The sequence below is a fragment of the Rutidosis leptorrhynchoides genome, chromosome 2 (genome assembly GCF_046630445.1).
Source record: "Rutidosis leptorrhynchoides isolate AG116_Rl617_1_P2 chromosome 2, CSIRO_AGI_Rlap_v1, whole genome shotgun sequence".
NCBI classification, from domain to species: domain Eukaryota; kingdom Viridiplantae; phylum Streptophyta; class Magnoliopsida; order Asterales; family Asteraceae; genus Rutidosis; species Rutidosis leptorrhynchoides.
Window position 1 is genome coordinate 573,873,970 of NC_092334.1, and position 144,179 is coordinate 574,018,148.

Below are 144,179 nucleotides of genomic sequence, written 5' to 3' on the forward strand. Positions count from 1 at the left end.
AAAGATGAAGGATTAGTGTTCTTGATTGGTAAAAAGGAAAAAAGATGATGAATGTGAGAAGGGACAGAAAAAGATGATGTGGGTCGTCATTTTACACACATTCAATCATTCAGAGAAACTTGAGAGCTGAGACCTTTCTCTCTCTACTTTCTCTCACTAGAAGTCATCCGGCTAGCTATTTAATTTGCACTACGGACAACAGATTGATAGCGCCACCCCACAAGTAGAAATACTTGTGAACCGGGTCTCCAGGGATTACTTCCCGAGGGCAAACAATCAATCGGCAACACTCACCCCACATTTAGCTAGATTACTTCTAGTTCTTTGTTGACATACTAAGTCCTACCTCATAGGAAAATAGGTGTTAACAATGGCGCCATCTAATAATACGACGAATCATCTCACCAATACTGACAAAGAAGGCAAGGGTAAAGAATTGATGCCCATTGGAGTAGGCATGATACATCCATGGGGAGCCGAACAACGGAGAAAGGCAGAAGTGTTGGAAAATTGGAAAGAGCAATTAATATTATTCCCTTCTATATTTAACACAAATCCATCCGATGGTCCGGTGGTTATCGAAGCACGAATTGCTAATTGCTTGGTACGCAATATTTACACTGATACAGGAGCTGGAGCAGATATTATGTATGAGCATTGCTTCATACAACTTCCTAAAGATGTGCAAGAAAGAATGAAGGAAACGTATGTACCATTAGCAAGCTTCACAAGTGAGCCGTCTTGGTCTGAAGGAAGCATTATGCTTGAAGTCACTCTGGGCAAACCGCCACTACGACGCACAGCCAATATTGAGTTCTTGGTGGTCAAAGCAAATTCACAGTACAACATAATTTTGGGAAGAACTGCTTTAATGACATTTGGAGCTATAACATCAACTGTGCATGACATGATGAAGTTTCCAACACCAGGCGGCGTGGCAATGTTGTACGCAGAGCGGCAAAAATCAATTGAGTGTTCTCAAGTGACAAAAGCAATAGTTAAGCCGCTAATACATGAGGATGGGTCAATTTCACCAAATCCTAAGTTTCCAGATCAAAAGATCATAATTGGACACATGTTGTCCGAAGAATGTAAACAAAAATTATACAACATCTTGGCAACAAATTTAGATGTTTTTGCATGACAACCATCTGATATGACTGGTGTTCCAAGGGAAATTGCAGAACATAGATTAAACGTGAATCCTAATATACATCCTGTTTGTCAAAAGAAGCGAGGCATAGCGCCTGAAAGAAGCAAGTTCCTCCGTGATGAGGTGCGAAGTTTGGTGGATGCTGGGATCTTACGAGAAGTCAAGTATCAGACATGGGTGGCAAATCCAGTCATGGTTAGGAAGCCAGACAATTCATGGCGGATGTGTGTGGATTTCACAGACATTAACAAAGCATGTCCAAAGGATAATTATCCTTTACCTGAAATTGATTGGAAAGTAGAATCATTGGACGGGTACCGGTTCAAGTGTTTCTTAGATGCAGCTAAAGGGTATCATCAAATACCTATGGCTGTGAAAGATGAAGATAAAACAGCTTTTCACACGACGGAAGGCATTTTCTGTTACATAAAAATGCCTTTTGGTTTAAAGAATGCAGGGGCAACATATCAGCGACTTATTGATAAGGCGTTCAAAGATCAAATTGGGCGAAATTTAGAGGCTTATGTTGATGACATCGTCGTAAAGAGTCATACTGAAGAACAAATGTTGCGGGATATTCAAGAAACTTTTGCAACTTTGCGAAAAATTAACATGAAGTTAAATCCCAAGAAGTGCACGTTTGGTGTTGAAGAAGGAAAATTCTTGGGTCATATTGTTACAGAACGTGGCATAAAGGCTAATCCTAAGAAGATTCAGGCAATTGAAGACATGAAGTCGCCGGCCAATAAGAAAGATGTTCAAAGATTGCATGGATGTTTGGCAGCATTAACAAGATTTTTGTCAAAAGCAGCTGAGAAGTCACTTCCATTCATGAAAGTGTTAAAAGGTTGTTTAAACAAAAAAGATTTTGTGTGGACGGTGGAGGTCGAAAATGCATTTCAAGAGGTTAAGCAGTTACTGAAGAAGCTCCCTACGTTAACAGCACCAAGAGAAGGGGAGACTTTAATTTTATACTTAGCTATTTCAAGAGAGGCAATTAGTTCTGTTTTAATCTCAAAACGGAGTGGTGTGCAAATGCCCATATATTTTGTCAGCAAAGTATTACAACTCAGCGAAACAAATTATCCACCACTTCATCGTTTGGTTTATGCCCTAGTGCACACCGCACGACGTTTGCGAAGATATTTTCAAGGTCATCCTATCTTGATGTTAACGGATCAACCGTTGAAACAAGTACTCCGTCGTCCAGAATCATCTGGCCATCTAGCAAAGTGGGCCATTGAGTTAGGAGAATATGAAATCAATTTTGCTCCTCGCAATGCTGTAAAGGGGCAAATATTGGCAGATTTTCTCTTAGAAACAAATGAAAAGGTAGAGTGTGATAATAGCACAGCACGACAACAACATATTTGGGAGTTGCACACTGATGGTGCTTCAAGCGAGGAAGGAACAGGGGCAGGATTGGTTTTAACAAGCCCAGATGGCGAGGAATATACCTATGCATTGAAATTCTGCTTTTATGCATCAAATAATGAAGCAGAATATGAAGCGTTGCTCTCCGGCCTCCGCATAGCAGTGGAGATGGGCATTACAAATCTACGAGCATATGTAGATTCTCAAATTGTAGCTCAGCAAGTCAATGGAACATTTGATGCAAGGGATACATCCATGAGGCAATATGTGAAGTTGGTAGAGACAATATCAAAGAAATTTGATAATCTTGAAGTTGTGCAGATTCCTCGAAACAAAAATAAAAAGGCTGATGTCTTAAGCAAGTTAGCCACCTTGACCTTTGATCATTTGCACAAACGAGTTTTAGTTGAAGAACTTAAAGAGAAGTCAATCCATGAAAAACCAATAATGGCAATAGTTGAAGGTGCTAAGGAGACTTGGATGACTGCATACTTGCGGTACTTGCATGACGGATGACTACCAGTTGACAAGGCGGAAGCCAGAAGAATCAAAGTGAAGCACCAATGTATGAAATTGTTAATGGAGTTCTTTGTCGAAAGTCTTACAATGGACCATTGTTAAGGTGTTTAACTGAGGATGAAGCATTAAAGGTGGTTAAAGAAATGCATGAAGGAGTTTGTTCTCAACACTCCGGCTTCCGTACTGTAGCATCACGGATCATGCGACAAGGATATTTTTGGCCATCCCTTTACAGAGACGTTGCAGAGATCATAAAAACATGTGAGAGTTGTCAGAGACATGGTACAATTCAGCGTCTTCCAAAATACGACTTAATACCAGTGACATCAGCTTGGCCGTTCTGTAAATGGGCTATCGATATTGTGGGACCATTCAGTAGAAGTACTGGTAATGCCAAGTTCCTGGTAGTGGCAATCGATTTTTTCACAAAGTGGGTGGAAGCAAAAGCTTTAGTGAAAATCACAGGAGAAAACGTAAAGAAGTTTGTTTGGCATGACATTGTGTGCCGATATGGAGTCCCAAATGAAATTGTCAGTGACAACGGTAAGCAGTTTGCAGAGAATCCATTTCGAAGTTGGTGTGAAGAACAAGTTATAAAACAAAGTTTTACTTCTGTTGCTCATCCTCAAGCAAATGGACAAGTAGAGGTTACCAACAAGGAAATCGTTGCTGGCATAAAGGCACGATTGGGTTTGAGTTAAACTGGTTGGGTGAATAAACTGCCAAATGTGTTGTGGGCACACCGGACAACCCCAAAGCGGAGCACTGGGGAAACACCTTTCAGCCTAGTTTATGGTACAGAGGCAGTAATACCGGCTGAAATATGTGTACCAACACAACGCATTATGGCATTTGATGTTGAAACTAATTCTGAAGCATTAAAAGAAAATCTCAACTTGTTAGAAGAAAGAAGGTTGATGACCGCCATCCGGCAAGTAGATCACAAGCATAAAATGGCAAAATATTATAATAAAAAAGTTCAGCATGTGCAATTTGAAGTTGGAGATCTGGTGCTGCGTGATAATGAGGCAAGCAGACAAATCAAATTTGGAAAGCTAGCCCCAAAATGGGAAGGACCTTATAAGGTCACAAAAGTAAATCAGAATGGATCATACATGCTTGCTGCGCCTTCCAGCGAGCAGTATGAAAGAGCTTGGAACGCAATGAACTTAAAGAAATTTTATGCGTAGTACTATATGCATGGACAACTTGATCAACTGTCAAATGCATGAGATATAGTCATAAATGTAAAAATTTCTTTAAAAGTATGAATAATAGCACTTATTCTTACGGCAATATATTTCATAAATTTTATCCGGCCAAGGATTTTTTTAGCCCAGGTGTCACATAGCTGTGTGTCATCCCTACCCGCAGAAAGAAAGATAACCTTTCGGTGGTAGAAGTGCAATCATACTCAAAATGGTTGTATCGATAGTGAGACATGTAGACCTCACTAAAACATCGAAACGATGAAGCGTATCTACAAAAAAATGTTATGACACAAAACTTACAAAATCACAAAACGGATAACGGACCATGGCGTCCTGCAAAAATTTCAAAGCAAAGCTAATACATAATTGTTCCTCATGTGTTTCATGATGGAAAGCGTACGGCGGAGAATAAACTACAATGTTTAAAAGAGTAATGGTTGCACCATGTAGTGTCAGTAATTGAACATTCTGCAAAATTTTTAAAGCAATTTTTCTCAACAATTACAAACGTATACAATACTCAATAAATAAATAAGCATAGTATTTTATTCATCCTGAGGAGTGTACTTTAATACATCGTCTATTGTTACATCTGCCCTATTACAAAGCTTCTCAAGATCAGTAAACTTCAGATTTTCAATTAATGCACCAGCTTTATCAGCTTCTTCCATGGCATTCTCATTAATCTTTGATGTAATAGTCGCTGGCAATGGATCTGGAAGTGCTGGTAGTTTTCTTTTCATAAAATCCAAAAATTGTAATCGTTCAGCAGATCTAGCAAGACAGACGAATTCACGTATTCTACGAGATAGAGCTTGGAAATTAAAAATACGTTCTACAAGAGCAGGAATCCTGGAAATTATATGTCATTCATTCTCTTCTTTGGCCTTAAGTTGCTCTTTCAGAGTGTTATTCTGCTCACGAATTTTTTCATTTTCCTTTAATAATTCATCAATTTTGCTCAGATGGACCTTTTCTTTGGCGGAGAATCCTTTGATTTGTTCTTTTAATTCTGCCCTCTGATTGTTGCAGATAGTATAAGTTCTCTTCATCGTCTCATAGTCTTTCTTTAAAGATGTGGCTACCTGTTCAGTCTTAGATACTTTCTCCTTTTCAGCAGCTAGCTCTTTACTTGTGATGATTTCATTGTTTTGCAACTCGGATAAACGTTGAAGATCATTTAAACCGGAAGCAATGTTCAGAACAATGCTTTGTGCTTTAACCATCTTAGCGTCTGCATCAGAAAGATTGCTAAAAAATTGAGCCAACGAAGGACATACCATAGCATTCAGAAATGTCATGAAATCATCATAAGAGTGTGGTGGCCCCTTTAGGAAAGAAGCAAGAATATTTGTGTCAAGATTGGGGAGTGAAATTTGCTTCTGAGAAGAACTAGGGCTGGCTTCCTGCTGGGCGGCGGATGAAGGATTTTGTACAGTTCTTCTTCTCTTTGCGGAGGACGGAAGAGTCATTAATGTGCTATCTTAGCGTGGTGCATTAGCTGTTGGAGGTACAGGAAAATTATTACTTATAAAAGAATTCCAATGTGCTTCACAAGATTTCAAAGGCGGCATATTGAACAGTGAAGGATTTGGATTATAAAATCCACCAGTACTAGGCTTAGAAAAAAACGAGTATAGGTTTTGGTCTGGTATTTTACAAAGTTCAGAGTTATCATTCTTATTACCCGAGGCACGACGTTCTCTAGAGGCAACTCGATTCATACCTATATCTTCTTCTTCTTCTTCTTCTTCTTCTTCTTCTTCTTCATATTCTTCTCTCACCTTCTTTGGTTTAGGAATATGGTTTAGGAATAGGAGTATCATCAATAATTTTCTGAGTAGTAAAAGTAAGTTGTGAATAAGTTGATAATCGCATGGCGGTAAGTGGAGGAATTTCTGCAAAGCAATCAAAATCAAAGCAGTTAAAATGGATGAGACAAAACACGTATAGCATTAGGCGAATATGGCAAGCTTAACGCACTTACCCTTATTTCCAGCAAGAATGCAAGCAAAACCTTGAGAAATATCCCACCCTACGCTCATGGATGTTAATGAAAGCATATGTTCATTATATTTGACATCATTAATTCTCTCAGCTTTAATCCTTTCAAATAGCTTCTTTTCCTTCGTAACCAACCTTGGAAAGGTAACTGATATTGTATGCAAGAATTTACGCCAACCTCGAGTGACTGCATATTGCTCCTCAATTGCATCTTCGTTTATAAAGATAAATGTTGCACACCAATCGTCAGTAGGATGGTCAGATGCAGGCTTCAGAAATCCCTCAACTTTGCTAAATGTAAACCAACCATTACCATAAGGTGCTATGCGTACTAAATTGCAAAAATTCGAGTAGTTGGTTCTATGCCACTAGCATGACAATACATTTCGAAAATAATGATTTTTCGAATACTTGCTGGTTCGAATTGACCAACAGCAACTCCATAAAATTTGCAAACTTCCAAGAAGAATGGCGTAAAGGGTAATCGTAGACAGAAATTAAAGAATGCTTGGCCATAGACGGAAATCTTGCCAGGAGGAGGTGAACAAGCCCTATCGTTAGGCTGAGGAATTATTGCATCAAAACCAGCTAACATAGGAAAGTGATGCAATAATGCTGACATATAGTTCTCATTTACTCTACTATGGATAGCAGTAACATCCTTTATGGTCGCCATTAATGTTCTAATATAACAAAATATGCAGAAGATATTAATTGTGGAAGGTGAGCACTGTAGAGAAGGTTGTAAAAAAGTGAAAGTTCGATTAGGGTTTTTGGTGGTTAAAAAAGGAAAAAGATGAACAGCTGTAACAGATGGTAATTTTGGGGATTTTAATTTCAGCCATACACGTGTATGAATGTGATTAAAAGGCGAATATCAAACAACGCTTTTTACAACTGGTGGCGCGTGGATAATTTTGACCGTATAAAGCTAATCATCATGAATTCATAAAATTACGGCTATCATTAAATGCCAGTAATGTCTTTCCCGAGGCAAAAGGGAAAAGTCGAAACTTATTGTGAAAGCATACTTAAAAGTTTAACAACTTAATCATTTTTCAAATGCTTAAGTCATTAAACTGGGGGGACTTAATGGTGTATCCTATTGTATACACGCATAAAAGGCATAGTTGTCGCATGAAATCAGAATCAGAAGGGTTAAAGTGGCAGTTTGTGTGAAACTATCTGTCTGGCGTTCTCCGCCCTGCAGACTGCTCCGTCATGCGTAAGCCCTGAAGGCCGCCTAGCGCATAAGCCCTGGCCGGAGATCGCCCCACTTGGCGTGAATTTCGGATCATGAATAACAGAACATATCATCATCTGACACGTGTCTCCGAATAATCCGGAAGCTCTGACACTATAAATAGACCCCTTGGGTCGTCATTTTACATACATTCAATCATTCAGAGAAACTTGAGAGCTGAGACCTTTCTCTCTCTACTTTCTCTCACTAGAAGTCATCCGGCTAGCTATTTAATTTGCACTACGGACAACAGATTGATAGCGCCACCCCACAAGTAGAAATACTTGTGAACCGGGTCTGCAGGGATTACTTCTCGAGGGCAAACAATCAATCGACAACACTCACCCCACATTTAGCTAGATTACTTCTAGTTCTTTGTTGACATACTAATTCCTACCTCATAGGAAAATAGGTGTTAATAGTTATCATCAAAACGAAAGTACACTCTCATATATTCGCATTTAATATGAAATTTAGAAAGAAAACCAAAAATCAGGTTATGAATTTAGAGAAATAAAAAAGCGGCTAAAAATACTCGAACATTAAAACAAACACGTTATAAAAGTAGCAACGTTTTGTAGCTAGTGGTGAGAAAGTTGCCTCAAAATGATTCTCGTTGTACCTAAATACAATATTAAATAAAAGCATGTATTATAGTGGTATTTAAACAGGCACAATAATTCAAATGTGAAGGTATTACTTATCCTAAGATCTAAAAGTGCATAATTCACCTTTAAAAATAGTAAAATGTCATTTTCGGAATCTAAACCGCTTCGAACGGGGGAAAGCCTTAAGGAAGTCTTGCTCGTAGCGCCGTTTTCTAGTTATCTTGCGAAAATGGGCCTAATCTGAAATTGAAAAATTTTCGTAAAATTCTTAATAAAATTTTGCCCGATTTTGTGGGGAATGTAGTGACTTTAAATATGTGATTTGCGGCCATTAGTTATCATCAAAACGATACTACACTCTCATATATACGCATTCAATATGAAATTAACAAAAATAAGGTTATGAATCTAGAGAAATAAAAAAGCGGCTAAAAATACTCGAACATTAAAACAAAGACGTTATAAAAGCAGCAACATTTTGTAGCCAGTGGTGAGATAGTAGCCCCAACATAATTCTAGATATACCTAAATACAATATTAAATAAAAACAAGTATGAAGTGGTATTTAAACATGCACAACAATTCACATGTGAAGGTATTACTTATCCTCAGATTTAAAAGTGCAAGATTCACCTTTAAAAATAATAAAATGTCATTTTCGGCATCTAAACTACTTCGAACGGGGAAAGACTTAAGGAAATCTTGCTCGTAGAGCTGTTTTCTAGTTATCTTGTGAAAATGAGCCTAATCTTCAATTGAAAAAATTTAGGAAAATTCTCCAAAATTTTTTGCCTGATTTTGTGTGGAATGTAGAGACTTTAAATATGTGTTTTTGGCAATTAATTATCATCAAAACGATACTACACTATCAGATATTCGCATTCAATATGAAATTTAGAAAGAAAAACAAAAATAAGGTTATGAACATAGAGAAATAAAAAGCAGCTAAAAATACTCGAACATTAAAACAAAGACGTTATAAAAGCATCAACGTTTTGTAGCTAGTTGTGAGATAGTAGCCCCAACATTATTCTCGATGTCCCTAAATTCAATATTCAATAAAAACAAGTATCATAGTGGTATTTAAACAAGCACAACAATTCACATGTGAAGGTTTTACTTATTGTAATACCTAAATGTGTAAAATCTACCTTTAAAAATAGTAAAATATCATTTTCAGCATCTAAACCACTTCGAACGGGGGAAAGCCTTAAGGAAATCTTACTCGTAGCGCCGTTTTCTAGTTACCTTGCGAAAATGGGCCTAATCTGCAAATGAAAATTATTCGGAAAATTTTCCACAACATTTTGCCCCATTTTGTGGGGAATGTAGTGACTTCATATATGTGTTTTGCGACCATTAATTATCATCAAAATTAATCTACACTCTCATATATTCGCATTCAATATGAAATTTAGAAAGAATAACAAAAATAAGGTTGTGAATCTAGAGAAATAAAAAAGCGGCTAAAAATACTCGAACATAAAAACAAAGACGTTATAAAAGCAGCATCGTTTTGTAGCTAGTGGTGAGAAAGTAGCCCCAAAATAATTCTCGTTGTACCTAAATACAATATTAAATAAAAACAAGTATCATAGTGGTATTTAAAAATGCACAACAATTAACATGTGAAGGTATTACTTATTGTAAGATCTAAAAGTGCAAAATTCACCTTTAAAAATAGTAAAATGTCATTTTTCGGCATCTAAACTGCTTCGAACGGGGAAAAGCCTTAAGGAAGTCTTGCTCGTAACACAATTTTCTAGTTATCTTGCGAAAAGAGCCTAATCTGCAATTGAAAAAATTTCGGAAAATTCTCCACAAAATTTTGCCCGATTATGTGGGGAATGTAGTGACTTCATATATGTGTTTTGTGGCCATTAATTATTATCAAAATGATACTACACACTCATATATTCGCATTCAATATGAAATTTAGAAAGAAAACAAAATTAAGGATATGAATTTAGAGAAATAAAAAAACGGCTAAAAATACTCGAACATTAAAACAAACACGTTATAAAAGCAGCAACGTTTTGTAGCTAGTGGTGAGAAAGTAGCCCCAAAATGATTCTCGTTGTACCTAAATACAACATTAAATAAAAACAAGTATCATAGTGGTATTTAAACATGCACAACAATTCAAATGTGAAGGTATTACTTATCCTAAGATTTAAAAGTGTAAAATTCACCCTTAAAAATAGTAAAATTTCATTTTCTGAATCTAAACCGCTTCTAACGGGGGAAAGCCTAAAGGATGTCTTACTCGTAGCGCCGTTTTCTAGTTATCTTGCGAAAATGGGCCTAATCTAAAATTGAAAAAAATTTCGTAAAATTCTCAACAAAATTTTGCCCGATTTTGTGGGGAATGTAGTGACTTTAAATATGTGTTTTGCGGCCATTAATTATCATCAAAATGATACTACACTCTCATATATACGCATTCAATATGAAATTTAAAAAGAAAAAAATAAGGTTATGAATATAGAGAAATAAAAAAACGGCTAAAAATACTTGAACATTAAAACAAAGACGTTATAAAAGCAACAACATTTTGTAGCTAATGGTGAGATAGTAGCCCAACGTGATTCTCGATATACCTAAATACGATAATAAATAAAAACAAGTATCATAGTGGTATTAAACATGCACAATAATTCACATGTGAATGTATTACTTATCCTCAGATTTAAAAGTGCAAAATTCACCTTTAAAAATAGTAAAATGTCATTTTCGGCATCTAATCTGCAGTTGAAAAATTTCAGAAAATTTTTCATAAAATTTTGCCCGATTTTGTAAGGAATGTAGAGACTTCAAATATGTGTATTTTGGCTATTAATTATCATCAAAACGATACTACACTCTCATAGATTCGCATTAAATATAAAATTTAGAAAGAAAAACTAAAATAAGGTTATGAATCTAGAGAAATAAAAAAGCGGTTAAACATACTCGAACATTAAAATAAAGACGTTATAAAAGCAGCAACGTTTTGTAGCTAGTGGTGAGATACAAGCCCCAACATGATTCTTGATGTACCTAAATACAATATTAAATAAAAACAAGTATCATAGTGGTATTTAAACACGCACAACAATTCACATGTGAAGGTTTTACTTATTGTAAGATCTAAAAGTGCAAAATTTACCTTTAAAAATATTAAAATGTCATTTTTGGCATCTAAACTGCTTCGAACGGGGGAAAGCCTTAAGGAAGTGTTGCTCGTAACACAGTTTTTTAGTTATCTTGCGAAAATAGGCCTAATCTGCAAATGAAAATTTTTCTAAAAATTCTCCACAAAATTTTGCCCGATTTTGTGGAGAATGTAGTGACTTCAAATATGTGTTTTGCGGCTATCAATTATCATCAAAATGATACTACACTCTCATATATTCGCATTCAATATGATATTTAGAAACAAAAATAAAAATAAGGTTATGAATCTAGAGAAATAAAAAAGCGGCTAAAAATAATCGACAATAAAACCAAGAGGTTATAAAAGCAGTAACATTTTGTATCTAGTGGTGAGATAGTAGCCCTAACATGATTCTCGATGTACCTAAATACAATATTAAAAAAAAAAACATGTATCATAGTGGTATTTAAACAGGCACAACAATTCACATGTGAAGGTATTTGATATGGCCGAAACGAACGGTTTTATTTCTGCGGTGTCGTTAGGTCGCAACATGTCAGAATCAGCTACCAAGAAGGGGGGGGGGGTACTGTTTTAAATTTATATTTAGCGGGGCCTAAATCGTACTACTCCTTATTATGAGTAAGGGAAGTATGACCTAGAGTCGTATTTTTGAGATATCAGTAGAATAGAACCTATATTAAAGCTTAAGATAGTTATGAAGGAGTAGTGATTACCTAATTTTGAGTTTTTTTAGTTTATAAGACAAATAAAGTAAATGCAATAAAATTCGTAATTCAGATAAGCTTAAAACAAGTGCATACTATGATTTCATCAGTTATTCTGCCGAGATTATGGAATGCTGGCTCATGAATAGGCAGAGGCATTTGTATTCATTACACTGGTCCTAAACGCCCCTGTCGTAAGACATGTCATTGGGTAATGCGATAGGCTTGAAGATTCTGAATAGACATCAACGTCCCTACCCCCGACGCCCGTGCAGTATGACTACAGGCATACACGTTCAGACGGCTCATCTAATTGAGCGACTCGGTTGGGTGACGTATTAACATTCCACAAAGGTCTAAACTTTCTTAAGCATAATAGAATACAGGGTTTACCATATCCGAGAGACGTGATGTGTTTCAATGCTTTTGTTAATGATTGGTTTTAAAAGATAGTTAGGCCCTTAAAAAGAGTTCAACCATAAAGAAAACCATGGCCAAGTCAGGTTGACTTCCATGAACACGTTCGGTTATCCTAACGGTCCAATCCGGTACTTCTCTTGAAGATCTTCTGAAAGATAAGTAGTGTGCAGTTTCGGCTCGTGATAAATCTTGAAGTCCGATGAGAATATGATCCACGCCTCTGCTGGTTGACCCATGAATGTCAATCATAGAGGCAGTGCTGGTGGTGATTATTTCTCTGATGGGATGCTCATTTCGGAGGTCTTCAAACAATGTTAGAAACTGTATCTTGAGTATCTCGAAATCTTCGGAATGGTGATCTCCACAGTAAGAGTCTGTAGCTTTGCACAGATTAGTAAAAAGTCGAAGCTGAAAAGAAGTGAACAATAATCCTGACCCGAGCATCAATGTCACCGTTTTTGAGTATATCTCCCGACATCCGGCTTTAAATGTGAAACTTGGATATGTAGATTCGTGGAAGATACGTGCTATCTACTTTGTAACGTAGGTGGAAATGCTGACTCGGTCTGGTTCAAGATGAGAGAACAGATTGTTGCGCCTTACTTCCTCTGTAACTGCGTCTCGTAACTCTTTGATAATCAGATCAGCATGGTGATAAATTGTTACGTAAATCACTAGCTTGTCTGGTGTGCTTTCGAAATTATCTCTTTCCAAGAAAGCGAAAAAGCTGTGAATATCCTCGATCATTTGCAAATCAGAGTGATAAGTTGGGCGTCCGGTGGAAAGATCCATGTGCTTCTGGATGAGAGTCAGTAGTGCTCGTTGGTTTGTTGAGAACGGAAGTGCATATCTGGCTAAGGCGTTGTAAACCTTAGAGTAAATGATCTTTTGATCTCGACAAAATCTTGTCTCTAGAATAGTGCGAACCACTGAATTGTGCTCTCGTTGCCTTTCTTCTCGGTAGATATGATCGTGAAGAGTGTTGATAAAGTCTTGAATGCGTTCTTCTAGGATTTCAACATCATTGTTTTTTCTTTGGAGATAGAGGTTGTATTCTTCTTGGATAGCCAGAATTCATTTCGTTAAGCGTAGCGTGTAATCAATTGTTGATTTACGGATGGCTTCGAGAATATCTTCAGATTCATCGGTATCATTGATAAGGGTTATCATGTCTGCGTGTGTAGATATGACTGGCTCCCCAAGATCTAGTTCAGTTGGAAAGCGTGAGTTATCCAGAATGTCTTCATGTTGCTCCTCCTCGTCATCATCAGTATAGTGTTCTTCTGAGGATTCTTCTGATGAACGGGTTTCTTCAGTAATCTGGTTCTCTACTTTGATACTTGCAGGATTAATTTCTATATCTTTAACCTCAACCTTGTCAGTCTTCTTCTTGAAACGAATGATTAAACTGTGATCTTTCGTCTCAAGCCTCATTAATTCTTCATGACGCTTAATGCTTGGAGAGGGTATTATCGCAGTTTCTTTTACGTCTTCCATTTCCTCTTCCTCTTCAGATTCCTCCTCTTCCTCTATTTCTTCGATGGGATCCTTTTCTTCCATTTCTAGGTCGTCTGCAGACTGTGATTCGACACCCATTTCGATATCCTTGGCTGGTGGTGAAGACTCGTCATCGGAAGTGATCCGTCCAGAAAGATCGGTAGGTCGGTCAATTTTGAAGGTAACGCTCTCCCCATGTGAAGATCAAGGTTATACTATACATATCAATGACAGTCCTAGTCGTATTCATGAAAGGTTTTCCTAACACTACTGGTGTGTATAGGTCTTCCTTAATGTCCATTACTACGAAATCCGTAGGATACAAGAATTTTTCGACTTTCACCAATGAAATGTCCCGTTCTTATTGATTAAAAACGTTCCATATTAATTGATTTCGTTGCGAGGTTTTGACCTCTATATGAGACGTTTTTCAAAGACTGCATTCATTTTTAAACAAACCATAACCTTTATTTCATCAATAAAGGTTTAAAAAGCTTTACGTAGATTATCAAATAATGATAATCTAAAATATCCTGTTTACACACGACCATTACATAATGGTTTACAATACAAATATGTTACAACAAAATAAGTTTCTTGCATGCAGTTTTTACACAATATCATACAAGCATGGACTCCAAATCTTGTCCTTATTTAAGTATGCGATAGCGGAAGCTCTTAATAATCACCTGAGAATAAACATGCTTAAAACGTCAACAAAAATGTTGGTGAGTTATAGGTTTAACCTATATATATCAAATCGTAACAATAGACCACAAGATTTCATATTTCAATACACATCCCATACATAGAGATAAAAATCATTCATATGGTGAACACCTGGTAACCGACAATAACAAGATGCATATATAAGAATATCCCCATCATTCCGGGACACCCTTCGGATATGATATAAATTTCGAAGTACTAAAGCATCCGGTACTTTGGATGGGGTTTGTTAGGCCCAATAGATCTATCTTTAGGATTCGCGTCAATTAGGGTGTCTGTTCCCTAATTCTTAGATTACCAGACTTAATAAAAAGGGGCATATTCGATTTCGATAATTCAACCATAGAATGTAGTTTCACGTACTTGTGTCTATTTTGTAAATCATTTATAAAACCTGCATGTATTCTCATCCCAAAAATATTAGATTTTAAAAGTGGGACTATAACTCACTTTCACAGATTTTTACTTCGTCGGGAAGTAAGACTTGGCCACTGGTTGATTCACGAACCTATAACAATATATACATATATATCAAAGTATGTTCAAAATATATTTACAACACTTTTAATATATTTTGATGTTTTAAGTTTATTAAGTCAGCTGTCCTCGTTAGTAACCTACAACTAGTTGTCCACAGTTAGATGTACAGAAATAAATCGATAAATATTATCTTGAATCAATCCACGACCCAGTGTATACGTATCTCAGTATTGATCACAACTCAAACTATATATATTTTGGAATCAACCTCAACCCTGTATAGCTAACTCCAACATTCACATATAGAGTGTCTATGGTTGTTCCGAAATATATATAGATGTGTCGACATGATAGGTCGAAACATTGTATACGTGTCTATGGTATCTCAAGATTACATAATATATAATACAAGTTGATTAAGTTATGGTTGGAATAGATTTGTTACCAATTTTCACGTAGCTAAAATGAGAAAAATTATCCAATCTTGTTTTACCCATAACTTCTTCATTTTAAATCCGTTTTGAGTGAATCAAATTGCTATGGTTTCATATTGAACTCTATTTTATGAATCTAAACAAAAAAAGTATAGGTTTCTAGTCGGAAAAATAAGTTACAAGTCGTTTTTGTAAAGGTAGTCATTTCAGTCGAAAGAACAACGTCTAGATGACCATTTTAGAAAACATACTTCCACTTTGAGTTTAACCATAATTTTTGGATATAGTTTCATGTTCATAATAAAAATCATTTTCTCAGAATAACAACTTTTAAATCAAAGTTTATCATAGTTTTTAATTAACTAACCCAAAACAGCCCGCGGTGTTACTACGACGGCGTAAATCCGGTTTTACGGTGTTTTTCGTGTTTCCAGGTTTTAAATCATTAAGTTAGCATATCATATAGATATAGAACATGTGTTTAGTTGATTTTAAAAGTCAAGTTAGAAGGATTAACTTTTGTTTGCGAACAAGTTTAGAATTAACTAAACTATGTTCTAGTGATTACAAGTTTAAACCTTCGAATAAGATAGCTTTATATGTATGAATCGAATGATGTTATGAACATCATTACTACCTTAAGTTCCTTGGATGAACCTACTGGAAAAGAGAAAAATGGATCTAGCTTCAATGGATCCTTGGATGGCTCAAAGTTCTTGAAGCAAAATCATGACACGAAAACAAGTTCAAGTAAGATCATCACTTGAAATAAGATTGTTATAGTTATAGAAATTGAACCAAAGTTTGAATATGATTATTACCTTGTATTAGAATGATAACCTACTGTAAGAAACAAAGATTTCTTGAGGTTGGATGATCACCTTACAAGATTGGAAGTGAGCTAGCAAACTTGAAAGTATTCTTGATTTTATGAAACTAGAACTTTTGGAATTTATGAAGAACACTTAGAACTTGAAGATAGAACTTGAGAGAGTTCAATTAGATGAAGAAAATTGAAGAATGAAAGTGTTTGTAGGTGTTTTTGGTCGTTGGTGTATGGATTAGATATAAAGGATATGTAATTTTGTTTTCATGTAAATAAGTCATGAATGATTACTCATATTTTTGTAATCTTATGAGATATTTCATGCTAGTTGCCAAATGATGGTTCCCACATGTGTTAGGTGACTCACATGGGCTGCTAAGAGCTGATCATTGGAGTGTATATACCAATAGTACATACATCTAAAAGCTGTGTACTGTACGAGTACGAATACGGGTGCATACGAGTAGAATTGTTGATGAAACTGAACGAGAATGTAATTGTAAGCATTTTTGTTAAGTAGAAGTATTTTGATAAGTGTATTGAAGTCTTTCAAAAGTGTATAAATACATATTAAAACACTACATGTATATACATTTTAACTGAGTCGTTAAGTCATCGTTAGTCGTTACATGTAAGTGTTGTTTTGAAACCTTTAGGTTAACGATCTTGTTAAATGTTGTTAACCCAATGTTTATAATATCAAAAGAGATTTTAAATTATTATATTATCATGATATTATGATGTACGAATATCTCTTAATATGATATATATACATTAAATGTCGTTACAACGATAAACGTTACATATATGTCTCGTTTCAAAATCATTAAGTTAGTAGTCTTGTTTTTACATATGTAGTTCATTGTTAATATAATTAATGATATGTTTACTTATCATAATATCATGTTAACTATATATATAACCATATATATGTCATCATATAGTTTTTTTTACAAGTTTTAACGTTCGTGAATCACCGGTCAACTTGGGTGGTCAATTGTCTATATGAAACCTATTTCAATTAATCAAGTCTTAACAAGTTTGATTGCTTAACATGTTGGAAACATTTAATCATGTAAACATCAATCTCAATTAATATATATAAACATGGAAAAGTTCGGGTCACTACAGTACCTACCCGTTAAATAAATTTCGTCCCGAAATTTTAAGCTGTTGAAGGTGTTGACGAATCTTCTGGAAATAGATGCGGGTATTTCTTCTTCATCTGATCTTCACGCTCCCAGGTGAACTCGGGTCCTCTACGAGCATTCCATCGAACCTTAACAATTGGTATCTTGTTTTGCTTAAGTCTTTTAACCTCACGATCCATTATTTCGACGGGTTCTTCGATGAATTGGAGTTTTTCGTTGATTTGGATTTCATCTAACGGAATAGTGAGATCTTCTTTAGCAAAACATTTCTTCAAATTCGAGACGTGGAAAGTGTTATGTACAGCCGCGAGTTGTTGAGGTAACTCAAGTCGGTAAGCTACTGGTCCGACACGATCAATAATCTTGAATGGTCCAATATACCTTGGATTTAATTTCCCTCGTTTACCAAATCGAACAACGCCTTTCCAAGGTGAAACTTTAAGCATGACCATCTCTCCAATTTCAAATTCTATATCTTTTCTTTTAATGTCAGCGTAGCTCTTTTGTCGACTTTGGGCGGTTTTCAACCGTTGTTGAATTTGGATGATCTTCTCGGTAGTTTCTTGTATAATCTCTGGACCCGTAATCTGTCTATCCCCCACCTCACTCCAACAAATCGGAGACCTGCACTTTCTACCATAAAGTGCTTCAAACGGCGCCATCTCAATGCTTGAATGGTAGCTGTTGTTGTAGGAAAATTCTGCTAACGGTAGATGTCGATCCCAACTGTTTCCGAAATCAATAACACATGATCGTAGCATGTCTTCAAGCGTTTGTATCGTCCTTTCGCTCTGCCCATCAGTTTGTGGATGATAGGCAGTACTCATGTCTAGACGAGTTCCTAATGCTTGCTGTAATGTCTGCCAGAATCTTGAAATAAATCTGCCATCCCTATCAGAGATAATAGAGATTGGTATTCCATGTCTGGAGACGACTTCCTTCAAATACAGTCGTGCTAACTTCTCCATCTTGTCATCTTCTCTTATTGGTAGGAAGTGTGCTGATTTGGTGAGACGATCAACTATTACCCAAATAGTATCAAAACCACTTGCAGTCCTTGGCAATTTAGTGATGAAATCCATGGTAATGTTTTCCCATTTCCATTCCGGGATTTCGGGTTGTTGAAGTAGACCTGATGGTTTCTGATGCTCAGCTTTGACCTTAGAACACGTCAAACATTCTCCTACGTATTTAGCAACATCGGCTTTCATACCCGGCCACCAAAAATGTTTCTTGAGATCCTTGTACATCTTCCCCGTTCCAGGATGTATTGAGTATCTGGTTTTATGAGCTTCTCTAAGTACCATTTCTCTCATATCTCCAAATTTTGGTACCCAAATCCTTTCAGCCCTATACCGGGTTCCGTCTTCCCGAATATTAAGATGCTTCTCCGATCCTTTGGGTATTTCATCCTTTAAATTTCCCTCTTTTAAAACTCCTTGTTGCGCCTCCTTTATTTGAGTAGTAATGTTATTATGAATCATTATATTCATAGATTTTACTCGAATGGGTTCTCTGTCCTTCCTGCTCAAGGCATCGGCTACCACATTTGCCTTCCCCGGGTGGTAACGAATCTCAAAGTCGTAATCATTCAATAATTCAATCCACCTACGCTGCCTCATATTCAGTTGTTTCTGATTAAATATGTGTTGAAGACTTTTGTGGTCGGTATATATAATACTTTTGACCCCATATAAGTAGTGCCTCCAAGTCTTTAATGCAAAAACAACTGCGCCTAATTCCAAATCATGCGTCGTATAATTTTGTTCGTGAATCTTCAATTGTCTAGACGCATAAGCAATCACCTTCGTTCGTTGCATTAATACACAACCGAGACCTTGCTTTGATGCGTCACAATAAATCACAAAATCATCATTCCCTTCAGGCAATGACAATATAGGTGCCGTAGTTAGCTTTTTCTTCAATAACTGAAACGCTTTCTCTTGTTCATCATTCCATTCAAATTTCTTCCCTTTATGCGTTAATGCAGTCAAGGGTTTTGCTATTCTGGAAAAGTCTTGGATGAACCTTCTGTAGTAACCAGCTAGTCCTAAAAACTGGCGTATGTGTTTCGGAGTTTTCGGGGTTTCCCACTTTTCAACAGTTTCTATCTTTGCCGGATCCACCTTAATACCTTCTTTGTTCACTATGTGACCGAGGAATTGAACTTCTTCCAACCAAAATGCACACTTTGAAAACTTAGCGTACAATTCTTCCTTCCTCAATACTTCTAACACCTTTCTCAAATGTTCACCGTGTTCTTGGTCATTCTTTGAGTAAATAAGTATGTCATCAATGAAAACAATGACAAACTTGTCAAGGTATGGTCCACACACTCGGTTCATAAGGTCCATGAACACAGCTGGTGCATTAGTTAAACCAAACGGCATGACCATAAACTCGTAATGACCGTAACGTGTTCTGAAAGCAGTCTTTGGAATATCATCTTCTTTCACCCGCATTTGATGATACCCGGAACGTAAGTCAATCTTTGAATAAACAGACGAGCCTTGTAGTTGATCAAATAAGTCGTCGATTCTCGGTAGTGGGTAGCGGTTCTTGATGGTAAGTTTGTTCAACTCTCGGTAGTCGATACACAACCTGAATGTACCATCTTTCTTCTTGACAAACAAAACAGGAGCTCCCCACGGTGATGTGCTTGGTCGAATGAAACCACGCTCTAAAAGTTCTTGTAATTGGCTTTGCAGTTCTTTCATCTCGCTGGGTGCGAGTCTGTAAGGAGCACGAGCTATTGGTGCAGCTCCTGGTACAAGATCTATTTGAAATTCAACGGATCGATGTGGGGGTAATCCCGGTAATTCTTTCGGAAATACATCGGGAAATTCTTTTGCAATGGGAACATCATTGATGCTCTTTTCTTCAGTTTGTACTTTCTCGACGTGTGCTAGAACAGCATAGCAACCTTTTCTTATTAGTTTTTGTGCCTTCAAATTACTAATAAGATGTAGCTTCGTGTTGCCCTTTTCTCCGTACACCATTAAGGGTTTTCCTTTTTCTCGTATAATGCGAATTGCATTTTTGTAACAAACGATCTCCGCTTTCACTTCTTTCAACCAGTCCATACCGATTATCACATCAAAACTCCCTAACTCTACTGGTATCAAATCAATCTTAAATGTTTCGCTAACCAGTTTAATTTCTCGATTCCGACATATATTATCTGCTGAAATTAATTTACCATTTGCTAATTCGAGTAAAAATTTACTATCCAAAGGCGTCAATGGACAACTTAATTTAGCACAAAAATCTCTACTCATATAGCTTCTATCCGCACCCGAATCAAATAAAACGTAAGCAGATTTATTGTCAATAAGAAACGTACCCGTAACAAGCTCCGGGTCTTCCTGTGCCTCTACCGCATTAATATTGAAAACTCTTCCATGGCCTTGTCCATTCGTGTTCTCCTGGTTCGGGCAATTTCTAATAATGTGGCCTGGTTTTCCACATTTATAACAAACTACATTGGCATAACTTGCTCCGACACTACTGGCTCCGCCATTACTCGTTCCGACACCATTTGTTCCTTTCGTTCTATTAACCCCTGGTCCGTAGACTTCACACTTCGCCGCGCTATGACCATTTCTTTTACACTTGTTGCAAAATTTGGTGCAGAACCCCGAGTGATTCTTTTCACACCTTTGGCATAGTTGCTTCTGATTGTTGTTGTTGTTGCGGTTATTATTGTTGTTGGGATGATTGTTGTAGTTGCTGTTGTTGTTGTTGTTGTTGTTGTTGTTGTTGTTGTTGTTGTTGGGCCGTTTGTTGTAGTTGCGATTGATGTTGCGATTGTTGGGATAATTGTTGCGATTATTGTTGTAATTGCTGTTGTTGTTGTATTGGTGATTCTTATCACCGTTTTCCTCCCACTTTCTTTTGACTTGCTTCACATTGGCCTCTTCAGCAGTCTGTTCTTTAATTCTTTCTTCAATCTGGTTCACTAGTTTGTGAGCCATTCTACATGCCTGTTGTATGGAAGCGGGCTCGTGTGAACTTATATCTTCTTGGATTCTTTCCGGTAATCCTTTCACAAACGCGTCGATCTTCTCTTCCTCATCTTCGAATGCTCCCGGACACAATAGGCACAATTCTGTGAATCGTCTTTCGTACGTGGTAATATCAAATCCTTGGGTTCGTAACCCTCTAAGTTCTGTCTTGAGCTTATTGACCTCGGTTCTGGGACGGTACTTCTCGTTCATCAAGTGCTTGAATGCTGACCACGGTAGTGCGTACGCATCATCTTGTCCCACTTGCTCTAGATAGGTATTCCACCATGTTAACGCAGAACCTGTGAAGGTATGCGTAGCGTACTTCACTTTGTCCTCTTCAGTACACTTACTTATGGCAAACACCGATTCAACCTTCTCGGTCCACCGTTTCAATCCGATCGGTCCTTCGGTTCCATCAAATTCCAAAGGTTTGCAGGCAGTGAATTCTTTATAGGTGCATCCTACACGATTTCCTGTACTGCTAGATCCAAGGTTATTGTTGGTATGTAGCGCAGCCTGTACTGCGGCTATGTTTGAAGCTAGAAAAGTACGGAATTCCTCTTCATTCATATTCACGGTGTGTCGAGTAGTCGGTGCCATTTCCTTCAAAATAGTTAAATGGAACAAGTTAATCATACAGAATATTAAGAGTAGTTAATAGTATTTCGTAGCATAATATGAACTCATTTATAAAAGCTTTTTCTTCATATTAGCGTTTTATAAGTTTAAATTCGGGTAGTACCTACCCGTTAAGTTCATACTTAGTAGCTAATATACAATTCAACTACTACAATTCTATATGAAAAACTGATTATAATAATATTTTGCGTTCAAACTTTTATACAATATTTTACAAACTTACAATACCGCTTATTTTACATAAAGCATGAAATATAGCACACAATAACTTTGATACAAGATAGTTGTGAAGACAATTCTAGCTAGTACACAAGTCGTTCAGCAAAGGCAATAAAGACACGTAATTCATACGTCCAGAAACAAGTCATGCATTCTGGTTTTACTAGGACTACTTCCCATCCTTGGTCTTGTGCAACATAACCGTTATGGCCGTTGATAAGACAGCGTGTTGTAACGTCATCAAAGGGACGAGGGTTACGTAATGTCCAACAGTCCCGTAATAATCTAAAAACCTCATTTCTTACCCCAATTACCGACTCCGTCACTTGTGGAAACGTTTTATTTAATAGTTGTAGCCCGATGTTCTTGTTCTCACTTTGGTGAGAAGCGAACATTACTAATCCGTAAGCATAACATGCTTCTTTATGTTGCATGTTAGCCGCTTTTTCTAAATCACGAAGTCCAATATTCGGATATATTGAGTCAAAATAATTTCTTAACCCGTTGCGTAAAATAGCATTTGGGTTCCCCGCAATATATGCGTCAAAGTAAACACATCGTAACTTATGGGTTTCCCAATGTGATATCCCCCATCTTTCAAACGAAAGTCTCTTATAAACCAAGACATTCTTGGAACGTTCTTCGAATGTCTTACAAACTGATCTCGCCTTAAATAGTTGTGCCGAAGAATTCTGACCGACTCTAGACAAGATTTCATCAATCATGTCTCCGGGTAGGTCTCTTAAAATATTGGGTTGTCTATCCATTTTGTGTTTTTATACTGTAAAATAGACAAGAGTTAGATTCATAAAAAAAATACTTATTAATACAAGCAATTTTTACATATATCATAAAGCATAAGAACACTATATTCCATATATTACACCACACGAATACAACTATCTTATTCCGACTCGCTCGTTTCTTCTTCTTCGGTTTTGGTTCGTTTTGCCAAGTTTCTAAGGATATATGATGTTCCCCTAATACGAGCCGTCATTGTCCACATTGGTTTAGAAAAACCTGGTGGTTTAGAGGTTCCCGGGTCATTGTTACAACTTAAGGACTTCGGGGGTTGACGATACATATAAAGTTCATCGGGGTTGGAATTAGATTTCTCTATTTTTATGCCCTTTCCCTTATTATTTTCTTTTGCCTTTTTAAATTCAGTTGGGGTAATTTCTATAACATCATCGGAATTCTCGTCGAAATCCGATTCATCGGAGAATTGGTAATCCTCCCAATATTTTGCTTCCTTGGCGGAAACACCATTGACCATAATTAACTTTGGTCGGTTGGTTGAGGATTTTCTTTTACTTAACCGTTTTATTATTTCCCCCACCGGTTCTATTTCTTCATCCGGTTCCGATTCTTCTTCCGGTTCCGATTCTTCTTCCGGTTCCGACTCTTCTTCCGGTTCCTCTTCGGGAACTTGTGAATCAGTCCACAAATCATTCCAATTTACATTTGACTCTTCATTATTATTAGGTGAGTCAATGGGACTTGTTCTAGAGGTAGACATCTATCACATAATATCAAACACGTTAAGAGATTAATATATCACATAATATTCATATGGTAAAAATATATAGTTTCCAACAAAAATGTTAAGCAATCATTTTTAAAGAAAACACGGTCGAAGTCCAGACTCACTAATGCATCCTAACAAACTCGATAAGACACACTAATGCAAATTTTCTGGTTCTCTAAGACCAACGCTCGGATACCAACTGAAATGTCCCGTTCTTATTGATTAAAAACGTTCCATATTAATTGATTTCGTTGCGAGGTTTTGACCTCTATATGAGACGTTTTTCAAAGACTGCATTCATTTTTAAACAAACCATAACCTTTATTTCATCAATAAAGGTTTAAAAAGCTTTACGTAGATTATCAAATAATGATAATCTAAAATATCCTGTTTACACACGACCATTACATAATGGTTTACAATACAAATATGTTACAACAAAATAAGTTTCTTGCATGCAGTTTTTACACAATATCATACAAGCATGGACTCCAAATCTTGTCCTTATTTAAGTATGCGATAGCGGAAGCTCTTAATAATCACCTGAGAATAAACATGCTTAAAACGTCAACAAAAATGTTGGTGAGTTATAGGTTTAACCTATATATATCAAATCGTAACAATAGACCACAAGATTTCATATTTCAATACACATCCCATACATAGAGATAAAAATCATTCATATGGTGAACACCTGGTAACCGACAATAACAAGATGCATATATAAGAATATCCCCATCATTCCGGGACACCCTTCGGATATGATATAAATTTCGAAGTACTAAAGCATCCGGTACTTTGGATGGGGTTTGTTAGGCCCAATAGATCTATCTTTAGGATTCGCGTCAATTAGGGTGTCTGTTCCCTAATTCTTAGATTACCAGACTTAATAAAAAGGGGCATATTCGATTTCGATAATTCAACCATAGAATGTAGTTTCACGTACTTGTGTCTATTTTGTAAATCATTTATAAAACCTGCATGTATTCTCATCCCAAAAATATTAGATTTTAAAAGTGGGACTATAACTCACTTTCACAGATTTTTACTTCGTCGGGAAGTAAGACTTGGCCACTGGTTGATTCACGAACCTATAACAATATATACATATATATCAAAGTATGTTCAAAATATATTTACAACACTTTTAATATATTTTGATGTTTTAAGTTTATTAAGTCAGCTGTCCTCGTTAGTAACCTACAACTAGTTGTCCACAGTTAGATGTACAGAAATAAATCGATAAATATTATCTTGAATCAATCCACGACCCAGTGTATACGTATCTCAGTATTGATCACAACTCAAACTATATATATTTTGGAATCAACCTCAACCCTGTATAGCTAACTCCAACATTCACATATAGAGTGTCTATGGTTGTTCCGAAATATATATAGATGTGTCGACATGATAGGTCGAAACATTGTATACGTGTCTATGGTATCTCAAGATTACATAATATATAATACAAGTTGATTAAGTTATGGTTGGAATAGATTTGTTACCAATTTTCACGTAGCTAAAATGAGAAAAATTATCCAATCTTGTTTTACCCATAACTTCTTCATTTTAAATCCGTTTTGAGTGAATCAAATTGCTATGGTTTCATATTGAACTCTATTTTATGAATCTAAACAAAAAAAGTATAGGTTTCTAGTCGGAAAAATAAGTTACAAGTCGTTTTTGTAAAGGTAGTCATTTCAGTCGAAAGAACAACGTCTAGATGACCATTTTAGAAAACATACTTCCACTTTGAGTTTAACCATAATTTTTGGATATAGTTTCATGTTCATAATAAAAATCATTTTCTCAGAATAACAACTTTTAAATCAAAGTTTATCATAGTTTTTAATTAACTAACCCAAAACAGCCCGCGGTGTTACTACGACGGCGTAAATCCGGTTTTACGGTGTTTTTCGTGTTTCCAGGTTTTAAATCATTAAGTTAGCATATCATATAGATATAGAACATGTGTTTAGTTGATTTTAAAAGTCAAGTTAGAAGGATTAACTTTTGTTTGCGAACAAGTTTAGAATTAACTAAACTATGTTCTAGTGATTACAAGTTTAAACCTTCGAATAAGATAGCTTTATATGTATGAATCGAATGATGTTATGAACATCATTACTACCTTAAGTTCCTTGGATGAACCTACTGGAAAAGAGAAAAATGGATCTAGCTTCAATGGATCCTTGGATGGCTCAAAGTTCTTGAAGCAAAATCATGACACGAAAACAAGTTCAAGTAAGATCATCACTTGAAATAAGATTGTTATAGTTATAGAAATTGAACCAAAGTTTGAATATGATTATTACCTTGTATTAGAATGATAACCTACTGTAAGAAACAAAGATTTCTTGAGGTTGGATGATCACCTTACAAGATTGGAAGTGAGCTAGCAAACTTGAAAGTATTCTTGATTTTATGAAACTAGAACTTTTGGAATTTATGAAGAACACTTAGAACTTGAAGATAGAACTTGAGAGAGTTCAATTAGATGAAGAAAATTGAAGAATGAAAGTGTTTGTAGGTGTTTTTGGTCGTTGGTGTATGGATTAGATATAAAGGATATGTAATTTTGTTTTCATGTAAATAAGTCATGAATGATTACTCATATTTTTGTAATCTTATGAGATATTTCATGCTAGTTGCCAAATGATGGTTCCCACATGTGTTAGGTGACTCACATGGGCTGCTAAGAGCTGATCATTGGAGTGTATATACCAATAGTACATACATCTAAAAGCTGTGTACTGTACGAGTACGAATACGGGTGCATACGAGTAGAATTGTTGATGAAACTGAACGAGAATGTAATTGTAAGCATTTTTGTTAAGTAGAAGTATTTTGATAAGTGTATTGAAGTCTTTCAAAAGTGTATAAATACATATTAAAACACTACATGTATATACATTTTAACTGAGTCGTTAAGTCATCGTTAGTCGTTACATGTAAGTGTTGTTTTGAAACCTTTAGGTTAACGATCTTGTTAAATGTTGTTAACCCAATGTTTATAATATCAAAAGAGATTTTAAATTATTATATTATCATGATATTATGATGTACGAATATCTCTTAATATGATATATATACATTAAATGTCGTTACAACGATAAACGTTACATATATGTCTCGTTTCAAAATCATTAAGTTAGTAGTCTTGTTTTTACATATGTAGTTCATTGTTAATATAATTAATGATATGTTTACTTATCATAATATCATGTTAACTATATATATAACCATATATATGTCATCATATAGTTTTTTTTACAAGTTTTAACGTTCGTGAATCACCGGTCAACTTGGGTGGTCAATTGTCTATATGAAACCTATTTCAATTAATCAAGTCTTAACAAGTTTGATTGCTTAACATGTTGGAAACATTTAATCATGTAAACATCAATCTCAATTAATATATATAAACATGGAAAAGTTCGGGTCACTACAACCAAGACGTTCTCAAATATGCCCTTAGGATATCGAATTGTGTGATCAACAAGTTGGATTGTCATTTTAGTTGGTGACAAGTCTCCTAACTCTAATATATTGTAGAGAAAGTAGAGGATTAGGTTGATACTTGCTCCTAAATCTGCTAACGCATGAATGGTTCCAGATTGGTAGATGGAACACGGGAAAATGAATGCCCGTATCTCCTAGCTTTGGCGGTAGAGAGTTTCTGAGTAATGCTGAGCATTCTTCACTCAGTGGAATTTTTTTAGAATCTGGTATCCTCTCCTTTGTAGAATGAAGCCTTCAGATGTATCTCTTCTGGTTGGGAACTTTGGACATGGTATCCAAGAATCTTCCATCAAGCTTGAAGGAATCAAGCTTGGATGGTTCCTCCTGTAGCCTTCCAGGATAGGGTACACGAACTGGAATTGCAGGGGTCAGCTTCTGAGTATATGTCGATTTGTTCTTGATCCTAGCTGACCTTCTCCGTGGTTCTTCCTCTGGGATTATGGAATCCATTTTCTTAGCTTCCTCTATGTGGGGATTTTGGATAGTATTACTGGGTAACCTTCCATGTGGTCGGGTTTCAAGGCATTCTGATAACTGTACGAGTTGTGTCTTCAGACTTTTGAGCAGAGCCAATTGATTTCTCATTAGTATCTCCATCTGGTCTTGTCTGGATGCAGTTCTCTGATTTAGCTATTGTTGTCCTTGAATGAACTGAGTCAACTAATCATCAGCTCCAAGAGTGAGGTTGGTTACTTTTGTAATCTGGGTGGTTGGGGAATTTTCCTCGACTGGTGGACCAGTGAGTGGAAGTGGTTGATCGTAGGACAATTGAGATTGTTGGGCTGGATAAGGTGGGTAACGATAGCGAAAAGGCTGGTTGCTCCGTTGAAATTGATTAACCCTAGGTTGTTGATTGAATCCGGGATTTAGTTGACGAGCTGGGTATTGAACTTAATAGACTGAACCGTCAGGGTTTTCGTACTCAACTTTGTATTCTTCAGTGGGTTTCGGGTTGGTACAATTAACACAGGCCTGAGCCTGGTTGACCTGCTGCGGCTGCGTCTTTAATTCTCCGAGCTGTTTAGTGAGAGTTTCCATCTTATCCGTGAGGGATTTTATGGCCTCCGTTTGATTGTTAAGTGCAGAGAGTGGGGCAGATGATGAAGTTGTTTCACCACTGTTCCAGTCATGATGATGCATTGTCATTTTCTTGAGAAATTCTCATGCTTCGTCTGCGGTTTGGTTCATCAGATTTCCTTGAGCTGCTGCATCGATCGTCGTCCTATGATTTACCTTAAGACCATTGTAGAAGGTACACATTTGAGCTGACCGTTCTAACTTGTGATTAAGGCATTTCTTTAGCGGGGTTTTGAATCGCTCCCATGCAGTGTAAAGAGATTCATCATAACTTTGTTTGAAGTTAATGATGTCATTCTTTAGTTTGGTTTGTTTAGAAGGAGGAAAATATTTGGTTAGGAATTTAGTAGCCATCTCCGTCCATGACGTGATGGAATCTTTTTTCAGTCCTTCGAACCATGTTTAGGCATGATGAGTGAGAGAATAGGGAAACAAGTATAGCCGGACTATATCTTGTCCTATCCCTGGCTGTTTGTAGGAGTTCGAAAGAGATATGAATATATTAAGGTGAGAATTAGGATCGTCATTCGGTAATCCATGAAACTAACATCTATTTTGGATGAGCTGGATGATGTGATGTTTTAACTCGAACGAGTGTCCTTGGATCTCTGGAAATCTGATTGGTCCTCCTCGACCTTCAATCTAGGGTTTGGTATTTTCTCCTGAAGTAACGCGTAACGCCATTTGATTTCCGATTCGTGCTTCCTTGCGTGCTATAGACATTATTGCGTCTAGATCAGGTACGAATAACAACGGCCCTGGTCTAGATTGGGTTTGGGTCATACACTGGGTATGCCTTTTTGTTTTTAATTTTAAGCAGATAAACTAGATTTCTAAGGTAATCTAAGGGAATTCTAATGTAATCTAAGGCAATCTTAATTTAAGGTAGTCTAATTTAAAGTATTCTAATTTAGTATAAGATAAGCTAACTATCCTAAGATTGAATATTTTTTTGGTTCTTGCTACTGATTCCCTGGTATTTCGATAGCAGAGCTTCGCATGAACTATTCAACAAACCAAGTGGCCAGGCCGACTACGGAAAGGCAGGATCCTTTTGGTCCCAATATAATTGGAGACTATTCGGAAAATCCAACAACCAAGTCCGTGTATAATTGTATTTCTAGACACCACGAAATCCTTGTGAATAAGTTTGATATAGAGCAGTATTGTCTGATACCAGTTCCTCGGCAGCGGCGCCAAAAACTAGCTTCCCTCTTGATATGGCCGAAACGGACGGTTTTATTTGTGCGGTGTTGTTAGGTCGCAACACGTCAGAATCAGCTACCAAGAGGGGGTACTGTTTTAAATTTATATTTAGCGGGGCCTAAATCGTACTAATCCTTATTATGAGTAAGGGAAGTATGACTTAGAGTCGTATTTTTGAGATATCAGTAGAATCGAACCTATATTAAAGCTTAAGATAGTTATGAAGGAGTAGTGGTTACCTAATTTTGGGTTTTTCTAGTTTATAAGACAAATAAAGTAAATGCAATAAAATTCGTAGTCCAGATAAGGTTAAAACAAGTGCATACTATGATTTCATCAGTTATTCTGTCGAGATTATGGAATGATGGCTCATGAATAGGCAGAGGCCTTTGTATTCATTACACTGGTCCTAAACGCCCCTGTCGTAAGACATGTCACTGGGTAATACGATAGGCTTAAAGATTCTGAATAGACAGCAATGTCCCTTACCTCCGACGCCCGTGCAGTCTGACTACAGGCATACACGTTCAGACAGCTCATCCAATTGAGTGACTCGGTTGGGTGACGTATTAACATTCCACAAAGGTCTAAACTTTCTTAAGCATAATAGAATACAAGGTTTACCATATCCGAGAGACGTGATGTGTTTCAATGTTTTCGTTAATGATTGGTTTTAAAAGATAGTTAGGCCCTTAAAAAGAGTTCAACCATAAAGAACACCATTGTCAAGTTAGGTTGACTTCCATGAACACGTTCGGTTATCCTAACGGTCCAATCCAATATGTGTTTAAATAAACAGTTCCTTAATTAACTAAGAATCACTCAAGCGGGGAGCAATGCTTGAGACCACGTTATGGTGCAGTGTACTAATCAGAACTGACCGTTTTCCATGTCCTTACTTAGCAGAGGTACAGCTTACAACATTGTTGTGCTTCAGCATGTACGTACGAAGTTTATATGCTTGGTGACTACACTAGCATGGTCTGGGACTGACAATGTACTAAGGGTCTAGTCATATGTTTCACTACGAAAGTATCCTCAGTCGAAGTCCAAAGCTTGATAGACTTACTACAACCGGTGTGCCTCAATCGATCTTACGTTGTATCCGATAGACTTCTCTTACCAAGGGGTGACACAGATAGTGTATTCTGAATCGGGGTTCGCGACTTTCCAATAACAGAGACAATAACTACGTTCTATTAGTTGAAAAAATGATTGAATTTAAAGCATAATCAGAAAGCATTTTAACAACATACACAAACCATAACATTATTTCGGCATTATAACTGGCTACATCATAGCATACACTAAAGATAACTACTCGCTAATCATGGCAACAATATCATAGAACATAATGATAGAAGACATTATATAAAGATAAAGGATAGAAGTACCAGTAGATTAAACGAGTTTCGAATACAAAAGCGACAACTTCAAACTCCAGACCGCTCCTAATACAATCTTCGGCGTTCTTCTCCAAGTCCTAGATTTCCGGCACGAAGTCGAAAACCTTGAAAGTATGACTAATATTGTACAAGAGAGAGAAAGAAGTAAATTGAAGTGTGTGTTGGAATGAATGACAAAGACCCTTTAAATAAGCATGAATTTTTCCTGCAAACGACTGGCAGGCCGTTTGCAGGGGCCGTTTACCAGATCAAGCCGTTTGCAGGGTCCGTTTAACTTGGGCATGTGGCAGGCCGTTTACAAGCCAGGCAAGCCATTTGGCAGGCCGTTTGGCTTGGTGATTTCCTGGATCGTAACTTGATTTCTTGTCTTTCACCGTTTTCGCTCTAGAATCTTCGTTTTAGCTCCGATTCTCTTGATTCTTTTTGCACCGTCTTTGTAATTACTTGTTCTTCAATTCTAACTGACGAAGTTGGTATTTTGCCGATAAAGTTTGAATCTTTCTTGTTTTTGGGCCTTAATACCGGGGTGAAAACGTGACTTTTTAGCCGATATTAGAATTACTTATTTTATTATATAAAAGTGAAAAATTCACCTTTAAAAATAGTAAAATATCACTTTCCGCATCTGAAATGCTTCGAACGGGAGAAAGCCTTAAGGAATTCTAGCTCGTAGCGCTGTTTTCTAGTTATCTTGCGAAAATGGGTCTAATCTGCAAATGAAATATATTTCGGAAAATTCTCACCCAAATTTTGCCCAATTTTTTGGGGAATCTAGTGACTTCAAATATGTGCTTTGCGGCCATTAATTATCATCAAAACAATACTACACTCTCATATATTCACATTCAATATGATATTTAGAAACAAAAACAAAAATAAGGTTATGAATCTAGAGAAATAAAAAAGCGGCTAAAAATGATTGACAACAAAACCAAGACGTTATAAAATCAGCAATGTTTTGTAGCTAGTGGTGAGATATTAGCCCCAACATGAATCTTGATGTGCCTAAATACAATATTAAATAAAAACAAGTATCATAGTGGTATTTAAACAAGCACAACAATTCACATGTGAAGGTATTACTTATCCTCAGATTTAAAAGTGCAAAATTCACCTTTAAAAATAGTAAAATGTCATTTTCGGCATCTAAACTGCTTCGAACGGGGAAAGACTTAAGGACGTCTTGCCCGTAGTGCCGTTTCTAGTTATCTTGTGAAAATGGGCCTAATCTGCAATTCAAAAAATTTCGGATAATTCTCCGCGAAATATTGCCCGATTTTGTAGGGAATGTAGAGACTTCAAATATGTGTGTTTTTTTTCCATTAATTATCATGAAAACGATACTAAACTCTCATATATTCGCATTCAATATGAAATTTAGAAAGAGAAACAAAAATAAGGTTATGAATCTAGAAAAATAAAGAAGCGGCTAAAAATACTCGAACATTAAAACAAAGACGTTATAAAAGCAGCAACGTTTTGTAGCTAGTGGTGAGATACAAGCCCCAACATGATTCTTGATGTACCTAAATACAATATTAAATAAAAACAAGTATCATAGTGGTATTTAAACTAGCACAACAATTCACATGTGAAGGTTTTACTTATTGTAAGATCTAAAGTGCAAAATTCACCTTTAAAAATATTAAAATGTCATTTTCAGCATCTAAACTGCTTCGGACGGGGGAAAGCCTTAAGGAAGTCTTGCTCGTAGCTCCGATGTCTAGTCATCTTGCGCAAATGGGCCTAATCTGCAATTGAAAAAATTTCGGAAAATTCTCTACAAAATTTTACCCGACTTTGTGGGGAATGTAATGACTTCAAATATGTGTTTTGCGGCCATTAATTATCATCAAAATGATACTACACTCTCATATATTCATGTTCAATACGAAATTTAGAAAGAAAAACAAAAATAAGGTTATAAATATAGAGAAATAAAAAAGCGGCTAAAAATACTCGAACATTAAAACAAAAACGTTATAAAAGCAGAAACGTTTTGTTGCTAGTGGTGAGATAGTAGCCCCAACATGATTCTCGACGTACCTGAATACAATATTAATTAAAAACGAGTATCATAGTGGTATTTATACAGGCACAACAATTAACATGTGAAGGTTTTACTTATTGTAAGATCTAAAAGTGCAAAATTCACCTTTAAAAATGGTAAAATGTCATTTTCGGCATCTAAACTGCTTTGAACGGGGGAAAGCCTTAAGGAAGTGTTGTTCGTAACGTCGTTTTCTAGTTATCTTGCAAAAGCAGGCCTAATCTGCAAATGAAAAGTTTTCAGAAATTTTTCCATAAAATTTTGCCCGATTTTGTGGGAAATGTAGTGACTTCAAATATGTGTTTTGCGCCCATTAATTATCATCAAAACGATACTACACACTCATATGTTGGCATTCAATATGATATTTGGAAACAAAAATAAAAATAAGGTTATGAATTTAGAGAAATAAAAAAGCGGCTAAAAATAATCGACAATAAAACTAAGACGTTATAAAAGCAACAATGTTTTGTATCTAGTTGTGAGATAGTAGCCCCATCATGATTCTTGATATACCTAAATACAATATTAAATACAAACAATTATCATAGTGGTATTTAAACATGCACAGCAATTCACATGTGAAGGTATTACTTATTTTAAGACATAAAAGTGCAAAATTCACCTTTAAAAATAGTCAAATATCATTTTCCGCACCTAAACTGCTTCGAACGGGAGAAAGCCTTAAGAAAGTCTTGCTCGTAGCGCCGTTTTCTAGTTTTCTTGCAAAAATAGGCCTAATCTGCAAATGAAAATTTTTCGTAAAATTCTCACCCAAATTTTGCACGATTATATGGAGAATGTAGTGACCTTAAATATGAGTTTTGGGGCCATTAATTATCATAAAAATGATACTACACTCTCATATATTTGCATTCAATATGATATTTATAAAGAAAAAACAAAAATAAGGTTAGAATTTAGAGAAATAAAAAAACGGCTAAAAATACTCGAACATTAAAACAAAGAATATAAAAGCAGCAACGTTTTGTAGCTAATGGTGAGAAAGTAGCTCCAACATGATTCTCGTTTTACCTAAATACAATATTAAATAAAATTTAAACAGACACAACAATTCACATGTGAAGTTATTACTTATTGTAAGATCTAAAAGTGTAAAATTCACCTTTAAAAATAGTAAAATGTCATTTTCGGCATCTAAACTGCTTCGAACGGGGAAAAGCCTTAAGGAAGTCTTGCTCGTAGCGCCATTTTCTAGTTATCTTGCGAAAATGGGCCTAATCTGCAAATGAAAATTTTTCGGAAAATTCTACCCAAAATTTTGCTCGATTTTGTGGGAATGTAGTAACTTCAAATATGTGTTTTGCAGCCATTACTTATTAGCAAAACGAAACTACACTCTCATATATTCGCATTCAATATGAAATTTAGAAAAAAAAACAAAAATAAGTTTATGAATCTAGAGAAATAAAAAAACGGTAAAAATAATCGAACATTAAAACAAAGACGTAATAAAAGCAGCAACGTTTTGTAGCTAGTGGTGATATAGTAGCCCCAACATGATTCTCGATGTACCTAAGTACAATATTAAATAAAAACAAGTATCATAGTGGTATTTAAACAGACACAACAATTCATATGTGAAGTTATTACTTATTTAAGATTTAAAAGTGCAAAATTCACCTTTAAAAATAGTAAAATGTAATTTTCGGCATCTAAACTGCTTCGAACGGGGGAAAGCCTTACGGAAGTCTTGCTCGTAACGCCGTTTTCTAGTTATCTTTCGAAAATGGGCCTAATCTTCAATTGAAAGTTTTTCGGAAAATTCTTCACAAAATTTTCCCCGATTTTGTGGGGAATGTAATGATTTCAAATATTTGTTTTGCGGCCATTAATTATTAGAAAAACAAAACTAAACTCTTATATATCCGTATTCAGTATGATATTTAGAAACAAAAATAAAAATAAGGTTATGAATCTAGAGAAATAAAAAAGCGGCTAAAAATAATCGACAATAAAACCAAGACGTTATAAAAGCAGCAACGTTTTGTAGCTATTCGTGAGATAGTAGCCCCAACATGATTTCCGATGTACCTAAATACAATATTAAATAAAAACAAGTATCATAGTGATATTTAAACTGGCACAACAATTCACGTGTGTAGTTATTACTTATTGTAAGATCTAAAAGTGCAAAATTCACCTTTAAAAATAGTAAAATGTCATTTTCGGAATCTAAACTGCTTTGAACGTGGGAAAGCCTTAAGGAAGTATCACACCCCCAGTTAGGGCCTGGGTGAATGTGACATTAATATCAAAAATACCAACATATTATATAATGAGAACGACACTATCTGATAAAAACAAACTTTATTGAGTACGCAGCGGAAAATCGAATGTCGTTACAAGAATTGAAATTACAAGAATGTAAATAAATGCATAAATAATAAATGTGACTCTTTCTTCAAGTCCTAGAGCCCAAGTAGCATCACATAGATAAGAGTAAGCTGATCAATAGTAACCTGAGACAAAACATGCTAAAGTATCAACCAAAAAGGTTGAGTGAAGTTCATAGGTTTAACAAAATAGTTGACCGTTGTTTAGACCACAAGATTTTTTATTTATAAAAGTAGATCTCGCAGGGATCTAAAAGTAGTGCCAAGTTTGTGATATTTAGACTAAACAGTTTCAAAGTTTGCCCCATGACAAGTTGTACTGTCCTTGTCAGTTTGAATCATTATTAAGTAATACAATGACTTGGTCAAATGTATCGGGGACGTTACTCCCAATAGGCCTACCCCCAATAATTAAGCATTCGTTATGTAAAAGCAATTAAAAATATCATAGTGGGGACTTGCAGGACATAGCCAGGTATAACACAGTTTAATAGTTGGTACTTGTGTCTAAGTTGTAAATTAAAAGAAGCATGTGTCTCACCCCAGTAAGTTTAAATAAATTAATAGTAAGTGGGGCTATGAAGTTCACTTTAGTAAGTAGGAGAAGAGTTTGTTAATCCTCGGATAAGAAGAGTTGGATGAATGTGAGCAGAAATTCAACCTAATGACATTTAAGAGTAGTTAAATGTTTGCCCAAGTTTAAGTTTAAGTATGCAAGTGTTTAAGTGTAGTTCGTTTTACTAAGTTCCCATTCTTAGTAAGTTTTCCATTTTTAGTAAGTTCTATGTTTAGTAAGTTAGTGTTGAACACTAGTGGGTTGTTCTTAATAAGTCCACCACTTATTAGGTGTGTATGAGACTAGGTGTTGTTCACTTAGTGAATGTATGATTACTATAGTCGGGTTTGATATTGTGCACCATACCCAAACATTTATGCCACCGGCAAGTCACTCGAATGATCTATTTTTACCGAGTGACCCCGGATCTCTTGACCAGAATCTAAGTCTTGGCATTCGAGATCCACAAGGGTCCCATAATGGTACCAAGGATCACCCTAGCCACAAGTAGGGTAGACGTTCAAGTAATCTCACGTTATCGTGAATGACTATTGTAATCGTAGGTCATAATTTTATAATATAAGTATTATAATATAAGCAGTATATTATAAGTGTTAGTAGTAGTGTAAGTGTTAGGTAGTAGTATAAGTGTATAAGTAGTAGTATTAGAGTTTTAATTAATTAGAGTAGTATTAAATATTAGGGTTTAATAATTAATTAATGATTAGGGTTTAAGTAATTAATGTTTAATATTTAAGAAATGATTAGGTAATGATTTAGGTTAAATTAGGGTTTAATAATGATTAGGAAATGATTATTATATAATTAGGGTTATATAATTAATGTTTAGGGTTTAAGTATTTAATATGTATATATATATATATATATACATATATTTTTTTATATATATATATGTGCCGATATATATATATATATATATATATACATATATATATATATATATATATATATATATATATATATATATATATATATATATATATATATTACAATTGATAAACATGAGTAATAACATAATCATGATTAGGTTTTACGGTTTTGAAGATCTAAACATTTTTTTTAAACCGTATATGTATGTGTATGTATATGTTTATATATATATATATGTATATGTATACGTGGTATATGTATACGTGGTATATGTGTATATATATATTTTGTATATTTTTAACAAGATTACATACATGTTAATGATCCAAATAATTAGGGTTTAAAGATTCAACAAATTTTTTTTTATAATCGTGTATATGTATATGCATATTGTTTATATATATATATATATATATATATATATATATATATATATATATATATTTTATATGAACAATATGAATATTAAGATCAAGAATGAATATGATTATGAATATAAACATGAATCAAAAGATAGAATTTAAAAGATTTGGATCTAGGGTTATACCTTGATGATGGATGATGAAGATTAACAAGAAAAGATGAATATCACTTGAAGATGAAGATCAAATAACCCGAATAACGAAGAACACGCTTGAAGATCTTGACGAACACGAAGAACAAGCCTGGAAAACAAGATGTAATTAACCAAAATTTCAAAAAGGTGGTGGTGGTGTTGTGGTGGTGGTTTCGCCGTGAGCTAAGAGAGGGAGAGGGAGAGGGAGAGGGAGAGGGAGGAGATTAATGAGGTGATTAAGTGAGTATGAGATGATGAAAACCCTTAACCTAGATCCTTATTTTTACACACACATAGATCATTCTAGAGCTAGGGGCAAATTAGGAATACTTGTGGCAAAAGTCAAGATTATGGTTAGGTTTAAGGGGGGTGTGTTCACCTTTAAAAATCGTAAAATGTCATTTTCGGCATCTAAACTACTTCGAACGGGGAAAAGCCTTAAGGAAGTCTTGCTTGTAGCGCCATTTTCTAGTTATCTTGCGAAAATGGGCCTAATCTGCAAATGAAAATTTTTCGGAAAATTCTACCCAAAATTTTGCTCGATTTTGTGGGAATGTAGTAACTTCAAATATGTGTTTTGCGGCCATTACTTATTAGCAAAACGAAACTACACTCTCATATATTCGCATTCAATATGAAATTTAGAAAGAAAAACAAAAATAAGTTTATGAATCTAGAGAAATAAAAAAGCGGTAAAAATAATCGAACATTAAAACAAAGACGTAATAAAAGCAGCAACGTTTTGTAGCTAGTGGTGATATAGTAGCCCCAACATGATTCTCGATGTACCTAAGTACAATATTAAATAAAAACAAGTATCATAGTGGTATTTAAACAGGCACAACAATTCATATGTGAAGTTATTACTTATTTAAGATCTAAAAGTGCAAAATTCACCTTTAAAAATAGTAAAATGTAATTTTCGGCATCTAAACTGCTTCGAACGGGGGAAAGCCTTAAGGAAGTCTTGCTCGTAACGCTGTTTTCTAGTTATCTTGCGAAAATGGGCCTAATCTTCAATTGAAAGTTTTTCGAAAAATTCTTCACAAAATTTTCCCCGATTTTGTGGGGAATGTAATGATTTCAAATATTTGTTTTGCGGCCATTAATTATTAGAAAAACAAAACAAAACTCTCATATATCCGTATTCAATATGATATTTAGAAACAAAAATAAAAATTAGGTTATGAATCTAGAGAAATAAAAAAGCGGCTAAAAATAATCGACAATAAAACCAAGACGTTATAAAGCATCAACGTTTTGTTGCTAGTGGTGAGATAGTAGCCCCAACATGATTTCCGATGTACCCAAATACAATATTAAATAAAAACAAGTATCATAGTGATATTTAAATAGGCACAACAATTCACGTGTGTAGTTATTACTTATTGTAAGATCTAAAAGTGCAAAATTCACCTTTAAAAATAGTAAAATGTTATTTTCGGAATCTAAACTGCTTTGAACGTGGGAAAGCCATAAGGAAGTATCACACCCCCAGTTAGGGCCTGGGTGAATGTGACATTAATATCAAAAATACCAACATATTATATAATGAGAACGACACTATATGATAAAAACAAAATTTATTGAGTACGCAGCGGAAAATCGAATGTCGTTACAAGAATTGAAATTACAAGAATGTAAATAAATGCATAAATAATAAATGTGACTCTTTCTTCAAGTCCTAGAGCCCAAGTAGCATCACATAGATAAGAGTAAGCTGATCAACAGTAACCTGAGACAAAACATGCTAAAGTATCAACCAAAAAGGTTGAGTGAAGTTCATAGGTTTAACAAAATAGTTGACCGTTGTTTAGACCACAAGATTTTTTATTTATAAAAGTAGATCTCGCAGGGATCTAAAAGTAGTGCCAAGTTTGTGATATTTAGACTAAACAGTTTCAAAGTTTGCCCCATGACAAGTTGTACTGTCCTTGTCAGTTTGAATCATTATTAAGTAATACAATGACTTGGTCAAATGTATTGGGGACGTTACTCCCGATAGGCCTACCCCCAATAATTAAGAATGCATTATGTAAAAGCAATTAAAAATATCACAGTGGGGACTTGCAGGACATAGCCAGGTATATCACAGTTTAATAGTTGGCACTTATGTCTAAGTTGTAAATTAAAAGAAGAATGTGTCTCACCTCAGTAAGTTTTAATAAATTGCGCAATAGTAAGTGGGGCTATGAAGTTCACCTTAGTAAGTAGGAGAAGAGTTTGTTATTCCTCAGATAAGAAGAGTTGGATGAATGTGAGCAGAAAGTTAACCTAATGACATTTAAGAGTAGTTAAATGTTTGCCCAAGTTTAAGTTTAAGTATGCAAGTGTTTAAGTGTAGTTCATTTTACTAAGTTCCCATTCTTAGTAAGTTTTCCATTTTTAGTAAGTTTCTATGTTTAGTAAGTTAGTGTTGAACACTAGTGAGGTGTTCTTAATAAGTCCACCACTTATTAGGTGTGTATGTGACTAGGTGTTGCTCACTTAGTGAGTGTATGATTACTATAGTCGGGTTTGATATTGTGCGCCATACCCACACATCTATGCCATCGGCAAGTCACTCGAATGATCTATTGTTACCGAGCGGCCCAGGATCTCTTGACCAGAATCTAAGTCTTGGCATTCGAGATCCACAAGCGTCCCATAATGGTACCAAGGATCACCTTAGGCCACATGTAGCGTAGACATTGAAGTAATCTCACGTTATCGTGAATGACTATTGTAATCGTAGGTCATAATTTTATAATATAAGTATTATAATATAAGTAGTATATTATAAGTTTTAGTAGTAGTGTAAGTGTTAGGTAGTAGTATAAGTGTATAAGTAGTAGTATTAGAGTTTTAATTAATTAGAGTAGTATTAAATATTAGGGTTTAATAATTAATTAATGATTAGGGTTTAAGTAATTAATGTTTAATAATTACGAAATGATTAGGTAATGATTTACATTAAATTAGGGTTTAATAATGATTAGGAAATGATTATTATATAATTAGGGTTATATAACTAATGTTTAGGGTTTAAGTATTTAATATGTATATATGTATAGTATATGTATAGTGTATATGTATATTGTATATATATTTTATTTTTTATTTTTATATATATATGTGCCGATATATGTATATATATATATATATATATATATATATATATATATATATATATATATATATATATATATATATATATAAAACTGATAAACATGAGTAATAACATAATCATGGTTAGGTTTTAGGGTTTTGAAGATCTAAACATTTTTTTTTAAACCGTATATGTATGTGTATGTATATGTTTATATTTTATATATATATATATATATATATATATATATATATATATATATATATATATGTATATGTATATGTATATGTATATGTATATGTATATGTATATGTATATGTATATGTATACGTGGTATATGTATATATATTTTGTATATTTTTAACAAGATTACATACATGTTAATGATCCAGATAATTAGGGTTTAAAGATTCAACAAATTTTTTGTTTTAGTATATGCATATTGTTTATATATATATATATATATATATATATATATATATATATATATATATATATATATATATATATATATATATATATATATATTTTACATGAACAATATGAATATTAAGATCAAGAATGAATATGATTATGAATATAAACATGAATCAAAAGATAGAATTTAAAAGATTTGGATCTAGGGTTATACCTTGATGATGGATGCTGAAGATTAACAAGAAAAGATGAATATCACTTGAAGATGAAGATCAAATAACCCGAATAACGAAGAACACGCTTGAAGATCTTGATGAACACAAAGAACAAGCCCGAAAAACAAGAATTAATTAACCAAAACTTCAAAAAGGTGGTGGTGGTGGTTTGGCCGTGAGCCAAGAGAGGGAGAGGGAGAGGGAGGAGATTAATGAGGTGATTAAGTGAGTATGAGATGATGAAAACCCTTAACCTAGATCCCTATTTATACACACACATGGATCATTCTAGAGCTAGGGGCAAATTAGGAATACTTGTGGCAAAAGTCAAGATTAGGGTTAGGTTTAAGGGGGTGTTTTGGCCGTGGGTTTTGGGGGGCAAAATGGTCTTTTTTCCTTGCCCAAAATTGGCTAGGGTTAGTGGTGTGGAGATGGAACTTTTTCGTTTTAGACCCTGTAGTTTGGTTTGGTTCAAATGGTTCCTTATGTAGTGACCCGAACTTTTCCATGTTTATATATATTATTTGAGATTGATGTTTACATGATTAAATGTTTCCAACATGTTAAGCAATCAAACTTGTTAAGACTTGATTAATTGAAATAGGTTTCATATAGACAATTGACCACCCAAGTTGACCGGTGATTCACGAACGTTAAAACTTGTAAAAAACTATATGATGACATATATATGGTTATATATATAGTTAACATGATATTATGATAAGTAAACATATCATTAATTATATTAACAATGAACTACATATGTAAAAACAAGACTACTAACTTAATGATTTTGAAACGAGACATATATGTAACGTTTATCGTTGTAACGACATTTAATGTATATATATCATATTAAGAGATATTCGTACATCATAATATCATGATAATATAATAATTTAAAATCTCTTTTGTTATTATAAACATTGGGTTAACAACATTTAACAAGATCGTTAACCTAAAGGTTTCAAAACAACACTTACATGTAACGACTAACGATGACTTAACGACTCAGTTAAAATGTATATACATGTAGTGTTTTAATATGTATTTATACACTTTTGAAAGACTTCAATACACTTATCAAAATACTTCTACTTAACAAAAATGCTTACAATTACATTCTCGTTCAGTTTCATCAACAATTCTACTCGTATGCACCCGTATTCGTACTCGTACAATACACAGCTTTTAGATGTATGTACTATTGGTATATACACTCCAATGATCAGCTCTTAGCAGCCCATGTGAGTCACCTAACACATGTGGGAACCATCATTTGGCAACTAGCATGAAATATCTCATAAGATTACAAAAATATGAGTAATCATTCATGACTTATTTACATGAAAACAAAATTACATATCCTTTATATCTAATCCATACACCAACGACCAAAAACACCTACAAACACTTTCATTCTTCAATTTTCTTCATCTAATTAAACTCTCTCAAGTTCTATCTTCAAGTTCTAAGTGTTCTTCATAAATTCCAAAAGTTCTAGTTTCATAAAATCAAGAATACTTTCAAGTTTGCTAGCTCACTTCCAATCTTGTAAGGTGATCATCCAACCTCAAGAAATCTTTGTTTCTTACAGTAGGTTATCATTCTAATACAAGGTAATAATCATATTCAAACTTTGGTTCAATTTCTATAACTATAACAATCTTATTTCAAGTGATGATCTTACTTGAACTTGTTTTCGTGTCATGATTTTGCTTCAAGAACTTTGAGCCATCCAAGGATCCATTGAAGCTAGATCCATTTTTCTCTTTTCCAGTAGGTTCATCCAAGGAACTTAAGGTAGTAATGATGTTCATAACATCATTCGATTCATACATATAAAGCTATCTTATTCGAAGGTTTAAACTTGTAATCACTAGAACATAGTTTAGTTAATTCTAAACTTGTTCGCAAACAAAAGTTAATCCTTCTAACTTGACTTTTAAAATCAACTAAACACATGTTATATATCTATATGATATGCTAACTTAATGATTTAAAACCTGGAAACACGAAAAACACCGTAAAACCGGATTTACGCCGTCGTAGTAACACCGCGGGCTGTTTTGGGTTAGTTAATTAAAAACTATGATAAACTTTGATTTAAAAGTTGTTATTCTGAGAAAATGATTTTTATTATGAACATGAAACTATATCCAAAAATTATGGTTAAACTCAAAGTGGAAGTATGTTTTCTAAAATGGTCATCTAGACGTCGTTCTTTCGACTGAAATGACTACCTTTACAAAAACGACTTGTAACTTATTTTTCCGACTAGAAACCTATACTTTTTTTGTTTAGATTCATAAAATAGAGTTCAATATGAAACCATAGCAATTTGATTCACTCAAAACGGATTTAAAATGAAGAAGTTATGGGTAAAACAAGATTGGATAATTTTTCTCATTTTAGCTACGTGAAAATTGGTAACAAATCTATTCCAACCATAACTTAATCAACTTGTATTATATATTATGTAATCTTGAGATACCATAGACACGTATACAATGTTTCGACCTATCATGTCGACACATCTATATATATTTCGGAACAACCATAGACACTCTATATGTGAATGTTGGAGTTAGCTATACAGGGTTGAGGTTGATTCCAAAATATATATAGTTTGAGTTGTGATCAATACTGAGATACGTATACACTGGGTCGTGGATTGATTCAAGATAATATTTATCGATTTATTTCTGTACATCTAACTGTGGACAACTAGTTGTAGGTTACTAACGAGGACAGCTGACTTAATAAACTTAAAACATCAAAATATATTAAAAGTGTTGTAAATATATTTTGAACATACTTTGATATATATGTATATATTGTTATAGGTTCGTGAATCAACCAGTGGCCAAGTCTTACTTCCCGACGAAGTAAAAATCTGTGAAGGTGAGTTATAGTCCCACTTTTAAAATCTAATATTTTTGGGATGAGAATACATGCAGGTTTTATAAATGATTTACAAAATAGACACAAGTACGTGAAACTACATTCTATGGTTGAATTATCGAAATCGAATATGCCCCTTTTTATTAAGTCTGGTAATCTAAGAATTAGGGAACAGACACCCTAATTGACGCGAATCCTAAAGATAGATCTATTGGGCCTAACAAACCCCATCCAAAGTACCGGATGCTTTAGTACTTCGAAATTTATATCATATCCGAAGGGTGTCCCGGAATGATGGGGATATTCTTATATATGCATCTTGTTATTGTCGGTTACCAGGTGTTCACCATATGAATGATTTTTATCTCTATGTATGGGATGTGTATTGAAATATGAAATCTTGTGGTCTATTGTTACGATTTGATATATATAGGTTAAACCTATAACTCACCAACATTTTTGTTGACGTTTTAAGCATGTTTATTCTCAGGTGATTATTAAGAGCTTCCGCTTTCGCATACTTAAATAAGGACAAGATTTGGAGTCCATGCTTGTATGATATTGTGTAAAAACTGCATTCAAGAAACTTATTTTGTTGTAACATATTTGTATTGTAAACCATTATGTAATGGTCGTGTGTAAACAGGATATTTTAGATTATCATTATTTGATAATCTACGTAAAGCTTTTTAAACCTTTATTGATGAAATAAAGGTTATGGTTTGTTTAAAAATGAATGCAGTCTTTGAAAAACGTCTCATATAGAGGTCAAAACCTCGCAACGAAATCAATTAATATGGAACGTTTTTAATCAATAAGAACGGGACATTTCAGTTGGTATCCGAGCGTTGGTCTTAGAGAACCAGAAAATTTGCATTAGTGTGTCTTATCGAGTTTGTTAGGATGCATTAGTGAGTCTGGACTTCGACCGTGTTTTCTTTAAAAATGATTGCTTAACATTTTTGTTGGAAACTATATATTTTTAACATATGAATATTATGTGATATATTAATCTCTTAACGTGTTTGATATTATGTGATAGATGTCTACCTCTAGAACAAGTCCCATTGACTCACCTAATAATAATGAAGAGTCAAATGTAAATTGGAATGATTTGTGGACTGATTCACAAGTTCCCGAAGAGGAACCGGAAGAAGAGTCGGAACCGGAAGAAGAATCGGAACCGGAAGAAGAATCGGAACCGGATGAAGAAATAGAACCGGTGGGGGAAATAATAAAACGGTTAAGTAAAAGAAAATCCTCAACCAACCGACCAAAGTTAATTATGGTCAATGGTGTTTCCGCCAAGGAAGCAAAATATTGGGAGGATTACCAATTCTCCGATGAATCGGATTCGGACGAGAATTCCGATGATGTTATAGAAATTACCCCAACTGAATTTAAAAAGGCAAAAGAAAATAATAAGGGAAAGGGCATAAAAATAGAGAAATCTAATTCCAACCCCGATCAACTTTATATGTATCGTCAACCCCCGAAGTCCTTAAGTTGTAACAATGACCCGGGAACCTCTAAACCACCAGGTTTTTCTAAACCAATGTGGACAACGACGGCTCGTATTAGGGGAACATCATATATCCCTAGAAACTTGGCAAAACGAACCAAAACCGAAGAAGAAGAAACGAGCGAGTCGGAATAAGATAGTTGTATTCGTGTGGTGTAATATATGGAATATAGTGTTCTTATGCTTTATGATATATGTAAAAATTGCTTGTATTAATAAGTATTTTTTTTATGAATCTAACTCTTGTCTATTTTACAGTTTAAAAACCCAAAATGGATAGACAACCTAATATTTTAAGAGACCTACCCGGAGACATGATTGATGAAATCTTGTCTAGAGTCGGCCAGAATTCTTCGGCACAACTATTTAAGGCGAGATCAGTTTGTAAGACATTCGAAGAACGTTCCAAGAATGTCTTGGTTTATAAGAGACTTTCGTTTGAAAGATGGGGGATATCACATTGGGAAACCCATAAGTTACGATGTGTTTACTTTGACGCATATATTGCGGGGAACCCAAATGCTATTTTACGCAACGGGTTAAGAAATTATTTTGACTCAATATATCCGAATATTGGACTTCGTGATTTAGAAAAAGCGGCTAACATGCAACATAAAGAAGCATGTTATGCTTACGGATTAGTAATGTTCGCTTCTCACCAAAGTGAGAACAAGAACATCGGGCTACAACTATTAAACAAAACGTTTCCACAAGTGACGGAGTCGGTAATTGGGGTAAGAAATGAGGTTTTTAGATTATTACGGGACTGTTGGACATTACGTAACCCTCGTCCCTTTGATGACGTTACAACACGCTGTCTTATCAACGGCCATAACGGTTATGTTGCACAAGACCAAGGATGGGAAGTAGTCCTAGTAAAACCAGAATGCATGACTTGTTTCTGGACGTATGAATTACGTGTCTTTATTGCCTTTGCTGAACGACTTGTGTACTAGCTAGAATTGTCTTCACAACTATCTTGTATCAAAGTTATTGTGTGCTATATTTCATGCTTTATGTAAAATAAGCGGTATTGTAAGTTTGTAAAATATTGTATAAAAGTTTGAACGCGAAATATTATTATAATCAGTTTTTCATATAGAATTGTAGTAGTTGAATTGTATATTAGCTACTAAGTATGAACTTAACGGGTAGGTACTACCCGAATTTAAACTTATAAAACGCTAATATGAAGAAAAAGCTTTTATAAATGAGTTCATATTATGCTACGAAATACTATTAACTACTCTTAATATTCTGTATGATTAACTTGTTCCATTTAACTATTTTGAAGGAAATGGCACCGACTACTCGACACACCGTGAATATGAATGAAGAGGAATTCCGTACTTTTCTAGCTTCAAACATAGCCGCAGTACAGGCTGCGCTACATACCAACAATAACCTTGGATCTAGCAGTACAGGAAATCGTGTAGGATGTACCTACAAAGAATTCACTGCCTGCAAACCTTTGGAATTTGATGGAACCGAAGGACCGATCGGATTGAAACGGTGGACCGAGAAGGTTGAATCGGTGTTTGCCATAAGTAAGTGTACTGAAGAGGACAAAGTGAAGTACGCTACGCATACCTTCACAGGTTCTGCGTTAACATGGTGGAATACCTATCTAGAGCAAGTGGGACAAGATGATGCGTACGCACTACCGTGGTCAGCATTCAAGCACTTGATGAACGAGAAGTACCGTCCCAGAACCGAGGTCAATAAGCTCAAGACAGAACTTAGAGGGTTACGAACCCAAGGATTTGATATTACCACGTACGAAAGACGATTCACAGAATTGTGCCTATTGTGTCCGGGAGCATTCGAAGATGAGGAAGAGAAGATCGACGCGTTTGTGAAAGGATTACCGGAAAGAATCCAAGAAGATATAAGTTCACACGAGCCCGCCTCCATACAACAGGCATGTAGAATGGCTCACAAACTAGTGAACCAGATTGAAGAAAGAATTAAAGAACAGACTGCTGAAGAGGCCAATGTGAAGCAAGTCAAAAGAAAGTGGGAGGAAAACGGTGATAAGAATCACCAATACAACAACAACAGCAATTACAACAATAATCGCAACAATTATCCCAACAATCGCAACATCAATCGCAACTACAACAAACGGCCCAACAACAACAACAACAACAACAACAACAACAACAGCAACTACAACAATCATCCCAACAACAATAATAACCGCAACAACAACAACAATCAGAAGCAGCTATGCCAAAGGTGTGAAAAGAATCACTCGGGGTTCTGCACCAAATTTTGCAACAAGTGTAAAAGAAATGGTCATAGCGCGGCGAAGTGTGAGGTCTACGGACCAGGGGTTAATAGAACGAAAGGAACAAATGGTGTCGGAACGAGTAATGGCGGAGCAAGTAGTGTCGGAGCAAGTTATGCCAATGTAGTTTGTTATAAATGTGGAAAACCAGGCCACATTATTAGAAATTGCCCGAACCAGGAGAACACGAATGGACAAGGCCGTGGAAGAGTTTTCAATATTAATGCGGTAGAGGCACAGGAAGACCCGGAGCTTGTTACGGGTACGTTTCTTATTGACAATAAATCTGCTTACGTTTTATTTGATTCGGGTGCGGATAGAAGCTATATGAGTAGAGATTTTTGTGCTAAATTAAGTTGTCCATTGACGCCTTTGGATAGTAAATTTTTACTCGAATTAGCAAATGGTAAATTAATTTCAGCAGATAATATATGTCGGAATCGAGAAATTAAACTGGTTAGCGAAACATTTAAGATTGACTTGATACCAGTAGAGTTAGGGAGTTTTGATGTGATAATCGGTATGGACTGGTTGAAAGAAGTGAAAGCAGAGATCGTTTGTTACAAAAATGCAATTCGCATTATACGAGAAAAAGGAAAACCCTTAATGGTGTACGGAGAAAAGGGCAACACGAAGCTACATCTTATTAGTAATTTGAAGGCACAAAAACTAATAAGAAAAGGTTGCTATGCTGTTCTAGCACACGTCGAGAAAGTACAAACTGAAGAAAAGAGCATCAATGATGTTCCCATTGCAAAAGAATTTCCCGATGTATTTCCGAAAGAATTACCGGGATTACCCCCACATCGATCCGTTGAATTTCAAATAGATCTTGTACCAGGAGCTGCACCAATAGCTCGTGCTCCTTACAGACTCGCACCCAGCGAGATGAAAGAACTGCAAAGCCAATTACAAGAACTTTTAGAGCGTGGTTTCATTCGACCAAGCACATCACCGTGGGGAGCTCCTGTTTTGTTTGTCAAGAAGAAAGATGGTACATTCAGGTTGTGTATCGACTACCGAGAGTTGAACAAACTTACCATCAAGAACCGCTACCCACTACCGAGAATCGACGACTTATTTGATCAACTACAAGGCTCGTCTGTTTATTCAAAGATTGACTTACGTTCCGGGTATCATCAAATGCGGGTGAAAGAAGATGATATTCCAAAGACTGCTTTCAGAACACGTTACGGTCATTACGAGTTTATGGTCATGCCGTTTGGTTTAACTAATGCACCAGCTGTGTTCATGGACCTTATGAACCGAGTGTGTGGACCATACCTTGACAAGTTTGTCATTGTTTTCATTGATGACATACTTATTTACTCAAAGAATGACCAAGAACACGGTGAACATTTGAGAAAGGTGTTAGAAGTATTGAGGAAGGAAGAATTGTACGCTAAGTTTTCAAAGTGTGCATTTTGGTTGGAAGAAGTTCAATTCCTCGGTCACATAGTGAACAAAGAAGGTATTAAGGTGGATCCGGCAAAGATAGAAACTGTTGAAAAGTGGGAAACCCCGAAAACTCCGAAACACATACGCCAGTTTTTAGGACTAGCTGGTTACTACAGAAGGTTCATCCAAGACTTTTCCAGAATAGCAAAACCCTTGACTGCATTAACGCATAAAGGGAAGAAATTTGAATGGAATGATGAACAAGAGAAAGCGTTTCAGTTATTGAAGAAAAAGCTAACTACGGCACCTATATTGTCATTGCCTGAAGGGAATGATGATTTTGTGATTTATTGTGATGCATCAAAGCAAGGTCTCGGTTGTGTATTAATGCAACGAACGAAGGTGATTGCTTATGCGTCTAGACAATTGAAGATTCACGAACAAAATTATACGACGCATGATTTGGAATTAGGCGCGGTTGTTTTTGCATTAAAGACTTGGAGGCACTACTTATATGGGGTCAAAAGTATTATATATACCGACCACAAAAGTCTTCAACACATATTTAATCAGAAACAACTGAATATGAGGCAGCGTAGGTGGATTGAATTATTGAATGATTACGATTTTGAGATTCGTTACCACCCGGGGAAGGCAAATGTGGTAGCCGATGCCTTGAGCAGGAAGGATAGAGAACCCATTCGAGTAAAATCTATGAATATAATGATTCATAATAACATTACTACTCAAATAAAGGAGGCGCAACAAGGAGTTTTAAAAGAGGGAAATTTAAAGGATGAAATACCCAAAGGATCGGAGAAGCATCTTAATATTCGGGAAGACGGAACCCGGTATAGGGCTGAAAGGATTTGGGTACCAAAATTTGGAGATATGAGAGAAATGGTACTTAGAGAAGCTCATAAAACCAGATACTCAATACATCCTGGAACGGGGAAGATGTACAAGGATCTCAAGAAACATTTTTGGTGGCCGGGTATGAAAGCCGATGTTGCTAAATACGTAGGAGAATGTTTGACGTGTTCTAAGGTCAAAGCTGAGCATCAGAAACCATCAGGTCTACTTCAACAACCCGAAATCCCGGAATGGAAATGGGAAAACATTACCATGGATTTCATCACTAAATTGCCAAGGACTGCAAGTGGTTTTGATACTATTTGGGTAATAGTTGATCGTCTCACCAAATCAGCACACTTCCTACCAATAAGAGAAGATGACAAGATGGAGAAGTTAGCACGACTGTATTTGAAGGAAGTCGTCTCCAGACATGGAATACCAATCTCTATTATCTCTGATAGGGATGGCAGATTTATTTCAAGATTCTGGCAGACATTACAGCAAGCATTAGGAACTCGTCTAGACATGAGTACTGCCTATCATCCACAAACTGATGGGCAGAGCGAAAGGACGATACAAACGCTTGAAGACATGCTACGAGCATGTGTTATTGATTTCGGAAACAGTTGGGATCGACATCTACCGTTAGCAGAATTTTCCTACAACAACAGCTACCATTCAAGCATTGAGATGGCGCCGTTTGAAGCACTTTATGGTAGAAAGTGCAGGTCTCCGATTTGTTGGAGTGAGGTGGGGGATAGACAGATTACGGGTCCGGAGATTATACAAGAAACTACCGAGAAGATCATCCAAATTCAACAACGGTTGAAAACCGCCCAAAGTCGACAAAAGAGCTACGCTGACATTAAAAGAAAAGATATAGAATTTGAAATTGGAGAGATGGTCATGCTTAAAGTTTCACCTTGGAAAGGCGTTGTTCGATTTGGTAAACGAGGGAAATTAAATCCAAGGTATATTGGACCATTCAAGATTATTGATCGTGTCGGACCAGTAGCTTACCGACTTGAGTTACCTCAACAACTCGCGGCTGTACATAACACTTTCCACGTCTCGAATTTGAAGAAATGTTTTGCTAAAGAAGATCTCACTATTCCGTTAGATGAAATCCAAATCAACGAAAAACTCCAATTCATCGAAGAACCCGTCGAAATAATGGATCGTGAGGTTAAAAGACTTAAGCAAAACAAGATACCAATTGTTAAGGTTCGATGGAATGCTCGTAGAGGACCCGAGTTCACCTGGGAGCGTGAAGATCAGATGAAGAAGAAATACCCGCATCTATTTCCAGAAGATTCGTCAACACCTTCAACAGCTTAAAATTTCGGGACGAAATTTATTTAACGGGTAGGTACTGTAGTGACCCGAACTTTTCCATGTTTATATATATTATTTGAGATTGATGTTTACATGATTAAATGTTTCCAACATGTTAAGCAATCAAACTTGTTAAGACTTGATTAATTGAAATAGGTTTCATATAGACAATTGACCACCCAAGTTGACCGGTGATTCACGAACGTTAAAACTTGTAAAAAACTATATGATGACATATATATGGTTATATATATAGTTAACATGATATTATGATAAGTAAACATATCATTAATTATATTAACAATGAACTACATATGTAAAAACAAGACTACTAACTTAATGATTTTGAAACGAGACATATATGTAACGTTTATCGTTGTAACGACATTTAATGTATATATATCATATTAAGAGATATTCGTACATCATAATATCATGATAATATAATAATTTAAAATCTCTTTTGTTATTATAAACATTGGGTTAACAACATTTAACAAGATCGTTAACCTAAAGGTTTCAAAACAACACTTACATGTAACGACTAACGATGACTTAACGACTCAGTTAAAATGTATATACATGTAGTGTTTTAATATGTATTTATACACTTTTGAAAGACTTCAATACACTTATCAAAATACTTCTACTTAACAAAAATGCTTACAATTACATTCTCGTTCAGTTTCATCAACAATTCTACTCGTATGCACCCGTATTCGTACTCGTACAATACACAGCTTTTAGATGTATGTACTATTGGTATATACACTCCAATGATCAGCTCTTAGCAGCCCATGTGAGTCACCTAACACATGTGGGAACCATCATTTGGCAACTAGCATGAAATATCTCATAAGATTACAAAAATATGAGTAATCATTCATGACTTATTTACATGAAAACAAAATTACATATCCTTTATATCTAATCCATACACCAACGACCAAAAACACCTACAAACACTTTCATTCTTCAATTTTCTTCATCTAATTAAACTCTCTCAAGTTCTATCTTCAAGTTCTAAGTGTTCTTCATAAATTCCAAAAGTTCTAGTTTCATAAAATCAAGAATACTTTCAAGTTTGCTAGCTCACTTCCAATCTTGTAAGGTGATCATCCAACCTCAAGAAATCTTTGTTTCTTACAGTAGGTTATCATTCTAATACAAGGTAATAATCATATTCAAACTTTGGTTCAATTTCTATAACTATAACAATCTTATTTCAAGTGATGATCTTACTTGAACTTGTTTTCGTGTCATGATTTTGCTTCAAGAACTTTGAGCCATCCAAGGATCCATTGAAGCTAGATCCATTTTTCTCTTTTCCAGTAGGTTCATCCAAGGAACTTAAGGTAGTAATGATGTTCATAACATCATTCGATTCATACATATAAAGCTATCTTATTCGAAGGTTTAAACTTGTAATCACTAGAACATAGTTTAGTTAATTCTAAACTTGTTCGCAAACAAAAGTTAATCCTTCTAACTTGACTTTTAAAATCAACTAAACACATGTTATATATCTATATGATATGCTAACTTAATGATTTAAAACCTGGAAACACGAAAAACACCGTAAAACCGGATTTACGCCGTCGTAGTAACACCGCGGGCTGTTTTGGGTTAGTTAATTAAAAACTATGATAAACTTTGATTTAAAAGTTGTTATTCTGAGAAAATGATTTTTATTATGAACATGAAACTATATCCAAAAATTATGGTTAAACTCAAAGTGGAAGTATGTTTTCTAAAATGGTCATCTAGACGTCGTTCTTTCGACTGAAATGACTACCTTTACAAAAACGACTTGTAACTTATTTTTCCGACTAGAAACCTATACTTTTTTGTTTAGATTCATAAAATAGAGTTCAATATGAAACCATAGCAATTTGATTCACTCAAAACGGATTTAAAATGAAGAAGTTATGGGTAAAACAAGATTGGATAATTTTTCTCATTTTAGCTACGTGAAAATTGGTAACAAATCTATTCCAACCATAACTTAATCAACTTGTATTATATATTATGTAATCTTGAGATACCATAGACACGTATACAATGTTTCGACCTATCATGTCGACACATCTATATATATTTCGGAACAACCATAGACACTCTATATGTGAATGTTGGAGTTAGCTATACAGGGTTGAGGTTGATTCCAAAATATATATAGTTTGAGTTGTGATCAATACTGAGATACGTATACACTGGGTCGTGGATTGATTCAAGATAATATTTATCGATTTATTTCTGTACATCTAACTGTGGACAACTAGTTGTAGGTTACTAACGAGGACAGCTGACTTAATAAACTTAAAACATCAAAATATATTAAAAGTGTTGTAAATATATTTTGAACATACTTTGATATATATGTATATATTGTTATAGGTTCGTGAATCAACCAGTGGCCAAGTCTTACTTCCCGACGAAGTAAAAATCTGTGAAGGTGAGTTATAGTCCCACTTTTAAAATCTAATATTTTTGGGATGAGAATACATGCAGGTTTTATAAATGATTTACAAAATAGACACAAGTACGTGAAACTACATTCTATGGTTGAATTATCGAAATCGAATATGCCCCTTTTTATTAAGTCTGGTAATCTAAGAATTAGGGAACAGACACCCTAATTGACGCGAATCCTAAAGATAGATCTATTGGGCCTAACAAACCCCATCCAAAGTACCGGATGCTTTAGTACTTCGAAATTTATATCATATCCGAAGGGTGTCCCGGAATGATGGGGATATTCTTATATATGCATCTTGTTATTGTCGGTTACCAGGTGTTCACCATATGAATGATTTTTATCTCTATGTATGGGATGTGTATTGAAATATGAAATCTTGTGGTCTATTGTTACGATTTGATATATATAGGTTAAACCTATAACTCACCAACATTTTTGTTGACGTTTTAAGCATGTTTATTCTCAGGTGATTATTAAGAGCTTCCGCTTTCGCATACTTAAATAAGGACAAGATTTGGAGTCCATGCTTGTATGATATTGTGTAAAAACTGCATTCAAGAAACTTATTTTGTTGTAACATATTTGTATTGTAAACCATTATGTAATGGTCGTGTGTAAACAGGATATTTTAGATTATCATTATTTGATAATCTACGTAAAGCTTTTTAAACCTTTATTGATGAAATAAAGGTTATGGTTTGTTTAAAAATGAATGCAGTCTTTGAAAAACGTCTCATATAGAGGTCAAAACCTCGCAACGAAATCAATTAATATGGAACGTTTTTAATCAATAAGAACGGGACATTTCACCTTATAAGTTCAAGTTTAAATGTTTAAAGGCTACAAGTTTTATAGTTTTACATTTTGTTTACAATAGTTCTTAAGCTCATTATTTTCATCTTTTATTAACTTGTCGACTATTGCTCAAAGTTAATTAATATGTTTTATAATTCTTAGTACTCAACAATTATTGATTAAAGTTTAATCATTAAGTTTTAATTATGTTGTTTGGGCATTTAATATTGGAAAACAAAATATAGAATGGAAAAATGAGGGTCGTTATAGTACCTCCCCATTATTAGAAACTTCGTCCCAAAGTTTTAGGTAGACTTCTTGGATGCATCAGCGTTTGAGAAGAGATGGGGATATTTCCGTATTATTTGGTCTTTGCGTTCCCGTGTATATTCGGGGCCTCTACGCGAATTCCAATGGACTTTAACGATAGGTATGTTGCTTTTACGTGTTTGTTTGACCTCTTCATTCATGATTTCTATAGGTTCTTCAACGAAGTGCATTTGCTCATCAATGCGGATATCATCCAAAGGAATAACAAGTGTGTCATCAGCAAGACACTTTTTAAGATTCGAGACATGAAACACATCATGTACTTAGCTAAGTTCAGTTGGTAGTTCTAATCGGTACGCCATGGGACTAACTCTTTGAGTAATTGTGAAAGGTCCAACATATCGTGGACTGAGTTTACTTCGTTTACCAAAGCGGACGACACCTTTCCAAGGGGATACTTTCAACATGACTTTATCTTTAACTTGGAATTCTATATCCTTCTGATGCTTATCAGCATAGCTCTTTTGTCGGCTGCGGGCAGTTTCTAATCGTTGCTTAATCTGGACGATCTTTTCGATAGTTTCATGGATAATTTCAGGACCAGTTAAATGTCTGTCCTCTAATTCATCCCAGCACAATGGAGATCTACATTTTTGTCCGTATAAGGCTTCAAAAGGGGCAGCTTTAATGCTAGAGTGATAACTGTTGTGGGAAAATTCAGCTAAAGGCAAGTGTCTATCCCAACCTTCGCCGAAATCGATTACACAAGCACATAGCATATCTTCCATGGTTTGAATGGTTCGTTCACTTTGACCATCAGTTTGCGGATGATAGGCTGTACTCATGTCGAGTTGAGTTCCAAAAGCAGATTCAAAGTTTTCCAGAATCTAGAAACGAATCAACTGTGGCGATCAGAAATAATTGAGATAGGAACTCCATGATGTGAGACAATTTCTTTAATATAGAGTTGTGATAATTTCTCCATCTTTTCGGTTTCCTTGATTGGTAAGAAATGTGCAGATTTAGTAAGACGATCAACTATGACCCAAATAGTATCGTTACCGTTTGAAGTCTTAGGCAACTTAGTAACGAAATCCATAGTGATACATTCCCACTTCCACTGCAGAATATCGGGTTGTGTCAACAAACCAAAAGGCTTTTGATGTTCAGCCTTGACTTTCAAACAAGTGAGATACTTACTAACATAAGTAGCAATGTCGGCTTTCATGTTAGGCCACTAGTAGAATTTCTTCACATCGTGGTACATCTTACTGGAACCGGGATGAATTGAGTACCTAGTCTTATGTGCTTCGTCCAAGACTAGATCACGGAGATTTCCGAAGTGAGGAACCCAAATTCTGTTACCAAAGTACCGTGTACCATTAGCCTTCACTTGGAGTTGGTTCTCGAAACCGATAGGTTCTTCACCTTCGATAAGTGTCGGTTTAATAGCTTCAAGTTGAACTTCACAGATTCGTGATATAAGATTTGATTTGATTTTCAGGTTTAAAGCACGAACACGTCTAACATCGTATTTTTGACTAAGGGCATCGGCAACTACATTTGCCTTCTCAGGATGATATTTCAGCTCACAGTGATAATCGTTCAATAACTCGAGCCATCGTTTTTGTCTCATATTCAGCTGTTTCTGATCAAAGATGTGTCGAAGACTTTTATGGTCAGTGTACACCGTAAACTTGGTACCATATAGATAATGTCTCCATATATTTAATGCAAATACCACGGCACCTAACTCAAGGTCATGTGTGGTATAGTTCTTCTTATGTTTCTTCAACTGTCTAGATGCATAGGCAATAACCTTTTCACGTTGCATTAAAACACAACCAAAGCCCTGCTTTGAGGCATCGCAGTAAATAACAAAATCGTCAGTACCTTCAGGTAAAGATAGAATCGGGGCTGTGGTCAATTTATCTTTCAGAATCTTGAAAGCAGATTCCTGTTCTTCGAACCACTCAAACTTCTTCCCTTTGTGAGTTAACTTTGTAAGGGGTTTAGCAAGGAGGGAAAAATCTTTTATGAATCTTCGATAATAACCGGCAAGTCCCAAAAATTGACGAATATGCTTCACAGTCTTTGGTATCTCCCAATTTTATAGCGGTAATCTTAGCTGGATCGGCATGTATTCCTTTACTATTAACAACATGTCCAAGGAATTGTACGGTTTGAGCCAAAACTGACACTTTGAAAATTTAGCGCAGAGTTGTTCCTTTCGTAAGAGTTCATGAATCATGCGCAAATGCTGTTCATGTTCTTTCTCACTCTTTGAGTAGATTAAGACGTCGTCAATGAATACAATGACAAATTTTTCGAGATATGGCTTGCAGACACGATTCATAAGATCCATGAACACGGCAGAAGTATTAGTTAAGCCAAAAGGCATGACACAAAATTCATAGTGCCCATAACGAGTACGAAAAGCAGTCTTAGGAATATCGGATTCCTTGACCCTAAGTTGGTGATAACCGGACCTCAGATCAATTTTTGAATAAACACTCGACCCTTGAAGTTGGTCAAATAGATCATCAATACGTGATAATGGATAGCGGTTCTTGATAGTAAGCTTGTTGAGTTCGCGGTAATCAATACACATCCTCAACGTACCATCTTTCTTTTTTAACGAATAGAATAGGAGCTCCCCATGGGGACGAGCTTGGATGAATGAAACCTTTATCCAATAGATCTTGGAGTTGGTTGGAAAGTTCCTTCATTTTGGAAGGTGCTAAACGGTATGGTGCTTTAGCAACAGGAGCAACACCAGAAGATAAATCAATCTGAAATTCGACTTGTCGAGGAGGTGGAAGACCAGGAAGATCTTCAGGAAATACATCGGGGTAATCTCTAACCACCGACACGTCATCAATAAGCTTTTCCTTCGGTTCGACTATCTTAACATGGGCTAATATCGCGGGATAACCTTTCTTAAGGTATTTACGGGTTTTGATGCAAGAAATGATGTTGAGCTTGGAAGCACTCTTGTCGCCTTGAATGACGAGAGTCTCTTCATCTCCCAACGGAATGTTAACGGTCTTTTCGAAACACAAGATTGCAGCATGTAATGGACATAACCAGTCCATTCCGACTACGACATCGAAACTTGCTAACTCGACCGGCAAAAGGTCAATCTTAAACTCTTGGTCGGCTAGTTTTAGATTACAGTTTTTATAGATGTGATCAACTTTCATAACTTTTCCATTTGCTACCTCTACTATTCGTTTAGTTTCTAGGGGTTGTGGCCTCTCAGTGAATAAGGTACAAAATTCACTAGACACGTAACTCTTATCGACACCCGTATCGAATAAAATGTTTGCGTAGCAATTATTGACAAGAAACGTACCTGTAAGACTTCATCATCCTTACGGGCTTACACAGCCGTTATGACAAATGCACGGCTCTTCGCATTGGTGGTATTGGATCCAGTAGCAGGGGTATCTTTCTTCTTCGGGAAGTGAGGAATAATATGCCCCTTCTTTCCGCAGGTGTAACAATAGGAGGAGCTTTAGCAGGAACAAAAGCTTTATCTTTCAGAGGAGTCTTACAAGTCTTAGCTACATGTCCCACTTTCTTACATAAGGAACAAGTAGCTGTGCACTGCCCCGGGTGGTGCCTTTCACAACGAGCACAATAGGGCTTAGTCCTTAGATAACCGGTCCTAGTACTATCAGCAGGTTTCTTAGCAATATTCTGGTTTGAACCCTGAGACGGCTCAAATTTCCTTTTACCATCACTACTCTTAGTATCAACTTTCTTACTAGCCAAAGCTCTTCTTCTTTTGGCCATCATCAGATTTTGAGCCATGAGAATCACGACATCAAGGGTAACTTTCTCAGCAGCGATAACATTTCCCTGGACATCCTCAGGGAGAAATTTAATGTACCTTTCGATCTTTCTCGGCTCAGTAAGAAACATCTCGGGACACAGGGTAGAAAGCTCAAGAAAACGATTAGTGTAGCTTTCAATGTCGGTACTCTTAACTTTGAGTTCCCAGAACTCGGCTTCAAGCTTTTGGACTTGACTTATAGGACAAAACTTATTAACCATCATGCCTTTAAGTTTATCCCATGGAGTGGCATTAGCATTATCGATTCCCACTGACTTAGCATGAGCGGTCCACCAAGTCATAGCATTGCCAGCTAGTGAACTAGTGGCATATATAACTCGGTCATTATCCCCGCAGTTGCAGACACAGAAGATGGACTCTAGTTTTTCGAACCATCGGACTAGTTCAACGGCCTCTTCACTTCCTTTGAAAGCGGGAGGATTGCAGTTCATAAAGTCCGTGTAAGAACAAGGTTTTGGTTGATTGTCAACATGATTAGGTTGGACGTTGCCTTGGGCGGTAGCAAGTAAATGTTGAAATTGCTCATTAATCAACACAATGTTGTTAACAGTAGGTGTGCGAGCCATGATGCTTCACTACATAAAAGTGAACATAAGTTTGATAAGTTGACAAGTTATAAGTTTGAGCAACTACAAGTATGATAAAGATAAAGTATTGATATCAACATGATATAAATGAAACACTTTATATTATTAGAAACAAGGCATTAAATAAGCCTTTTTATTACACGAGTTGGATATAGAAATAGTTTTAGGCAAAGCCTTTACATAATTAGGAAATAAAAGAATGGAAAAAACAAAACAAAACAAAACAAATGTCGGGTTCACTTCTTCTTCTCAGCCTCCTTCATAAACTTCTCTACTTTCTCATTCTTCGCCTTTTGTTTCTCGTAAAGGAACTCGAGATTATCATAGATATTAGTAACACTACTATTGACTACATTGCATTCGTAGTCTCTTAGAGCAAGTTGGTGTTTGACACGGTTTTTCTCCATCTTCAACCTATAGTCAACATCTTCCTTCAGATAAGCGAGAGATTGCTTCCCCCATCGGGCACTTCTTTCACTTTCATATTTCACTAACTTTATTTCTTTCTTTAACTCAGCATTTTCCTCCAATAGTTTCTTGATCGCTCGGTCTTTTTCATCCATTCGAACCTCGACCCTTGCAACATGGCGAAGCAAGCCATCAAAGTGCTTCTCGGTTGTCTTTCGCAGATTCGTGATTTCACACATAGCGTTATAGTTATCGTAGGAAGGAGATCAGGCTCTTTTCTTAGACGGGCCATCTTCTTTAAAATTAGCATGGCGTTTCCCTTTACTTTCCGATCTTAGAGTCGGGTGGTATTCGGGAGACTTAGATGAATCTTGGAGAGAGTTTGGGCTGAAGTTCAATGGTGGTGAGTTAGGACCATAAAGAGGGCTTCGGACTGGTCTTGCAGTTGAAGAGTATCTAGTATCTTCTTCAGAGGTAGGTTTAAAGTGAGCCATTACTTCAAATGGTTTGAATAGAGTTGTTGAAATGTCCCGTTCTTATTGATTAAAAACGTTCCATATTAATTGATTTCGTTGCGAGGTTTTGACCTCTATATGAGACGTTTTTCAAAGACTGCATTCATTTTTAAAACAAACCATAACCTTTATTTCATAAATAAAGGTTTAAAAAGCTTTACGTAGATTATCAAATAATGATAATCTAAAATATCCTGTTTACACACGACCATTACATAATGGTTTACAATACAAATATGTTACAACAAAATAAGTTTCTTGAATGCAGTTTTTTTACACAATATCATACAAGCATGGACTCCAAATCTCATCCTTATTTAAGTATGCGACAGCGGAAGCTCTTAATAATCACCTGAGAATAAACATGCTTAAAACGTCAACAAAAATGTTGGTGAGTTATAGGTTTAACCTATATATATCAAATCATAATAATAGACCACAAGATTTCATATTTCAATACACATCCCATACATAGAGATAAAAATCATTCATATGGTGAACATCTGGTAACCGACATTAACAAGATGCATATATAAGAATATCCCCATCATTCCGGGACACCCTTCGGATATGATATAAATTTCGAAGTACTAAAGCATCCGGTACTTTGGATGGGGTCTGTTAGGCCCAATAGATCTATCTTTAGGATTCGCATCAATTAGGGTGTCTGTTCCCTAATTCTTAGATTACCAGACTTAATAAAAAGGGGCATATTCGATTTCGATAATTCAACCATAGAATGTAGTTTCACGTACTTGTGTCTATTTTGTAAATCATTTATAAAACCTGCATGTATTCTCATCCCAAAAATATTAGATTTTAAAAGTGGGACTATAACTCACTTTCACAGATTTTTACTTCGTCGGGAAGTAAGACTTGGCCACTGGTTGATTCACGAACCTATAACAATATATACATATATATCAAAGTATGTTTAAAATATATTTACAACACTTTTAATATATTTTGATGTTTTAAGTTTATTAAGTCAGCTGTCCTCGTTAGTAACCTACAACTAGTTGTCCACAGTTAGATGTACAGAAATAAATCGATAAATATTATCTTGAATCAATCCACGACCCAGTGTATACGTATCTCAGTATTGATCACAACTCAAACTATATATATTTTGGAATCAACCTCAACCCTGTATAGCTAACTCCAACATTCACATATAGAGTTTCTATGGTTGTTCCGAAACATATATAGATGTGTCGACATGATAGGTCGAAACATTGTATACGTGTCTATGGTATCTCAAGATTACATAATATACAATACAAGTTGATTAAGTTATGGTTGGAATAGATTTGTTACCAATTTTCACGTAGCTAAAATGAGAAAAATTATCCAATCTTGTTTTACCCATAACTTCTTCATTTTAAATCCGTTTTGAGTGAATCAAATTGCTATGGTTTCATATTGAACTCTATTTTATGAATCTAAACAGAAAAGTATAGGTTTATAGTCAGAAAAATAAGTTACAAGTCATTTTTGTAAAGGTAGTCATTTCAGTCGAAAGAACGACGTCTAGATGACCATTTTAGAAAACATACTTCCACTTTGAGTTTAACCATAATTTTTGGATATAGTTTCATGTTCATAATAAAAATCATTTTCTCAGAATAACAACTTTTAAATCAAAGTTTATCATAGTTTTTAATTAACTAACCCAAAACAGCCCGCGGTGTTACTACGACGGCGTAAATCCGATTTTACGGTATTTTTCGTGTTTCCAGGTTTTAAATCATTAAGTTAGCATATCATATAGATATAGAACATGTGTGTAGTTAATTTTAAAAGTCAAGTTAGAAGGATTAACTTTTGTTTGCGAACAAGTTTAGAATTAACTAAACTATGTTCTAGTGATTACGAGTTTAAACCTTCGAATAAGATAGTTTTATATATATGAATCGAATGATGTTATGAACATCATTACTACCTCAAGTTTAGTAGGTAAACCTACTGGAAGTGACAAGAAATGATCTAGCTTCAAAGGATCTTGGATGGCTTGAAAGTTCTTGAAGTAGGATCATGACACAAAAACAAGTTCAAGTAAGATTTTTACTCGAATTAAGATAGTTTATAGTTATAGAAATTGAATCAAAGTTTGAATATGAATATTACCTTGAATAATAAAGATAACCTACTGTATATAACAAAGGTTTCTTGATCTTAGATGATTACTTGGAATGGATTAGAAAGCTTGGAAGTAAATTAGTAAACTTGAAGGGATTTTTGAAGTGTTCTTGAAGTGTTCTTCCTATGATGATTATAGCTTGATTCTTGAAGTGATTTTTGATGAAGATGATGATTAACTACTGGAAAAATACGTTCATAATAGTGTGTGTGTGTTGAGAGAGAATTAGAAAGAGAATTGGAAGTGAAATGGAGTGAATGATGAGTGGTAATTGGTGAGTGGTGAGTGGGGTTAAAAGGAGTTCTAGTTAGTTGACTAGCTCATGGTAGAAGTTAAAATTGATTAGTCATACATGACATAATTAAGAGTGGAATCCCATGCTAGTTACTATTGGTATATACCCATAGTAAGTACGTTTTGAAGCTGTGTATAATACGGGTAAGAATACGACTAGAATTCTTGATGAAAGAAAAGAATGGGAAAGTAACTGTAACCATTTTCGTTAAGTATGAGTGTTTTGATATATGTCTTGAAGTCTTCCAAAAGTATTTTAATACATCTAAATACACTACATGTATATACATTTTAACTGAGTCGTTAAGTCATCGTTAGTCGTTACATGTAAGTGTTGTTTTGAAACCTTTAAGTTAACGATCTCAATTAATGTTGTTAACCCATTGTTTATTATATCTAATGAGATGTTAAATTATTATATTATCATGATATCATGATATATTAATATATCTTAATATGATATATATACATTTAAATGTCGTTACAACGATAATCGTTACATATATATCTCGTTTCGAAATCCTTAAGTTAGTAGTCTTGTTTATATGTATATAACTCATTGTTAATATACTTATGGAGATACTTACTTATCATAATCTCATGTTAACCATATGTATATCCATATATATATCGTCATGTCGTTTTTACAAGTTTTAACGTTCGTGAATCGCCGGTCAACTTGGGTGGTCAATTGTCTATATGAAACATATTTCAATTAATCAAGTCTTAACAAGTTTGATTGCTTAACATTTTGGAAACATTTAATCATGTAAATATCAATCTCAATTAATATATATAAACATGGAAAAGTTCGGGTCACTACAGTTGTTTTGTTTGGTTGATTAACGCTTGACATCCTAACATTAGGAAAGAGACTATGATTAGAATTTTAAGCCAAGATTATTAAAGCAAAGTTGCTAAGATTATAAGGCAATCCTAAGTGCTTTAAGTCTAAGGCAGGAAAGGTTATAGTTTCCTAGATTGCTAAGACACCCTAGCTAGCAAGTAAGACACGCATAAAAATGCAATCCTGGTTCTCTATAATAGCCTGATTATGCTCTGATACCAATATATCACACCCCAGTTAGGGCATGTGTGAATGTGACATTAATATCAAAAATACCAACATATTATATAATGAGAACGACACTATATGATAAAAACAAACTTTATTGAGTACGCAGCGGAAAATCAAATGTCGTTACAAGAATTGAAATTACAAGAATGTAAATAAATGCATAAATAATAAATGTGACTCTTTCTTCAAGTCCTAGAGTCCAAGTAGCATCACATAGATAAGAGTAAGCTGATCAATCGTAACCTGCGACAAAACATGCTAAAATGTCAACCAAAAAGGTTGAGTGAAGTTCATAGGTTTAACAAAATAGTTGACCGTTGTTTAGACCACAAGATTTTTTATTTATAAAAGTAGATCTCGCAGGGATCTAAAAGTAGTGCCAAGTTTGTGATATTTAGACTAAACAGTTTCAAAGTTTGCCCCATGACAAGTTAAAATGTCCTTGTCGGTTTGAATCATTATTAAGTAATACAATGACTTGGTCAAATGTATCGGGGACATTACTCCCAATAGGCCTACCCCCAATAATTAAGCATTCGTTATGTAAAAGCAATTAAAAATATCATAGTGGGGACTTGCAGGACATAGCCAGGTATAACACAGTTTAATAGTTGGTACTTGTGTCGAAGTTGTAAATTAAAAGAAGCATGTGTCTCACCCCAGTAAGTTTAAATAAATTAATAGTAAGTGGGGCTATGAAGTTCACCTTAGTAAGTAGGAGAAGAGTTTGTTAATCCTCGGATAAGAAGAGTTGGATGAATGTGAGCAGAAAGTCAATCTAATGACATTTAAGAGTGGTTAAATGTTTGCCCAAGTTTAAGTTTAAGTATGCAAGTGTTTAAGTGTAGTTCGTTTTACTAAGTTCCCATTCTTAGTAAGTTTTCCATTTTTAGTAAGTTCTATGTTTAGTAAGTTAGTGTTGAACACTAGTGAGTTGTTCTTAATAAGTCCACCACTTATTAGGTGTGTATGAGACTAGGTGTTGTTCACTTAGTGAGTGTATGATTACTATAGTCGGGTTTGATATTGTGCACCATACCCAAATATTTATGCCACCGGCAAGTCACTCGAATGATCTATTGTTACTGAGCGACCCCGGATCTCTTGACCAGAATCTAAGTCTTGGCATTCGAGATCCACAAGCGTCCCATAATGGTACCAAGGATCACCCTAGCCACAAGTAGGGTAGACGTTCAAGTAATCTCATGTTATCGTGAATGACTATTGTAATCGTAGGTCATAATTTTATAATATAAGTATTATAATATAAGTAGTATATTATAAGTGTTAGTAGTAGTGTAAGTGTTAGGTAGTAGTATAAGTGTATAAGTAGTAGTATTAGAGTTTTAATTAATTAGAGTAGTATTAAATATTAGGGTTTAATAATTAATTAATGATTAGGGTTTAAGTAATTAATATTTAATATTTAAGAAATGATTAGGTAATGATTTAGGTTAAATTAGGGTTTAATAATGATTAGGAAATGATTATTATATAATTAGGGTTATATAATTAATGTTTAGAGTTTAAGTATTTAATATGTATATATATATATATATATATATATATATATATATATATATATATATATATATATTACAATTGATAAACATGAGTAATAACATAATCATGATTAGGTTTTACGGTTTTGAAGATCTAAATATTTTTAAACCGTATATGTATGTGTATGTATATGTTTATATATATATATATATATATATATATATCTATATATATATATATATATATATATATATATATATATATATATATATATATATATATATATATATATATATGTATATGTATACGTGGTATATGTGTATATATATATTTTGTATATTTTTAACAAGATTACATACATGTTAATGTCCAAATAATTAGGGTTTAATGATTCAACAATTTTTTTTTATAATCGTGTATATGTATATGCATATTGTATATATATATATATATATATATATATATATATATATATATATATATATATATATATATATATATATTTATATGAACAATATGAATATTAAGATCAAGAATGAATATGATTATGAATATAAACATGAATCGAAAGATAGAATTTAAAAGATTTGGATCTAGGGTTATACCTTGATGATGGATGATGAAGATTAACAAGAAAAGATGAATATCACTTGAAGATGAAGATCAAATAACCCGAATAACGAAGAACACGCTTGAAGATCTTGACGAACACGAAGAACAAGCCCGAAAAACAAGAAGTAATTAACCAAAACTTCAAAAAGGTGGTGGTGGTGTTGTGGTGGTGGTTTGGCCGTGAGCCAAGAGAGGGAGAGGGAGAGGGAGAGGGAGAGGGAGAGGGAGGAGATTAATGAGGTGATTAAGTGAGTATGAGATGATGAAAACCCTTAACCTAGATCCCTATTTTTACACACACATGGATCATTCTAGAGCTAGGGGCAAATTAGGAATACTTGTGGCAAAAGTTAAGATTATGGTTAGGTTTAAGGGGGTGTGTTGGCCGTGGGTTTTGGGGGACAAAATGGTCTTTTTGCCTTGCCCAAAATCGGCTAGGGTTAGTGGTGTGGAGATGAAACATTTTCGTTTTCGACCCTGCAGTTTGGTTTGGTTAAAATGGTTCCTTATAAGTTCAAGTTTAAATGTTTAAAGGCTACAAGTTTTAGAGTTTTACATTTTGTTTACAATAGTTCTTAAGCTCATTATTTTCATCTTTTATTAACTTGTCAACTATTGCTCAAAGTTAATTAATATGTTTTATAATTCTTAGTACTTAACAGTTGTTGATTAAAGTTTAATCATTAAGTTTTAATTATATTGTTTGGGCATTTAATATTGGAAAAAAATATAGAATGGAAAAATGAGGGTCGTTATAGGAAGTCTTGCTCGTAGCGCCGTTTGCTAGTTATCTTGCAAAAATGGGCCTAATCTGCAAATTAAATTTTTTTCGGAAAATTCACCACAAAATTTTATCTGATTTTGTGGGGAATGTAGTGACTTCAAATATGTGTTTTGCAGCCAATAATTATTAGCAAAACGAAACTACACTCTCATATATACGTATTCAATATGAAATTTAGAATGAAAAACAAAATAAGGTTATGAATCTAGAGAAATAAAAAAGCGGCTAAAAATACTCGAACATTAAAACAAAGACATTATAAAAGCATCAATGTTTTGTAGCTAGTGGTGAGATAGTAGCCCCAACATGATTCTCGATGTACCTAAATCTAATATTAAATAAAAATAAGTATCATAGTGGTATTTAAACAAGCACAACAATTCACATGTGAAATTATTACTTATTGAATGATCTAAAAGTGCAGAATTCACCTTTAATAATAGTAAAATGTCATTTTCGGCATCTAACTTCTTCGAACGGGGGAAACCCTTAAGGAAATCTTGCTCGTAGCGCCGTTTTCTAGTTATCTTGCGAAAATGGACCTAATCCACAAATGAAAAGCTTTTGGAAAATTCTCAACAAAATTTTGCCGGATTTTGTGGGGAATGTATTGACTTCAAATATGTGTTTTGCGGCCATTAATTATCATCAAAACGATGCTACACTCTCATATATTCGCATTCAAAAAATAATATCATCTACGTAAATTTGAACCAAGAGAATGTGACCGTGGTTTTTACGGATGAAGAGCGTTGTATCAATCGTTCCATGAGAGAAGCCATTTTCCAGCAAATACTTTGTCAAGGTCTCGTACCATGCACGCGGTGCTTGCATTCGACCATACAAAGCTTTCTCCAAGTAGTAATACCTACTGCCTCAAAATAAGAACACATTCTAGCGTCTAAGGGTTCAGCTAGCCTCACTAACCAATTCAGGATGCATAGTGAATTGATTGTCAGAGATCACCAGGGTATTCATCTTTACCTCCCCAAATCAAACCATCTACATTCCCTGTGTACCTGGAACAAATATATTTGCATTTCTTCAAGCAGTTATAGTGTAGTGACCCGAAATTTTCCATGTTTATATATATTAATTGAGATTGATATTTACATGATTAAATGTTTCCAACATGTTAAGCAATCAAACTTGTTAAGACTTGATTAATTGAAATATGTTTCATATAGACAATTGACCACCCAAGTTGACCGGTGATTCACGAACGTTAAAACTTGTAAAAACTATATGATGACATAAATATGGATATATATATATATATATATATATATATATAGTTAACATGATATTATTATAAGCAAACATATCATTAAGTATATTAACAATGAACTACATATATAAAAACAAGACTACTAACTTAATGATTTTTAAACGAGACATATATGTAACGATTATCGTTGTAAAGACATTTAATGTATATATATCATATTAAGAGATATTCATACATGATAATATCATGATAATATAATAATTTAAAATCTCATTTGATATTATAAACATTGGGTTAACAACATTTAACAAGATCGTTAACCTAAAGGTTTCAAAACAACACTTACATGTAACGACTAACGATGACTTAACGACTCAGTTAAAATGTATATACATGTAGTGTCTTAATATGTATTTATACAATTTTGAAAGACTTCAATACACTTATCAAAATACTTCTACTTAACAAAAATGCTTACAATTACATCCTCGTTCAGTTTCATCAACAATTCTACTCGTATGCACCCGTATTCGTACTCGTACAATACACAGCTTTTAGATGTATGTACTATTGGTATATACACTCCAATGATCAGCTCTTAGCAGCCCATGTGAGTCACCTAACACATATGGGAACCATCATTTGGCAACTAGCATGAAATATCTCATAAAATTACAAAAATATGAGTAATCATTCATGACTTATTTACATGAAAACAAAATTACATATCCTTTATATCTAATCCATACACCAACGACCAAAAACACCTACAAACACTTTCATTCTTCAATTTTCTTCATCTAATTGATCTCTCTCAAGTTCTATCTTCAAGTTCTAAGTGTTCTTCATATATTCTATAAGTTATAGTTACATAAAATCAAAAATACTTTCAAGTTTGCTAGCTCACTTCCAATCTTGTAAGGTGATCATCCAACCTCAAGAAATCTTTGTTTCTTATAGTAGGTTATCATTCTAATACAAGGTAATAATCATATTCAAACTTTGGTTCAATTTTTATAACTATAACAATCTTATTTCAAGTGATGATCTTACTTGAACTTGTTTTCGTGTCATGATTCTGCTTCAAGAACTTCGAGCCATCCAAGGATCCGTTGAAGCTAGATTCATTTTTCTCTTTTCCAGTAGGTTTATCCAAGGAACTTAAGGTAGTAATGATGTTCATAACATCATTCGATTCATACATATAAAGTTATCTTATTCGAAGGTTTAAACTTGTAATCACTAGAACATAGTTTAGTTAATTCTAAACTTGTTCGCAAACAAAAGTTAATCCTTCTAACTTGACTTTTAAAATCAACTAAACACATGTTCTATATCTATATGATATGCTAACTTAATGATTTAAAACCTGGAAACACGAAAAATACCGTAAAACCGGATTTACGCCGTCGTAGTAACACCGCGGGCGGTTTTGGGTTAGTTAATTAAAAACTATGATAAACTTTGATTTAAAATTTGTTATTCTGAGAAAATGATTTTTATTATGAACATGAAACTATATCCAAAAATTATGGTTAAACTCAAAGTGGAAGTATGTTTTCTAAAATGGTCATCTAGACGTTGTTCTTTCGACTGAAATGACTACCTTTACAAAAATGACTTGTAACTTATTTTTCCGACTATAAACCTATACTTTTTCTATTTAGATTCATAAAATAGAGTTCAATATGAAACCATAGCAATTTGATTCACTCAAAACGGATTTAAAATGAAGAAGTTATGGGTAAAACAAGATTGGAAAATTTTTCTCATTTTAGCTACATGAAAATTGGTAACAAATCTATTCCAACCATAACTTAGTTGATTGTATATTATGTAATCTTGAGATACCATAGACACGTATACAATGTTTCGACCTATCATGTCGACACATCTATATATATTTCGGAACAACCATAGACACTCTATATGTGAATGTTGGAGTTAGCTATACAAGGTTGAGGTTGATTCCAAAATATATATAGTTTGAGTTGTGATCAATACTGAGATACGTATACACTGGGTCGTGGATTGATTCAAGATAATATTTATCGATTTATTTTTGTACATCTAACTGTGGAAAACTAGTTGTAGGTTACTAACGAGGACAGCTGACTTAATAAACTTAAAACATCAAAATATATTAAAAGTGTTGTAAATATATTTTGAACATACTTTGATATATATGTATATATTGTTATAGGTTCGTGAATCAACCAGTGGCCAAGTCTTACTTCCCGACGAAGTAAAAATCTGTGAAAGTGAGTTTCATTTGCCTTTTTACCCTTTATATATTTTTGGGCTGAGAATACATGCGCTGCTTTTATAACTGTTTTACGAAATAGACACAAGTAATCGAAACTACATTCTATGGTTGAATTATTAAACCGAATATGCCCCTTTTTATTAAGTCTGGTAATCTAAGAATTAGGGAACAGACACCCTAATTGACGCGAACTCTAAGGATAGATCTATCGGGCCCAACAAGCCCCATCCAAGGTACCGGATGTTTTAGTACTTCGAAATTTATATCATGTCCGATGGAGGATCCCGGAATGATGGGAATATTCATATATGCATATTGTTAATGTCGATTACCAGGTGTTCACCATATGAATAATTTTTATCTCTATGTTTGGGATGTGTATTGAAATATGAAATCTTGTGGTCTATTGTTACAATTTGATATATATAGGTTAAACCTATAACTCACCAACATTTTTGTTGACGTTTAAAGCATGTTTATTCTCAGGTGAATACTAAGAGCTTCCGCCGTCGCATACTTAAATAAGGACGAGATTTGGAGTCCATGCTTGTATGATATTGTGTAAAAACTGCATTCAAGAAACTTATTTTGTTGTAACATATTTGTATTGTAAACCATTATGTAATGGTCGTGTGTAAACAGGATATTTTAGATTATCATTATTTGATAATCTACGTAAAGCTTTTTAAACCTTTATTGATGAAATAAAGGTTATGGTTTGTTTTAAAATGAATGCAGTCTTTGAAAAACGTCTCATATAGAGGTCAAAACCTCGCAACGAAATCAATTAATATGGAACGTTTTTAATCAATAAGAACGGGACATTTCAGTTGGTATCCGAGCGTTGGTCTTAGAGAACCAGAATTTTGCATTAGTGTGTCTTATCAAGTTTGTTAGGATGCATTAGTGAGTCTGGATTTCGACCGTGTTTACTTGAAAAATGATTGCTTAACAAATTTTGTTGGAAACTATATATTTTTAACATGTGAATATTATGTGATATATTAATCTCTTAACGCGTTTAATATTATGTGATAGATGTCTACCTCTAGAACAAGTCTCATTGACTCACCTAATAATAATGAAGAGTCAAATGTAAATTGGAATGATTCGTGGACTGATTCACAAGTTCCCGAAGAGGAACCGGAAGAAGAGTCGGAACCGGAAGAAGAGTCGGAACCGGAAGAAGAATCGGAACCGGATGAAGAAATAGAACCGGTGGGGGAAATAATAAAACGGTTAAGTAAAAGAAAATCCTCAACCAACCGACCAAGGTTAATTATGGTCAACGGTGTTTCCGCCAAGGAAGCAAAATATTGGGAGGATTACCAATTCTCCGATGAATCGGATTCTGACGAAAATTCCGATGATGTTATAGAAATTACCCCAACTGAATTTAAAAAGGCAAAAGAAAATAATAAGGGAAAGGGCATAAAAATAGAGAAATCTAATTCCAACCCCGATGAACTTTATATGTATCGTCAACCCCCGAAGTCCTTAAGTTGTAACAATGACCCGGGAACCTCTAAACCACCAGGTTTTTCTAAACCAATGTGGAAAACGACGGCTCGTATTAGGGGAACATCATATATCCCTAGAAACTTGGCAAAACGAACCAAAACCGAAGAAGAAGAAACGAGCTAGTCGGAATAAGATAGTTGTATTCGTGTGGTGTAATATATGTAATATAGTGTGCTTATGCTTTATGATATATGTAAAAATTGCTTGTATTAATAAGTAATTTTTTTTTATGAATCTAACTCTTGTCTATTTTACAGTATAAAAACACAAAATGAATAGACAACCCAATATTTTAAGAGACCTACCCGGAGACATGATTGATGAAATCTTGTCTAGAGTCGGTCAGAATTCTTCAGCACAACTATTTAAGGCGAGATCAGTTTGTAAGACATTCGAAGAGCGTTCCAAGAATGCCTTGGTTTATAAAAGGCTTTCGTTCGAAAGATGGGGGATATCACATTGGGAAATCCATAAGTTACGATGTGTTTACTTTGACGCATATATTGCGGGGAACCCAAATGCTATTTTACGTAATGGGTTAAGAAATTATTTTGACTCAATATATCCGAAAATTGGACTTCGTGATTTAGAAAAAGCGGCTAACATGCAACATAAAGAAGCATGTTATACTTACGGATTAGTAATGTTCGCTTCTCACCAAAGTGAGAACAAGAACATCGGGCTACAACTATTAAACAAAATGTTCCCACAAGTGACGGAGTCGGTAATTGGGGTAAGAAATGAGGTTTTTAGATTATTACGGGACTGTTGGACATTATGTAACCCTCGTCCCTTTGACGACGTTACAACACGTTATCTTATCAACGGCCATAATGGTTATGTTCCACAAGACCAAGGATGGGAAGTAGTCCTAGTAAAACCAGAATGCATGACTTGTTTCTGGACGTATGAATTACGTGTCTTTATTGCCTTTGCTGAACGACTTGTGTACTAGCTAGAATTATCTTCACAACTATATCTTGTATCAAAGTTATTGTGTGCTATATTTCATGCTTTATGTAAAATAAGCGGTATTGTAAGTTTGTAAAATATTGTATAAAAGTTTGAACGCGAAATATTATTATAATCAGTTTTTCATATAGAATTGTAGTAGTTGAATTGTATATTAGCTATTAAGTATGAACTTAACGGGTAGGTACTACCCGAATTTAAACTTATAAAACGCTAATATGAAGAAAAAGCTTTTATAAATGAGTTCATATTATGCTACGAAATACTATTAACTACTCTTAATATTCTGTATGATTAACTTGTTCCATTTGACTATTTTGAAGGAAATGGCACCGACTACCCGACACACCGTGAATATGAATGAAGAGGAATTTCGTACTTTTCTAGCTTCAAACATAGCCGCAGTACAGGCTGCGCTACACACCAACAATAACCTTGGATCTAGCAGTACAGGAAATCGTGTAGGATGCACCTACAAAGAATTCACTGCCTGCAAACCTTTGGAATTTGATGGAACCGAAGGACCGATCGGATTAAAACGGTGGACCGAGAAGGTCGAATCGGTGTTTGCCATAAGTAAGTGTACTGAAGAGGACAAAGTGAAGTACGCTACGCATACCTTCACAGGTTCTGCGTTAACATGGTGGAATACCTATCTAGAGCAAGTGGGACAAGACGATGCGTACGCACTACCGTGGTCAGCATTCAAGCACTTGATGAACGAGAAGTACCGTCCCAGAACCGAGGTCAATAAGCTCAAGACAGAACTTGGAGGGTTACGAACCCAAGGATTTGATATTATCACGTAGGAAAGATGATTCACAGAATTGTGCCTATTGTGTCCGGGAGCGTTCGAAGATGAGGAAGAGAAGATCGAAGCGTTTGTGAAAGGATTACCGGAAAGAATCCAAGAAGATATAAGTTCACACGAGCCCGCCTCCATACAACAGGCATGTAGAATGGCTCACAAACTAGTGAACCAGATTGAGGAAAGAATTAAAGAACAGATGGCTGAAGAGGCCAATGTGAAGCAAGTCAAAAGAAAGTGGGAGGAAAACGGTGATAAGAATCACCAATACAACAACAACAGCAATTACAACAATTATCCCAACAATCGCAACATCAATCGCAACTACAACAAATGGCCCAACAACAACAACAACAACAACAACAACAACAACAACAACTACAACAATCATCCCAACAACAATAACAACCGCAACAACAACAACAACAACAATCAGAAGCAGCTATGCCAAAGGTGTGAAAATTATCACTCGGGGTTCTGCACCAAATTTTGCAACAAGTGTAAAAGAAATGATCATAGCGCGGCGAAGTGTGAGGTCTACGGATCAGGGGTTAACAGAACGAAAGGAACAAATGGTGTCGGAACGAGTAATGGCGGAGCAAGTAGTGTCGGAGAAAGTTATGCCAATGTAGTTTGTTATAAATGTAGAAAACCGGGCCACATTATTAGAAATTGCCCGAACCAGGAGAACACGAATGGACAAGGCCGCGGAAGAGTTTTCAATATTAATGCGGCAGAGGCACAGGAAGACCCGGAGCTTATTACGGGTACGTTTCTTATTGACAATAAATCTGCTTACGTTTTATTTGATTCGGGTGCGGATAGAAGCTATATGAGTAGAGATTTTTGTGTTAAATTAAGTTGTCCATTGACGCCTTTGGATAGTAAATTTTTACTCGAATTAGCAAATGGTAAATTTATTTCAGCAGATAATATATGTCGGAATCGAGAAATTAAACTGGTTAGCGAAACATTTAAGATTGATTTGATACCCGTAGAGTTAGGGAGTTTTGATGTGATAATCGGTATGAACTGGTTGAAAGAAGTGAAAGCAGAGATCGTTTGTTACAAAAATGCAATTCGCATTATACGAGAAAAAGGAAAACCCTTAATGGTGTACGGAGAAAAGGGCAACACGAAGCTACATCTTATTAGTAATTTGAAGGCACAAAAACTAATAAAAAAAGGTTGCTATGCTGTTCTAGCACACGTCGAGAAAGTACAAACTGAAGAAAAGAGCATCAATGATGTTCCCATTGCAAAAGAATTTCCCGATGTATTTCCGAAAGAATTATCGGGATTACCCCCACATCGATCCGTTGAATTTCAAATAGATCTTGTACCAGGAGCTGCACCAATATCTCGTGCTCCTTACAGACTCGCACCCAGCGAGATGAAAGAACTGCAAAGCCAATTACAAGAACTTTTAGAGCGTGGTTTCATTCGACCAAGCACATCACCGTGGGGAGCTCCTGTTTTGTTTGTCAAGAAGAAAGATGGTACATTCAGGTTGTGTATCGACTACTGAGAGTTGAACAAACTTACCATCAAGAACCGCTACCCACTACCGAGAATCGACGACTTATTTGATCAACTACAAGGCTCGTCTGTTTATTCAAAGATTGACTTACGTTCCAGGTATCATCAAATGCGGGTAAAAGAAGATGATATTCCAAAGACTGCTTTCAGAACACGTTACGGTCATTACGAGTTTATGGTCATGCCATTTGGTTTAACTAATGCACCAGCTGTGTTCATGGACCTTATGAACCGAGTGTGTGGACCATACCTTGACAAGTTTGTCATTGTTTTCATTGATGACATACTTATTTACTCAAAGAATGACCAAGAACACGGTGAACATTTGAGAAAGGTGTTAGAAGTATTGAGGAAGGATGAATTGTACGCTAAGTTTTCAAAGTGTGCATTTTGGTTGGAAGAAGTTCAATTCCTCGGTCACATAGTGAACAAAGAAGGTATTAAGGTGGATCCGGCAAAGATAGAAACTGTTGAAAAGTGGGAAACCCCAAAAACTCCGAAACACATACGCCAGTTTTTAGGACTAGCTGGTTACTACAGAAGGTTCATCCAAGACTTTTCCAGAATAGCAAAACCCTTGACTGCATTAACGCATAAAGGGAAGAAATTTGAATGGAAGGATGAACAAGAGAAAGCGTTTCAGTTATTGAAGAAAAAGCTAACTACGGCACCTATATTGTCATTGCCTGAAGAGAATGATGATTTTGTGATTTATTGTGATGCATCAAAGCAAGGTCTCGGTTGTGTATTAATGCAACGAACGAAGGTGATTGCTTATGCGTCTAGACAATTGAAGATTCAAGAGCAAAATTATACGACGCATGATTTGGAATTAGGCGCGGTTATTTTTGTCTTAAAGACTTGGAGGCACTATTTATATGGGGTCAAAAGTATTATATATACCGACCACAAAAGTCTTCAACACATATTTAATCAGAAACAACTGAATATGAGGCAGCGTAGGTGGATTGAATTATTGAATGATTACGACTTTGAGATTCGTTACCACCCGGGGAAGGCAAATGTGGTAGCCGATGCCTTGAGCATGAAGGACAGAGAACCCATTCGAGTAAAATCTATGAATATAATGATTCATAATAACCTTACTACTCAAATAAAGGAGGCGCAACAAGGAGTTTTAAAAGAGGGAAATTTAAAGGATGAAATACCCAAAGGATCGGAGAAGCATCTTAATATTCGGGAAGACGGAACCCGGTATAGGGCTGAAAGGATTTGGGTACTAAAATTTGGAGATATGAGAGAAATGGTACTTAGAGAAGCTCATAAAACCAGATACTCAATACATCCTGGAACGGAGAAGATGTACAAGGATCTCAAGAAACATTTTTGGTGGCCAGGTATGAAAGCCGATGTTGCTAAATATGTAGGGGAATTTTTGACGTGTTCTAAGGTCAAAGCTGAGCATCAGAAACCATCAGGTCTACTTCAACAACCCGAAATCCCGGAATGGAAATGGGAAAACATTACCATGGATTTCATCACTAAATTGCCAAGGACTGCAAGTGGTTTTGATACTATTTGGGTAATAGTTGATCGTCTCACCAAGTCAGCACACTTCCTGCCAATAAGAGAAGATGACAAGATGGAGAAGTTAGCACGACTGTATTTGAAGGAAGTCGTCTCCAGACATGGAATACCAATCTCTATTATCTCTGATAGGGATGGCAGATTTATTTCAAGATTCTGGCAGACATTACAGCAAGCATTGGGAACTCGTCTAGACATGAGTACTGCCTATCATTCACAAATTGATGGGCAGAGCGAAAGGATGATACAAACGCTTGAAGACATGCTACGAGCATGTGTTATTGATTTCAGAAACAGTTGGGATTTACATCTACCGTTAGCAGAATTTTCCTACAACAACAGCTACCATTCAAGTATTGAGATGGCGCCGTTTGAAGCACTTTATGGTAGAAAGTGCAGGTCTCCAATTTTTTGGAGTGAAGTGGGGGATAGACAGATTACGGGTCCGGAGATAATACAAGAAACTACCGAGAAGATCATCCAAATTCAACAAAGATTGAAAACCGCCCAGAGTCGACAAAAGAGCTACGCGAATAGTAAAAGAAAAGATATAGAGTTTGAAATTAGAGAAATGGTCATGCTTAAGGTTTCACCTTGGAAAGGCGTTGTTCGATTTGGTAAACGAGGGAAACTAAATCGAAGGTACATTGGACCATTCAAGATTATAGATCGTGTCGGACCAGTAGCTTACCAACTGGAGCTACCTCAACAACACGCGGCTGTACATAACACTTTCCACGTCTCAAATTTGAAGAAATGTTTTGCTAAAGAAGATCTCACTATTCCGTTGGACGAAATCCAAATCAATGAAAAACTTCAATTCATTGAAGAACCCGTCGAAATAATGGATCGTGAGGTTAAGAGACTTAAACAAAACAAGATACCGATTGTTAAGGTTCGATGGAATGCTCGTAGAGGACCCGAGTTCACCTGGGAGCGTGAAGACCAGATGAAGAAGAAATACCCACATCTATTTCCAGAAGATTCGTCAACACCTTCAACAGCTTAAAATTTCGGGACGAAATTTATTTAACGGGTAGGTACTGTAGTGACCCGAACTTTTCCATGTTTATATATATTAATTGAGATTGATATTTACATGATTAAATGTTTCCAACATGTTAAGCAATCTAACTTGTTAAGACTTGATTAATTGAAATATGTTTCATATAGACAATTGACCACCCAAGTTGACCGGTGATTCACGAACGTTAAAACTTGAAAAACTATATGATGACATATATATGGATATATATATATATATATATATATATATATATATATATATATATATATATATATATATATATATATATATATATATATATATATATATAGTTAACATGATATTATGATAAGTAAACATATCATTAAGTATATTAACAATGAACTACATATATAAAAACAAGACTACTAACTTAATGATTTTTAAACGAGACATATATGTAACGATTATCGTTGTAAAGACATATAATGTATATATATCATATTAAGAGATATTCATACATGATAATATCATGATAATATAATAATTTAAAATCTCATTTGATATTATAAACATTGGGTTAACAACATTTAACAAGATCGTTAACCTAAAGGTTTCAAAACAACACTTACATGTAACGACTAACGATGACTTAACGACTCAGTTAAAATGTATATACATGTAGTGTCTTAATATGTATTTATACACTTTTGAAAGACTTCAATACACTTATCAAAATACTTCTACTTAACAAAAATTCTTACAATTACATCCTCGTTCAGTTTCATCAACAATTCTACTCGTATGCACCCGTATTCGTACTCGTACAATACACAGCTTTTAGATGTATGTACTATTGGTATATACACTCCAATGATCAGCTCTTAGCAGCCCATGTGAGTCACCTAACACATGTGGGAACCATCATTTGGCAACTAGCATGAAATATCTCATAAAATTACAAAAATATGAGTAATCATTCATGACTTATTTACATGAAAACAAAATTACATATCCTTTATATCTAATCCATACACCAACGACCAAAAACACCTACAAACACTTTCATTCTTCAATTTTCTTCATCTAATTGATCTCTCTCAAGTTCTATCTTCAAGTTCTAAGTGTTCTTCATATATGATGTCAAAGCAGAGGGGTATAAAATACTATTAATTTTTACAAGGAAATACTATTAAATACGATACAATTTTACACAAGATATTTATTTATTTATAGAATGGATATACTTAAACCTTGCTACAACACTTATAGGCAGTGTACCTAATCGTACAGTAGTGTAGTTTTTAGTAAGTCCGGTTCGTTCCACAAGGAAATCTTTAAACAAAGCTCAACGCTATATTAGTTTACTTTTATAAAAATACAAACATATATATAAGTAATATTATTATTATAAAGGGGGTTTTTACCGTTTAATGACCGGTTTGTCGATTTTAAGACTTTAGTCGCAGTTAAAACCTAATGTAAAATATTAAATAAATAAAAGACTTAATTTAAAGCGTAAAGTAAATAACGATAATGAAATTGCGAATAATAAAAGTGCGATAAAATAAAATTGCGATAATTAAAAAGTACGATAATTAAAAGTGCGATTAAATAACAATAAATAAAAGTGCGATAATTAGAAGTGCAATTAAATATAAAATGAAGGAAATTAAATATGAAATAAAAGAATTATGCTTATTTAAACTTCCGTAATCATGATGTTTGACGTGTTGATTTTAGTTTTATGCCCATGGGTTAATTGTCCTTTGTCCTGGATTATTCAATATGTCCGTCTGGTTTTTGTCCATAACAGTCCATCAGTCATAAATATAAAGTGCGAGTGTCCTCATCAAATTATTCTTATACCCGAAGTTAAATATTCCAACTAATTGGGGATTCGAATTGTAACAAGGTTTTAATACTTTGTTTAATGAATACACCAGGTTATCGACTGCGTGTAAACCAAGGTTTTACTACTTTGTTAACAATTACACCAATTACCCTTGAATGTAATTTCACCCCTGTTTTAATTATTCTAGTGGCTATTAATCCATTCTCGTGTCCGGTTAAATGAACGATTATTCGTACATATAAATACCCCGCCCATCGTGTCCGATCGAGTGTATATGGTAATTTATAGGGACGCCCAATTGTAAATCTTTATATTAACATTAACAAACTCTCATTTAGTTAAACAAATATAAAGCCCATTAATAGCCCATAGTCTAATTTCCACAAGTGTCGTTCTTTTATCCAAACCCTAATTATGGTACAAAGCCCAATTACCCAATTTTAGTAATTAGCCCAACATCATGATTACTTCATTTTAAATAAGCATAATAATAACTTAGCTACGAGACATCAATATAAAAAGGTTGAACATAACTTACAATGATTTAAAAATAGCGTAGCGTTACACGGACAGAATTTCGACTTACACCCTTACAACATTCGCTAACATACCCTTATTATTAGAATTATAATTAAAATTAAAATTAAAATATAAATTATATATATATATTTTACGTATATATGAGAGAAGAGAGAAATAGATTATGAATTTTTGATCAGAATTCGGTTTGCTTTATAGGCAGAGTTGATTTTTGGGGCTCCGCGACTCGCGACAAAATCCTCTTCAAACTCCGCGAGTCGCGGAGAATGTATTTACAGCTCACACCCTTGGAGTCTTTCTCTGCCGACGGTTTATAATATATATATATATATAATATATATAATTAATATAATTAATTATATATTATATTATATTTATATACATAGTTAACTTGTAATTTTTAGTCCGTTGCGTCGAGCGTTGAGAGTTGACTCTGGTCCCGGTTCCGGATTTTCGAACGTCCTTGCGTACAATTTTATATTTTGTACTTTGCGTTTTGAATCTTGTACTCTTGTAATTTCGAGACGTTTCTTATCAATAATTGGAACCTTTTTGATTGTCTTTTGTACTTTTGAGCTTTTTGGTCGTTTGCGTCTTCAATTCGTCAAATCTGTCTTTTGTCTTCACCTTTTATTATTTAAACGAATATCACTTGTAAATAGAACAATTGCAACTAAAAGCTTGTCTTTCTTGAGGAATAATGCTATGAAATATATGTTTGTTTTTAGCATTATCAAATATTCCCACACTTGAGCGTTGCTTGTCCTCAAGCAATATCGTCTTGAAATACTAGAATCACTTCTTTATTCTTCACACTTTGTACATCAGTGATTTCTATACGGCGGTATAAACAATGGTAGTAACGATATGGTTTACAGTCCCACATGACTATAAAAATTTAGATCCATTAAGGAAATTGGATCTTTATGAAAACATTTGATCTTTTGAAAATTAAATCTAGTTTTTACCCTAATAACCCTTTACCGGTGTTTGCAAAATATTTTTGTGGGTTTGGTGGGTTTCAGATTTGAAAATTTTAGCTCAAAACTTATGGTTTTGTGTCACCCACTTGCTAACCTTGTATTAGGAAAGCAACACGTCCAGTTTACTTGTTCCGTATATTACCTTTCGGTAAACTACCGTCCGGTTGTAAAGGAAAGCGTTGAACAAGCAACTGTTAAGGCAATGTCTCCTGACATGCTTTTAATTATGGTCTATAACGTGTCGGACGCAATTACTATCCTTGGTAGGAGCAATAGTAAAGCTCACCCTTATAATTTTTCGGTCTGGCACAAGGTCCTGTCTTTGACCACTATGCAACCACCGTTCTTACGGTTGACACCCGATTTAGTTCAGGTGACCTAATGAATTCCAGGTGAATTCCTAGGATTTTACGTTCAATGGTAATGAACGCATTGAAAATAGGGTTTTCAGAAAACAAATCGGTTTGTAATTTTGATCAAAATATTTTCTCGTTTAAGCTCGAGTTTAGATATCATCGAATTCCATGAGTTTATAATTCTCAATCTTTAAGGTCAATCTCTAGGATTGAGTAATATCAGTCTTAAAAGCTGATTTTTAATCTTTAAGGAAATTATCCTTTCTGGGGATCTGATTCATTAGTCTTATCCAGCTAATTTGCATGGTGCCCCCCCATTGTACGAGATAAATCCTTCTCATGGTTAGGATAAATCTGACCACTTGGCGACCCTGATTAATGCTGAGGTCCGTGGATTTCCTGCTGATTTTAGTGATGACTTTTCTAGATTTTTCGTCAACCTACAGCTGGTCTGGACGACAACTTCATGACCTAAATCAAGAAGCGCGTGTCTTTTTCGGAAGACTTTACTTCCTTTTAATGATGGAATTGATTCATCGTGTAGATCCATCTCTTCTTTTCTTTCATCGGGTAAAACAGTTTAGTTTAGTCCAAAGCAAAAGTATTTTCAGTTATTTGTTACAGATATATGTGACATATGTTTAAGATAACTTGGTAAATTTTCCCAAACTTGGCTTTTATTTTCCTTTTTATCGTCCTCTATTCCTTTTTAAATGAATTTTAACATTTTAGTTTGTTTCTTAATTTATGTCCTTTCCGAGGTAACAATAATTTCGGTGTTAAAACCTAGTTTTATCGTTCATAAATATGTATAAACATAATTTGAATTCATTTAATTGAAAATTTTGAAAAATTTTACTAGAATTGGGTAGTCAGTATATAAGACCAGGGCTGTTCTTTTTTATCAGAGAGCACTAGATTCTAATACAACTACTGCTTTACTAGTATTTTTAATGGTAACCAAATGTATAAAGTAAAAATTTTTAAAATCCGAAAGAATTTAACCCCTTCCCACACTTAAGATCTTGAAATGCCCTCATTTGCAAGAAATCAGTAACAATTTAAATTATTGAGGGTGATTAGTGTGAAAATGATTAAATTTTACCAAAGTTTCCAAATATATTGGCGTTTGTTTGCTGAATGATAAATGGTGCACATCATTTGTTCATTCCGTCTTGTTGTTATTTCACATATATTTTGCATCTTGTCGTCAAAATTAGTTGCTTTTGCTGAACTTAATGCCAGTCTTTGAAAATGCGTTGTTTTACCCTGTTGTGTACATAAGATAAACTGCAAACATATATACATATTTTTGAAGTTTGGTATATTACCCCACGTTCAAAAATTATTAAAATCTAAGAATAAAAGTTAGATAATTATAAAAATGATTACAATATTAACAAAAGTATTAAACGTATCAATAATTACAAATTACAAAATAAAAAATAAAAAAAATAATAAGTAAACTAAGGATGATATTGGTACCAATAGGGGTTCCAGGCATAACCATAGGTGCTATAGAATGCTTCGGCAGGGTCATACGTAGGATATGGTGGCTGCATCTCTATAGACCAAGGAGGGAAGATGGGTTTCGGTGTAGGAATATAGTTTCTACCTATATGTTAGCAATGAGCTATGATCTGGTTCTGATGAACTTGCCAATCTTCAAATGCTCTCTGTCTAGCATTTTCGTATTCCTGAGAAGCTATAAACCTATGCATTTCTTGCATCTCATTCCCCCCTCCTACATTACCTTGCTGCTGGTTTCTCTCCACCTGTGGATGTCTACCATGGTATCGTACTGCGGCGTTATTTCGCCTCTTCAAAACTTTCGCACCATGGTATACATTTAAACCTATAGTATCGCGGGGTTCCGGCTCTTCTAGTAATAATCCCCCCCGACTTATATCCACACCGAGATATTCACCAATCAAAGTAATAAAAATAGCACCTCCTATTATGCTATGTGGTCGCATCCCCCGAACCATAGCTGATAAATAATAACCCACATAATATGATATACTTACAGCGCTTTGTGGGTCTCGAATACACATATGGTAAAACAAATCTTGTTCATTTACTTTTTCCTTGTTCTTACCCCTTTGTGTAATCGAATTAGCTAAAAACCTATGTATCACTCTTAATTCGGCTCTATCTATATCCAAATAAGAGTAATTTCCCCCTTTGAAACGGTGATGGCTTTTCATTTGACTCCACACACCGTGTGTATCAAAATTCTCATCTATCTTTCTACCGTTTAGTATCAATCCTCTACAATCGGCAGACGCTAACTCCTCAGGCGTATATATACGTAAAGCCTGAGCCATGTCCAGTAAAGACATGTGGCGCATCGAACCGCCTAATAAAAATCTAATAAAAGAACGATCGGTTAAACTAGCTACCCGATCATTCAACTCTATACTACATAACAATTCTTCACACCATACTTTATATACAGGTCTACGTATGGTGAATAAATGTACCCAGTCATTAAAAGAAGAATTACCATACCTCTGTACAAGTAATTCCCTAATTGGCCCGGCCAATTCTACAGCTTCTAAGGGTCCCCATTCTATGACCCTTGGTACCTCAACAACCTTAGAATGAAGAGTATGCAATCCCCTTTGATATTTTGGATAATCTATCCAAAGTCTGTCAAATCTCAGGTTCGGGTGCAACTCTTCCAAATGCATATCGGAAAAGGTCATGACTGGATGAGGTATATCCTGCTTGTAGTAGTTATCCACCTCCTGTTGTTCCAAATTCTCAGCAGGAGCATTGCGGGCTTGGGATGAAGATTCACCCCTTTCATTCTGCAAAACACATCAAACACAATTTTCGTGCATCCAAATATGCATTAGTGTCAGCAAAATCATCAATCAAAATAATTACAATGACATTATCAATTTATATCAAACTTAAACTCATTTTCACATTTTTATCAAATCTACACTTTTTCAAATGAGCATATACGAAAATGTTCGCCAAGTTCATAAACATTCAACTCAAATAACATGTCAAAATAATCATTACTAGCAATTAAACAAGTCTCAAATGGCATTATCTTTCAAAAATCAAGTTCATGAATTTTAGACTTGAAAAAGTCCACTTTAATTCTCAAAATCATGTTTAGGCTCAAAGTTTGGATCATTTAACTACCCAGACATGTTACACTACTCAATTTAGCAACAATTCATGACAAAAATCGGCCATAACCTGTTTATATCAAAAAGCCCCAAATTTGCTCAAGAACACAAACCCTAGATTATTCAAAATTTGAAGTTTAAGGCTTCTAATCATGTTAAACAGCATCAATCTAGGTTATACAAGCATAATACATAAACAATTTAAGTCTAATTACACTAAAAAGCATCAAAATCAAATTGGGGAAAAAATAGCTCAAGAACATCAAATTTCGGATTAAATGGTGTTTAGGTGTAGAAATTTACCGTTTTTCTTGAGTAATTCTTAGATAGCATCCTTCTCAACATGATTTTAGCAAAAAATTTGGTGATTAACGGTTAAAAATTGGGATTTTTGGGGGTGGTTTTCGGGTTTTTTCGCAGCTATTTTCGCAGTATGTTTTTGTTTTGGGTTGGGGACTGATCTGTTCTGCGGGTATATTTTTTTCTGTAAATTGGTCCCTCCGCGAGTCGCGGAGATTAACCCTCCAAACTCCGCGACTCGCGGAGTTTGGTATATATTTTTTTTTTTTTTATAATCATTAACTTAATAAAACAATTAAGTAATTAATTTTAAAATTTTGTTTCCCTTGTTATTTAGGACGAGGTCGTTTCGGATCGATGTCCTAGTCCATCTCTCGACAAAATTTTAAAATTTGTCTTTTTGTAGCGATTGTTTTAAAAGCTAAGATTTTTGGGTTTTTTAATGTTTTTGGCATACTTTAAATCAAAAAGATTAAAAATAATGATAATAAAAGTTCTCGTCCCTCCCTTGGGTAAAGCAATTTCGGTTCAAAGACCTAGTCTTCAACTTACGACGAATTTTAAAAATCATATTCTTAACTTAATGAGATAAAGTAAATTTTTGTTTTTAAATTCACACAACTTAAATATAAAATTCAAAATTAAAAATTCACACCAAACTTAAAATTTGAAATGCATAAAATTAAAATTTCATATTTTAAAAATTAAAAGTTCACACCAATCTTAATTTAAAAATTCATATTATAAATTCACACCAAACTTATATTAATTTTTCAAATATTTACAATTTTAAATATATTGATTTTACAAAGTTTACAATATTAATTTAAGATTTAAATATTAAGATTAAAAACATGGTAAAAATAAAATTAAAAATCTTTTTGTCTTTTTATCCCACTTTAATCAATCAAATATTATCAAAAATATGCGCCCCTCTTTTCGGTAAAGTAATTTCGGTTCCAAGACCTAATTTAACTCATGACGAATTTTTGAAATATTTTGGGTTGATTGTTTAAAGATATTTATACCTTAAGAATAAACGTTAAATTTCGCAGTGATGTAATAAATTTTTGAATGATATCAATAATTTCGGTCGCCAAACCTAATTTTATTTAATACCAATTTAATACTTTTTAGCGAACAAATTAGCGTTTATTATCAAAAGGTTAAAAATAAAAATAAAAATAAAAACTGTACAGACATACCTGTGAGATAGATTTCTTAGTTATATGATCTATCCCATTCATAAGATAGTCGGTTTAATTGATTTTCCATGGCTACATAGGCGTAACCTCGAGCATTCAGTGTCTTTTCTTCTAAACATATGAACGGTCCGTCTCTGCATAAAGTAACAAATTCGGTATTTGAATAGGTTTGATTATTTGAACATTTACCTCCATGTGACCATTTTCCGCATTTGTGACATCGTTCTAGGTGTCGTGCTCTTCTTTTCGCTGCGGATTTTGATTTTCCTTTACCAAATTGTAACTTATTATCTTCGCATCTGGATTCTTTTCTAACTCCGTCCATTCTTTCTCTGATTACTGATACTAATTCACTCGGTAGTATGTCATTATTACGTTTAGTGATCAAAGCGTGTAGCATTAGACCATGGTTTAGTTCACAGGCAGTCTTCATTTTGTAAAAACCTAAAAAAAATAAAAATTCAGAATGGGGGGAGAAGACTAGTTCTTTAGGGTCTGCTAGGGAAAGACCATTCGGGTTCCATTTTCGAGAACTACACGAAAACAGACAATCTAACTCTAACAGAAATACATATTATCCTTTAAAGACTTGATTCTCCCCACACTTAGTTAGCTGTGGTGTCGAAATTGTGATTAACTTCGTTGTCGACTTCCATTGGACCATGTATGTAATGTTTAACTCTGTGACCATTAACTTTAAATTCAATCCCATTTTAATTTATTAATTCTATCGTTCCGTATGGGAAAACTCTTTTTACTATGAATGGTCCAGACCATCTTGATTTCAATTTTCCAGGAAATAGCTTGAATCGTGAATTGAAAAGAAGAACTCTGTCTCCTTCTTTAAATTCTTTTGAACTTCTGATTCTTTTATCATGCAATTTCTTCGTTCTTTCTTTATAGATTAACGAATTTTCGTATGCTTCATGTCTTAATTCTTCTAATTCGTTTAGTTGACTTAATCGTAGACGTCCGGCTTCATGTAAATCAAGATTACATGTCTTCAAAGCCCAAAATGCTTTGTGTTCAATTTCTACTGGAAGATGACATGCTTTTCCATAAACAAGTCTAAAAGGTGTGGTTCCAATTGGAGTTTTGTAGGCTGTTCTAAAAGCCCAGAGTGCATCCTCCAATTTAATGGACCATTCCTTCGGATTTGATCCTACGGTTTTCTCTAGAATACGTTTTAAAGCTCGGTTGGTATTTTTAACTTGTCCACTTGTTTGTGGATGATATGCGGTGGAGATTTTATGAGTTACTCCATATCTTTTAAGAACTTTCTCAAGTTGATTATTACAGAAATGAGTACCCCGATCACTTATTAAAGCTTTCGGTGTTCCAAACCTTGCAAAAAGACGTTTTAAAAAGTTGACTACAACTCGTGCATCGTTAGTTGGGAGAGCTTGTGCTTCCGCCCATTTAGATACATAATCAATGGCTACGAGTATATATAGATTATTATGAGATTTTGGAAATGGACCCATAAAGTCAATACCCCAAATGTCAAATACTTCACATACTTGGATGACATTTTGTGGCATTTCATCACGTTGACTTATTTTTCCGGCCCTTTGACATGCATCACAGGATTTGCAAAGAAGGTGTGCGTCTTTGTAAATTGTAGGCCAATAGAATCCAGCTTCATAAACTTTTCTAGCTGTTAGTTGAGGCCCATAATGCCCTCCTGTTGGTCCTGTGTGACAATGGTTTAAAATTTTACTAGCTTCATCTCCAAATACACATCGGCGTATTATTCTATCGGGACAACTTTTAAACAGATGTGGATCTTCCCAGAAATAGTGTTTTATATCACTGAAGAATTTCTTTTTCTTTGGTACGATAATCTTTTTTCAAGGAATCCACAAACTAAGTAGTTTGCATAGTCTGCAAACCATGGGATTTCATTATAATCTATCTTCAATAGATATTCATCAGGAAAGTTGTCTTGTATGGCCGATTCATTCAGAACTTCTAATTCGGGATTTTCAAGACGAGAAAGATGATCAGCGGCGAGATTTTCTGCTCCTCTTTTATCTCGGATTTCAATATCAAACTCTTGTAAGAGTAAGATCCAACGGATTAATCTTGGTTTAGCATCTTGTTTTGAAAATAGGTATCTAAGAGCAGAATGGTCGGTATAGACCACCGTTTTTACTAGAACGAGATATGATCGAAATTTGTCAAAAGCAAAGACAATAGCAAGGAGTTCTTTTTCAGTAGTTGTATAGTTTGTTTGTGCTCCTTGTAATGTCTTACTAGTATAATATATAGGTTGAAATCGTTTTTCAATCCTTTGTCCTAAAACGGCTCCCATTGCAAAATCACTTGCATCGCACATTAGTTCAAATGGTAGATTCCAATTTGGTGTTATCATGATCGGCGCATTAGTGAGTTTCTCTTTAAGAATATTAAAAGATTTGATACACTCATCTGAAAAGATGAATGGCGCATCCTTTTCTAGGAGTTTATTCATAGGAGTGGCAATTTTAGAAAAATCTTTTATGAAACGTCGGTAAAAACCGGCATGCCCTAGAAAACTCCTAACTCCTCTAACATTGGTGGGATGTGGAAGTTTAGCAATTACATCTACTTTAGCTCTATCCACTTCAATTCCTTCTTTTGAAATTTTATGTCCAAGAACGATGCCTTCTTTAACCATGAAATGGCATTTCTCCCAATTAAGTACTAGATTTGATTGTTCGCATCTAATTAGCATTCGTTCCAGATTAACTAGACATGATTTAAATGTATCACCGAAGACTGAAAAGTCATCCATGAATACTTCCATGCATTCTTCTATCATGTCGTGAAAAATCGCCATCATACACCTTTGAAAGGTTGCAGGGGCGTTACAAAGTCCAAATGGCATGCGTTTGTAAGCAAAAGTACCATAAGGGCACGTGAATGTGGTTTTCTCTTGGTCCTCGGGTGCTATTGGAATTTGAAAATATCCGGAAAATCCATCTAGAAAACAATAGTAACTATTTCCGGCTAATCTTTCCAACATTTGATCTATGAAAGGTAAGGGAAAGTGATCTTTTCTGGTGGCGTCATTTAATTTTCTATAATCAATACATACACGCCATCCTGTTACAGTCCTAGTAGGAATAAGCTCATTTTTCTCATTTGTAATGACAGTCATGCCACCCTTCTTAGGTACGCATTGAACTGGGCTTACCCATGGACTATCAGAGATTGGAAATATCAAACCTGCATCTAGCAGTTTAATAATCTCTTTCTTAACTACATCTTGCATATTCGGATTTAGTCTTCGTTGGCGTTGCACATACGTTTTATGACCTTCGGATTTAGGACTTATTCCTTTAATATCATGAATCTTCCATGCAATGGCTGGTTTATGAGCTTTCAACACAGAAATGAGTTGTGATTTCTCATTTTCAGTAAGAGAAGACGATATTATTACAGGTAATTCAGATTCACCATGTAAATAAGCGTATTCCAAATGGTTTGGAAGTGGCTTTAACTCTAATTTCGGAGGTTCTTCTATCGATGATTTATATCGATATCTGTCTTCTTCTTTTAGCATTTGAATTTCTTCTGTTGTTGGTTCATATCCATTAGCTATAAGTGTAGCTAACATTTCAGCTTCATCAATTGGTTCATTACCTTCTCCTAAAGAACATTCTCATGTTCCTTGTAATTCTGGAAATTCTTCTAATAATTCTGCATGTGCATCTATAGTTTGAATATAATAACATGTATCATCTGCAGATTGTGGTTGTTGCATTGCTCTATCAACTGAAAAGGTAACACTCTCATCCTCTATACTTAGGGTCAGTTTCTTACCGAACACGTCTATCATTGCTTTAGCCGTGTTTAAGAATGGTCTTCCTAATATGAGAGGAACTTGAGAATCTTCTTCCATGTCCAAAACAACAAAATCTACTGGAAATACTAAAGTACCAACTTTAACTAGCATGTTCTCCATTATCCCTCTAGGATATTTTATTGATCTATCGGCTAGTTGTATGCTTATTCTGGTTGGTTTCAATTCTCCAAGGTCTAGTTTAGCGTATAGTGAATACGGCATTAGATTTATACTAGCACCTAAGTCTGCCAATACTTCTATTGAACTAAGACTACCCAGAAAACATGGAATTGTGAAACTTCCTGGATCAGATAGTTTTTCTGGTATCTTATTCAACAGCACTGCTGAACAATTAGCATTCATAGTAACAGCCGAGAGTTCTTCCATTTTCTTTCTATTTGAGATTAGATCTTTCAAGAATTTAGCATATCTTGGCATTCCTGAAATCACATCAATGAAAGGAAGATTTATATTTATCTGTTTAAACATATCCAAGAATTTGGATTGCTCGGCTTCAAGTTTTTCTTTCTTCATTTTACTCGGGTAAGGAAGTGGTGGTTGGTATGGTTTAACATAAGGTTTATCCTTAACTGTGTTATCTTCATTAACCTTTTCAACTACTGGTTCTTTTTCCTTTTCTTGCTCGGATTGTGGTTCTTGTGGATTAGGAATAGAATCATCTGAATTTACAGGTATTTCAGGTGGTTTAAGTGTTGTACCACTTCTTGTGGTAATGGCTTTAGCTGTTTCATTCCGGGGGTTAGCATTTGTATCGCTCGGTAAACTTCCCGGTTTTCTTTCACCTATCAACCTTGCTAGGTTGCTCACTTCTTGTTCCAAATTTTGAATCGAAGCTTGTTGATTCCTAAATGCTTGAGCATTTTGTTCATTGGTTTGTTTCTGTGATGTGAAAAACTGCGTTTGAGTTTCAACTAGCTTCGTCATCATATCTTCTAAATTCGGCTTTTTATCATCGGTTTGTTGTGGTGGTTTGTTTTGAAAATTCGGTCTTTGCTGATTGTAAGTATTATTGGATACTTGTTGATTGCTAGGACCTTGTTGGTTGTTGTATGGAATATTTCGGTTATAATTCTGGTTTTGATTGTAAATCGGTCTTGGCGGTTGATAATTATTCTGATAATTATTTCCAGGCCTTTGGTTTATGTATGAAATATTCTCTCTTTGTTCCATTGTTAATTCAATACTGAGACAATCTTTTGTCAAATGTGGTCCTCCACACTGCTCACAACTAATTCGTATTGAGTGAATATCCTTAGTCATCTTTTCCATTCGTCTCTCCACAGCATCTATCTTTGCGGAAATGGAATCTAAGTCATGGCTAGAATCGGCTCTAGCTGCTTTAGATGATCTAATGATGTCTTTTTCTTGGTGCCACTCATGTGAGTGGGAAGCAGTATTATCAATAATTTTGTAAGTATCAGTTTCGGTTTTCTTCATAATCGAACCACCAGCTGCTATATCTATGTCTTTTCTTGTAGTGATGTCGCATCCTTGGTAGAATATTTGTACTATTTGACAGGTGTCTAAACCATGTTGCGGACATCCTCTTAACAACTTTTCATATCTTGTCCACGCCTCATATAGAGTTTCATTTGGTTTCTGTGTGAACGTAACAATTTCTGCTTGAAGTCTTACGGCTTTAGATGCAGGAAAGAATTGTTTAAGAAATTTGTCAACTAAAACGTCCCATGTATCGATTGCCCCTTCAGGTAACGATTCCAACCAATCTTTGGCTTCTCCCTTTAAAGTCCAGGGAAATAACATGAGATATATCTGTTCATCCTCCACTTCTCGGATTTTAAATAGTGTGCAGATCCTATTAAAGGTACGTAGATGTTCATTTGGATCTTCCTTCGGCGCACCACTAAATTGGCATTGATTAGTCACCATGTGTAGAATTTGTCCTTTGATTTCATAATCTGGCGCATTAATGTCTGGATGAGTAATTGCGTGACCTTGGCCAGTGTGTTTAGCTCTCATTCGGTCTTCCATACTTAAAGGTTCCAGATTCTCCACAATTGAATTTGTTGAATCGGAATCACTAGATGATTCTGATTTAATGGTTCGTTCCTCAACAATCTCTGTTTGAATGATTGGTGGTTCCGGAGGAAAGTTTAGTGGTTCAGGATCTACGAACCGTTCCTGAATATTTTCCGGATTCTCAATTGTGATGTCGGGTTCAAAAAATGGATTATCGGAAATTTGAACTGAAGTACTTGGTCGACTGGATGACGATTCTAAAGAAAAATCAACGGCGGTTATATTTGCTAAATGTCTTGATCTAGTTACAGGTGGTGAACGTACAAAAGGTGATGAACGTCTTGCTCGGTGCATTCACTGAATATCCTATTAGTTTTAAAAAGGAAAGAAAAATTATAATAAGTTATCTAATCAATAGACTTTTCTGATTTTGCCCACGTTTCGAATAGCCAAAAGATGCAGCAGAGGGGCAGGATTTGTTTGGTCTCAATATAATTGAGGACTGTTTGGCTCCAATAACCCGGTCCAAGTACAAATCCAACTATTACTACGAACCAGAAAATTTTGATGTCTATTAATTTAACCACTTAAAATAAATTTTCGTAATTTTAAGAAATTTAGATAAGAAGTAGAATAAAAATCTATGTCCTAAAAACTAGAATAGCGAGAAATAAGAGAGAAAAAGAGTTCGTCGCAAAAGGTCGAAAAAGAAAAAATGGTTGAAAAATAAAAGGTGACGGAAAAATAAAAGAAACTTATCAAAACTTAAAAATACTTAACTAACCTAACCTTATTTCTACAACTAACTTAAAATTATAATCGCAAATTGAAATTACTAATTGGAATGATAATTGATACATAGTAAAAGGTGTCTAAAAATATTAAAGCTTACAGGAAAAACTAAATACCAAATGGAAATAACTTAAAAAGAAACTAAAACTTAAAAAGGCGTCGCAAAATTTTAAAGTACCTAAATCTTAGTCTAAAGAAAAAGCACTTAAGGAATTCTACGGCAAAGCCTAAAAATCTAGGAGTAAAAATAACTATAGCAAAAACTAAGTTTAAAATTAAATATGAGCTAAAAATACAAATATTACGCTACAATGATTAAAAAGGGACAAAATATAAAAATATACAAAAAGTTGTAAAAAGTACAATTTTTATAAAAATATTATTTTTATATTATTTATTTAATAAAACTACTAATTTTATAATTTAATAAAACTAATTAATACTAAATACATAAATTAAATAAAAAGTAAAAGTAAAAATAAAACTAATAATAATAATAATAATAATTAGGGTTAAATAATAATTATAATTAATAATAAACCCGTAATTAATGCTGGTTTAGGATTTTTTTTTCGCCTGTCAGAAAGTCTCCGCGAGTTGCGGTATTTAATGCTTCAAACCCCGCGAGTCGCGGGGTTTCAAATTTCAGCTGACAGGTTTCAATATTCGACGCGTTTTTTCTTTATTTATTTATTTTTATTTTCTGTTTTCTATTTTTATATAAATAAAAGATATTTAAATAAAACTTATATTTTTATAAACTAAAATAAAAATAAAGAAGCTTATAAAACTTAAATATTTAACAAAATCTTAAAAATGCTTATATTTTTGTTTTTCTTTTTATATTTTTGAATAATTAAAACGTATTTTTACAAAAACGAATTTTAATAAAAGTTAACTAAAAATCTTTTTTTTTATATTAGCGTTGCGCTTCCGGCGTTTAAGAGAGTCCCCGGCAGCGGCGCCAAAAATACTTGATGTCAAAGCAGAGGGGTATAAAATACTATTAATTTTTACAAGGAAATACTATTAAATACGATACAATTTTACACAAGATATTTATTTATTTATAGAATGGATATACTTAAACCTTGCTACAACACTTATAGGCAGTGTACCTAATCGTACAGTAGTGTAGTTTTTAGTAAGTCCGGTTCGTTCCACAGGGAAATCTTTAAACAAAGCTCAACGCTATATTAGTTTACTTTTATAAAAATACAAACATATATATAAGTAATATTATTATTATAAAGGGGGTTTTTACCGTTTAATGACCGGTTTGTCGATTTTAAGACTTTAGTCGCAGTTAAAACCTAATGTAAAATATTAAATAAATAAAAGACTTAATTTAAAGCGTAAAGTAAATAACGATAATGAAATTGCGAATAATAAAAGTGCGATAAAATAAAATTGCGATAATTAAAAAGTACAATAATTAAAAGTGCGATTAAATAACAATAAATAAAAGTGCGATAATTAGAAGTGCAATTAAATATAAAATGAAGGAAATTAAATATGAAATAAAAGAATTATGCTTATTTAAACTTCCGTAATCATGATGTTTGACGTGTTGATTTTAGTTTTATGCCCATGGGTTAATTGTCCTTTGTCCTGGATTATTCAATATGTCCGTCTGGTTTTTGTCCATAACAGTCCATCAGTCATAAATATAAAGTGCGAGTGTCCTCATCAAATTATTCTTATACCCGAAGTTAAATATTCCAACTAATTGGGGATTCGAATTGTAACAAGGTTTTAATACTTTGTTTAATGAATACACCAGGTTATCGACTGCGTGTAAACCAAGGTTTTACTACTTTGTTAACAATTACACCAATTACCCTTGAATGTAATTTCACCCCTGTTTTAATTATTCTAGTGGCTATTAATCCATTCCCGTGTCCGGTTAAATGAACGATTATTCGTACATATAAATACCCCGCCCATCGTGTCCGATCGAGTGTATATGGTAATTTATAGGGACGCCCAATTGTAAATCTTTATATTAACATTAACAAACTCTCATTTAGTTAAACAAATATAAAGCCCATTAATAGCCCATAGTCTAATTTCCACAAGTGTCGTTCTTTTATCCAAACCCTAATTATGGTACAAAGCCCAATTACCCAATTTTAGTAATTAGCCCAACATCATGATTACTTCATTTTAAATAAGCATAATAATAACTTAGCTACGAGACATCAATATAAAAAGGTTGAACATAACTTACAATGATTTAAAAATAGCGTAGCGTTACACGGACAGAATTTCGACTTACACCCTTACAACATTCGCTAACATACCCTTATTATTAGAATTATAATTAAAATTAAAATTAAAATATAAATTATATATATATATTTTACGTATATATGAGAGAAGAGAGAAATAGATTATGAATTTTTGATCAGAATTCGGTTTGCTTTATAGGCAGAGTTGATTTTTGGGGCTCCGCGACTCGCGACAAAATCCTCTTCAAACTCCGCGAGTCGCGGAGAATGTATTTACAGCTCACACCCTTGGAGTCTTTCTCTGCCGACGGTTTATAATATATATATATAATATATATATATAATTAATATAATTAATTATATATTATATTATATTTATATACATAGTTAACTTGTAATTTTTAGTCCGTTGCGTCGAGCGTTGAGAGTTGACTCTGGTCCCGGTTCCGGATTTTCGAACGTCCTTGCGTACAATTTTATATTTTGTACTTTGCGTTTTGAATCTTGTACTCTTGTAATTTCGAGACGTTTCTTATCAATAATTGGAACCTTTTTGATTGTCTTTTGTACTTTTGAGCTTTTTGGTCGTTTGCGTCTTCAATTCGTCAAATCTGTCTTTTGTCTTCACCTTTTATTATTTAAACGAATATCACTTGTAAATAGAACAATTGCAACTAAAAGCTTGTCTTTCTTGAGGAATAATGCTATGAAATATATGTTTGTTTTTAGCATTATCAATATATTCTACAAGTTCTAGTTACATAAAATCAAAAATACTTTCAAGTTTGCTAGCTCACTTCCAATCTTGTAAGGTGATCATCCAACCTCAAGAAATCTTTGTTTCTTACAGTAGGTTATCATTCTAATACAAGGTAATAATCATATTCAAACTTTGGTTCAATTTCTATAACTATAACAATCTTATTTCAAGTGATGATCTTACTTGAACTTGTTTTCGTGTCATGATTCTGCTTCAAGAACTTCGAGCCATCCAAGGATCCGTTGAAGCTAGATCCATTTTTCTCTTTTCCAGTAGGTTTATCCAAGGAACTTAAGGTAGTAATGATGTTCATAACATCATTCGATTCATACATATAAAGTTATCTTATTCGAAGGTTTAAACTTGTAATCACTAGAACATAGTTTAGTTAATTCTAAACTTGTTCGCAAACAAAAGTTAATCCTTCTAACTTGACTTTTAAAATCAACTAAACACATGTTCTATATCTATATGATATGCTAACTTAATGATTTAAAACCTGGAAACACAAAAAATACCGTAAAACCGGATTTACGTCGTCGTAGTAACACCGCGGGCGGTTTTGGTTTAGTTAATTAAAAACTATGATAAACTTTGATTTAAAAGTTGTTATTCTGAGAAAATGATTTTTATTATGAACATGAAACTATATCCAAAAATTATGGTTAAACTCAAAGTGGAAGTATGTTTTCTAAAATGGTCATCTAGACGTCGTTCTTTCGACTGAAATGACTACCTTTACAAAAACGACTTGTAACTTATTTTTCTGACTATAAACCTATACTTTTTCTGTTTAGATTCATAAAATAGAGTTCAATATGAAACCATAGCAATTTGATTCACTCAAAACGGATTTAAAATGAAGAAGTTATGGGTAAAACAAGATTGGATAATTTTTCTCATTTTAGCTACGTGAAAATTGGTACCAAATCTATTCCAACCATAACTTAATCAACTTGTATTGTATATTATGTAATCTTGAGATACCATAGACACGTATACAATGTTTCGACCTATCATGTCGACACATCTATATATATTTCGGAACAACCATAGACACTCTATATGTGAATGTTGGAGTTAGCTATACAGGGTTGAGGTTGATTCCAAAATATATATAGTTTGAGTTGTGATCAATACTGAGATACGTATACACTGGGTCGTGGATTGATTCAAGATAATATTTATCAATTTATTTATGTACATCTAACTGTGGACAACTAGTTGTAGGTTACTAACGAGGACAGCTGACTTAATAAACTTAAAACATCAAAATATATTAAAAGTGTTGTAAATATATTTTGAACATACTTTGATATATATGTATATATTGTTATAGGTTCGTGAATCAACCAGTGGCCAAGTCTTACTTCCCGACAAAGTAAAAATCTGTGAAAGTGAGTTTCATTTGCCTTTTTACCCTTTATATATTTTTGGACTGAGAATACATGCGCTGCTTTTATAACTGTTTTACGAAATAGACACAAGTAATCGAAACTACATTCTATGGTTGAATTATTAAACCGAATATGCCCCTTTTTATTAAGTCTGGTAATCTAAAAATTAGGGAACAGACACCCTAATTGACGCGAACTCTAAGGATAGATCTATTGGGCCCAACAAGCCCCATCCAAGGTACCGGATGTTTTAGTACTTCGAAATTTATATCATGTCCGATGGAGGATCCTGGAATGATGGGAATATTCATATATGCATATTGTTAATGTCGATTACCAGGTGTTCACCATATGAATAATTTTTATCTCTATGTATGGGATGTGTATTGAAATATGAAATCTTGTGGTCTATTGTTACAATTTGATATATATAGGTTAAACCTATAACTCACCAACATTTTTGTTGACGTTTAAAGCATGTTTATTCTCAGGTGAATACTAAGAGCTTCCGCTGTCGCATACTTAAATAAGGACGAGATTTGGAGTCCATGCTTGTATGATATTGTGTAAAAACTGCATTCAAGAAACTTATTTTGTTGTAACATATTTGTATTGTAAACCATTATGTAATGGTCGTGTGTAAACAGGATATTTTAGATTATCATTATTTGATAATATACGTAAAGCTTTTTAAACCTTTATTGATGAAATAAAGGTTATGGTTTGTTTTAAAATGAATGTAGTCTTTGAAAAACGTCTCATATAGAGGTCAAAACCTCGCAATGAAATCAATTAATATGGAACGTTTTTAATCAATAAGAACGGGACATTTCATATAGCATCGTGAATAAAGATATAGAAAAACCTTTTGCAAGGAACATAGGAATTTCTTGTCTTATCCACTTGAGCTTGTACCAGATCCCACAAAAGCTCTGCATAATCTAGGTTTTCTACTCTAGTAAATGAGTAGAAAAGCTTCAGTGGCACAGCCAAGCTGTCAGACCCACTCCTTGTCATCAGTAGACACCTGTTGATGATAGAGAAGATCACATACCACCGGAAGTGTAGATACTTCTTCCGAAACTTGGCTGTGGTAACATTTGTGTCTCCACTATATCCAAGCTGGAACACAGAGTTCATCAACTGTTGAGTAGATAGGAAAGCATGAGCATTCTGCACTAGAGGAAGCTGAAAGATGCTTCTAAAATCAGCCTTTGCTATTCTCCTCAATCCATTTACTCCTCGGAGTTCAAATTCGAATCTAGCAGGTTCTCCCCATTGATTAGCAGCATAGGGCTGTGTAGCCTCAACAAACTTGATGGTTTTGTCGAGAAGTCTCAAGTATGTTACTGGTACACTGACACTCGAGCTCAAAGCAGACCATAATGTATGCCTTTCTAGAATAGAAATCCAAAAATTGCCGGGAATGTTGGTTTCAGAGTTGATGAAGTGATTGTTCGCCATTTAGCTATTTGAATAAGAAATAGAAGACCAAAATATGTTATCATAAAGCACATATCTCTATTCTTATATTCCTTTGAAGTCCTTTGTATTTTTCAATTATGAGATTTTTATGGATTTTCTAAGTAATAAAAATTATTTATTCAAAATATTTACAAGTGTTTGACAATCATGATATTTAGATAAAATACAATTCAAGCAAGTATCATGAACAATCAAATATGAATAACCGAAAATTCACCAACACTTAGTCAATTTTCAAACTATGAGCATATTCGGTAACCATGAAATGTTACAGACTCGGTAACCAAAAATACTTTTCTTTTCATTTAAATGAACTAGATTTAGCATGCAAGTATTTCATGATCAAATCAAGAAAATTTTAAAGTACCAAAGACTCGGTATCAAACCAAAATTCAGATTCGGTATCTTCAAAAGTCACATATTATCACTTAAACATGCATATCCAGTCATATATCATTTAAAACTTCAACCAGAATCAATTTAAAGCACAAAAGATCAGATAAACATGTCATCATGTTGAACAGACTTGGTATATATAGAATCCATTAAACACGAATTAAACATACAATCTGAGTTGTTTCTTCGATAGATCAACTAATTTAAAACTGAATAGACTTTATCTCATGTCAATAAACCAAATCATTCAGATTTAATCGAAGAATTAAAGTTTGAAACTCAGATTCGGTTTTTAACAATTTTTCAAATTAATTGTCTTATTCCAATTGGATTTTGATCTTTTTTGGTTTATATCCTTTCACTTAACTCAGATCTATATCAGTTATATCATAAACTTGATTAAAATTAGAAATTACCAAAGATTTGTAGTATTAAAGGACGGACTCGGTAAGTTAGCACAGATTCATTAAGCTTAATAAGATTCGGTATGCAATTAAGAAAGTGTGAGAGTCTTTGATTTTGACTCTTCTATTTATAGATACCGAGATTAGGTAAAAATTGGGCCTTACCGAATGGGCCTAAGATACCGAATGCAGTCCAATTTCAAATTAAAATAATTTGACTTCAAACTTTGACAATTCAATATCAAAAATTCACAAGTATATTTTTCTTTTCATTAAACATCAAGATCGAGTGATTTTTGAAAGTTTTGAAACTTACCGAATCTGCACTGTTTGGTTGTCAGATTCGGTATGATGCTAAAAATAGCATTTATTCTTGAAAAATTCAAATCTTTTTTAATCTTAACTTTCAAATTTTTTTTATGTATTTTCCAAAATAAAGATTTGTACTTAGAAAAGCTTTGAATTATGTTCAAAGCACAAATCTTCAGTGATACCAATTGTTGAAACGGGTTGCATACTGAGATGTATATAAGTCAAAGTGATTTTTAACAGATTAAACACAAGATTTATTAATTCACTTTTGAAAAACGATTTTCTTTTCATTTTCTTCCTTTTCTCCTCCTCAAAATGTGATACACTTAAGTAAATAACCATTTTGATATGTCTCAAGAAAATATAATAACTCCCCCTTGAAATATGATATCAATTAGTTACCTCCCACCAATCGTAACCATTGAAATATAAGCCCATGAAGTTATCATTAAACAAAAGCTCCCCCTTAAATGATAATATCTAAAACATAAGAAATCAGTTGCTCCCCCTAGAAATTATCTACTCCCCCTAAACACAAGATCCCAGGTATAAGTGTTGATGCATTTTATGCAAGTCCCTAGACATCTACCCACGTCCATTGCAAGTACAACAGTTTACAGGAGACCATGATCGCTCGTTACTATCCTATCTGTGTTTATATGTGATTACAGGAACTGCAGGAACGCGATACAGATGTTTGACTATGTTAGACTTAGTCAGACGTGCGAGTGAGGCATCACTCGTACGGCTGACAGGCTCATACGCACGGTTGATGCTGAGCTTAGTCAAGTTTATAACCTAATTAAGAAGACACGAGTGAGTGATCAACCGTACGGTCGACAAGGCCAACTCGTACGAGTGATGGATCACACGTACGGTTGAGATGACAGCAGGGGTATTTAAGGGTTTATGTTCTTCATTTTAGGTTAAGACTCTCATTTTGATTACACACACTCAGATCTGGTTCCTGATCCGATTCTCTCTCAACCCAAATCACTACAAGTAGTGAATAATAGCTCTAGGCATTAATCTAATCACAATCCTTGTTGTGGTTTGACTAATTTAATCACAAAAAGCTTAACCTATTCACTTTGATTGGTTTGATTCACTAATTCCGCCTTTGTGTGGATTAAACCTGTTGATTTCGAAGTTCCTAGTCATGTTTCATCATTGGTATCAGAGCGTTGGTTGTGATTTCAACATCATTAAGTGATTTTTGGTGATTAATAGGGTTTATTATTTGGGTTTTTGAGATAAAAGTGATTTTATTCAAAAAGAAGTCATTTTTACGTGTGTTTTATTAATTAGAGAGTGTGTTTATGTTAGTTTATTGCTAATTCAGCTTTTGGACGAAAGATTTGAGGTTAAACATCAAATTTTAGGGTTTTTGGGTGATTTTGGACTGAACAGCAGTTCACACGAGTGGGTCAAAATTTTTGATCACACGCACGGTTGACCACGCGGTTGACCTCATCCGTGAACTTCACTCGCACGAATTAGCATAACCTTTGAGGTTAAGTGACTACACGTCTGATCACAAGGGTGATCACGTGGTTGATTGTGACATGTACGAGTAATCATACGGTTGATCGTTACTCGCACGGTTGATACTTAGTGTTGGTTTTATTGGTTAAGTAGTGACACGTACGCTTGAGACTGTGACACGTACGGACTCAAGGTTGCAAAATACGTGAGACGGGGTCGAGACGGTCGGGTCCTAAAAAGGTCGAGACGTTCGAGACGGGGTCGAGACGGGGGTCGAGACGGACGTTGACCAAAGTTGACTTTTAAATATATAAGTATAAAAATGCTTATATGTATACATATTTTAAAGCTAAAAACTTTAATTAATTAATTTATACCAATAATTGCTATCATCGTTAATTTAATACAAAAAATTCAAACTAAAATACGATATATTTTACCGATTTTATCGATTTTCTCCCTTTTCTGAATGTTGACCGACTTTGACTCGATTTTTTTCAACTTTAACCCGAATTTTGATCGTTGACTGTCATATTAGACGGTTTTCTACGAGACGGGACGGACTAGTCACCAAACCGTCGAGACGGGCGTCGAGACGGCTCGAGACGGGGTGTTTTGCAACAGTGCGTATGGTTGATACTTTCACACGTACGGTTGATACCTTCACACGTACGGTTGATAACCTGAACCGCACGGTTTACCTGTTTTGGTAATTTTTCAAGATGTATAACGCTAATGATTATGCGTTAGCTGCACCGTTAGTTCAAAGCATTACGAGTATGACTCAACGATTACTTCTTGCTGAAAGCGAATCTGGAAGTGGTACGAAATGTCCGAGATTAATGACCATGGATAACTATTCCACTTGGAAGTCGAGGTTTAAGATTTGGTCTGATGGTCAAGACACGAAGCTTTAGAAGTACATTGAAACCGAATTTCAATGGCCACGTTCACCAGTAACGAATGAGTTGTATACGCTACACAACATGCCTTCTGAAGAACGTGAAGAGTATAACTTAGAGAAGAAGATGTACTGTAATTTGACAAGTGCTCTTGATGGTCCGATTTTCCATCAATTTCTATGTCATGATAATTCTTTCAAGATATGGGAAGCACTTCGCACTTTTAATGAAGGAAATACATCTTATCGAACTAGAAAGGGTTTAGATTTGAAAGCTGAGTTTGATCGTTTTCACTGGCAAGTCGGAGAATCTATTACAGAATTGGTTGAAAGATATCGTCATTTGCTAGCAGAATTACATAAGCATGATGTGACTATTGAGGAGAAAGATAAAGTTACTTGTCTAGCTGGAGCATTACCTTTGGAATGGAATGGTTTCATATTAACTATGAAGACTAGTGGAGAACTTGCTACTGCTACAGTGAACTCGTTTATTGCAAGACTTCAAGAAGAAGAGTTAGAGTTGCTAAACAAAGTCAAGAGGTCTAAACAAGTTCAAGACACCAAAATGTATTGTCCGAATGGCTATACACCTCCTAAATCAGCTCATGAACCGTTTCAAACTGCTTTTGCTACCAACAATCAGAGTATGTATGGTTTGAATGTCAACAGTACACCTATCCAACAGCCTTCGTATCCACCTCAAGTTTCACCATGTTCTCTTAACACTTAACCACATCTTACTTCAAATACAACCGAATCATCTACACCATCTGCTACAAAAGTTTTATCTGCACTCAAGATCAAGAATATAAGAAAAGCGGGAAAGGAGAAAATCAGTGAAGATATAGCATTGTTGTCAAATCTTGTGAACTCTTATGATACTTATCTTGATGGTCGTGTGGGTAATATTCATTTAACAACGGAAGATTATCAACAACTTGATAAAGAAGAAGCAGAAAGGATGGATATCATGTGGGGTATGGCAAATTTGGTTAGAAGAGCGAAAGATTATGAAGAAAGAACTGGGAAACCGATCAGTCTGACCAAGGATACAAAATTGGGTTTTGATATGAACACGGTTACTTGTTTCAATTGTGGAGAATTAGGTCATTTCTCTAGGCAGTGTACTAAGCAGAAGAAGCAAGGTAATCAGAATCCATTCAGAAATCAGAACTACAATCGCGTTAGTTCTCAAAGTCAATCGACAAAGCGAGAAATCTACATTTCAGATAAAGGAAATGAAGTAGAAACTGTGGAAAATCCTAACAAAGCTCTAGTTGTCATTCATGGAGATGATGATGATTGGTCAATTAAGCTAAATGTGAATGATCAACAGAAAGCAAACATGGCAATATCACTGAAGAGGAATCAGTATGTGTTTCTGAGCAAAGCATAATTGAGAAGATGATTGCACGCACTGAAAGAGCTGAAGAGATTTGTCGAACCATCAGGAAGGACAAGGTTCAGAAAAAGGTGAAAGATAAATTCAAGAAGGCACGTGATTCTGTTCCTCGAACACCTGAATCAGGAAGCATTTCACCTACTTCATTAGAGGACTACTATTTCAATAGTTGGAAGTATAAGTATGGTGATATCCCAATGAGTAAAGATAGTCTAGAAGTTAATCAATGTGAGGAAACAATGATTGAAGCTGATAAAGAACTAGACGAATGGGGTAGAATGATTGCTGTAGAATTGGAGATGTTAGTTCTTATGGGTGAAGGTTCAGATCTAGAAAGTTTAAGTTCAGATGCTGATGAAATGGAGACTAAGTCATATTCAGATGCAGAAAGTGCTGAGGGTTTTACTGATTTTGAGATGATGAACAAGCAAGCAGTGAAATCTACTCAAGAAGTGTTTGTCGGAAAGTGATCGAGAAAAAGTGTCAGGTTTGACAAGAGCTAAGGATATTTGGGATAAACTTGAAGAGATACATTTGGGTAAGTGTTAGTGTTTCTTACCGATTCCTCAGAATCAGAAGATGAATTCGATGATGGGAAGAAGACGAACTATTTTGCTTTTATGGCTGAAACTTCCTCATCAAATAGTGCTCAAGAGGTAACTTCTAATTTTTGATCGAATTCAAATGCTGAATGTGCTCAATGTGCTGAATATAAGATAACCATAGACAACCTGAATAAATCATATGACGAGATGCGTGACAAATATCATGCCAACCTTGTGACTAAAAAGATTGAAAATGATTTAAAAGAAGAAATTAAAGTTTATAAGAAACAAAATCATGATCTTAAATGTTATAACTTTGATTTAAATCAAGCTTTAATCAAACGTGTTGACACGATAAATGAACTTAAAAAGGAAAATGAATGTGTCAAAGCTGATTTAGAGGCTATGTCAATCAAAATGAAATGTTGGGCAAGTGCTTCTCAATGGAATGCACTTATGGTTGAGCTAAATGATCAAAAGGGTAAAGGCATTGGATATAAGTCCGTATCTCCACCTTTTCAAAACAATTACGTTAATGCAAATGTGGTCGATGGACAACAAGAAAACTGTGTTCCACCTAGTTATGAAAACTATGCTGATAGGAACAAGAAGTCTAACTCAACTGAGAACAAGACTTCAGATGAAACTGCTAAAGGTGCTTTCGATCATGAAGAGGATAAGAAAAATGGTCTAAGAGATAATACAGTTAGACGAAGGGTGATAACACCAAGAGGTCCAGTTCCAAAAGGTCCTGTTAAGATTTTAAAGAATCCTAGATTTGCTAACAGACATGTTCCTCCTGTTACCCCTAAGCCTGTGCAAAAAGAGAGATCAAATGATGCTCCTGTGTTTGTAAGAGCACAAGACCCCTCATCTTCAAACTCTAATAATGTTTATCAATTCAGAGAACATAGGGAGTTTAGACAATGTTTTAATTGTGCTGTCTTTGGACACATTGCTGGTTACTATCCTAGAAGGTTCCGTGAAATGTCCCGTTCTTATTGATTAAAAACGTTCCATATTAATTGATTTCGTTGCGAGGTTTTGACCTCTATATGAGACGTTTTTCAAAGACTGCATTCATTTTTAAACAAACCATAACCTTTATTTCATCAATAAAGGTTTAAAAAGCTTTACGTAGATTATCAAATAATGATAATCTAAAATATCCTGTTTACACACGACCATTACATAATGGTTTACAATACAAATATGTTACAACAAAATAAGTTTCTTGCATGCAGTTTTTACACAATATCATACAAGCATGGACTCCAAATCTTGTCCTTATTTAAGTATGCGATAGCGGAAGCTCTTAATAATCACCTGAGAATAAACATGCTTAAAACGTCAACAAAAATGTTGGTGAGTTATAGGTTTAACCTATATATATCAAATCGTAACAATAGACCACAAGATTTCATATTTCAATACACATCCCATACATAGAGATAAAAATCATTCATATGGTGAACACCTGGTAACCGACAATAACAAGATGCATATATAAGAATATCCCCATCATTCCGGGACACCCTTCGGATATGATATAAATTTCGAAGTACTAAAGCATCCGGTACTTTGGATGGGGTTTGTTAGGCCCAATAGATCTATCTTTAGGATTCGCGTCAATTAGGGTGTCTGTTCCCTAATTCTTAGATTACCAGACTTAATAAAAAGGGGCATATTCGATTTCGATAATTCAACCATAGAATGTAGTTTCACGTACTTGTGTCTATTTTGTAAATCATTTATAAAACCTGCATGTATTCTCATCCCAAAAATATTAGATTTTAAAAGTGGGACTATAACTCACTTTCACAGATTTTTACTTCGTCGGGAAGTAAGACTTGGCCACTGGTTGATTCACGAACCTATAACAATATATACATATATATCAAAGTATGTTCAAAATATATTTACAACACTTTTAATATATTTTGATGTTTTAAGTTTATTAAGTCAGCTGTCCTCGTTAGTAACCTACAACTAGTTGTCCACAGTTAGATGTACAGAAATAAATCGATAAATATTATCTTGAATCAATCCACGACCCAGTGTATACGTATCTCAGTATTGATCACAACTCAAACTATATATATTTTGGAATCAACCTCAACCCTGTATAGCTAACTCCAACATTCACATATAGAGTGTCTATGGTTGTTCCGAAATATATATAGATGTGTCGACATGATAGGTCGAAACATTGTATACGTGTCTATGGTATCTCAAGATTACATAATATATAATACAAGTTGATTAAGTTATGGTTGGAATAGATTTGTTACCAATTTTCACGTAGCTAAAATGAGAAAAATTATCCAATCTTGTTTTACCCATAACTTCTTCATTTTAAATCCGTTTTGAGTGAATCAAATTGCTATGGTTTCATATTGAACTCTATTTTATGAATCTAAACAAAAAAAGTATAGGTTTCTAGTCGGAAAAATAAGTTACAAGTCGTTTTTGTAAAGGTAGTCATTTCAGTCGAAAGAACAACGTCTAGATGACCATTTTAGAAAACATACTTCCACTTTGAGTTTAACCATAATTTTTGGATATAGTTTCATGTTCATAATAAAAATCATTTTCTCAGAATAACAACTTTTAAATCAAAGTTTATCATAGTTTTTAATTAACTAACCCAAAACAGCCCGCGGTGTTACTACGACGGCGTAAATCCGGTTTTACGGTGTTTTTCGTGTTTCCAGGTTTTAAATCATTAAGTTAGCATATCATATAGATATAGAACATGTGTTTAGTTGATTTTAAAAGTCAAGTTAGAAGGATTAACTTTTGTTTGCGAACAAGTTTAGAATTAACTAAACTATGTTCTAGTGATTACAAGTTTAAACCTTCGAATAAGATAGCTTTATATGTATGAATCGAATGATGTTATGAACATCATTACTACCTTAAGTTCCTTGGATGAACCTACTGGAAAAGAGAAAAATGGATCTAGCTTCAATGGATCCTTGGATGGCTCAAAGTTCTTGAAGCAAAATCATGACACGAAAACAAGTTCAAGTAAGATCATCACTTGAAATAAGATTGTTATAGTTATAGAAATTGAACCAAAGTTTGAATATGATTATTACCTTGTATTAGAATGATAACCTACTGTAAGAAACAAAGATTTCTTGAGGTTGGATGATCACCTTACAAGATTGGAAGTGAGCTAGCAAACTTGAAAGTATTCTTGATTTTATGAAACTAGAACTTTTGGAATTTATGAAGAACACTTAGAACTTGAAGATAGAACTTGAGAGAGTTCAATTAGATGAAGAAAATTGAAGAATGAAAGTGTTTGTAGGTGTTTTTGGTCGTTGGTGTATGGATTAGATATAAAGGATATGTAATTTTGTTTTCATGTAAATAAGTCATGAATGATTACTCATATTTTTGTAATCTTATGAGATATTTCATGCTAGTTGCCAAATGATGGTTCCCACATGTGTTAGGTGACTCACATGGGCTGCTAAGAGCTGATCATTGGAGTGTATATACCAATAGTACATACATCTAAAAGCTGTGTACTGTACGAGTACGAATACGGGTGCATACGAGTAGAATTGTTGATGAAACTGAACGAGAATGTAATTGTAAGCATTTTTGTTAAGTAGAAGTATTTTGATAAGTGTATTGAAGTCTTTCAAAAGTGTATAAATACATATTAAAACACTACATGTATATACATTTTAACTGAGTCGTTAAGTCATCGTTAGTCGTTACATGTAAGTGTTGTTTTGAAACCTTTAGGTTAACGATCTTGTTAAATGTTGTTAACCCAATGTTTATAATATCAAAAGAGATTTTAAATTATTATATTATCATGATATTATGATGTACGAATATCTCTTAATATGATATATATACATTAAATGTCGTTACAACGATAAACGTTACATATATGTCTCGTTTCAAAATCATTAAGTTAGTAGTCTTGTTTTTACATATGTAGTTCATTGTTAATATAATTAATGATATGTTTACTTATCATAATATCATGTTAACTATATATATAACCATATATATGTCATCATATAGTTTTTTTTACAAGTTTTAACGTTCGTGAATCACCGGTCAACTTGGGTGGTCAATTGTCTATATGAAACCTATTTCAATTAATCAAGTCTTAACAAGTTTGATTGCTTAACATGTTGGAAACATTTAATCATGTAAACATCAATCTCAATTAATATATATAAACATGGAAAAGTTCGGGTCACTACAGTACCTACCCGTTAAATAAATTTCGTCCCGAAATTTTAAGCTGTTGAAGGTGTTGACGAATCTTCTGGAAATAGATGCGGGTATTTCTTCTTCATCTGATCTTCACACTCCCAGGTGAACTCGGGTCCTCTACGAGCATTCCATCGAACCTTAACAATTGGTATCTTGTTTTGCTTAAGTCTTTTAACCTCACGATCCATTATTTCGACGGGTTCTTCGATGAATTGGAGTTTTTCGTTGATTTGGATTTCATCTAACGGAATAGTGAGATCTTCTTTAGCAAAACATTTCTTCAAATTCGAGACGTGGAAAGTGTTATGTACAGCCGCGAGTTGTTGAGGTAACTCAAGTCGGTAAGCTACTGGTCCGACACGATCAATAATCTTGAATGGTCCAATATACCTTGGATTTAATTTCCCTCGTTTACCAAATCGAACAACGCCTTTCCAAGGTGAAACTTTAAGCATGACCATCTCTCCAATTTCAAATTCTATATCTTTTCTTTTAATGTCAGCGTAGCTCTTTTGTCGACTTTGGGCGGTTTTCAACCGTTGTTGAATTTGGATGATCTTCTCGGTAGTTTCTTGTATAATCTCTGGACCCGTAATCTGTCTATCCCCCACCTCACTCCAACAAATCGGAGACCTGCACTTTCTACCATAAAGTGCTTCAAACGGCGCCATCTCAATGCTTGAATGGTAGCTGTTGTTGTAGGAAAATTCTGCTAACGGTAGATGTCGATCCCAACTGTTTCCGAAATCAATAACACATGATCGTAGCATGTCTTCAAGCGTTTGTATCGTCCTTTCGCTCTGCCCATCAGTTTGTGGATGATAGGCAGTACTCATGTCTAGACGAGTTCCTAATGCTTGCTGTAATGTCTGCCAGAATCTTGAAATAAATCTGCCATCCCTATCAGAGATAATAGAGATTGGTATTCCATGTCTGGAGACGACTTCCTTCAAATACAGTCGTGCTAACTTCTCCATCTTGTCATCTTCTCTTATTGGTAGGAAGTGTGCTGATTTGGTGAGACGATCAACTATTACCCAAATAGTATCAAAACCACTTGCAGTCCTTGGCAATTTAGTGATGAAATCCATGGTAATGTTTTCCCATTTCCATTCCGGGATTTCGGGTTGTTGAAGTAGACCTGATGGTTTCTGATGCTCAGCTTTGACCTTAGAACACGTCAAACATTCTCCTACGTATTTAGCAACATCGGCTTTCATACCCGGCCACCAAAAATGTTTCTTGAGATCCTTGTACATCTTCCCCGTTCCAGGATGTATTGAGTATCTGGTTTTATGAGCTTCTCTAAGTACCATTTCTCTCATATCTCCAAATTTTGGTACCCAAATCCTTTCAGCCCTATACCGGGTTCCGTCTTCCCGAATATTAAGATGCTTCTCCGATCCTTTGGGTATTTCATCCTTTAAATTTCCCTCTTTTAAAACTCCTTGTTGCGCCTCCTTTATTTGAGTAGTAATGTTATTATGAATCATTATATTCATAGATTTTACTCGAATGGGTTCTCTGTCCTTCCTGCTCAAGGCATCGGCTACCACATTTGCCTTCCCCGGGTGGTAACGAATCTCAAAGTCGTAATCATTCAATAATTCAATCCACCTACGCTGCCTCATATTCAGTTGTTTCTGATTAAATATGTGTTGAAGACTTTTGTGGTCGGTATATATAATACTTTTGACCCCATATAAGTAGTGCCTCCAAGTCTTTAATGCAAAAACAACCGCGCCTAATTCCAAATCATGCGTCGTATAATTTTGTTCGTGAATCTTCAATTGTCTAGACGCATAAGCAATCACCTTCGTTCGTTGCATTAATACACAACCGAGACCTTGCTTTGATGCGTCACAATAAATCACAAAATCATCATTCCCTTCAGGCAATGACAATATAGGTGCCGTAGTTAGCTTTTTCTTCAATAACTGAAACGCTTTCTCTTGTTCATCATTCCATTCAAATTTCTTCCCTTTATGCGTTAATGCAGTCAAGGGTTTTGCTATTCTGGAAAAGTCTTGGATGAACCTTCTGTAGTAACCAGCTAGTCCTAAAAACTGGCGTATGTGTTTCGGAGTTTTCGGGGTTTCCCACTTTTCAACAGTTTCTATCTTTGCCGGATCCACCTTAATACCTTCTTTGTTCACTATGTGACCGAGGAATTGAACTTCTTCCAACCAAAATGCACACTTTGAAAACTTAGCGTACAATTCTTCCTTCCTCAATACTTCTAACACCTTTCTCAAATGTTCACCGTGTTCTTGGTCATTCTTTGAGTAAATAAGTATGTCATCAATGAAAACAATGACAAACTTGTCAAGGTATGGTCCACACACTCGGTTCATAAGGTCCATGAACACAGCTGGTGCATTAGTTAAACCAAACGGCATGACCATAAACTCGTAATGACCGTAACGTGTTCTGAAAGCAGTCTTTGGAATATCATCTTCTTTCACCCGCATTTGATGATACCCGGAACGTAAGTCAATCTTTGAATAAACAGACGAGCCTTGTAGTTGATCAAATAAGTCGTCGATTCTCGGTAGTGGGTAGCGGTTCTTGATGGTAAGTTTGTTCAACTCTCGGTAGTCGATACACAACCTGAATGTACCATCTTTCTTCTTGACAAACAAAACAGGAGCTCCCCACGGTGATGTGCTTGGTCGAATGAAACCACGCTCTAAAAGTTCTTGTAATTGGCTTTGCAGTTCTTTCATCTCGCTGGGTGCGAGTCTGTAAGGAGCACGAGCTATTGGTGCAGCTCCTGGTACAAGATCTATTTGAAATTCAACGGATCGATGTGGGGGTAATCCCGGTAATTCTTTCGGAAATACATCGGGAAATTCTTTTGCAATGGGAACATCATTGATGCTCTTTTCTTCAGTTTGTACTTTCTCGACGTGTGCTAGAACAGCATAGCAACCTTTTCTTATTAGTTTTTGTGCCTTCAAATTACTAATAAGATGTAGCTTCGTGTTGCCCTTTTCTCCGTACACCATTAAGGGTTTTCCTTTTTCTCGTATAATGCGAATTGCATTTTTGTAACAAACGATCTCCGCTTTCACTTCTTTCAACCAGTCCATACCGATTATCACATCAAAACTCCCTAACTCTACTGGTATCAAATCAATCTTAAATGTTTCGCTAACCAGTTTAATTTCTCGATTCCGACATATATTATCTGCTGAAATTAATTTACCATTTGCTAATTCGAGTAAAAATTTACTATCCAAAGGCGTCAATGGACAACTTAATTTAGCACAAAAATCTCTACTCATATAGCTTCTATCCGCACCCGAATCAAATAAAACGTAAGCAGATTTATTGTCAATAAGAAACGTACCCGTAACAAGCTCCGGGTCTTCCTGTGCCTCTACCGCATTAATATTGAAAACTCTTCCATGGCCTTGTCCATTCGTGTTCTCCTGGTTCGGGCAATTTCTAATAATGTGGCCTGGTTTTCCACATTTATAACAAACTACATTGGCATAACTTGCTCCGACACTACTGGCTCCGCCATTACTCGTTCCGACACCATTTGTTCCTTTCGTTCTATTAACCCCTGGTCCGTAGACCTCACACTTCGCCGCGCTATGACCATTTCTTTTACACTTGTTGCAAAATTTGGTGCAGAACCCCGAGTGATTCTTTTCACACCTTTGGCATAGTTGCTTCTGATTGTTGTTGTTGTTGCGGTTATTATTGTTGTTGGGATGATTGTTGTAGTTGCTGTTGTTGTTGTTGTTGTTGTTGTTGTTGTTGTTGTTGTTGGGCCGTTTGTTGTAGTTGCGATTGATGTTGCGATTGTTGGGATAATTGTTGCGATTATTGTTGTAATTGCTGTTGTTGTTGTATTGGTGATTCTTATCACCGTTTTCCTCCCACTTTCTTTTGACTTGCTTCACATTGGCCTCTTCAGCAGTCTGTTCTTTAATTCTTTCTTCAATCTGGTTCACTAGTTTGTGAGCCATTCTACATGCCTGTTGTATGGAAGCGGGCTCGTGTGAACTTATATCTTCTTGGATTCTTTCCGGTAATCCTTTCACAAACGCGTCGATCTTCTCTTCCTCATCTTCGAATGCTCCCGGACACAATAGGCACAATTCTGTGAATCGTCTTTCGTACGTGGTAATATCAAATCCTTGGGTTCGTAACCCTCTAAGTTCTGTCTTGAGCTTATTGACCTCGGTTCTGGGACGGTACTTCTCGTTCATCAAGTGCTTGAATGCTGACCACGGTAGTGCGTACGCATCATCTTGTCCCACTTGCTCTAGATAGGTATTCCACCATGTTAACGCAGAACCTGTGAAGGTATGCGTAGCGTACTTCACTTTGTCCTCTTCAGTACACTTACTTATGGCAAACACCGATTCAACCTTCTCGGTCCACCGTTTCAATCCGATCGGTCCTTCGGTTCCATCAAATTCCAAAGGTTTGCAGGCAGTGAATTCTTTATAGGTGCATCCTACACGATTTCCTGTACTGCTAGATCCAAGGTTATTGTTGGTATGTAGCGCAGCCTGTACTGCGGCTATGTTTGAAGCTAGAAAAGTACGGAATTCCTCTTCATTCATATTCACGGTGTGTCGAGTAGTCGGTGCCATTTCCTTCAAAATAGTTAAATGGAACAAGTTAATCATACAGAATATTAAGAGTAGTTAATAGTATTTCGTAGCATAATATGAACTCATTTATAAAAGCTTTTTCTTCATATTAGCGTTTTATAAGTTTAAATTCGGGTAGTACCTACCCGTTAAGTTCATACTTAGTAGCTAATATACAATTCAACTACTACAATTCTATATGAAAAACTGATTATAATAATATTTCGCGTTCAAACTTTTATACAATATTTTACAAACTTACAATACCGCTTATTTTACATAAAGCATGAAATATAGCACACAATAACTTTGATACAAGATAGTTGTGAAGACAATTCTAGCTAGTACACAAGTCGTTCAGCAAAGGCAATAAAGACACGTAATTCATACGTCCAGAAACAAGTCATGCATTCTGGTTTTACTAGGACTACTTCCCATCCTTGGTCTTGTGCAACATAACCGTTATGGCCGTTGATAAGACAGCGTGTTGTAACGTCATCAAAGGGACGAGGGTTACGTAATGTCCAACAGTCCCGTAATAATCTAAAAACCTCATTTCTTACCCCAATTACCGACTCCGTCACTTGTGGAAACGTTTTGTTTAATAGTTGTAGCCCGATGTTCTTGTTCTCACTTTGGTGAGAAGCGAACATTACTAATCCGTAAGCATAACATGCTTCTTTATGTTGCATGTTAGCCGCTTTTTCTAAATCACGAAGTCCAATATTCGGATATATTGAGTCAAAATAATTTCTTAACCCGTTGCGTAAAATAGCATTTGGGTTCCCCGCAATATATGCGTCAAAGTAAACACATCGTAACTTATGGGTTTCCCAATGTGATATCCCCCATCTTTCAAACGAAAGTCTCTTATAAACCAAGACATTCTTGGAACGTTCTTCGAATGTCTTACAAACTGATCTCGCCTTAAATAGTTGTGCCGAAGAATTCTGACCGACTCTAGACAAGATTTCATCAATCATGTCTCCGGGTAGGTCTCTTAAAATATTGGGTTGTCTATCCATTTTGTGTTTTTATACTGTAAAATAGACAAGAGTTAGATTCATAAAAAAAATACTTATTAATACAAGCAATTTTTACATATATCATAAAGCATAAGAACACTATATTCCATATATTACACCACACGAATACAACTATCTTATTCCGACTCGCTCGTTTCTTCTTCTTCGGTTTTGGTTCGTTTTGCCAAGTTTCTAAGGATATATGATGTTCCCCTAATACGAGCCGTCATTGTCCACATTGGTTTAGAAAAACCTGGTGGTTTAGAGGTTCCCGGGTCATTGTTACAACTTAAGGACTTCGGGGGTTGACGATACATATAAAGTTCATCGGGGTTGGAATTAGATTTCTCTATTTTTATGCCCTTTCCCTTATTATTTTCTTTTGCCTTTTTAAATTCAGTTGGGGTAATTTCTATAACATCATCGGAATTCTCGTCGAAATCCGATTCATCGGAGAATTGGTAATCCTCCCAATATTTTGCTTCCTTGGCGGAAACACCATTGACCATAATTAACTTTGGTCGGTTGGTTGAGGATTTTCTTTTACTTAACCGTTTTATTATTTCCCCCACCGGTTCTATTTCTTCATCCGGTTCCGATTCTTCTTCCGGTTCCGATTCTTCTTCCGGTTCCGACTCTTCTTCCGGTTCCTCTTCGGGAACTTGTGAATCAGTCCACAAATCATTCCAATTTACATTTGACTCTTCATTATTATTAGGTGAGTCAATGGGACTTGTTCTAGAGGTAGACATCTATCACATAATATCAAACACGTTAAGAGATTAATATATCACATAATATTCATATGGTAAAAATATATAGTTTCCAACAAAAATGTTAAGCAATCATTTTTAAAGAAAACACGGTCGAAGTCCAGACTCACTAATGCATCCTAACAAACTCGATAAGACACACTAATGCAAATTTTCTGGTTCTCTAAGACCAACGCTCGGATACCAACTGAAATGTCCCGTTCTTATTGATTAAAAACGTTCCATATTAATTGATTTCGTTGCGAGGTTTTGACCTCTATATGAGACGTTTTTCAAAGACTGCATTCATTTTTAAACAAACCATAACCTTTATTTCATCAATAAAGGTTTAAAAAGCTTTACGTAGATTATCAAATAATGATAATCTAAAATATCCTGTTTACACACGACCATTACATAATGGTTTACAATACAAATATGTTACAACAAAATAAGTTTCTTGCATGCAGTTTTTACACAATATCATACAAGCATGGACTCCAAATCTTGTCCTTATTTAAGTATGCGATAGCGGAAGCTCTTAATAATCACCTGAGAATAAACATGCTTAAAACGTCAACAAAAATGTTGGTGAGTTATAGGTTTAACCTATATATATCAAATCGTAACAATAGACCACAAGATTTCATATTTCAATACACATCCCATACATAGAGATAAAAATCATTCATATGGTGAACACCTGGTAACCGACAATAACAAGATGCATATATAAGAATATCCCCATCATTCCGGGACACCCTTCGGATATGATATAAATTTCGAAGTACTAAAGCATCCGGTACTTTGGATGGGGTTTGTTAGGCCCAATAGATCTATCTTTAGGATTCGCGTCAATTAGGGTGTCTGTTCCCTAATTCTTAGATTACCAGACTTAATAAAAAGGGGCATATTCGATTTCGATAATTCAACCATAGAATGTAGTTTCACGTACTTGTGTCTATTTTGTAAATCATTTATAAAACCTGCATGTATTCTCATCCCAAAAATATTAGATTTTAAAAGTGGGACTATAACTCACTTTCACAGATTTTTACTTCGTCGGGAAGTAAGACTTGGCCACTGGTTGATTCACGAACCTATAACAATATATACATATATATCAAAGTATGTTCAAAATATATTTACAACACTTTTAATATATTTTGATGTTTTAAGTTTATTAAGTCAGCTGTCCTCGTTAGTAACCTACAACTAGTTGTCCACAGTTAGATGTACAGAAATAAATCGATAAATATTATCTTGAATCAATCCACGACCCAGTGTATACGTATCTCAGTATTGATCACAACTCAAACTATATATATTTTGGAATCAACCTCAACCCTGTATAGCTAACTCCAACATTCACATATAGAGTGTCTATGGTTGTTCCGAAATATATATAGATGTGTCGACATGATAGGTCGAAACATTGTATACGTGTCTATGGTATCTCAAGATTACATAATATATAATACAAGTTGATTAAGTTATGGTTGGAATAGATTTGTTACCAATTTTCACGTAGCTAAAATGAGAAAAATTATCCAATCTTGTTTTACCCATAACTTCTTCATTTTAAATCCGTTTTGAGTGAATCAAATTGCTATGGTTTCATATTGAACTCTATTTTATGAATCTAAACAAAAAAAGTATAGGTTTCTAGTCGGAAAAATAAGTTACAAGTCGTTTTTGTAAAGGTAGTCATTTCAGTCGAAAGAACAACGTCTAGATGACCATTTTAGAAAACATACTTCCACTTTGAGTTTAACCATAATTTTTGGATATAGTTTCATGTTCATAATAAAAATCATTTTCTCAGAATAACAACTTTTAAATCAAAGTTTATCATAGTTTTTAATTAACTAACCCAAAACAGCCCGCGGTGTTACTACGACGGCGTAAATCCGGTTTTACGGTGTTTTTCGTGTTTCCAGGTTTTAAATCATTAAGTTAGCATATCATATAGATATAGAACATGTGTTTAGTTGATTTTAAAAGTCAAGTTAGAAGGATTAACTTTTGTTTGCGAACAAGTTTAGAATTAACTAAACTATGTTCTAGTGATTACAAGTTTAAACCTTCGAATAAGATAGCTTTATATGTATGAATCGAATGATGTTATGAACATCATTACTACCTTAAGTTCCTTGGATGAACCTACTGGAAAAGAGAAAAATGGATCTAGCTTCAATGGATCCTTGGATGGCTCAAAGTTCTTGAAGCAAAATCATGACACGAAAACAAGTTCAAGTAAGATCATCACTTGAAATAAGATTGTTATAGTTATAGAAATTGAACCAAAGTTTGAATATGATTATTACCTTGTATTAGAATGATAACCTACTGTAAGAAACAAAGATTTCTTGAGGTTGGATGATCACCTTACAAGATTGGAAGTGAGCTAGCAAACTTGAAAGTATTCTTGATTTTATGAAACTAGAACTTTTGGAATTTATGAAGAACACTTAGAACTTGAAGATAGAACTTGAGAGAGTTCAATTAGATGAAGAAAATTGAAGAATGAAAGTGTTTGTAGGTGTTTTTGGTCGTTGGTGTATGGATTAGATATAAAGGATATGTAATTTTGTTTTCATGTAAATAAGTCATGAATGATTACTCATATTTTTGTAATCTTATGAGATATTTCATGCTAGTTGCCAAATGATGGTTCCCACATGTGTTAGGTGACTCACATGGGCTGCTAAGAGCTGATCATTGGAGTGTATATACCAATAGTACATACATCTAAAAGCTGTGTACTGTACGAGTACGAATACGGGTGCATACGAGTAGAATTGTTGATGAAACTGAACGAGAATGTAATTGTAAGCATTTTTGTTAAGTAGAAGTATTTTGATAAGTGTATTGAAGTCTTTCAAAAGTGTATAAATACATATTAAAACACTACATGTATATACATTTTAACTGAGTCGTTAAGTCATCGTTAGTCGTTACATGTAAGTGTTGTTTTGAAACCTTTAGGTTAACGATCTTGTTAAATGTTGTTAACCCAATGTTTATAATATCAAAAGAGATTTTAAATTATTATATTATCATGATATTATGATGTACGAATATCTCTTAATATGATATATATACATTAAATGTCGTTACAACGATAAACGTTACATATATGTCTCGTTTCAAAATCATTAAGTTAGTAGTCTTGTTTTTACATATGTAGTTCATTGTTAATATAATTAATGATATGTTTACTTATCATAATATCATGTTAACTATATATATAACCATATATATGTCATCATATAGTTTTTTTTACAAGTTTTAACGTTCGTGAATCACCGGTCAACTTGGGTGGTCAATTGTCTATATGAAACCTATTTCAATTAATCAAGTCTTAACAAGTTTGATTGCTTAACATGTTGGAAACATTTAATCATGTAAACATCAATCTCAATTAATATATATAAACATGGAAAAGTTCGGGTCACTACATTCCGTTCCCCAAGACATAAAGTTGATTTGTCACAAGATGATCGCAGATCATCTCATGTTCATCGAACAGGCTTTTCTGTGAATGATGAACCTCGTGATAAAAGATCTAAGACAAATGTTGTCTTTGGAGACTCCAAAAGGAAGTACTTCAATAGATCTGTTTCTCCTGTGAAGGGAAAAATCCCTAAAAGAAATTTTGAGGCAAATGTTGCCAGTGTTAGTGAGCAAGGTAGACCTTTTGAACCAAAGTTGAGGTCTCCATCTCAAAGAGCTAGTCGCAGAAAGTATTTTTCAAAAACTAGACCACGGATGAATCATTCAGATTTAGAGAAAAATGTCAGACGCCAAGAGCGTGACACCTCTCCTTCCAAAGTTGCTAAGTTTAAGGTTTCTAATGATGAGATTCCTCCGGACTCAAATGGGAAATGGATGGAATTTCAAGCGATGGGTGTTAATGGACAACCTACTGCTGTCCGGGCGTGGGTTCCCATTATCAATTAATCTTTTAATTGTGACATGCAGGGAACCAGGTTACCTGCAAATAACACATGGATTGTGGATAGTGGCACTTCAAGACATATGACTGGACAACTATCTCTTCTTTCTGATGTACACCCAATTAAGGGAGGTTATGTTGCATTTGCTGGAGATAAGGGTGGTCATATTTCAGCTCAAGGTTTATTGAAAAATGATAAAGTCAGTTTTGATAAAGTGAATTACTGTCAAGAGCTTGCTAATAATCTGTTATCAGTTTCACAAATCTGTGAAAAATCTTTCAAAGTAGCATTTGATGAAAAATTCGGCTACATTCTGAAACCAAAGTTTGTGATCCCAGCTGAAATGATTTTGATGAAGGCTCCTCGACAAGCTGATTTATACATGCTAGATATGAATGTTGCTACTTCAACTGCTGAACATCATCAAGCTTTTGTTTCTAAAGCAACTGAACAAGATTCGATTACATGGCACAAACGCATGGGTCATTTAAGTTTTCGGAAGATGAACCATTTGGTTCACAACAACCTTGTAGAAGGTGTTGATCTTCGTTCGTTTCAGATTCCAGGCACATGTGTTCCTTGTAAGAAGGGTAATCAAAGCAAGAAAGCACATAGATTGGTGAAGTACAATCCGATCTCTGCTCCGCTTGAGTTATTGCACATGGATCTTTTTGGTCCAATTCGGTTTGAGAGTATTGATGGTAGTAAGTATTGTCTGGTGGTTACTGATGATTATTCAAGATTCTCATGGGTTATGTTTCTAAAAGAGAAGTCTGATACGTTTGAGAACTTGAAAGTGCTAATCAATCGATTAGAGACAGGTTTTAACTTGAAAGTTAGAAAGATTCGATGTGATAATGGTACAGAATTCAAGAATTAGTATCTTGCAGGTTTCTGTATTGATAAGGGTATTAATATGCAATTCAGTTCTGCATACGCTCCACAGATGAATGGTGTTGCTGAAAGGAAAAATAAGGTTTTGATTGAGACTGCTAGAACTATGCTAGCTGATTCGTCTCTACCCGTTCATTTTTGGGGTGAAGCTATTGCAAACGCTTGTTACACTATGAATCGAGTGTTAACTGTTAAACGACTAGGTAAGGCGTGCTATGAGTTACTGCATGGGAGAAAACCTTCGTTGAAGCATCTAGAGCCATTTGGTGCCCCGGGTACCATTTTGAAGAGAAAATCGGGAAGTAAGTTTGATTCTAAGGTGGTTACTGGAGTGTTTCTAGGGTATAGTTCCCCCAACAAGCGAGTCTTTAACAATGAGACAAGATGCGTTGAAGAGTGGTCTGAAGTTGACGTCCAAAGGAATCATACTAAAAGTACTCCTAAAAGTCATCCTTGGATCTACAACTATGATGAGCTGATTGATTCATTCAATCTCGCTCCAGATCAGACGGAGAATGAAGTAGAGCTACAAATGCTGTTTGATTTATAGAACGAACCAGAAGTGTCTGCTCCTACTCCAACTCCATTACCGACTGTCGTTGACCCAGTACAAGATTCAGATCAAGATGTTGATCCAGTGTATGATACCTGCGGATCTGATATTTCAAGTGAGAATTCTGATAATCCTGAAGATGGAGATACCACGAATCTACACCAAGAGATACCTGTTCCCGCACATCCAGTTCCCAGAACAACAGCTGCTCATCCAAGAGAATTTTTATTGGAGATCCAAATCCATGTGTTCGAACGAGAAGACAAGTTCAGTTTGATGGTCAAGTTGATGCTCATATGACAGCCGCTGCTGCATATTACGAATACTCATGCCATATTTCGAGAATTGAGCCAAAGACTACTAAGGAAGCTTTGAAGCATGTTGATTGGGTCATAGCTATGCAAGAAGAAATTCAGCAATTCAATCGTCTTGATATTTGGAAGCTAGTTACTAAGCCACATGGTGCGAAAGTAATCGACCTCAAATGGGTTTGGAAGTGCAAGTTCGACGAAGATGGCAATGCCACCCGTAACAAAGCAAGATTAGTTGCTAAAGGTTATCAGCAAGATCCTGAATTTGAATACGATGAAGTTTTTGCTCCTGTTGCCAGATTGGAAGCGATTCGCATTTTCCTGACTTTCGCGTCTTTCATGAAGTTTAAAGTTTATCAAATGGATGTTAAAAGTGCATTTCTTTATGGCAAGCTAAACGAACGAGTATATGTCAGTCAACCTCCGGGTTTTGAAGATCATCTTCATGCTGACAAGGTTTACCGGTTACGATGATCCTTTTATGGTTTACATCAGGCTCCTAGAGCTTGGTATGGACGGTTATCGAGTTATCTTATCAAGAAAGGATATCAAATGGGTACGGTAGACTATACTCTGTTCACAAAGGTTCACGATGACGACATTATTTTAGTCCAAATTTATGTTGACGACATTATCTTTGGTGCTACCAAGCAGGAACTCGTTGATGAGTTCGAACAGGTGATGAAAGACGAGTTCGAGATGAGTAAATTGGGTCTTCTACACTACTTTCTTGGTCTTCAAGTAGAACAGACAGAAAATGGAATTTTTCTTCATCAGGCAAAGTATGTGAATGATATACTGGAAAGGTTCAGTATGACTCAAGAACGCCCTATATCAACTCCATTAGCTGTGAATCATGGTATTTCGTTAGATTGCGAAGGAGAACCTGTTGATCCTACGTATTATCGGGCAATCATCGGGTCGCTTATGTATCTCACTGCGTCTAGACCAGATATTATGTTCGCAACATGTCTGTGTGCTCGTTATCAAGTAAATCTGAATACTGTTCATCTTACAGCTGCCAAAAGAATCCTACGTTATCTGTTGCATTCGCCAAATCTCGGCATCTGGTATTCGAACGATGAGAAGTTTGATCTTGTAGCTTACAGCGATTCAGATTATGCAGGTTGCAAAATCAACAACAAGTCTACATCAGGAGGATGTCAATTCTTAGGAGAAAGGCTGGTGACCTGGCAGTGCAAGAAACAAACTGCAGTTGCTCTTTCAACATGTGAAGCTGAATACATAGCCGCTGCTAGTTGTTGTTCGCAAGTTGTTTGGATCCAACAACAACTTCGCGATTACGGGCTAAGAATCTCTTTCTCTCCTCTTTTTATTGATAATACTGCTGCTATAGCGATAACTAAGAATCCTGTTCAACACTCTAAAACAAAACACATAGGTGTTAAATATCATTTTCTTAGGGTTTGCCATGCGAAGAAGATCATTGAGGTTAAGAGAATAGGTACCAAGGACCAGAGGGCTGAATTGTTTACTAAGGCTTTTGATAGACCTAGGTTCTTACTCCTACTAATTTAATCCCAAAAAGCTAAACCTATTCACTTTGATTGGTTTGATTCACTAATTCCGCCTTTGTGTGGATTAAACCTGTTGATTTCGAAGTTCCTAGTCATGTTTCATCAATAAGGCCCCATAGAACTAAGGAATTAAGCACTATACTCAACCATGCCTATTTATTGAATCAAGAACTTTAGCCTAAATTCATTTAAAGGTTTTGTGAACATGTCAGCTAATTGCACTTTGGTAGGCACGAAGTATAATTCAACATCTCACTTTTCAACATGGTCCTTAATGAAATGATAGTGAATATATATGTGTTTGGTCTTAGAATGCTGGACCGAGTTGCTAGTAATTGCAATTGCACTTTGTATATCACAGTATAACGGGGTCTTAGTGATCTTAAAGCCATAGTCTAGAAGTTGAGTTTGCATCCACAAAACTTGTGAACAACAATGAGCTGCAACAATATACTCAGACTTAGCTGTTCACAGAGAAACACAGTTTAGTTTCTTGGATGAACAACCAACTAACCTATTCCCCAACATCTGAATTGATCCAGATGTGCTTTTCCTATCAACATGGTAACTGCCATGATCCGCATCAGTATAAGCAGTGATAGTGAAATCAGATCCATGTGGATACCAGATTGCAAGATTAGGAGTACCTTTTAGGTACTGAAAAATCCTAACTACCGCTTTGGAGTGGGATTTCTTAGGATTGGACTGAAAGCGGGCACAGACAGTTACAGCAAGTGTAATGTCTGGTCTACTTGTAGTCAGATACATTAAAGAGCCAACCATACTTCGATAAAGCGTTAAATCAAAGGGTTCCCCATTTTCATCAGCGTTTAACAAAGTCCTCCTTAGGGTTGACTTGTTCTCAAATCAGTCATTTTAAAACATTTTAGCATGTCGTTAATGTATTTTGTTTGACTGATAAAAATGCCATTTGGTAGTTGTTTTACTTGTAACCCCACGAAGAAATTGAGCTGGTCAAGCATGCTCATTTCGAATTTGCTGGCGATAAGGTTACCAAATTTTTTGCATGAGGCCGGGGACGTGGAACCAAAAATAATATCATCAACGTAAATTTGAACCAAGAGAATGTGATCGTGGTTTTTATGGATGAAGAGCTTTGTATCAGTCGTTCGATGAGAGAAGCCATTTTCCAGCAAATACTTTGTCAAGGTCTCGTACCATACGTGCGGTGCTTGCTTTAGACCATATAAAGCTTTCTCCAAGTAGTAGATGTGGTTTCGATGAATAGGATCGACAAAGCCTTCTGGTTGATCAACATACACTTCCTCTTGAAGATGACCATTCAGAAAAGCAGTTTTGACGTCCATTTGAAACACCGTGAACTTCATATGAGAAGCAAAAGCAAGAAACATACAAATAGCCTCAATCCTTGTAATCGGAGCAAATGTCTCATCATAGTCAATACCCTCTCATTGTCGATATCCCTTGGCCACAAGACGTGCCTTATTGCTAACCACAACCCCATCGGAATCCTTCTTGTTCTTGAAAATCCACTTAACCCCTATTGGTCGTTGACCCGTTGGTCTTGGAACTAATCGCCATATCTTTAAACGTTCAAATTGATTTATCTCCTCTTGCATTTTTATCACCCAGTTCGGATCTAGTAAATCTTGATCAACCGAAGTTGGTTCAATCTTACTAAGAAAGGCAGTATATAAACACATATTCCGAGTAGCCCTTCGAGTTGAAACTGAAGCAGATACATCACCAATGATAAGATCAATTGGATGACTCTTTGTCCATTGGTTGTTATGTGGAAGAGGTCCTACATCAGTGTTATCCATTGAAACATCAACCGGTGTTGACGTCGAGCCATGATCCCCTTGTTCTGATGTAACAGTGTCTAATTGGTTTGTTTAAGTATCTGGAGAAATAACTGGAATTGTATCAACGGATGTATCTTGAATTGGTTCAAGATTATCTTCAGGAGGTGGGAGGGAGGATGAAGAAGCAACAGGTGAATCAGTCGGTGTTGTGTCTTCATCATAGAGACTTAATTGTGTCTCCTCAGTAGTTCATTGTGATGGTATAACCGGTACGGCATGAACATCTGAATTTCGTTGAGGAGCATAAAGACTATCAAACAAGATATCCAGTTCCTCTATTGTAACCGTCGGAACACCTTTCTTCAAGAAAATTGAGTTTTATGCAGAAGAAGTAGTAGCCAGGTTAGGATCAGGTTTTGAACTGATTTGTTCAAAAGCCATACCCGATAACTCATCAAATTTATCATTAATGCTTTCCTTGAACGTCTTTGTTGTAGTGACCCAAACTTTTCCATGTTTATATATATTAATTGAGATTGATATTTACATGATTAAATGTTTTCAACATGTTAAGCAATCAAACTTGTTAAGACTTGATTAATTGAAATATGTTTCATATAGACAATTGACCACCCAAGTTGACCGGTGATTCACGAACGTTAAAACTTGTAAAAACTATATGATGACATATATATGGATATATATATAGTTAACATGATACTATGATAAGTAAACATATCATTAAGTATATTAACAATGAACTACATATGTAAAAACAAGACTACTAACTTAATGATTTTTAAACGAGACATATATGTAACGATTATCGTTGTAAAGACATTTAATGTATATATATCATATTAAGAGATATTCATACATGATAATATCATGATAATATAATAATTTAAAATCTCATTTGATATTATAAACATTGGGTTAACAACATTTAACAAGATCGTTAACCTAAAGGTTTCAAAACAACACTTACATGTAACGACTAACGATGACTTAACGACTCAGTTAAAATGTATATACATGTAGTGTTTTAATATGTATTTATACACTTTTGAAAGACTTCAATACACTTATCAAAATACTTCTACTTAACAAAAATTCTTACAATTACATCCTCGTTCAGTTTCATCAACAATTCTACTCGTATGCACCCGTATTCGTACTAGTACAATACACAGCTTTTAGATGTATGTACTATTGATATATACACTCCAATGATTAGCTCTTAGCAGCCCATGTGAGTCACCTAACACATGTGGGAACCATCATTTGGAAACTAGCATGAAATATCTCATAAAATTACAAAAATATGAGTAATCATTCATGACTTATTTACATGAAAACAAAATTACATATCCTTTATATCTAATCCATACACCAACGACCAAAAACACCTACAAACACTTTCATTCTTTAATTTTCTTCATCTAATTGATCTCTCTCAAGTTCTATCTTCAAGTTCTAAGTGTTCTTCATAAATTCTACAAGTTCTAGTTACATAAAATCAAGAATACTTTCAAGTTTGCTAGCTCACTTCCAATCTTGTAAGGTGATCATCCAACCTCAATAAATTTTTGTTTCTTACAGTAGGTTATCATTCTAATACAAGGTAATAATCATATTCAAACTTTGGTTCAATTTCTATAACTATAACAATCTTATTTCAAGTGATGATCTTACTTGAACTTGTTTTCGTGTCATGATTCTGCTTCAAGAACTTCGAGCCATCCAAGGATCCGTTGAAGCTAGATCCATTTTTCTCTTTTCCAGTAGGTTTATCCAAGGAACTTAAGGTAGTAATGATGTTCATAACATCATTCGATTCATACATATAAAGTTATCTTATTCGAAGGTTTAAACTTGTAATCACTAGAACATAGTTTAGTTAATTCTAAACTTGTTCGCAAACAAAAGTTAATCCTTCTAACTTGAATTTTAAAATCAACTAAACACATGTTCTATATCTATATGATATGCTAACTTAATGATTTAAAACCTGGAAACACGAAAAATACCGTAAAACCGGATTTACGCCGTCGTAGTAACACCGCGGGCGGTTTTGGGTTAGTTAATTAAAAACTATGATAAACTTTGATTTAAAAGTTGTTATTCTGAGAAAATGATTTTTATTATGAACATGAAACTATATCCAAAAATTATGGTTAAACTCAAAGTGGAAGTATGTTTTCTAAAATGGTCATCTAGACGTCGTTCTTTCGACTGAAATGACTACCTTTACAAAAACGACTTGTAACTTATTTTTCCGACTATAAACCTATACTTTTTCTGTTTAGATTCATAAAATAGAGTTCAATATGAAACCATAGCAATTTGATTCACTCAAAACGGATTTAAAATGAAGAAGTTATGGGTAAAACAAGATTGGATAATTTTTCTCATTTTAGCTACGTGAAAATTGGTAACAAATCTATTCCAACCATAACTTAATCAACTTGTATTGTATATTATGTAATCTTGAGATACCATAGACACGTATACAATGTTTCGACCTATCATGTCGACACATCTATATATATTTCGGAACAACCATAGACACTCTATATGTGAATGTTGGAGTTAGCTATACAGGGTTGAGGTTGATTCCAAAATATATATAGTTTGAGTTGTGATCAATACTGAGATACGTATACACTAGGTCGTGGATTGATTCAAGATAATATTTATCGATTTATTTCTGTACATCTAACTGTGGACAACTAGTTGTAGGTTACTAACGAGGACAACTGACTTAATAAACTTAAAACATCAAAATATATTAAAAGTGTTGTAAATATATTTTGAACATACTTTGATATATATGTATATATTGTTATAGGTTCGTGAATCAACCAGTGGCCAAGTCTTACTTCCCGACGAAGTAAAAATCTGTGAAAGTGAGTTTCATTTGCCTTTTTACCCTTTATATATTTTTGGGCTGAGAATACATGCGCTGCTTTTATAACTGTTTTACGAAATAGACACAAGTAATCGAAACTACATTCTATGGTTGAATTATTAAACCGAATATGCCCCTTTTTATTAAGTCTGGTAATCTAAAAATTAGGGAACAGACTCCCTAATTGACGCGAACTCTAAGGATAGATCTATTGGGCCCAACAAGCCCCATCCAAGGTACCAGATGTTTTAGTACTTCGAAATTTATATCATGTCCGATGGAGGATCCCGGAATGATGGGAATATTCATATATGCATATTGTTAATGTCGATTACCAGGTGTTCACCATATGAATAATTTTTATCTCTATGTATGGGATGTGTATTGAAATATGAAATCTTGTGGTCTATTGTTACAATTTGATATATATAGGTTAAACCTATAACTCACCAACATTTTTGTTGACGTTTAAAGCATGTTTATTCTCAGGTGAATACTAAGAGCTTCCGCTGTCGCATACTTAAATAAGGACGGGATTTGGAGTCCATGCTTGTATGATATTGTGTAAAAACTGCATTCAAGAAACTTATTTTGTTGTAACATATTTGTATTGTAAACCATTATGTAATGGTCGTGTGTAAACAGGATATTTTAGATTATCATTATTTGATAATTTACGTAAAGCTTTTTAAACCTTTATTGATGAAATAAAGGTTATGGTTTGTTTTAAAATGAATGCAGTCTTTGAAAAACGTCTCATATAGAGGTCAAAACCTCGCAACGAAATCAATTAATATGGAACGTTTTTAATCAATAAGAACGGGACATTTCAGTTGGTATCAGAGCGTTGGTCTTAGAGAACCAGAATTTTGCATTAGTGTGTCTTATCGAGTTTGTTAGGATGCATTAGTGAGTCTGGACTTCGACCGTGTTTACTTGAAAAATGATTGCTTAACAAATTTTGTTGGAAACTATATATTTTTAACATGTGAATATTATGTGATATATTAATCTCTTAACGCGTTTGATATTATGTGATAGATGTCTACCTCTAGAACAAGTCCCATTGACTCACCTAATAATAATGAAGAGTCAAATGTAAATTGGAATGATTCGTGGACTGATTCACAAGTTCCCGAAGAGGAACCGGAAGAAGAGTCGGAACCGGAAGAAGAATCGGAACCAGAAGAAGAATCGGAACCAGATGAAGAAATAGAACCGGTGGGGGAAATAATAAAATGGTTAAGTAAAAGAAAATCCTCAACCAACCGACCAAGGTTAATTATGGTCAATGGTGTTTCCGCCAAGGAAGCAAAATATTGGGAGGATTACCAATTCTCCGATGAATCGGATTCCGAAGAGAATTCCGATGATGTTATAGAAATTACCCCAACTGAATTTAAAAAGGCAAAAGAAAATAATAAGGGAAAGGGCATAAAAATAGAGAAATCTAATTCCAACCCCGATGAACTTTATATGTATCGTCAACCCCCGAAGTCCTTAAGTTGTAACAATGACCCGGGAACCTCTAAACCACCAGGTTTTTCTAAACCAATGTGGAAAACGACGGCTCGTATTAGGGGAACATCATATATCCCTAGAAACTTGGCAAAATGAACCAAAACCGAAGAAGAAGAAATAAGCGAGTCGGAATAAGATAGTTATATTCGTGTGGTGTAATATATGTAATATAGTGTGCTTATGCTTTATGATATATGTAAAAATTGCTTGTATTAATAAGTATTTTTTTTTATTGAATCTAACTCTTGTCTATTTTACAGTATAAAAACACAAAATGGATAGACAACCCAATATTTTAAGAGACCTACCCGGAGACATGATTGATGAAATCTTGTCTAGAGTCGGTCAGAATTCTTCGGCACAACTATTTAAGGCGAGATCAGTTTGTAAGACATTCGAAGAACGTTCCAAGAATGCCTTGGTTTATAAAAGGCTTTCGTTCGAAAGATGGGGGATATCACATTGGGAAATCCATAAGTTACGATGTGTTTACTTTGACGCATATATTGCGGGGAACCCAAATGCTATTTTACGCAATGGGTTAAGAAATTATTTTGACTCAATATATCCGAATATTGGACTTCGTGATTTAGAAAAAGCGGCTAACATGCAACATAAAGAAGCATGTTATGCTTACGGATTAGTAATGTTCGCTTCTCACCAAAGTGAGAACAAGAACATCGGGCTACAACTATTAAACAAAACGTTCCCACAAGTGACGGAGTCGGTAATTGGGGTAAGAAATGAGGTTTTTAGATTGTTACGAGACTGTTGGACATTACGTAACCCTCGTCCCTTTGACGACGTTACAACACGCTGTCTTATCAACGGCCATAACGGTTATGTTCCACAAGACCAAGGATGGGAAGTAATCCTAGTAAAACCAGAATGCATGACTTGTTTCTGGACGTATGAATTACGTGTCTTTATTGCCTTTGCTGAACGACTTGTGTACTAGCTAGAATTATCTTCACAACCATCTTGTATCAAATTTATTGTGTGCTATATTTCATGCTATATGTAAAATAAGCGGTATTGTAAGTTTGTAAAATATTATGTAAAAGTTTGAACGCGAAATATTATTATAATCAGTTTTTCATATAGAATTGTAGTAGTTGAATTGTATATTAGCTACTAAGTATGAACTTAACGGGTAGGTACTACCCGAATTTAAACTTATAAAACGCTAATATGCAGAAAAAGCTTTTATAAATGAGTTCATATTATGCTATGAAATACTATTAACTACTCTTAATATTCTGTATGATTAACTTGTTCCATTTGACTATTTTGAAGGAAATGGCACCGACTACTCGACACACCGTGAATATGAATGAAGAGGAATTCCGTACTTTTCTAGCTTCAAACATAGCCGCAGTACAGGCTGCGCTACATACCAACAATAACCTTGTAACATCCCGCATTTTTCCGTTAAATTATTTTAACGCCCGTCTTTTTATTTTTTTAAAAAAAAAATATCCTTCGTAACTAAATTCGTATCCTCCGTTAGCTAACATTCTTAATATTTTTCCGTTATTGGATTTTAACATCCTCCGTTAATACGCGTTTTAAAATATTCCGTTTAGGTAATTCCCGCACCCGACTACAAACGCGAGGGACTAATCTCGCCACTCGGGCAAACTTGGCTAACTAGTAACCCACCATCCGCCACCAACCTCCCATTTCTCTCTATTTCTTTTTCTTACTTCCCTTTTATGCTCTCAAAACCTTCAAACACAAAATCATCATCCAAATTCGATTTATGGAGCTAGCAACAAAATAAATTACATATTCGTGATCCTCTCTTCATCCTCTTCATTTTGGTACCAACTTCATCTCGTTTGGGTAACATTTCCAAAACTCTAGATTTCTCTAAATTCGTGTTTTTGACTTGAAATGGTGTTAGTTAGTGTCTATGGCTCATTGTGATGTCGTGTATGTAATTTGTATGCTCGATCTCGTTGTTTTAGTATAACTAGCATGAACTTGAATTTTGGTGTGTTGTTCTTGAATTTTGGATGATCATATGTTGTTAGATGTTAAAAGTACATGTTCTAATTGTGTTCCTAGTATCACTAGCTTCAATTTGATGTGTAGGTTGCTTGAGAAAACTCCATAAACTTGATTAGTGATTTTTGGTGAATTTGGGTTAGGGTTTGATAAGCTTGAAATGAATATTTGATGCATTGAATGACATGAATTGTTGTTAGTAAGTGTTTAGATGCAATGCATGCTTAATTACCTTCGAAACGGCATATCGTATGTGTAAATTGGATTCCCGAATCATAAAATACGTTTTACGAACTTGAAACTTTGAAAATAAACCTTTCTTGATCAATTGACGAGTTTTTGGTTATTGTAATTGATGTTTTTGCTTGGTGAAAGGTAGTTAATTGTATTCCTTGTCAAAAGAGCTTTCCAATGATATAAGATGCGTATTCTAAGTGTTTACGGTTTGCGTTTTGTGCTAAATTGAATTTTGGATCAAGACTTGAACTTTTGAAACTGACCAGGTACCAGGCCACGCCTAATGTCGCGGCGCGACACCTCTGGCCGCGGAGCGGCAATAGCCGTGTTTGGGTTCTGACCTCTTTGGTCAAAATACGAAAAATGTTTGGCACACTATGGACCTCCGATTCACATGTAACTTGTTCTAACATGCTCATACATGATTAAAAACCTCAGAAAAATAGTTCGGGACCCGACCCGAACGTGTTGACTTTTTCGTTGACTTTGACCGACCAAAGTTTGACTTTTTGTCAAACTTAACCAAATGATTATACAACCTTCCTAACTTGTTTATATACTTGTATCTTGCATGAAACTTGACAATTTGATTTCACATGCTACATAATCGAGTCGTAACGAGCCATAGGACTAATTGAACATCTTTGACCTATCGTGTTTACCGTTATTGATACAACCTATTGTTTAGGTCAAGATTAGCATTGTTCTTTGCACACGTTTACTTGTTGAAGTACTTTACTACTCGTGCACTCAAGGTGAGATCATAGTCCCACTTTTACTCTTTTTGAACTTACATTTGGGATGAGAAAACATAAACATTTCTTTACTAAGTGAACACAAGTACAGGAAAACAAACATTCTACATACGAGTTTAGAACAAAATCCTAAATTCGATTATCATTAGTTACACTTGCCGGGTGTAAGCGAGAACTTATGTTGTATGGATCCATATGGGTTTGACAAACCCTCATTCAAACGGTTCGCTACCGTTTACGAATGAAATATATTTTCGAGAAACAGTGTATGTTCTAGCACTAAGTGATGGGGTTCAATGGGAGAAATGTTAAGCATTGATAATTGGGTGCTCGTGAAACAAATTTTGGAATGGTTAACTATTAATTCGATGTTGCAAAACTTGTGGTTCAATCTACTTATTTACTCACTTACTTACTTAAACCTATGATTTCACCAACGTTTTCGTTGACAGATTTCTATGTTTTTCTCAGGTCTTTGAACGATATGTGTTACATGCTTCCGCTCATTATTTTGATACTTGCTTTGGATGTCGAGTATTTATGCATACATGGAGCATCTTTTGGCTACTTTTAAATTGTGTCGCATAGGTTTCATTTGTACTTATAACTTTGTAACGTAACTTTTGGATGAACAATTCTTGTAAACTAGGGAACACTCTTTACTTTTGCAATGAATGCGACATATTTTGGTCAAACGTTATTTTAAAGACTTATGACCACGTAACGGGACCTAAGTAGTCGGCGCCGTCAAATGACAATTTTGTCGGGTCGCTACAATTGGTATCAGAGCGTTGGTTGTAGGGATTTAGAGTTCAATGGTGTCGACCCCGAGTCATAGGGTACATTGGTGAGTCTAGACTACAACCGGCATATAGACTTGAAGTAGGAATTACTTGACTACTTGTGCATTTATACTCGAACGCTTCTACTCATATCTACTCTTAGTTCCTCTTAATCTCACGTTGTTTAATTTGATTGACACGCCACCTTGACTATATGAAATGATGTCGAATGCACATATGAATCAGGGTAATATAATTTCCGGAATTATATTACGGTGACTCATATGAACGTTCCGACATTATGACATAAAGAATTTAAGGCGAGTCGAGGAAAAACTTCTCTTTATCTTTATTCTATATCACGGTTAGTATTATTGAGAATACTAATCAATGATATTCTTGTGTCATGAAGGAACAATGGCTCACCAAGGTCAACCCAATACTCCTTCCGAAACTCTCGAACAAGCTCTTCAACGAATGATAACCACTGCCGTGGGTGCGGCCGTGGCCGATCACTTTTCCAACAACAATAATCATGGAGCTGATAATTCAAACGAGGGGTGCTCCTACAAGAACTTCATGGGGTGCAAACCTCCCACTTTCGATGGAACCGAGGGACCGGTTGCTCTCACCAGATGGTTTGAACAAACGGAAGCCGTTTTTAACATAAGTGGTTGTCGGGACCAAGATAAGGTCAAGTTTTCCACCCTCACTCTCACCGGTATTGCTTTCTCATGGTGGAACACGTATGTACAATCGGTGGGTATCGATGAAGCCCACGCACTCTCTTGGACCGAATTAAGAGAAAGAATGATCACCGAATACTTTCCGCGCGACGAAACTCGAAGGCTCGAACAGGGGCTAAGAAATTTACAAACGGTCCGGAATGACCTCGAAGCTTATAATCAACGGTTTGCTGAACTAGTCTTAATGTGTCCAAACCTCACGACTCTCGAGTCCCTAAGAGTTGAACTTTACATGGATGGCCTTCCGAAGAGCATTCAACACAGGGTAATGTCATCCAAACCCGCCAACCTACAAGAGGCTTTAACGATGGCTCGCCAATCTATAGAAACGGTGGATGAAATTGAAGCACCGGCACCAACGGCCGAGGACCAACCGGGTAACAACAAAAGAAAATGGGAAGCCTCTCAATCCAGCAACTACAACAGCAACAACTTTGCCAAGGAACTTTTCACCTCCGTCGGCAAGAAAAGTTATGCTGGAACTCGACCTTTTTGCAACAAATGCCACAAGCATCACTTTGGTGAATGTGGCAAGCTAATTTGCCACCGGTGCCAGGGAAGTGGTCATATTGCCAAATATTGTGGAAGTACCGCCCCCGTCAGTCAAAAGGGACCCAACACACAAAAGCCGGGTGTTTGTTTCGAATGTGGCCAACCGGGTCATTTTAGGAATGCATGTCCAACGAAGAAAGCCAACCCCAACACACGCGGCCGAACTTCCAACATTAGCACCGAGGATGCTCGAGACGACATGAACTAGTCACGGGTATGTTTCTTCTTAACAACTCCTATACTTCATGTTTATTCGATTCGGATGTCGATAAATGTTTTGTATCCAAGGCTTTGGAGCCTACTATTTGCACTCCACCACCCCCTAGATATTACTTAGGCCATTCAAGTGACCAACGGAAAACTATCGCGTACCGACAAATTTATCGGAGAGTGTACGTCAAACTTATTGGGTAGGTAATTCGAACTTTGATTTGACATCTATAGAACTAGGGAGCCCAAAACCTATACGTTAGGAAGGGAATGTTTTCCTCACATATATGTGATTTTAGTGAACTAAATAATTTCCGTTTAAGAACAGATATCCTCTTCCCCGTATCAACAACCTCTTGAACCGTTACACGGATCTCGCGTATATTCTAAAATCGACCTTCATTCTGGTTATCATCAATTGAGGGTTAAGGGAGAAGATGTCTCCTAAACTGCTTTCCGAACTCGCTACGATAGTTATAAATTTCTTTTAGTGCCGTTCAGTTTATCTAAGGCTCCGCCCGTATTCATAGACCTCCGGAACCGCGTATGCAAACTTATCTAGACAAATCCGTTACCGTACTTATAATTATAAGCTATTCAAGCGGAAAGGAAAAACGAACAACATCTCCGTCTTACGCTCGAACTCTTGAGAAAAGAGCAACTCTATGCCGAATTCTCCAAGTGAGAATTTTTGGTTAAACGAAGTCCAAATTCTAAACCATATTGTTAGTGGTCAAGGTATTACAGTAGATCTCGCAAAAAAAAAAAAAAAAAAAAAAAAATTTGAATTAATTAATTAATTTTGGAGAAACCCTCACGACTCCGACTTGTATTCGTAAAATTTTGGATCTCGCGATTATTACCAAAGTTTAATTTCCGATTTTTCCCGTATCGCTCGTCCTCTAACCTCGTTAACGTACTAAGAAAAAAAAAAAATTTAAAACATTTTCCGTGTCCGGACTTTGAACGTGATTTTTCACACCAACCTTACTAGATAAATTCGTGTGGCACAAAATGGAACTCAAATATAGAAATACTTCTACGTGAACGCCTGAAAGGCAACCCCTCTCGACTCGAAATCAAGGAAGCTGAAATTCGTTATTTTACACGGAGAATTTGAATACTTATTTATGGATCCGATCAATCTTCTCGTCATCGCGTACCACGATACATAGCTCTGCTATTTCACTATTACCGTCTGATATTACTGAGACCAAAGATAACACACAATCCAAGGATACCCCTTTCTTCTTTGACTTAACGTCCTTGTGCTTCTGTTATACGGCCAACTACTACTCAACCCCGAGCTATACAACTACGTGTACTATCTCGTTTCCCACCAAGTCTCAACATTTGGCCACTAGATGCGCGATATGGCTACCTCAAAATGTGAACTCATCCTATTCTAAGTTCTCATTTCACTCCTATCTTTTCGCTCGTACTTCCGTATACGGAAACCTTTTTATATAATTTCTCAATGGAGAGAGAGACTCTTCACGTGTTACTAGTATTCGCCACGAGGGTGACTAGCCCTTACGAACATTTTTCAGTAGCCGACAAGAAACCTGTTCCAACAAACGCTTTCGAACCCTAACTAACTTGTCCAAGCATATCTTAAGAAATTATATTCCAACACGGTGTATCATTGTCAATTATCCCGGATCGAAAATACTCGTTACACATCTTGTTTACAAGAAGCCTTCGGAACACGTTTAGACGTGAGTACTGCGTATCTTCCACAAACAGACGAGCTAAGCAAACGAACAATTTACATCTTGGAAAGACATGCTACAAACTTGTATTGTCGTCTTTAGTTGATCCCTCTTACAACAGTAGTTACCACTCGCGTGTTAACGCGCACTTTTCGAAACTTTATATAACCACAAATGTTGTTCTCCTATTCATTGGACCGAAGTAGGTGACAAGCAAATCATCAGATCCAAAATCATTCAAGAAACAACCTTTGAGATAGTTCAAGTCCGAGAAGGGCTCAAGACGGCCTGTGGTCGCCAAAGGAGTTATACCAATGTTAGATGAAAAATCTCTCAAATTTAAAGTCAGTAACCGTGTAATATTGAAAACCACACCTTGGAAAGGTGTAATCCGTTTCGGGAAATCGAGGAAATTTATATCCGCAATATTGATCCTTTTGAAATCTTGGGGCGTCTTGGAACCGCTTCCTACCGTTTAGAACCTCCGACTCAATTAAGTTTCCGTTTACCTTACGTTCCATGTAACAAACTTAGATACGTGTCCTGCGGAACAGGAACGTGCTATCCTTCTAGATAAACTTACTATTGATGACAACTCCTCTTCGTAGAAAGACCGGTTGAAATTGTGGATCGTAAAATCAAGCCTTAATACAACATAAAACCCCGACTGTCCAAATTCGTGGGAATGCCCAAGGACGTATCTTCACTTATTCATAACATTGACAATGCAAGGTCTCAAGGAAGAGACATCGACTATTACTTCCAACTAAATTTCGGGACGAAATTTCTTTTAAGGTGTGGGTAATGTAACATCCCGCATTTTTCCGTTAAATTATTTTAACGCCCGTCTTTTTATTTAAAAAAAAAATATCATTCGTAACTAAATTCGTATCCTCCGTTAGCTATCATTCTTAATATTTTTCCGTTATTGGATTTTAACATCCTCCGTTAATACGCGTTTTAAAATATTCCGTTTAGGTAATTCCCGCACCCGACTACAAACGTGAGGGACTAATCTCGCCACTCGGGTAAACTTGGCTAACTAGTAACCCACCATCCACCACCAACCTCCCATTTCTCTCTATCTCTTTTTCTTACTTCCCTTTTATGCTCTCAAAACCTTCAAACACAAAATCATCATCCAAATTCGATTTAGGGAGCTAGCAACAAAATAAATTACATATTCGTGATCCTCTCTTCATCCTCTTCATTTTGGTACCAACTTCATCTCGTTTGGGTAACATTTCTAAAACTCTAGATTTCTCTAAATTCGTGTTTTTGACTTGAAATGGTGTTAGTTAGTGTCTATGGCTCATTGTGATGTCGTGTATGTAATTTGTATGCTCGATCTCGTTGTTTTAGTATAACTAGCATGAAATTGAATTTTGGTGTGTTGTTCTTGAATTTTGGATGATCATATGTTGTTAGATGTTAAAAGTTCATGTTCTAATTGTGTTCCTAGTATCACTAGCTTCAATTTGATGTGTAGGTTGCTTGAGAAAACTCCATAAACTTGATTAGTGATTTTTGGTGATTTTGGGTTAGGGTTTGATAAGCTTGAAATGAATATTTGATGCATTGAATGACATGAATTGTTATTAGTAAGTGTTTAGATGCAATGTATGCTTAATTACCTTCGAAACGGCATATCGTATGTGTAAATTGGATTCCCGAATCATAAAATACGTTTTACGAACTTGAAACTTTGAAAATAAACCTTTCTTGATCAATTGACGAGTTTTTGGTTATTGTAATTGATGTTTTTGCTTGGTGAAAGGTAGTTAATTGTATTCCTTGTCAAAAGAGCTTTCCAATGATATAAGATGCGTATTCTAAGTGTTTACGGTTTGCGTTTTGTGCTAAATTGAATTTTGGATCAAGACTTGAACTTTTGAAACTGACCAGGTACCAGGCCACGCCTAATGTCGCGGCGTGACACCTCTGGCCGCGGAGCGGCAATAGCCGTGTTTGGGTTCTGACCTCTTTGGTCAAAATACGAAAAATGTTTGGCACACTATGGACCTCCGATTCACATGTAACTTGTTCTAACATGCTCATACATGATTAAAAACCTCAGAAAAATAGTTCGGGACCCGACCCGAACGTGTTGACTTTTTCGTTGACTTTGACCGACCAAAGTTTGACTTTTTGTCAAACTTAACCAAATGATTATACAACCTTCCTAACTTGTTTATATACTTGTATCTTGCATGAAACTTGACAATTTGATTTCACATGCTACATAATCGAGTCGTAACGAGCCATAGGACTAATTGAACATCTTTGACATATCGTGTTTACCGTTATTGATACAACCTATTGTTTAGGTCAAGATTAGCATTGTTCTTTGCACACGTTTACTTGTTGAAGTACTTTACTACTCGTGCACTCAAGGTGAGATCATAGTCCCACTTTTACTCTTTTTGAACTTACATTTGGGATGAGAAAACATAAACATTTCTTTACTAAGTGAACACAAGTACAGAAAAACAAACATTCTACATACGAGTTTAGAACAAAATCCTCAATTCGATTATCATTAGTTACACTTGCCGGGTGTAAGCGAGAACTTATGTTGTATGGATCCATATGGGTTTGACAAACCCTCATTCAAACGGTTCGCTACCGTTTACGAATGAAATATATTTTCGAGAAACAGTGTATGTTCTAGCACTAAGTGATGGGGTTCAATGGGAGAAATGTTAAGCATTGATAATTGGGTGCTCGTGAAACAAATTTTGGAATGGTTAACTATTAATTCAATGTTGCAAAACTTGTGGTTCAATCTACTTATTTACTCACTTACTTACTTAAACCTATGATTTCACCAACGTTTTCGTTGACAGATTTCTATGTTTTTCTCAGGTCTTTGAACGATATGTTTTACATGCTTCCGCTCATTATTTTGATACTTGCTTTGGATGTCGAGTATTTATGCATACATGGAGCATCTTTTGGCTACTTTTAAATTGTGTCGCATAGGTTTCATTTGTACTTATAACTTTGTAACGTAACTTTTGGATGAACAATTCTTGTAAACTAGGGAACACTCTTTACTTTTGCAATGAATGTGACATATTTTGGTCAAACATTATTTTAAAGACTTATGACCACGTAACGGGACCTAAGTAGTCGGCGCCGTCAAATGACAATTTTGTCGGGTCGCTACAAACCTTGGATCTAGCAGTACAGGAAATCGTGTAGGATGCACCTACAAAGAATTCACTGCCTGCAAACCTTTGGAATTTGATGGAACCGAAGGACCGATCGGATTGAAACAGTGGACCGAGAAGGTCGAATCGGTGTTTGCCATAAGTAAGTGTACTGAAGAGGACAAAGTGAAGTACGCTACGCATACCTTCACAGGTTCTGCGTTAACATGGTGGAATACCTATCTAGAGCAAGTGGGACAAGACGATGCATACACACTACCGTGGTCAGCATTCAAGCACTTGATTAACGAGAAGTACCGTCCCAGAACCGAGGTCAATAAGCTCAAGACAGAACTTAGAGGGTTACGAACCCAAGGATTTGATATTACCACGTACGAAAGACGATTCACAGAATTGAGCCTATTGTGTCCGGGAGCATTCGAAGATGAGGAAGAGAAGATCGACGCGTTTGTGAAAGGATTACCGGAAAGAATCCAAGAAGATATAAGTTCACACGATCCCACCTCCATACAACAGGCATGTAGAATGGCTCACAAACTAGTGAACCAGATTGAATAAAGAATTAAAGAACAGATTGCTGAAGAGGCCAATGTGAAGCAAGTCAAAAGAAAGTGGGAGGAAAATGGTGATAAGAATCACCAATACAACAACAACAGCAATTACAACAATTATCCCAACAATCTCAACATCAATCGCAACTACAACAAACAGCCCAACAACAACAACAACAACAACAACAACAACAACAACAACAACAACAACAACAACTACAACAATCATCCCAACAACAATAATAACCATAACAACAACAACAATCAGAAGCAGCTATGCCAAAGGTGTGAAAAGTATCACTCAGGGTTCTGCACCAAATTTTGCAACAAGTGTAAAAGAAATGGTCATAGCGCGGTGAAGTGTGAGGTCTACGGACCAGGGGTTAATAGAACGAAAGGAACAAATGGTGTCGAAACGAGTAATGGCGGAGCAAGTAGTGTCAGAGCAAGTTATGCCAATGTAGTTTGTTATAAATGTGGAAAACCGGGCCACATTATTAGAAATTGCCCGAACCAGGAGAACACGAATGGACAAGGCCGCGGAAGAGTTTTCAATATTAATGCGGCAGAGGCACAGGAAGACCCGGAGCTTGTTACGGGTACATTTCTTATTGACAATAAATCTGCTTACGTTTTATTTGATTCGGGTGCGGATAGAAACTATATGAGTAGAGATTTTTGTGCTAAATTAAGTTGTCCATTGACGCCTTTGGATAGTAAATTTTTACTCGAATTAGCAAATGGTAAATTAATTTCAGCAGATAATATATGTCGGAATCGAGAAATTAAACTGGTTAGCGAAACATTTAAGATTGATTTGATACCAGTAGAGTTAGGGAGTTTTGATGTGATAATCGGTATGGACTGGTTGAAAGAAGTGAAAGCAGAGATCGTTTGTTACAAAAATGCAATTCGCATTATACGAGAAAAAGGAAAACCCTTAATGGTGTACGGAGAAAAGGGGAACACGAAGCTACATCTTATTAGTAATTTGAAGGTACAAAAACTAATAAGAAAAGGTTGCTATACTGTTCTAGCACACGTCGAGAAAGTACAAACTGAAGAAAAGAGCATCAATGATGTTCCCATTGCAAAAGAATTTCCCGATGTATTTTCGAAAGAATTACCGGGATTACCCCCACATCGATCCGTTGAATTTCAAATAGATCTTGTACCAGGAGCTGCACCAATAGCTCGTGCTCCTTACAGACTCGCACCCAGCGAGATGAAAGAACTGCAAAGCCAATTACAAGAACTTTTAGAGCGTGGTTTCATTCGACCAAGCACATCACCGTGGGGAGCTCCTGTTTTGTTTGTCAAGAAGAAAGATGGTACATTCAGGTTGTGTATCGAGTACCGAGAGTTGAAAAAACTTACCATCAAGAACCGCTACCCATTACCGAGAATCGATGACTTATTTGATCAACTACAAGGCTCGTCTGTTTATTCAAAGATTGACTTACGTTTCGGGTATCATCAAATGCGGGTGAAAGAAGATGATATTCCAAAGACTGCTTTCAGAACACGTTACGGTCATTACGAGTTTATGGTCATGCCGTTTGGTTTAACTAATGCACCAGCTGTGTTCATGGACCTTATGAACCGAGTGTGTGGACCATACCTTGACAAGTTTGTCATTGTTTTCATTGATGACATACTTATTTACTCAAAGAATGACCAAGAACACGGTGAACATTTGAGAAAGGTGTTAGAAGTATTGAGGAAGGAAGAATTGTACGCTAAGTTTTCAAAGTGTGCATTTTGGTTGGAAGAAGTTCAATTCCTCTGTCACATAGTGAATAAAGAAGGTATTAAGGTGGATCCGGCAAAGATAGAAACTGTTAAAAAGTGGGAAACCCCGAAAACTCCGAAATACATACGCCAGTTTTTAGGACTAGCTGGTTACTACAGAAGGTTCATCCAAGACTTTTCCAGAATAGCAAAACCCTTGACTGCATAAACGCATAAAGGGAAGAAATTTGAATGGAATGATGAACAAGAGAAAGCGTTTCAGTTATTGAAGAAAAAGCTAACTACGGCACCTATATTGTCATTGCCTGAAGGGAATGATGATTTTGTGATTTATTGTGACGCATCAAAGCAAGGTCTCGGTTGTGTATTAATGCAACGAATGAAGGTGATTGCTTATGCGTCTAGACAATTGAAGATTCACGAACAAAATTATATGACGCATGATTTGGAATTAGGCGCGGTTGTTTTTGCATTAAAGACTTGAAGGCACTACTTATATGGGGTCAAAAGTATTATATATACCGACCACAAAAGTCTTCAACACATATTTAATCAGAAAAAACTGAATATGAGGCAGCGTAGGTGGATTGAATTATTGAATGATTACGACTTTGAGATTCGTTACCACCCGGGGAAGGCAAATGTGGTAGCCGATGCCTTGAGCAGGAAGGACAGAGAACCCATTCGAGTAAAATCTATGAATATAATGATTCATAATAACCTTACTACTCAAATAAAGGAGGTGCAACAAGGAGTTTTAAAAGAGGGAAATTTAAAGGATGAAATACCCAAAGGATCGGAGAAGCATCTTAATATTCGGGAAGACGGAACCCGGTATAGGGCTGAAAGGATTTGGGTACCAAAATTTGGAGATATGAGAGAAATGGTACTTAGAGAAGCTCATAAAACCAGATACTCAATACATCCTGGAACGGGGAAGATGTACAAGGATCTCAAGAAACATTTTTGGTGGCCGGGTATGAAAGTCGATGTTGCTAAATACGTAGGAGACTGTTTGACGTGTTTTAAGGTCAAAGCTGAGCATCAGAAACCATCAGGTCTACTTCAACAACCCGAAATCCCGGAATGGAAATGGGAAAACATTACCATGGATTTCATCACTAAATTGCCAAGGACTGCAAGTGGTTTTGATACTATTTGGGTAATAGTTGATCGTCTCACCAAATCAGCACACTTCCTGCCAATAAGAGAAGATGACAAGATGGAGAAGTTAGCACGACTGTATTTGAAGGAAGTCGTCTCCAGACATGGAATACCAATCTCTATTATCTCTGATAGGGATGGTAGATTTATTTCAAGATTCTGGCAGACATTACAGCAAGCATTAGGAACTCGTCAAGACATGAGTACTGCCTATCATCCACAAACTGATGGGCAGAGCGAAAGGACGATACAAACGCTTGAAGACATGCTACGAGCATGTGTTATTGATTTCAGAAACAGTTGGGATCGACATCTACCGTTAGCAGAATTTTCCTACAACAACAGCTACCATTCAAGCATTGAGATGGCGCCGTTTGAAGCACATTATGGTAGAAAGTGCAGGTCTCCGATTTGTTGGAGTGAAGTGGGGGATAGACAGATTACGGGTCCGGAGATTATACAAGAAACTACCGAGAAGATCATCCAAATTCAACAACGGTTGAAAACCGCCCAAAGTCGACAAAAGAGCTACGCTGACATTAAAAGAAAAGATATAGAATTTGAAATTGGAGAGATGGTCATGCTTAAAGTTGCACCTTGGAAAGGCATTGTTCGATTTGGTAAACGAGGGAAATTAAATCCAAGGTATATTGGACCATTCAAGATTATTGATCGTGTCGGACCAGTAGCTTACCGACTTGAGTTACCTCAACAACTCGCGGCTGTACATAACACTTTCCACGTCTCGAATTTGAAGAAATGTTTTGCTAAAGAAGAACTCACTATTCCGTTAGATGAAATCCAAATCAACAAAAAACTTCAATTCATCAAAGAACCCGTCGAAATAATGGATAGTGAGGTTAAAAGACTTAAGCAAAACAAGATACCAATTGTTAAGGTTCGATGGAATGCTCGTAGAGGACCCGAGTTCACCTGGGAGCGTGAAGATCAGATGAAGAAGAAATACCCGCATCTATTTCCAGAAGATTCGTCAACACCTTCAACAGCTTAAAATTTCGGGACGAAATTTATTTAACGGGTAGGTACTGTAGTGACCCGAACTTTTCCATGTTTATATATATTAATTGAGATTGATACTTACATTATTAAATGTTTCCAACATTTTAAGCAATCAAACTTATTAAGACTTGATTAATTGAAATATGTTTCATATAGACAATTGACCACCCAAGTTGACCGGTGATTCACGAACGTTAAAACTTGTAAAAACTATATGATGACATATATATGGATATGTATATAGTTAACATGATACTATGATAAGTGATGTCAAAGCTAAGGTATACGAAATAGTTTATATTTTACTAGGAAAAACTATTAAATACGATACAATTTTACACAAGATATTTATTTATTTATAGAATGGATATACTTAAACCTTGCTACAACACTTATAGGCAGTGTACCTAATCGTAAAGTAGTGTAGTTTTTAGTAAGTCCGGTTCGTTCCACAGGGAATCTTTTTTAAACAAAGCTCAACACTATATTAGTTTACTTTTATAAAAATACAAACATATATATAAGTAATATTATTATTATAAAGGGGGGTTTTTACCGTTTAATGACCGGTTTGTCGATTTTAAAACTTTAGTCGCAGTTAAAACCTAATGTAAAATATTAAATAAATAAAAGACTTAATTTAAAGCGTAAAATAAATAACAATAATGAAATTGCAATAAAAGTGCGATAAAATAAAATTGCGATAATTAAAAAGTACGATAATTAAAAGTGCGATTAAATACAATAACAATAAAAATGCGATAATTAGAAGTGCAATTAAATATAAAATAAAGGAAATTAAATATGAAATAAAAGAATTATGCTTATTTAAACTTCCGTAATCATGATGTTTGACGTGTTGATTTTAGTTTTATGCCCATGGGTTAATTGTCCTTTGTCCTGGATTATTTAATCTGTCCGTCTGGTTTTTGTCCATAACAGTCCATCAGTCATAAATATAAAGTGCGAGTGTCCTCGTCAAATTATTATTATACCCGAAGTTAAATATTCCAACTAATTGGGGATTCGAATTGTAACAAGGTTTTAATACTTTGTTTAATGAATACACCAGGTTATCGACTGCGTGTAAACCAAGGTTTTACTACTTTGTTAACAATTACACTGATTACCCTTGAATGTAATTCACCCCTGTTTTAATTATTCTAGTGGCTATTAATCCATTCCCGTGTCCGGTTAAATGAACGATTATTCGTACATATAAATACCCCGCCCATCGTGTCCGATTGAGTGTATATGGTAATTTATAGGGACGCCCAATTGTAAATCTTTATATTAACATTAACAAACTATCATTTAGTTAAACAAATAT